General features: G+C 39.9%; 6 protein-coding genes across 9 annotated transcripts; 2 read left to right on the top strand and 4 right to left on the bottom strand.

The window, feature by feature from the left end:
- Positions 1–68,073: 68,073 nt before the first annotated feature.
- Positions 68,074–76,614, bottom strand: cdk13 (cyclin-dependent kinase 13). The gene is made up of 14 exons (XM_040043735.1): positions 74,418–76,614; positions 73,614–74,180; positions 73,366–73,524; positions 73,116–73,255; positions 72,788–72,958; positions 72,492–72,681; positions 72,311–72,367; positions 72,082–72,183; positions 71,901–71,978; positions 71,536–71,652; positions 71,303–71,434; positions 71,020–71,216; positions 69,809–70,303; positions 68,074–69,577 (listed from the first exon to the last, which is right to left on the bottom strand). The coding sequence occupies exons 1-14, from the start codon at positions 75,563–75,565 to the stop codon at positions 68,877–68,879; spliced, it is 4,254 nt and encodes a 1,417-aa protein (XP_039899669.1). The 5' UTR covers positions 75,566–76,614; the 3' UTR covers positions 68,074–68,876.
- A 1,127-nt stretch (positions 76,615–77,741) lies between these two features.
- On the bottom strand, positions 77,742–84,260 carry ralaa (v-ral simian leukemia viral oncogene homolog Aa (ras related)). Of its 2 annotated transcripts, none has more exons than XM_040043741.1 (5): positions 84,147–84,260; positions 81,687–81,932; positions 81,377–81,585; positions 80,968–81,142; positions 77,742–80,854 (listed from the first exon to the last, which is right to left on the bottom strand). In XM_040043741.1, the coding sequence occupies exons 2-5, from the start codon at positions 81,798–81,800 to the stop codon at positions 80,732–80,734; spliced, it is 621 nt and encodes a 206-aa protein (XP_039899675.1). In that variant the 5' UTR covers positions 81,801–81,932; positions 84,147–84,260; the 3' UTR covers positions 77,742–80,731. The 2 variants fall into 2 exon arrangements, with proteins under 2 accessions (XP_039899675.1, XP_039899676.1); XM_040043742.1 differs by having other exon boundaries at positions 81,687–81,804.
- Positions 84,256–91,598, top strand: zgc:111976 (uncharacterized protein LOC553663 homolog). Of its 3 annotated transcripts, XM_040043736.1 has the most exons (17): positions 84,458–84,575; positions 84,733–84,824; positions 86,026–86,101; positions 86,190–86,244; positions 86,365–86,491; positions 86,577–86,605; positions 86,748–86,819; positions 86,913–86,987; positions 87,176–87,252; positions 87,666–87,728; positions 87,836–87,947; positions 88,072–88,196; positions 88,302–88,408; positions 88,538–88,736; positions 88,847–88,942; positions 90,033–90,135; positions 90,878–91,598. In XM_040043736.1, the coding sequence occupies exons 1-17, from the start codon at positions 84,569–84,571 to the stop codon at positions 91,143–91,145; spliced, it is 1,683 nt and encodes a 560-aa protein (XP_039899670.1). In that variant the 5' UTR covers positions 84,458–84,568; the 3' UTR covers positions 91,146–91,598. The 3 variants fall into 3 exon arrangements, with proteins under 3 accessions (XP_039899672.1, XP_039899670.1, XP_039899671.1); XM_040043738.1 differs by lacking the exons at positions 84,458–84,575; positions 84,733–84,824 and adding an exon at positions 84,256–84,362; XM_040043737.1 differs by lacking the exon at positions 84,733–84,824 and having other exon boundaries at positions 84,464–84,575.
- A 908-nt stretch (positions 91,599–92,506) lies between these two features.
- LOC120741088 (F-box/LRR-repeat protein 7-like) lies at positions 92,507–119,491 on the top strand. The gene is made up of 4 exons (XM_040043739.1): positions 92,507–92,930; positions 97,856–97,945; positions 115,518–116,135; positions 117,071–119,491. The coding sequence occupies exons 1-4, from the start codon at positions 92,894–92,896 to the stop codon at positions 117,805–117,807; spliced, it is 1,482 nt and encodes a 493-aa protein (XP_039899673.1). The 5' UTR covers positions 92,507–92,893; the 3' UTR covers positions 117,808–119,491.
- A 3,682-nt stretch (positions 119,492–123,173) lies between these two features.
- On the bottom strand, positions 123,174–126,831 carry LOC120741089 (TNFAIP3-interacting protein 1-like). The gene is made up of 10 exons (XM_040043740.1): positions 126,711–126,831; positions 125,636–125,748; positions 125,489–125,552; positions 125,179–125,253; positions 125,026–125,091; positions 124,800–124,913; positions 124,589–124,717; positions 124,411–124,485; positions 123,875–124,000; positions 123,174–123,789 (listed from the first exon to the last, which is right to left on the bottom strand). The coding sequence occupies exons 1-10, from the start codon at positions 126,711–126,713 to the stop codon at positions 123,649–123,651; spliced, it is 906 nt and encodes a 301-aa protein (XP_039899674.1). The 5' UTR covers positions 126,714–126,831; the 3' UTR covers positions 123,174–123,648.
- Positions 126,832–135,472: 8,641 nt separating this feature from the next.
- LOC120741542 (ADP-ribosyl cyclase/cyclic ADP-ribose hydrolase 1-like) lies at positions 135,473–140,942 on the bottom strand. The gene is made up of 8 exons (XM_040044521.1): positions 140,593–140,942; positions 139,854–139,980; positions 139,619–139,757; positions 138,741–138,817; positions 137,654–137,727; positions 136,241–136,327; positions 136,020–136,103; positions 135,473–135,918 (listed from the first exon to the last, which is right to left on the bottom strand). Exons 1-8 carry the CDS (start codon positions 140,940–140,942, stop codon positions 135,861–135,863), a joined length of 996 nt encoding a protein of 331 aa, XP_039900455.1. The 3' UTR covers positions 135,473–135,860.
- Between the last annotated feature and the right edge of the window lie 3,237 nt (positions 140,943–144,179).

The following is a 144,179-nucleotide window of genomic DNA, read 5'->3' as shown; positions in this document are numbered from 1 at the left end:
AAAAATATTAGTAAAAGTAAACAACAAAACAGGTGGATTGCAATTAGGGATGGGTATCATTTAGGTTTTATCCGATACCGGTGCCAAACCGGTACTTTTGAAATGGTGCCGGTGCTTAAACAGTGCTCGAACCGGTGCTTAAAGAATGGAAAACACGAAGTCAATTATATCTTATATATATAAACAACTTATGGATTTAAATGTCCATTCAGTTATTAAAGTTAGGAGGGCTTGGGAGCAGGAGTTAGGAGTAATTTTTTGGGATCAGCAATGGGAGAAAGCAGTATCCAATGTCCGTTATAGTATGTCCTGTGCCAGGTTACAACTTATCCAGTTCAAGGTATTGTACAGGGTTTACTATTCAAAGTTTCGTCTGTCTGAGATTTACCCACAAGTGATGGATCAGTGTGAGAGATGTCATGCCACCCCATGTGACCTAGGTCATATGTTCTTTCTGTGCCCAAGACTCCATGGCTTCTGGAGTCAGTATTCAGTTATTCTTTCCAAGGCTCTTGGGACCCAAATCTGCATGGACCCTTTTCTAGCTGTTTTTGGGCTTCCAGTCAACACTGGTCTAACCGACCCTACACACTTCAAAATATTAGCCTTTACATCACTTTTGGCTAGACGTTGCATCTTACTCTTTTGGAAATCTTCAAAGCCACCTTCAGTTTCTTTTTGGTTTAGAGATGTGATGTCATTTCTTAAATTGCAAAAAGATAGGCCTTGTGGCGAAGGGCAAATACAGAGAATTTTATCGTATCTGGGGCCCCTTCGTAAACTAAACTAAGTCATTAAACGCTCTACCAGCTGATTAATATTATCTCCCCCCCCTCTTTTTTTTGTGTGTGTGTGTGTGTGTGCGTTTTGGGGTTTGTTGTTTGTGTTTGTTTTGGGTTTCTTCTTAGGTTTTGTTATGTTTGTTTGTTCTTTCAATTTTATTTAAGCGCATGTGTGTATTATTGTATCTGTTCATGTAAGAAAAACTAACAAATATGTGAGGGGAACAGATTGTATTGTCATTGTAAACTAATGTACACTTGTCTCTCAATAAAAATATGAAAAAAAAAAGAATGGAAAACACAAACTTTGTCCAAAAACCTCTCAAGTTTAGCTGTTTTTTTTGTTTTTTTAAAAAGATAACAATGTTACTCTTTTCTGCAGCTATAGGGCATATATGGTATCACTCTTGGCTGGAAGCAGTGCTTAAACAACGGAAAAAATACAAGCTTTGTCCAAAAACCTCTCATGTTTAACTGTTTTCCACTTTTTCTTTGGTCATTTTAGCCTTTTTGGCCAGGGTGAAGGGAGTATCTGCCATCAAACAAGAAGACAGCAGCATGTAACTACGACGGTGTTTCCTAGTTCACCTTACATGCATTAATTTAATAACGTGGTTAGCCTACTCAATGTAAATTACACACGAACAACATTAAGCTACTCACACAGAGAAGAACGGCTGCTGCTGCCATCATCATCCGTCATCATTTCTGCTACACTGGCAGGGCTAGGGGCCAGGACTCTACTCTTCGGGTTCTTGGGGGATGTTGCTAACTCCGGGTCCGATAACAGGCAACCCACCCGCAGTAGATGTGCTCGGTGTGAGGTCTTGCAGCAAGCTATCAAATACGGTGCATTTCTCGGCTTTTAAAAAAGACGCTGTGCGTCGCCAGGTGTTTCATCAGATTCGAGGTGTTACCGCTTCGCCTTGGCCATTTTTAATCTGTAGCTCTGCTCTAACAAAACGTACGTACCTGGGCCCGCCTACTATCCTTGGAAAGGTACACTGAACAAAAATATAAACGCAACACTTTTGTTTTTGCTCCCATTCCCCATGGGATGGACGTAGAGACCTAAAATTCATTCCAGATACACATATAACCCATCCCTTCCCAAACAGTGGTCACAAATCAGTCCAATGTGTGGTAGTGGGCACATCTGCTTATTGAGATAATCCATCCCACCTCACAGGTTGCCACATCAGGATGCTGATCTGACATCATGAGTAGTGCACAGGTGTACCTCAGACTGCCACAACAAAAAGGCCACCCTGGAATGTGCAGTTTGTCTCTCACAGCAAAATGCCACAGATGCCACAGCAATGAGGGAGCGTGCAATTGGCATGCTGACAGCAGGAATGTCAACCAGATCTGTCGCCCGTGCATTGAATGTTCATTTCTCAACCATAAGCCGTCTCCACAGGCGTTTCAGAGAATATGGCAGCACATCCAACCGGCCTCACAACCGCAGACCTCGTGTAACCACACCAGCCCAGGACCTCCACATCCAGCAGGTTCACCTCCAAGATCGTCTGAGACCAGCCACCCAGACAGCTGCTGGAACAATTGGTTTGCACAACCAAACAATTTCTGCACAAACTGTCAGAAACCGTCTCAGGGACGCTCAACTGCATGCCCGTCGTCCTCATCGGGGTCTTGACCTGACTCCAGCTCGTCGCCGTAACAGACTTGTGTGGGCAAATGCTCACATTCGATGGCGTCTGGCACGTTGGAGAGGTGTGCGCTTCACGGATGAATCATGGTTCACATTGTTCAGGGCAGATGGCAGCTGAGAATGTCCCAGTTCTTGCATGGCCAGCATACTCACCGGACATGTCACCCATTGAGCATGTTCGGGATGTGCTTGACCGGCGTATACGACAGCGTGTACCAGTTCCCACGAATATCCAACAACCTCGCACAGCCATTGCAGTGGAGTGGCACCACATTCCAAGGCCACAATTGCCACTTGCTCGACTCCATGCGACGATGTGTTGCCCTGCATGGTGACATGGATGGTCACACCCGATACTGCCTTGTTTCGGGTCCCCAGACCCCCAATCGCGCACAAAAACCTGCACATTCAGGGTGGCTTTTTGTGTGGGCAGTCTGCGGTACACCTGTGCACTATATGCTGTCAGGTCTCCGCATCCTGATGTGGCCCCCCTGTGAGGTGGGCTGGATTATCTCAATATAGCAGATGTGCCCCTACCACACATTTGGACTGCTTTTTGACCACTGTTGGGAGGGATGCGCTTATATTGTGTCTCTGGAATGAATTTTAGGTCTCTACGTCCATCCCATGGGGAATGGGAGCAAAAACAAAAGTGTTGCGTTTATATTTTTGTTCAGTGTAAAATGATTGGCTAGAATCCAAAGTGTATGACATCTCAGGGGAAAAAAGCACCGAAATAAAGCACCGAAATGTGTGCTGCTTTTCGGTCTGGTTACTACCATTTATGTCAGAACCCGGTACCCATCCCTATTTGCAATAGCATGTTTTCTGTTGTCTTTCAGCTAAATCAAATTATTTTATTCATTAATGATATGTTGTCAATAATTAATGGAATATTTCTGTGGCGGTTAGCTTTAAAGTAATAACTTTTGTATTTAAAAAGTGCATTGCTATGAAGCATCTAATGAGCCCAATCATTCATGATTTGATGGAAAAATAATTAAAGATTTATTTTCTTCATTATGCGCCCTCTGACTGTTCAGTAAACAACAAAAACCTTCCTAAATACTTTTGAAATCATGCTCCGCGTTGAGCATTTCTCCCTTGTCACAACACAGAGGCGACATGTGTTTCCTCACTCAGAAAATCCCTTCCTCAGGAGCCTGCTAACACCTTCTATCACACACCATCAGCAGGATGTTTATTTTCCAACACCCTGCTGCTGATTGTGCCGTGGGCGATTTAATAAGCTGAGAGAAATTGACTTTGCAGGGTTTGATACTTCACCTCAGTGAGGTTAGCTATACGGAGTACGCATTATTGGTGCCGGTGTGAGCATTTGCTATTCAATGGGTTCGGCTGATGCATAGAACAAAAATGGTTACCCGGTGGCTCAGCTGCTGCAACTCTCCTCAGATGTTTGATTGCAGCAATCTCCCATGTCTGCTTGTAATCACACATCAAGCTGTGTACACGCAACAATTTGTATATGACAGAGTGCACAGTGTGACGTATAGGACAACACCTGAGAGCATTGAAGGAATTAATATATCAAATTTGTGAAGAAAAACAGGAACCATAGAAAATATTTTTATAGAAAAGGAGTCAGTCAGTAAACAAGAGTTTGTCATTTTTCTTGCAAGTGTAGCACCTCTGGTATTAAAGCACACGTATGAGTTAAAGAAAACCTTTCTATAAACTTATTTTTATTAACAAAAATACACCAGGGTGGACAGAAAGGCATACAGATACAAATGTTACCATGAGAAACTGTTTTCAGCTTGGTAACTGCAGTGGCCCTGAGAAAATAAAAGTTTTAATACAAAAGTGTATACAAATAAAGTTGAAATTTAAAAAAGTTGGATAAAAACAAAATAATATAAAACATGTGTTTTTGGGAAACAATAATAAAACAGAATAGCTGTTGAAGTGACAGAAACCAAAGCACTTGAAGCACTGAGACACGCTTAAAAAAGTTGAGGATTCATTCCTGTTGTGAGGAAGAAAAAGATACAAGGTAATGTGTTTTTTAATTGCATGAGATATATAATACTTTAGAAACATCTTTGCAATTAGCTATTATTGCTAATCTGCTTGCCTATTAATTTAGATTATCAGTTCCACTTGCACTTGGAAAATGGTAACACAGTTTACAGTGTGAATATGGACAGTATTTTTATTTTTATTGCACAAAAGGCCAAGAGCGCGATGGTGAAGTGCAAACTACATACAGGACAGAAACATCTCCACTGTGCTTCTAACACAACTCCAGCTCCAAATCCAGTATCTGCACAGACAGCTTGTTAACACTAAGCTAGCAAACCCACAGTGATGCTAAAGCTGAGTGAATGCCGACCCCAGCCCAGGAGGCCGACCCTGAACTTCAACAGGTAACAAAGAGATGAGCAGTTAGGATGAAATCTCCATTTCTGCCTGTTCATGTTTCTAAGGTAGATCACTGTTACTCGCTTTAAAGTGGCAGTGGGCAGGTTTTCGTCTTTGCTTGGCGCTGTTGGATTTGTGCTCTTAACTAAATAGTAAGAGAAAGCTCATATATATACAGTGGGGCAAAAAAGTATTTAGTCAGCCACCGATTGTGCAAGTTCCCCCACTTAAAATGATGACAGAGGTCAGTAATTTGCACCAGAGGTACACTTCAACTGTGAGAGACAGAATGTGAAAAAAAAAAATCCATGAATCCACATGGTAGGATTTGTAAATAATTTATTCGTAAATCAGGGTGGAAAATAAGTATTTGGTCAATAACAAAAATACAACTCAATACTTTGTAACATAACCTTTGTTGGCAATAACAGAGGTCAAAGGTTTACTATAGGTCTTTACCAGGTTTGCACACACAGTAGCTGGTATTTTGGCCCATTCCTCCATGCAGATCTTCTCGAGAGCAGTGATGTTTTGGGGCTGTCGCCGAGCAACACGGACTTTCAACTCCCGCCACAGATTTTCTATGGGGTTGAGGTCTGGAGACTGGCTAGGCCACTCCAGGACTTTCAAATGCTTCTTACGGAGCCACTCCTTTGTTGCCCGGGCGGTGTGTTTTGGATCATTGTCATGTTGGAAGACCCAGCCTCGTTTCATCTTCAAAGTTCTCACTGATGGAAGGAGGTTTTGGCTCAAAATCTCACGATACATGGCCCCATTCATTCTGTCCTTAACACGGATCAGTCGTCCTGTCCCCTTGGCAGAAAAACAGCCCCATAGCATGATGTTTCCACCCCCATGCTTCACAGTAGGTATGGTGTTCTTGGGATGCAACGCAGTATTCTTCTTCCTCCAAACACGACGAGTTGAGTTTATACCAAAAAGTTCTACTTTGGTTTCATCTGACCACATGACATTCTCCCAATCCTCTGCTGTATCATCCATGTGCTCTCTGGCAAACTTCAGACGGGCCTGGACATGCACTGGCTTCAGCAGCGGAACACGTCTGGCACTGCGGGATTTGATTCCCTGCCGTTGTAGTGTGTTACTGATGGTGACCTTTGTTACTTTGGTCCCAGCTCTCTGCAGGTCATTCACCAGGTCCCCCCGTGTGGTTCTGGGATCTTTGCTCACCATTCTCATGATCATTTTGACCCCACGGGATGAGATCTTGCGTGGAGCCCCAGATCGAGGGAGATTATCAGTGGTCTTGTATGTCTTCCATTTTCTGATGATTGCTCCCACAGTTGATTTTTTCACACCAAGCTGCTTGCCTATTGTAGATTCACTCTTCCCAGTCTGGTGCAGGTCTACAAGACTTTTCCTGGTGTCCTTCGAAAGCTCTTTGGTCTTGGCCATGGCGGAGTTTGGAGTCTGACTGTTTGAGGCTGTGGACAGGTGTCTTTTATACAGATGATGAGTTCAAACAGGTGCCATTCATACAGGTAACGAGTGGGGGACAGAAAAGCTTCTTACAGAAGACGTTACAGGTCTGTGAGAGCCAGAGATTTTCCTTGTTTGAGGTGACCAAATACTTATTTTCCACCCTAATTTACGAATAAATTCTTAAAAATCCTACCATGTGAATTCATGGATTTTTTTTTTCACATTCTGTCTCTCACAGTTGAAGTGTACCTCTGGTGCAAATTACTGACCTCTGTCATCATTTTAAGTGGGGGAACTTGCACAATCGGTGGCTGACTAAATACTTTTTTGCCCCACTGTATGTCATGATTAGGATAGGGATTTGTGTTGGTGTGTGGGACTGTAGGTAGGTTTATATTGTCAAATGGTTTGAGGTCATTTTAGAGAAATGTAAAAATAACGTAATGAGTAGTGTAGTAAATTACTTTCTCCTGGGAGTAATTAAGTAACATAGTGGACTGTTTTTAAGGAAGGTTTTCTGTGTTAATGTGCAGTATTTTTTTAATTTACTATTATTAATGACCCCAACACTGATTACAACAAATGCACAAATGTTTGACCACACAGCATGCAATTAATTTTTTTGTAACGTCTTTGATATTATGCTTAGTGAGAGTGGTGACTCTAAAAGCAGAGCCAAATGAGAATCGATAAGGAACAAATAGATAAGTGATATCGATAACAGAATCATAATTGCTAATTTCTTATCAGTTCTCATCCCTACTAATAATGTGACTTCACCACTTGATTCATCACATTAGTGTTTCACCAAAAGACAGTTTTGTTGTGTCTTATGAGATTTTTCTTTCTTTTTTGTTTAGCTTTCCTGTGTTTTTTTTTTTTTTTTTTTTTATCTATGTCTGCTGTTTTATACCGCTTCTGTTGTGTTTTGTTTTGTGGTAAATTTCAACCAAATGTTACCAGTATTGTATCTTTCTTACAAATGCAAATCAAGAGACTGTTTGTAATGACTGATGAGTTTTTGGTGCTGCAAACCGAATAATAAAAATGTTGCTTTAATTTGTTTCCAATATATTTTGTTCTGTCATGTTGTAGCTACAATACAATGTTTATTTAACTTGAATTCCTTCCCATAACTTTTGCCTTCTACAAAATTTTTTGACCTAAAGTTATGTGTTAAACCAACAAATGGTCTGATCTTTGAAGTTTTCTGACATATATAGTTCTTTTCTTTAATTTAGTGGGCAAAATTTTCCATATACTCATTGCTTTTATAATTTGTTGTCAAATTACTTTCCCATTTGACTTTTGCATTAATTGAGGGTGCCATTTCTTACCCATCTCCATTTTTTCCCACTGCTTCCCTAAGGACACAATTTATAGAATAACCTTTAACGGAAATTACTTTGAGTATTTAAATTTTGGGGGGATGACTTTTTCATTTTCTCACATAATTGTGGAAGGATATTGGCCCGCTCTTTTTTTACAATGTTGCTTTGGTTCATTAAAGTTTGTGGGCATTCATATACAACTCTCTGTCACAGTATTTCAGTCAGGTTGAGCTTTGGACTTTGGGTCATTGCAACCAGTGTTGCCAACTCCTCAGTAAGGAAAATCGCTATTGGCTGTCCTAAAAGTCGCTAAATGACGTCATCACCTAATTTGCATAATTGGTCATGCTAATATAATTGTAACCTACGTTGTTGGAGAGAGAAATAACATCGTGTGGAAGAGACATAAAGTGAGTAAAAAACGTCCTAAATGCATTTAGAGTTTATTTAGAATTACAAATTAAATTTATTTTAGCAATTATTGTTTTTTGTAATGTCACAATTCCAACCCTGCTCCTTTATCTGGGCTTGGACCGGCAAAAGTGACCCGAAATAGGCACTCTGGTGGAGTTACTTTGTGTGTGTGGGTGTGTGTTTATAAGTAGTTTTAAACCTTGTGACCCACAAAACAGCATAAGAGTAAAAGAAGAACTGACTGCGTTACAGTCGGTGCAGGAGCAGCGGCTTCGCTCATGCGCGATTCATTTGCAGTTCGGACGCATAGGTGTGAACATCTCCTGCCCTGATAGCTAGTGATGTGCGATACCACTGATTTCCTTTCCGATCCGATACCAAGTAATATTCAGGGTGGTATCGACGATACTGATCCGATACCGATACTTTATACAAAAACGGATTTTATTTATTGTATCTCAAATTATAGCGTCATAATGATTACAGGACATCAGATTACTTGTTCTTATCACTTAATAATGCAGAGTTCATCATATAGAAATAAAAAAACTAAAGTTGTGCACTATTTGAACACCTTGCCTGCCTGAGGTGTTTGACAAGGTTAGTGATGTTGCCACAACCATACATGCCAACCCTGCTGATTTTTCCGGGAGAATCCCACCTTTCTCCAGATTTTCCACCCGGACAACAAAGTTGAAAAACCATATCGCAGAATTCATAGCGCAGCCCAGCCAATTCCAGTCTCCAACAATGACGGCAGCTACTTAGTTTTAATATCACTCTTATTTCTCTTTCTGGGTCGCAAAAAAACTTTAAACATATTTTCAGGTTAGAATGTAGCTGTGTAAACTTCAAATATCTGAGACGATCGACACATCGTCTTCAAACCCCCACGGTCTATCACCACTCGGGTTAAACATGATATGTAAGTCACTTTGATAACTTAAAAATGTTATTGTTTGGCTTTTTTAGTGTTTTATTTGTTCGTGAGTAAATCGGTTTGGCTGAGATTAAAGTTATTAGATTAGATTAAATTAAATTTAACTTTATTAATCCCTCGGAAGGGTTCCTCCGGGGTTTTCACACAGCTGAATAAACATCAAACAGAAAACTAATTAAATAGAAGTGTGAGACGGTCGAGAGTTTACGTCAGTATCCTGTTATATTTTAGATAGCAAGGAGCAGACGGCTGAGTTTCACTCCACCGAGGGAACTCATGACGTACTACCCGGCTTTCTTTAGACCGCGAAGGGCGGGTCCTCAGGTGGAAGCAGCCTCTGAATTTGGACACTCCCGCTGTTTCCGGGCCGGCCAATAATAACGGTGACATTTAACGTATTTTATCCGATAAATAAACACTGTAAAATATATTTATCCCCCCCCCCAAACAGCCCTTTTGAATGTCTCCCTAATTCTGAGATCTCAAGGTTGGCAATTATGGCCACAACACCTCACTTTTTTGCCACATGTATCGCAAACCACGTCTCAGCTGTTTGTGGAGGTAAAATACATCCGCACAATTACACTCAGCCATTGTCGTGAGTGCACACGCCAAGGGGCTGCGAGACTTTTATACAGCCGTATTTCGCACATGACTATGAAAGGCGGAAGAGGAATTAGTTCCTTTGAATGTAGAGAATCCGAATGTTATAGTTTCTTTCCATTGTGTTCCTGTTAATGATAAACTACAAATTTACTCTAAATTACTAAAATATCGATATTTTAATGTGAGAATCAATTCTAGAACATAAATGATTGGTATCAGAGGAATCGATATGTCAGGATTGATCCGCACATCACTACTGATAGCAGCTGGGGGAGGACTATCCTCCGCCTGTGAGCGCTTTGGCACGGGCGAGGTGCCCACGGCAGCAATACGCGCTTTCACGTCAAAAAGACGTCTCCAATAACACCAGAAAAAGTCGCCAGATTTGTCACTAGTTGCTTTTTAGAAAAAAAGTCGCTAAGGGGGTCTGAAAACTCGCTAAATATAGCGACAAAGTCGCTAAGTTGGCAACACTGATTGCAACATTGATTCTTTTCTTTTTCAACATTCTGTTGTAGATTTGTTGCCGTGCACGTGATATTTTTTTCTGTTGCATGACTCAATTTGAGCCAAGCTTTAGCTGTTGGACAGATGGCCTCACATTTGACTCTAGAATATTTTGACATACAGATGAGTTCATGGTCAACTCAATGACTGCAAGGTGACCAGGTGCTGTAGCTGCAAAGCAAGTACAAATCATCATATTTTCTACTTGTGAATAATGTTTCTCACTGTTGATCAATTGAGTGTAAATTGTTTGAAAATGGCATCATAACCCTTGGCAGATTGACAGGCAGCAACAAGTGCTTCTCTAAGATTAAGTCTTTTCTTTTTTGCGTTGTGTTAACACTATCCTCTCTATGTCCTCTCTATCCCTTTATATCTCTCTATCTATCTATTAGTGCTGTCAGCGTTAATCTCGTTAAAATGACGTTAACACCATAACTGCATTAAAGCGGCAAATCTCTGTTTACGAGTTACCACGAATCGCCCTGTGCGTGGGCTTTAGCTAACGCTCATTTAACGCGTTGACGCCGTCCAGCCCCATGCACGGGGGTGGGGGACGCTGCTGCCCTAACTACACGTGACCAGGTGAAGCTAGACAGCCAGCGAACAAATAGACGAGATCTCCACACAAGGCTTGCTTTTCTTGATTTTAATGAATATCTTTTTAAACCTTTTCCTCTCTCAAGACTTCTCCTTGCTGTTTCTTTTCTGTAAAAAGATGAACGTGTTCCAAGGTACAAGAGTGTAGGGCACTTTTAGCGTGTACATGAGCTTATTCACTCTTTTACACGTAAAAACTCCAAAACACGTAAAAACTCCGAAGCACGTACAAAACACAACAGAAGTGCTCCAGGATGCTAGGGGCAGTGTTGAGCTTTTTGTTACCTAGTGGCTACACAAGCCAGGAAGTACCAACGACCGGATTTTGTGTGTGGTAGTAACAGGTAAATGAACTTTTTTTTTTTAAATTATTTGAATATATATGAGTGCTTGTGTATAAATACAGAAACAATACACATATGCTTTCAATTGTGTAATTTAAGTGATCTAGGTAGCTCTGTTTTGGAAGTTCAGTTAACGCTAGAAGTGTTTTGGAGTTTGTACGTGCTTTGTCTCTAGGGGCCACCGCATATATTTATATATAAACATATATAAATAAAACCACCTTTTTTTTACATTAGTAATTCCTTTTGTGCATAATTTTATATTGTTGTTAATAATAAATTAATTAAAGCAACAAAACAACCTGAAGAGCCGGGTGGGAGCCAAAAGTGCTGACTCTTTTTAGTGAGTCGAGCCAAAGAGCCAGTTCTCTAAAAAGAGCCGGAAATCCCATCACTATGCCGAAGCACTTTTCACAGCGTTAACGGAGAAAATACGTCAAAGATAGGTTAATGATTAGAGTATGGCGTTATTTTTTTGCCACTATTCTGAGCGCACGTTAAAAAAAAAAATTGAGTGCATGTAAAAAAAATTGCAGGTGCAAGTGTTGCATTTTGAGGACAAATTTATTTTGAGCGAAGAAAAGCTAAATTTGAGTGAACAAAATTCATTGCTGCATGCAAAAACTGTATTTCAGTGTTTGCTATTATCCACACACACACAATAGCAGCCCCTCTCGCTCAGTTTTTGCATTTGCGCTTGCTCGCAATGTGTTGCTTGCACTCTCACCATTTCTGCCCGTGCGCGTTCAACTCTTTCTGTACACCGTTATTTTTGTGCCACAAAACCAGCCAATCACAGACTTGGATGCAAAAAAATCTGATTGGCTGTTTTGGTTTCCAATCAGCTCGAAATGACGAAATGCAATTTCCCAGAATCCGTTTTGTCCAAAACTCAAACGAGGCAGTGGCGGAGGAACGCAGAGTGGCGGAGTTTGAAATATTACTCTTTCTGGGTCACAACATAAACTTTTAAAGATATTTTCATGCGAGAATGGTGCTGTGTAAACTTCAAATATCTGCTCGATTTATCAAGACATCACATATTTGCATAAGTGCTCTAATGTTTTCGGAGATGGTTGTTAATAATTATTTATTGCATCATTATTTAAACCTCCTCTCCTCCAGTTTGTAACATAAGCCTGATAATTGGGCTTAACTTGAATTCAGTTCAATTTTTTACCCTATCTGAACAAGTCACAGATGTGGGTTGTGATTCAGCAGTCTGAAATCATGCTATTGTACACTATGAAATTTTCCTCAAGCCCAAGCAGCAATAAACCAAATGACCCGTCTTTGCTAGAGAAGACAATATCCCAGCAGCGGTGCTTGTGTAAAATAGATGACATCGACCTTTTTGATTCAGAAATATTTCTTTTCAAGGATTGTGAAGCTTTGGCAAAGGCTTCTGCACAATGACTGTTTTCATTATAAAGTTTTATCAGTATAGGTCAGTATAGATTACACTTTTCTGTTCACAAATGTTCCCAAACCAAAGACTACACTTTAGCCAAGTTATCCTATGGCAGACCTTCCCAAAGTGTGGGGCCCGCCCCCTGGGGGGGGGCGCAGAGCCATTGCAGGGGGGGCGCGTCATGAAAAGGGAAAAAACAAAACAACGCTTGGACACTGCTAGCACAGGCGCCCACACAAGCGCAAAGCAGGAGATGAAGCATCGCTGAATATGTTTCCAAACCAACTTCATTCTAAGCCAAAGACTAGAAAATATGGTGAAGCATATCTTCCCTTTGGCTTCACCTGCACAACTGCCGAGGTAGGTCTCCCCTGCAGAATTGCTTTTCCCTGCGTCGAGAGCAGCGCTGGGCTCTTCAAATCACGGACAAACAGTATCCCACATTCTTGATTTTTAGTTCACAAACACTTGTTGTAATAACTAACTACTCCTGACATTTTGGAGATATTAGCTCTTTATACAGTAAAGTTACAGTGGCATACAAATAACATCAGGCTGATCCTGCCACGATTTGTTCCCTCGGTTCAAATCACAGACAAACAGCATCCCACAGTTGTTTATGTTTTTAAACCCATTTTGCACAGAGAGGCAATTTTTGAAAAATGTATTGATAGCAATGTTGAATATTATTACACAGGAAAAAACAACTACATGTAAAATAATTACACCGTGACGCCTCTGCCTTTGTAAATAGAGGGACAGTAACTGTGTGTTTATATGTAAGCGTGTAAAACCTGAAGATAGAGACAAAATACTGTTAATCTGACTATCTGCCATTCTGCAATTCATCTCATGTAAACAATAACGTGGCGCACAGCATGACGTGGAAAAAGACACATACCTTTAACGTTGCGTGACGAACTCTGTATTCCTCGTCCACACATAAACCCCCAAAAGTAGTTTTAAAAAAATCTCAGTTTTTGGTGATTCCAAACGCCGTTTACATGTGGACGAAACAGCTGCGTTTTCAAAATCACCCGTGTAGGTGCGGACGCAGCGTAAAAGAGTTAGTAGTTTATTTTCTTAGTACCTGCAGATTACTTGTATTTGCTTAATTGTTTACTAAATGTTTGAGGTGTGAAATAAACCGCAATGGAGCAAAATATGGGTGTGTGTGGTTGGAGGGTGTGTTTGTGCGTGCGTGCGGGGGGGAATATTTTTCTGTAAAACAAAGGGGGGCCCAGCAAAAAAAGTTTGGGAACCACTGTCCTATGGGAACACGTGCAAATCAGAGGAACACCAATGAGGAGAGCATGGAGGGTTTACTTCATAAATGTTCTCCTATGGTAATATAAACCGTTAGTCATTAAGCTGACAAACACAAAGTAGACTTATTGTACAGTCCTTCAGAGACCCAGCAACGTATCCAGTTAGGCCACAGCTCAATAAGTATTGATAAAGCAGCCCTGTTCACTGCCCTTACACTGCCATATCGTCTGAATCAGCAGATCAAGTCTCAAGAGCGTGTGTGTGTGTTTGTGTAAGGATTTGTTACTGCAATATCTAAAGCCACACAGGTCTATAATTAACATTACCACTGGGATTTTAAAGTGACCATTTAATAGAGAAGAAGTGAATCCCGAGCACATCTACAGGTCCACTGAGAGCCATCATTTCAGCTTCATCAGTATGTTCTCACATTAAATATAGAAAGGGAACAGGTTTATTTTCCTAACAGGAATCATAAGCAGCTACTAATGTGGCTTATTTAAATGCAACTAGACAAATTTTTGAGATGAAATATTATTTTCAGAGTCACACAGGGATTTGGGCCTTGAGGAAAACTTTGCTTTCATCATAGCACTCTGTTCGTTAATGAATGTTTGAACATGCTACCTTTCCACAGCCCCAGTTTTAAGACAAGGACACAAAGCTTTGAAGGTTGCCTCTTATTTTATTGAGAAGTCCTGGGAAACATGTTTGCATATGGCATGCTATACTCCCTTTAGCCTGTGCTACTCAAAGGGAGCTAATTGTTTTACATAAATGAAAGCTTTGTTTTTTTGGCTCTAGCCGTTAGTTGCATAGGCATGCAAGTTAATATAGCAGCTGACATTTGATATTGACTGATCCAAAGTTTGCCTATGGCGAAAGAAAACTCTATGAAAAGTAATATATTACATAAATTATTAAAATTAGGCAATCTCTAGTTGAAATTTGAAATCAAAATAGCTTTTATGTACATGAGAGGAAGTGTAAAGAGGCAATCTATTTGTTTGGACTTCACAAAACTTTTAATTAAGCCTGAATCACTATAAAGGGGAACATCTTCAATCTCATGCTCCTTCATCTCTGCCTAATACACCCAAGTATCCTTTCATAAATAAGCTCAGGCACAGGCCATTAATAACAGGAGAAAGTCATTACATCTCTTCCTCATGCTGAATAATTGAGCTGCTGGTTGCCGCGTGCGTTCACTGTAAATATGCTCATAAGCTCAGTTTTTGGCTCGCTGCACGTGGACTGAGGACACGCGAGTCTAATCAAGCTCCCGCTCCGTCTGCTGCCGTAGAGTGACAGCAAAACCTTCAACGCTATTTTGGCTCAGGCACATCACAACCTGAACAAACACACTTAATTGGATTAGTCTGCTGGATGCTGTGTTCTTACAATGTCCTCGCAGAGACAGGAGTCGCACACCTTTGATCTATGAAGAGGCAAACACAGCCTCTGAACACGGCTGAGCAAATCAGAGGGCACAACAATTGCACGAGCAGGTGACCTTTGCCATTTTCCCACAGCTACATTTGCAGCTTGACAAGCCTTTTTGACTTTACATACACACACACACACACACACACACACACACACACACACACACACATATATATATATATATATATATATATATATATATATATACATACATATATATATATATATATATATATATATATATATATATACACATATATATATATATATATATATATATATATATATATATATATATATATATATATATATATATATATGTCTAGTTGCATATATATATGCCTTTGGGGATGTCTAATTGCATAGACAAAGGCCTTGTTTACTTTCCTTTTTTTCCACCTGGCACACAGATTAAAAACACTGCTGGTCCAACATTGCTGAATGCTGTATTTGATGTGCTTGTCCTTTTTGCTAATTTGAATGTCTCAGATCAATGGCTTGTATAAGAGTGCATCAATATGCCATTGGACACAAACAAAACAATCTACATTTACTTAGCCATCGAATTAAACTCCTTTTCATGCCATGGGAATGTATTACAGCTGACTGAAGGACATGCATGTGAAAACACTGAAAGGATCTGACTGGGAGGGAAATAAACATGCAGTAATGACTAAGTGTTCTGAATGAGAAGATAGACTTCATCATGGTCTGCTTCCTTCTCCATCATTATGCATTATGAGTAGAGTAATACAGAATAAATCAGCTAAAAGATGGTGCCTTAAATTAGACACCAATCAACACTCCATTCGTGTGTTTTATAAATTCATTTGAGCAAATCCGGAAAGCAAACAAATTTGTGCAGGGGTGAGTACATCCAAGTAATATCATAGATTTTTCATTTTTGTTTCTGTACAAAAAGCAAACTCATTTTGAAGGTTTGTCCCATTGTTGTCATGACAGTAACCCATAGATTATCTGTGAGCTTCGGGTCAGAGTTGCCTGGCCAAACAGAAACAGTACACAACATGATCAGCAAACCAATTGTTAATAATGGTTTCCCAGTGCTACTGGGAAAGAAAATGAACATTTCCATAAAGCTTGTCAGCAAGAAATGTGATGAAATCTCCTGGCAGACACCTGCATTGACACCTGCAACGCCATCCACTACCAACACCAACAAATGACATTGCTACCAAATCATGAGATACTGTGAAAATTTCACACAATCCTGTGTGTCTCCATTCCTTTCAGACTCTAGGACCTTGAATTTCCTTACATCTTGAACAGTGGCCTTTGGACCACTGAGCAACAGTCCAGTTCGTTTTACCTTAGCCCAGTTAGGATGCTTCTGACCTGTTTGTGATTCAGAAGCAGCTTACACTTTGGAATGGGGGAGTTGTAACTTCTTTCCTGAAGACGTCTGTGGGTGCTGAGGATCTTGCTGTACCGATACCAGCCTCAGTCCACTTCCTGTGAAGCACTCCCAAGTTCTTGAATTTAATTTTCTTGACAATCCTTTCAAGGATGCAGTCATCTCTGATAATTGCACACCTATTCCTTTCACACTTTTCCCTTTCAGTCAACTTTCCATTAATGTGCTTCAATACAGCACCTCTGAGAACAGCCAGCCTTTTCAGCAATGACCTTCTCTGGTTTACCTTCCTTGTGAAGGGAATCATCTAGACAGCTGTCAAGTCAGCAGTCTTCCCTGTGATTGTGTTTGAGTGTACTGAACTGCACAGGCAGATACACTTTATTCATATTGTTAACAATAATTTAGAAATGACAACAAATGTTTCACTTTACATGGAATTAATATAGAACACACAGAGTTTTGCTGTTTTGAATTAAACAAAGGAAAACGATAATTGGGGGGTTTATGTTTGTTTTTTTTTCTTTAAAGATGTACTAATAGATTGAAATGCTAATTTTCGAAATATTTGTTTGGTCACAATTAGAACAGCAGCCTGCCAGCTTGTCCCCCCCCATGACAGTCACGTAAGCCTCTTTCTGAGAAACCCAGGGCTTTCTAGGCCCCTGGTTGAAAGACCAAGTGGCAGCATTCACATCCAGGACAAAAAAACTAAGTTTTTTAGTAAGTCAGTAAGTGGGATCAGTCGCGAAGAGGGTGCTGAACTAAAAACATCCTTGTGATTGCTTTGGTCGCTAGTAGATTGCAGTAGTTTCCTGTAGTTTTCATGGAAGATGCCATCTCAGTGACTACTAATTGTGATGTGAAAGAGAAACAGAGACCATTTGCCTTCCAAGTAAAAGTTCTACGAGATGAGGATAATAATGATGCTAAAGTCGGGCGTCAAAAGTAGGGTCAACAAACATCAAGGTCAATGTATCTGCTGTGTATGGCAGCGACCCACAGTCTAACTTTAACTTAACCAGGTCAAGTAGATAATAGATAAAGCCAATATTATTAAAGTGTGCTACTTTGTCAGTGGTTGTAACCCCCCTATGGCAGTTATTCTAGTTTCATCTCAAGATAAACTGTCATCATTTATGTAAGTGCTTTTGAAATTACATTCACAACACATCACTTTACTATACATCAAAACATGGGAAAATACCTATAAAATGATTTGCATGGCTACAGAATTACAGCCCAGTTAACATAACATACTGCACTGTTACCTATCAGAGACAAACAAATGTGTTTTTTAATCATTAAAGAATATTTGTTTTCATGTTACACTTTACCACTTACATGAAACATTGTGTGAAGTGTGTGTTTTGTTCACATTCTTACCTCATTACCTGAAGTTGGAGCTGGAGGCTGTTATGGCAGTGAAAAAATGAGAGAGCGCTACCCCTACCTGTCAAAATTGCACAAGGAAACATTGTAAACTTTCTCTTCGTGTGATTATGGGTGCTTGTTTGTGAATGTTGACATAAACAGCAGCAACAATAGGTAACAGAACGACGTACTGATATTGAAAGCAAACCTATACGCGCTAAATTATGGCCTCTGCTGTTTATTTCTTGTCTGAATATTTCCAAGTATTAAATCTGCCTACTGGAACAAATGTTTAACTTGTCAGTTTCTGGTGGGTATAGCAAAAATTAATTAAACTGTCATCGTTTTAGAGGTAATCTTGATACCATCTTCATCCTTTAATGTTAAATCAAAAACTTTGCTCAAAGAATACATAAAGATATAAAAGTGATGCTCATTCTTATGCAAATTACAGGAAAAAATGAAGGACATTGAAAGGATAACACATTTTATGCAGAAATATTCAAGCTGGGAAATTTACAGCTTTCTGTCTATTGTCTTATTAATATACTGTTTATGCAGACCAGGTTCTCTGTGTATAGTGTAACACGGTCAACTAGAGTTTACAGAAATGGTCCTAAAGAAAGAAAATGTCCAGTAAACGGCAGTTCTTTGGATAAAAAAAATGCCTGGTTGTTGTCAGAGGTAAGAGGAGAATGGCCAGACTGTTTCAAGCTGATAGTATCACAATTACCAAATGGTTGGACTCAAAAATGCTAACCCAGAGACTGGCCACATTTTTAAAAGGTTTATTTACAGGAAGTAGAAATTCAACAGTACCAGGAAAAGCAAGAGGTAAGTTTCTCTGATTACAGGAGCTCAAAGGGGTGACTGCCAAAGCCTAAACAAGACTTAGACTCAGCCATAGGTAAGCCTTCCAGAATTGCTCTTATTATTGGAAGCCAAAGCGTAAAGTGGACTACTTTGTTTTTTCCTATTAACAAGCTGGAGAGGAAGCAGTGACTGGCCTGAGGAATCCAGAGAGCGGCAGAGAGTGCGCAGGTAGGTAAGTTGTGACTGTTCCTAGATAACAGGTTTGCTCTTACTAGTTGGAGTGACAACGGATTTGTGAATGTACACAAAGGGGAGGCATTTGGTCACATGGACATTGTTTTCCTACTGAAATGATGTAGCATCGATGTAGCTTACCGCTGCTTTGGTGACTTCGTACTTATTTTTATGCAGTGTTCCTAATCCACACACGTATTGCACCCAAACCATCGTCTAATGTATGCTTTAAAACGCATCAAACACTCCTACATTATCCCATTTACATCGATGCAAATATCCGTTACATTAAGTAAACAAATAAAGAAATACAACACCTTTGCCCTGACATCTTGGCAATAAGCAAGATACAGCAGCATTACTGAAGAACTGAGGAAAAGCAGCACGAAGCAACACAGAAACGACCCATTCCAAATGCATAAACAAACACACATCTTCATTATGCATGTAGACTATATAGGCAATATGTTAATGCTCTGTGCAGGATAGACTGTGATTTACTGATCACGTTCCTCTGTGATACCGACATCGCAGTGACAGCATGTCACTCATATGCATCTCTGGAGCACAGCAGGTCAATGTCAGCTTCACAGGAGGTCATGATGGTCTTCCCCATGTGAATGGTGTTATCTTCTTCTTCCTCTAGCATGTCCCTGCTACACACACTTACATATTGAATGCCATTATATACTTCAGACCAGATGGAGTCTGAGACTTTCCTAGACTGAGAAATTGTGGTGAGCGTCTTTTTACACAATGGCCCTGAGATGTCAAATGCACTGCAGCTTAAGAAAATGTCATAGGAAGCCTTGATCTCTGGGCAGTCGTCATTCTGCTACTGCTACGGATCAAACTCAGTCACTGGATCTCCACTCCTGCTCCCCCTGTCTGCCCACCCTTTCCTCAGTAACTTGGGGATCCAAGGCTTCTCCTCTGACTCCCTCCTCAGTTCCATCTCACTTGGATTACAAGTAAGGCATCTCACAATAGCTCTCTGGATAACATCACCTAACTCTCTTCCCTGCTCCGCCTGACCTGTCATCTCCTTCCCTAGATCCAGCCTACCCTTTTGCTGCCTGCCTCCTGCCCAGTTAAAGTCTAGTGCTCAGTTCTGTCTACGTTCCAAGTAACCCTTAGTTTCCTTTTCCACATGTTCAAGAAATCTTTGTTTGTCTCAGTTTTGTGTTAAAGCGAATGAAGTATTGTAAAGCTTATTCTACGTCTCGCTGTCTTGCCTGAGTCCCGCACTTGAGTCCAACCAAATAAGTTGCAAAACAAATAGAAAAATGACACACAAAAAACAACAGAAGCTTAGTAAAGCACAGCTGACGTAGGAAAAACACTGCAAAATCTCACAAAAATCATATACTACAGAAATTATTGAAAGGGATAATACACATTAATGTATACAATAATATAAACAACTGATAGCAAACATGTAGCTACAGTATTAAACATATTGTACAATTAGAACACGTTACTTTTTCGCCCTTACAAAACCAACAGTCATTTGCATGTTTTGCTTTCTGTTCCTGATGTCTCCACAAAATCCCTTTTCTGTTTGTTTTTATTCAGCTTCTGTTGTATTTTGTGTGCTTTTAAAGCATTTTTCTATTTGCTAGCACGTTCTGAAGTTGCAGTCCCTTTGACCTTTCAGGGCCTTTTACACATTTATACTCTTTCTAAACCTGAAATTAAGCTACCACTTTCTGTTACTAATTAATTAATTAATTTGCTTCCACTGAAAGGATTAAATGGTCTGCAGTGGTTTGAGAAATGCTGCGACTCTTGGGTGTATAAAATCCTCTCAAACATAATGAGATAAACTTTAAAAATATGCCACATGGAGAAAAAAAAAAGGTTGCTTTTTAAGATTTGGCATTTAAAAGAAATCTTTGAACTCGACAGGCGGCTAAACACAATAGCTGTAAGTGTTTTAACAAAGTACACATGACAATTCAGACTTTAACCTTTTTTCTTTTTCCTTTGAAACATTTTAAAAACCATTTGTGGATGTGGACAATTTCAGCACACAACAGCAAAGCATGACTGAAGCAGTGACATCTATTTCCTAAACTTATCAGCCTCTGATTCACCTCTTCTATACCTTCCTGTCACCATGGCAGCAGCAATAGGAAGCAGTTTGATAACTCTGTTGCTTTATCGGGGGGGAGGAAAGCCTGGCTGACATTTGGACTAAGATGGCTGATATATCGCTGCAGCTGACATTCATTTCACCTTTTTCATTCCACATGTTCATCTCTTTCTGCATGTATTTTCACAGACCCATAATCAAACTGGGGACAGTGATAAAGCAAGAGTGTGAATTCTCCTGTATTGTGAAAAAGGGAGATTCTTTTTGTTCTGTTTCCCAAAAAGTAAAAATGTATAAAATGCACATAAAAAAAAAACATGATTTAAACCCTCTATCGGTTTAAAATGCTGACAGGTTTCAGAAAAGTTGGTATCTCGTCTCTAAAAGGTTAGTGACACAAATGGTTATGGGGTGGGAAAAGAAATATCAGTTATGTCTCTACACCAATCCTTGAAACTCTGTGGATTTCAGTATAGCAATAATGTAAAAGAACATGGGTGGAGTTGATGCCTGAGGAAGATCACGCTAATTTATGTTCAATTAAATTAGTCATGTTAAATGTGATAATTACTTGTGTTAAGCGAAATGATCATCCAGCAGTAGACGCTGATACAATGTGCCATGACTGTAGCTTGTGGGCATTTTATTTTCTTAGTCATAGCAGCAGGGATGGGCTGGCTCTAATTTAAAAGCTTTAAAGACAGCATGAAAATTTTCCAGTAAAAGAGTGAGACATGCACACAAGTACTGCTTACCATTTTGTTGGTTATATCTGGGCCTGGACTGTAACTGGGCCATTGCAACGCATTGATTCTTTTCTATTTCAGTCATTCTGTTGTAGATTTGCTACTGCAGTGTGATCATTATCTTTGCATGAGCAAATTTAAGTTGTTGTTGTAAAATACTAGATATAGATATCAAGAATACTCTAATATATGAGGGAGTTCATGGATGAGTCAATGACTGCAAGGTGCCGAGGTCCTGTGGCTACAAAACGATCTTAAATCATGACCCCTGCACCGCTGTACTTGACAGTTGGTATGAGATGTTGATACGCTGTTTGGTTTTCCCCAAACATGGTGCTGTGTATTATGTCTCTTCATCTCCATTTTGGTCTCACCTGTCCAAAGGACATTGTTTCAGAAGTCTTGTGCAAACCTGAGCTGTTCTGTCATGTTTTTGTTTTTGTTTTTTAGAGAGAAGAGGGTCTGTCTAACCTGGCACCCCTTCCAAACAATGCATGGTTTATTTTGTGTCTGCTCAGTTTAAATGGTTATCAGTAAGTTAAATTTTACAGTAACTATTTTAATTGCTTTGAAGTAATTAAAATAGTTACATGACTGATGGAGTAAAAATAACCTTCATACTGATGGGTACCAGTCACTCTCAGTGTTCAGCTTGTGTATTGCACTGTGACCTAATTCCACACAACACACTGAAACTGCTCTTGTTCGCTCACATTTTAAATTATCAAAATAAAATATACTCAAAGATGTACAACGGCATGCATAATTTGCTGAATTCCTGGGAGTGCCATTAAACACAGGTGATGGAAAAAGAAGTTAACTAAGAGTTAGCGTTTTGTGTGGCCTGCTGAAATGAAATGAACTGTCTACAGTTTGTCTGAATAAAGGCCTATATCAAGCACCCTTTCCAAAAATATTAGCATCTGAAAGGCTGGTAAAATTTGAAGTTTTTAAGTGCTAAGTGAAATTAAGTATTAAATTTACATGCAAAATGCAAATGACTGCTCTATGACTACAAATCTTGTCCAAAAAAAGTTATGACATTTGTGTAAAATGTCTATGAAAAAAAACATAATGAAAGAATATGCAGATCTCATAAATCCATATTTTATTCACAGAACACAGAAAACATATCAAATGTTTAAACTAAGAGTGGAGAGGGACCATCTTGATTGTTATCAGTGCTCAGGTCAACATCCTGCATCACTGATGATATGAGAATGCATTAGTGCTTATGGAAATTGCACTTTGCACATTTGGGAAGATGAAAGTTATATACATGTTTCAGAGTAACATATGCTCCCATCTTTTTCAGGGAAGCCATTGAATATTTCAGCAAGTCAATGCTAAATGACAAACTGCATCTACAACAGCATGGCTTCGTAGTAGAAAACATTAGGCCCATCATTAAACAAAAGGAAGAAGACACAGGTATGTTGAGGAGCAAGATACCTGTATCAGACTAAAGTGGGAGAATATCTATCTTTCATTTTCTTAAACATTTGAAAAACAAACATATTAAACATTTTAGATTCTTTTCACGTTATAGTATAAATAAAGATGAAGGTGATAATCAGCTTTCAAATGCTGATTTGACACAGTTATAGTTTTAATCAGGGTTAAGCCCAATGTAAATGCCATTTTTTCTGTCTTAGAATTAAGTGATTTTGTAACTAAGCTGAGTTTCATTAAAGCTTCCAGAGAAGCACCCTGCTGTGGGACCATCTCTTTGCTCCTATCTGTGTGTCTGCAGTGGCATCTAAGCATTTTAAGACATTATTTAAGGCATGATGCAGATATAGCTGGTGCAAGCTCCTCAAGCAGAGCATTCTTGTTGTTTTTTAACCTACTTTACTGCACATGTGAATTTGAAACCAAACAAAGCTTTTTGCTCAGAGGGAATTTTGTCTTCATTAGACAGCTGCAAGGAAGGAGAATTACATATGATCTCTAAGCTTAATGCAAGACAGCGCACTCAACATCAAGAGTCTGTGTACGCCATCTGAAATTATTATTACAACAGATTTTCTTTTGTAATAAAATCACAAAGTGAAAAGTGTGTCAGCAACTGAGCCTTCAGTGTTTTGAGTCATGAAGCATGCTCTGGCTAAAACATCTCTCTACTTTCACTGGTGACCCCTTCTTGAGCTCAAGCACTTCATGAGCCACAAACTGTAGACCTCTGCTCCCAGATCTAGCATCTACTCTCTTCTCTTTAATCTTACCAGGTTCCATCACTGTTATCTATATGGTATCATTCACTGGAAATAAAGCTCTTTGCAATCTGTGTTTTTCACAGTCTGTCTAAAGAGACAAACAATCCCCTCAAGCTATATCGGCACAAAGCAGACTTACTGAATCACTCTCCATTATTCTAAATTCCCATTTGTCAGTGTGAATTTTGATGTGGTCAAAGGTTCATTCATTTATTTGAAGTCTCTTTGTCAGTTGCACAGAACTTGTGGTAAACATCAGAGTTCATTAAGAGTTTTATTCACAACTTACAACATATATTTACAAACTTTTTTTCCTGCTTAGATCTGGCTGAACCTTCTTGAACAAAGCCAACTGGCTAACTTTTGCTCTGACTGTAAGATGACTCTGGCTTCAGGCTGAAGACCTGGCAGTTCTCTTGAAACTTTTTCTATGTACCTTTCCAATTACTGATTTTCATTTAATGTTTTTCAGACTTTGTTCATGTTTAAAACTCTGCAGCTGGGAACACCTTAAAGGCAGATCATTAGTGCAGATGATTATAATCAAGAATCGGTGCATAACAGCTACCTGTCTGTTCCAGTGGCTAAAGTCTGAATTGCTTCTATTAAATCTGAAGACAAGAAATTGGTTTATATCCAGTTTCTTACATTAAATTGTCTTGTTCCTGGTTAGTCTATTGTGAAATGTTTGACTGGTAAGAGACATGTGTCCTGTGACATCATCAAGTACGCTGGTGTTCCAGTCGTGCAAATCGCGAGTCCGTGCTTGCGTTCTCGGCAATTCTGGACTCGCCGCGAACGCGAGTACGGACTCGCGTACTTGAGAATTGAGAAAGGGCCAGTGTATCACCTTCCTCCATCTCACTCTATATCTTGCATCCTCTTCTGTCACACTAACCCTCTGTGTGTTCTCCTTTATGAAATTGGCAAATCTTCTGTTTTTTTCCTCCTGTCTGCTCCATTTTCAACATTCGTTGTCCAATATATCGACTATGAAGGATAGTCCCCTGCACATGGTCAAACCAGCTCAGCCTTGCTTCTCTAACTTTGTCTCCAAACTGAGATTTCCCTCCCAACAAAAATCTTCAGCATCTCCAATTCTGCATCCAGTCTTTTTGTCAACTGTATCCAAACCTTGTCATAGCAGATCTCCCTTCCATCGTGTGAACCTTTCACTCTTAGCTGCTATCCTTCTGTTACTCCTGACACTCATCTCCATCACTCCACCCTTCAAGCACTCCTTGCTTCACCTCCCTTATGCGCTGTCTGTTGCTTTGGATGGTTAATCCCAGGTATTTAAATTCATCCACCTCTATTACCTCTACTCCTTACATTGTCACACACATGCATTCTGTCTTCTTTCAACTGACTTTTATTCCTTTTCTCTCCAGAGCATACTTCCACCCATCCAGACTGTCTTACACCTGCTCACTACAGATCGCATGTCATCTGCAAATATCATAATCCATGGAGATTCCTGCCTGACCTCATCCGTCAACCTGTCCATCACCACTGCAAACAAGCAGGGTCTCAGAGCAGATCCCTGATGAATTCCTACTTCCACCTTGAACCCATCAGTCACTCCAACCACACACCTCACTAATGTCTCACTGCCCTCATATGGGATCTGCACTACCCCTCAATCCTCACTTCTTTGTCCAGTACCACAGTTCCTCTCTTGGCATCCTATCATATACCTTTTTATGACAAAGCTACAAAACATGGTGCAACGATGTTTCTCTATACTTCTACATCAACACTACCAAAGCAAACATCACTTCTGTAGTGCTTTTTCTCAGCATGAAGCTATACTGCTGCTCACTGACCTTGTAACCTAGTTTCCACAGCTCTGCCCTTGTTCTTGAAATTCAGTACCAATATACTTCTCCATTTCTCAGGCATCCTCTCACTTTCCAAGACTGTGTTAAACTATCTGGTTAAAGGTTAAGTCGCCTACCCTCCCTTTTAGACATCTCCATACCACCACAGATACTTTATCTGGATCAAACTTGTATTCCATCCTTCATCTTCTTCATAGCTTTCTGCCAGTGTGGATGTTGGATTATGTGTGTGTTTCTATCTACTTTGATTTCAGAAGCAAAGCCTCCCTAGACTCCCACGCTTCTCCACCTGCATAACTGCAAGCAATCCTGTGATTAGTCACCTCCTGCCGAAGTTACTCCACCATTGAAAAGGAGACATTCATCTTCTTCTTCTTCTTCTCCTACATTTTAATGGCGGTTGGCAAACAACTTTTAGGTTCATTTACCGCCACCTTCTGGAAAGGAGTGTGGGTCGGAACGGTTTTGTAATCTGAAAAGGAGACATTGGCCCTGTTGCTAGCTCTTCAGCACTTCCATGTGTACTTGGGATCTGGCACATTACCCATTGTAGTGTACACTGATCATAATCCACTTGTATTTCTTGCCCGAATGTTTAACCACAATCAAAGACTCATGCGATGGGCCTTGGTGCTACAAGAGTACAATTTGGAGATTCGGCATATAAAAGGATCAGAAAATGTACTAGCTGATGGCCTCTCCCAGTTGTGAGTATGACTTGTTTTGTTGTCTGTCACGAATATTGAAATCTGTGTATACACAGCGTAGTTTTGTATTTTAAGGGGAGGGGTGTTACGGCCCTGGGCCTTGGAGAGAGTGAGACTACCTTTTTGTGCTTATGCAAATCTAAGTGTGCCAGGACTCGCGGATGATTGGCTGCCTGGAGATCCCATGACCACTCCATGACCAATTGACTGGCTGATTGTCTGCACCTGGGAGTATAAAAGGCTGAAGAGCCGTCACACTATGGGGAATTGTTGCTCTGAAGTGAATGTGTGGTGGTCGCCTCGTCTGCTTTGCATGTGAAGCTTCCATTCAGTTGATGTCAGCTTGTTATGCCTACAGTGCTAGTGTTGGCCTGCTCCTCATGCTGTTTTGTGGACTTCCAGTATCCATTACTCGAGTCCAGTTTGTGTTCTTTTCTTGACACCAAATCTCTCTTCTTTCCTCTGCTCAGAGGGTACAACAGATACTTTATTTACAGTTTCCTTAACAGTTTCTGCTGTACTTTCACATTCATCTGGTAAATCTTGTCTCAGCTCCTCTCTGAACTCTGTATTGCGTTCATCCTTGTTCATCTTCCACCATTTAATCCTTGCCTCTGCCTTCACTCGCTTCCTGTTCTTGACTTCCGAAGCCATCCTATAGACTAACATCCAATGCTGCTAGATGCATCCCCCCTTGGCCCCCACCTTGCACCTATCGTTTGTAGACTGCAAATTCTGCATAAGATATAGTCCACGTGTTTGCAGCCTTTCTGTAAAACCTGCAGATATATTTAGCTCATACTATGGTGCAAGTGATATCCCTTTCACTGTATTTTGTTCTGTTTGGGTCTCCCAAGCAGCTTATAATGGCCTTCTTCTGACTAAGCTGGTTGAAGGCAAGCCTATCATAATAGCGTCATTTTGTTTTTGTTATGCTCAGACAATTGATCATATCCACTGTTTTTGCTGCTATTCCTTTTGATATATGCTACAAGTCCTGCATCCTGCAGTGCTGACTGCAGCTTATACTGCATCTATGATGGAGCAGAGGCTTGTTAGGGTAGGTCATAAATCCCAGCTAGGTGTTTGTTATTGCAGCCTGTCTTGAGAAGTGATGGATTAGTCAGTGCAGTTTAAAAAAAATCTCACTGTTTTTCTTTTTCTATCAGGTTAACAATCTCATATGAACTTCTGTTAACTTCTGTGAAGATTTGAGATGAAAATTTTACACTGATTTTCATTAATTTTTTTTATTCTGTAATAGATTGCACCCTATCTATGGTTTATCTCTCACCCAGTGAAAGTTGGGATAGACTCCAGCTCCCTAAATTTGACACATTCAAACCTCTTCTCCTAATTAACCCCTAATTATAGACACTGGTCAAATGTAATATTGGTCAAATACTACAATTATGTAAGACACTGAGTTAACAGTGTCTGACCTAACAATATGAAGATATCCCAGACAGCAGTGTTGTCCATTTCAATCAACAATTGTCCCTTTATTGGTCCCAAAGGGGATTTAAGAAGCTATCGTATATTTGAGGGAATATTCATGTATGTTCATGAGATTTCAATTACAATAAGACTGGTCTTTCAGTGACCTTTACAAACGTCATGCATCAATGAAGATCCAGGAATAATATGCTCTGCAAAGCACCAGTGACTGTTTAGATGCTCGACCCACTGAGCTGTGCCAACATTTAAAACCTCAAACAGCTTTATGGTATTTGTCTCATCGGGGTGCTGTTGATCGCTCGTGAGTTTTTGTGTGGCTGCTGTATAAATAGTCCCTCCTCTATGCTGCATTATAAATACAAGAACAGCTGTGGTTCAAAGCATCCAGAAAGGCAAAAAAAATTGTGCAAAAGTGACTTTGCATGGCAGTGGTACTTACAATTTCAGCCTGACTTAGCCACCTGTTAATCACTGTCATGCTGCTATTCAGCTTACTTTAAATAATTTAGGGCCCTGCTTGATGTGGACCTGCACACAGAACCTTCCGCTGCATGATTCATATACTTTAAGATAAACAAGAATGAGTAATGCTTACAGCAGCTGTTTGCTTTTAAAAACAGTTTGCTCATTTGCTTGCTGCGAATTTGCATTAGTTGTATGGAGTGAGAGTGGTTTGAATCTTTTACTGTAAGAAAAACTGCTTTTTCGTCTGTAACAAAAAAGCAGATGTACAACTGAGTTATGTGGGGAGGCAGCAGAAATGCAGTGAGCACAGCATTTATTTATGCAAGGATGCTTATGAGAACCAAATATGGCAAGATTCAGTTTAATGTCAGGTTCCAACCTGTGATTGCACATTAGCTTGAGAGACTGCTGCTCTCCGGCACTGTAATTACCTACAGTAAGTGTCTTCAGCCAAGAGAATGGCAGCCAGCATAGGCAGGGGGTGGACTTTGCTTCAATTAGACTGCTCTGTTTCATCTACTTTCTCTTCAAAGACATCACTCAAAGGGAGATGGGTGTTTGTCCTGCATACAGCTGGTGGGCCTGTCCTCTCCTTGACACCACGGAGAAATGTCACAGAATACAACAGGCAGCATTCAAAAGCTTTCTTTGAAGTGAAAGCTTTCATTTTGAAGTATGGCGGTGCTCCACAGTCAAATGTGTGAGTTGCAAACAAATTGAACGCTGTCTGATCTGAAGAAACTGAGCAACACCACCTGTGACAGCAACATCTGATAGAGGTCTAATAGCTGACAGCTTATCATAAATCACTTTTAAATGATGTGCTTTATTGTCTTCACTGGTTATTTGCGTTTTTGCTAGTAACACTTTTGGTCTAACAAAAACATCTGCGCGTGTTTAAGAGTGCATTGAGTACCTGTTATAGAAAGCTCAGGCTGCTGTCACACAAGCCCAGATTGGTTGGCAACTCCCCCAATAACCACCAGTGACCATGAAAAAAATGTGTACTGGTTGGCAAGTGGTTAATAGAGGTTGCTGGCAATTGCTAGATGAACTCGCATGCAAACATGGTTTGCATGTTTGCCACTTTTGAAACACGTACATGTTGGTTGTGGTGGCAAGGCCATCATTTTCTTTGAAGGAAAATCATCACAGTTTTCACACTTTTTCAACTGCTTGTGTGATGACAAGCTGGCAATCTTAAGGAGGCTTTAAATGCAGCACATTATACGTCTTTGAAAGCAAGACCTGTTTTCCACAAGTACCTACTTGTCTCAACTCAGATTTGTTCATTTTCCATTACAATTGAGTATCACCTCAATGTTCTTGGGGTGCAGTCAAAAGTCCCGTGACACAAACACAATGCAACAATTAAGGACATCGAGGTGATGATATAGTTGCTTCTTGGTCTATGACTTGTTTAGAACCCTGGCTAAGCAGGTACTAAAAAAGTACCTGGTACCAGCAACTACCACCTAATCAAAAGCCCTAAAAATCAAGTCGAGTCAAGCTGAGCCTGGTAGGTACCAGTGGAAAAGAGGCTCAATAACACCTTGCAACTGCCTGCAAGCACTTGCCAACTGGTCAGTAAACAGGCACATTTTTCAAGCAAGTGGTGGCTGTATGACTGTCTAGACCTGTATCACTGAGGATACATGGTTGCCTGGGGCACACTGAGTGGTCTCGAAACTTGTGCGACACCTTTCACCATCCATTTTACAGCAAGACAGCAACCTCCAACAACGTAGTGACTGGTGGTTGTCAGGGCGTCACCAACTAGTCTCTAGCCCTATGTGACTGACATCTAACAAAATCTCTTTGAGCAATGTAGTAAAAATGAAGAAATATATTCAGATGCCAGTAACAGAAGGACAATTTTACAGAAAATCTAGTTTAGTTTTGCTAGCGTTGTTCTCAAGAAGCTACTTAGCCTGACTTCTCTGGAGCAGCTATACATAATCATGTACGAGACTCAACCACCTGCAGGTCTCTGCTCTCTGTGTGTCCACTTCATCATGTTCCAATCCACCACAAGCAATACACTGTTATAAAAGCTCAGGCAGGGTAAAAGGCAGAACTGTCATCATGACGAGGCACCAGGGTGTCAAAAAGGCTAGCAGCACTACAGGTCTGCCAGTGCTATATGGGTGACAGTCAGATCAGGACAAAGATACAAAAAGCCCACCCACTGCGGTGCTGCTTCCATTTGTGGACAAGAGAAAGGGAACAGAAAAAATGTGCAGTACATTTCTATGTTTTATGTATGTTTTATAACTCTTCTATAATGTTGTGTCATGAAAGTGACCCCATTTACATTCTTGTTAAATGCAATAACATGAATAGGTATAAATAAATTGAACATGTCAACTTTTATAAGTAAATCACTTTATCAAAGAAAAGTCAGAAAGCTTATACGGATAAAACAAACATTTACTGCTTTTTCTGTTTCTTTTCCCTATGTCAATATGAGGATCTGAATCCCCCAAAATGTTCACTAATGTCACCTATTTTAAATATTTCACTCTGTTGCCATAGCTTGGTGGCTGCTACATTTTTCAAATGGATATCCAAATCCTACTTTATGTTTAAATTTTTGAAGTTCAGCAAGCATGTTGTTTGCTAATTTCTAAGTGAGCATCAAAATCAGGCCAGTTTAATCACTGCAATCAGTTGATTTTATCGTGGGGCTTTGGAGGTGTCCATGGTGAGTTAGCACAGCGTGTCATATTTGTGAAATCCACAAAGTTGTATATTTATAAGTTGCTTCCACAGTGATGTGATACAAAAGAGCAAATATGCAGCACCTAAAGTCGAGTGAATATCAGCTGCGTTGCAGTATCTCATTTATATCACTGTTTTCTCTTAAATTGGGGCATTGTTCACAAACTGCAGAGCTTGTGAATCTCACTGAATTCTGGGGAGTAACCACCAAATGTTTGATTTTTTTTTTTTTTTTTTTTTTGTTCCACTTCTGATTCTGAGTTCTGCATTTGGGTCTGCAGCCTGTCCGTAACACAGCACTCCATGACAGTGTTCTGGTGCAGCAGCAGGAGCTTGTAGAGCTTGTAGGAGCTGTGTGTCCTAGATATAACAATGATGCCCAGTCATGATCACACAGTTGCATCTCACAAGCAATTTATTTCAAAAATAAAAGCATGAAGATTTTCTTTGATTCTTGCTGCTATGAAGTTACACCCAAGATAACTAACACATCTAAGATGTGTAATGAAATGAAAACAGCCCTATGGCATGTGAACAGTTAACTCTGTTATAGTTATAACTTACCATTATGAAAATGCCGCAGTGAAATTAATATATTTTCCATAATGTTATTGAAGAAATGTGAAAAACTTTTACTATATTCCATAAATCCTTAATGCTTCTACAGCAGCTCATCATTCTGATGAATTTATAATGTCCACAATTTAACTATGTGTGAACAAAGGTCACATAATGCATTGAATTGGTGTAGTCATAATCCTGAGAGCTGTGTTTCAACTATCATAACTTTAAGGTGTAGAGTTACATCGGAGGTTCCCAAAGTGTGAAGCCCGCCCCCTAGGGAGGGCTGAGCCATTGCAGGGGGGGGCGCGGTATGAAAAGAAAAAAAAAAAGAACGCTTGGACACTGCTAGCATAATGGACAGGTTTTTGACGGGGCGCCCACACAAACGCAAAGCAGGAGATGAAGCATCGGCAAATATGTTTCCAAACCAACTTCATTCCAAGCCAAAGACTAGAAAATGTGGTGAAGCATATCTTCCCTTTGGCTTCACCTGCACAAGTGCCGAGGTAGGTCTCTGCGACAGAACTAGTTTCCCTGCATCGGGAGCATGCGCTGGGCTGTCCAAATCACGGACAAACGGTATCCCACATTCTTGATTTAAAACAAAGGGGGGCCCAGCAAAAAAAGTTTGGGAACCACTGAGTTACATAATCCAGGCACTTAAATTTAACCAAAAATCATTTCTTGCTGTGCTTCCAAAATTTACATAATTGCATATGTACACAAACACTATAATTTCACACAAATCATATCATTCAGATCCCAGATTTACACGTCTTGCTAATTTACTGACACTGGCATCTAACACAGAATACTCTCTGTCTCTGCCTCATATTGAATATAAGAGAAGCAGTGACACACACCAAACAGGAGGTACAAACTCTATGAATATGCTGGGTATACACAAATACACCATTTAAACTCTGCCAAATTCATTGCCTAACATAACTTAACAGATCAACAACCCAGTGCCAAGCCTGCAGAGACTAAACAATCACCATCTCATTTATGCTGGTAACCTATGACTGCTGCCTGTAATGATAAATTTCTATGCATTAACAACCACAGCAAAGCCACTACTTCAGTGAAGTGACTAACATATGCAGCTAAACCCAGCCAAGCAGAACTCAGTGTGCAGTTTAGCCACATCTTTACAGTGCACATGCAATAAAGCGACAGAAAGTGAAGAGGGTGTGAGTTTTACTCACCTTATTTAAAGTCTTTATCACTTAACCATGTGGCAGAATTTAAGCAGGACCACTGGATATTTTGGTTAGCCAGATAAGCTTTTATTTTTGTTTTTTAAGGTTAATATGCTTGTAGTGGCTCATTAAATATGGATCATCGTTAGTTTGTTTTTTAAGACGTCACGACCGGCAAAATACCAGCTGAATTTACACAAGTTACATTTTTACACCTTTTTCTGCATTATTTTAACCACATGTTTAAAAAAGAAGAAAAATCGGAATTTTTTGAAGAATTTAAACAACTTATTGGTCTCATGACTTTGAATGTGGTCGAGTCAAGTTCTCAGTGAGAAATGTGATAAAAAATAACTAACAAAAAAATTACAGAAACTGTTTCACCCTTTTTCAAAATTGTAATTATTTTTCATTGTTGTATTAAAATGACAAGTAATGTCAAAAAAAGAACAGGCAGGCGTTCCTTAACCTCCAGGAGAAAACGTCACCATCAGTTTTATTTTATTTACCACTCATATCAAACATCAGCAATACAAGTCAAAATACCTGCAACTTTTTGATCTTTAACAACAAATACAAAACTTATACTCGAGGGGAAAAAAACTGAAACACATACAGACACTTTACTGAAAAATAGCTGTTTTTCTTGGTGCGTCTAAATTGGAAAGTAGTAGCAAGTCCATCCGTTTACTCATTTCAAAAACATCGCTGCAGGTACCTACTGAAATCACCACCCACACTGTTTTCAGGCATTGTAAGCACTGACACCATCTGGCATTAAGCGAAGCACTCCGAGAAATATGGCTGCTGCATGGATGCCTGACTGCCAAGGGCAGCCTAGGGCAAGTGCATTGGAACCAATGATATGTTCGCATGTCTAATAGATCGGCACGGTGCCAGGAGTTTGACCATCCACCTTAGGCCATGGATGAGGGTCAAAGAAGTGAAAAGCTGAGATTTAGTCACCAAGTGGTGAAGTGTTAAGAGCGAACCAGGAAATGCACGCCATCTACGCAAATGAAGCAGAGCCACATTTTTGATTTCAATTTTTTTTAACTACAATTCCCTCTCTAAAACAACCGCCAACTCATTTTGTGTTGATGGTTCAGTTTAATGTCTAAACTTGTCTTCTGCAGGCTTGAGAAATTTGCATGCCAGGTACCAACTACTTCCCACCAGCCCCCCCAAGTCACAATCCCCTTAAAACTCATTGCTCCCCCCTCCCTTTGCCTCCTGCGCAGGTGACAAGCTAAAATGAGAGATAGCTCCATTTGCTTCCTATAGCTAATTGGATTAGTGCTTAAGGCACTACAATAACGGCTGAATTTAGAGAGGCAGGCGGAGAGAATGGGGGAGCTGAGTGGTAGAGCCAATTTTCCAGTGAAATGAGCTTTGCTTCAGGTAAAGAGAAAACTCCTGCAGAGAAATAGAGAAGCTCTGTGTTGGAAGATTTTATGCTTCCAGACGCAGTAATGTGTCACAGAATTTACATTCAGTGCATTACAAGAAGGAGCACACAGTGGTAAATGGCGTGTTTGTAGCAATGTCACAAATTAATTACATATTATGTATGTCCATGGAGACTACTTTATTCTGATAAGCTGGAGGCTGTGTGGCAATTTTCCATAACAGTGCAGCTCTGACAGCACCCTCATCACTATTATAAATGCATATTTTAAAAAATATTTAAACATACCCTGTGGATTGGATGAACAAATTGATGTTCAAAGGCCCAGGAAGAATGTTTAAAATGAGTTTTGCAGGTGCTGTATTAGAAATTGGAAAACACAGTAAAAGAGTACTTTGGAAAACTTGTTTACATTCTTCATCGCCTTCACTGGTTTGTTTCTTGGTAGAGTTCAAATAGCCTAAAAATGTCAGCAGGAATCCAATTTCTGAATGCTTGAAGAGCACACACGTGTTTGTCTGGAAGAGATGAAAACAAATCAGAGACCAGGTGAGAGTAAGAACACTGATCCACGGTGCCGCTGTACCTTTAATTGCACAGGAAAGCAGGTGCAGCAGTCGCTTGAAACATGTAGAAACATACATGGAAATACAGCATATAAGGCAAAAACAGAATTTGTGCAATTCTATCAAGCTTGAAATTCAATATTTTGGGTGATTACATTTATTTTCCCACACAGACTGAACTCTCTTACACAAGCTTTATTGGAATCTCATTCTCTCACAAGGTGATCTTACATTGGTTCAATAATATTGAGGTTTTCTATCCAGGTATGTTTTTACTACATTGGCAGTGTGTTTATGATCTTTGCGATCACTGACATGCGGAAAAATGAAGCTGTTCTCAATCAGATGCTTTCCAGATGTTGGATCAAAATCTGATGGCACAAGATCTCCAACACTACTGACTGAGATGAAGCCCCAAACCATGACAGAGCCTCCACCGTGTTTTTTGAGACAAATATTTCAAATTTGAATTAATTGAATTAATCAGCTAATGGCTTTTTTTTGGGAATCACCTTGTAGATGCAAAATATAACTTTTCCCTGCAAACTGGGTTATTGCTTGCATTTTTTTAGGTTAAGTTGATTTGGAGATTATGTATCGGAATTTCAGGAGCGGGACCACGCCTCCAAAAATGCTCCTTCCGGTTGTCATCTATATAAGTTCCCCCAGTTCTGCAAGCTGTTCATTCCCGTTTACGTGCCCCACCGTCCCTCCCTCCTTGTTCTCAATTCTTTAACTTCTTCACTCCTATTTAGCACATGGGGATCTGCCAGGCCCGAGAGCCGTCGCCAGTCCCCTTAGAGGCCTTCCCCAAACCGCAGCTCAGTTCATGTCCAAGCATTCACCTTTACCCTACTAAAATGCTGTCAAACCTAAAATGAGGACGTGGGCCCAGCTAGTGAAAGTAATAAAGTGTCTAAAGATACAATTTCAAATTAGCTTTTTGCTAAGTTGTCTGTTATGTGTAGACACAACACTGGTTGACCCTTTGAGTTAGATTCAGTGTGAACTGGCTTAAGAACCAAACAATTAAAAAAACACTCTTTTAAAAAAGGTCAGGTACAAACAACTGGAGTGTAAAATAAATGAAAAAGCAGCCAATGCTTTAAAAAAAAAACTTTCAATATCTCCAGAAAGCCTGGAGAACGATTGCTCAAGACCACTTTAAAGAACTTACAAAAAAAATCCGGCTCCCTGGAAACTATAAAGAAAATGAGCTCAAAACTTTTGGATAGCCCTGTACCTTAGCAATAACCCTTTTAACTTAATGACTAATAACTTGAGCGTAGCTAAAAATATATTTAGCAGTTACTCTATATTTTTATGTAGTTGCAAGTGTAAGACAAATTTGGGAATTCTCAAATTGTTTAATGTTTAAGAAACTGAAGTACTTTTTGTTTTTCTCAGTAAATTCTGTGACTGTACCCTGGGGATAAAACAAGGTGAGTCCAGCCATTAATGTATTTCTATTGCAACATTTTCTCAGCCCAGCAGGCTGTGTTAGCAATAATCAGGGCACAGTGACAAAGGTAGTTAAAAAAACAGCATGCAATGTCAGAAAGTTCCAGGAAGTCTGTACAACAACTTATTTCTTAATTAGGTTGCTAGCATGAAATCACACAATTCTCTCTCTTTCTACACCACACTAATGAATTTATGTCGTTTTATATTTAGTTCACCTGCAGGATCCTTTCCTGGTTATCTCATTCTCAGTTCATCCTTCGTGACCTGAAGTAAAACTGCACAAAGCAGCTTCAAACACTGGCGGTTCCAGATGGCTTCGAGAGGCCGGATGTTTGCAAAAATGTGAATGTGCAGAATTCTTGTAACCAAATGGGAAATTCACACTGCACACGTATGTTTACTAATAACCTTTGGTGCTTAAGGCACAAGAACAGCAAAAGACTGGGCTTTGTTTTTGTTAAAAAATAAAACCACTTTCTTTTTTCAATTCCATGTAAATGAACATTTTTCAGTTTGTCATAGATTGGGATTCAAAATAGTTTGAAACAATTTTTAGCACATTGCATTAAAATTAAGCTAGAATACAAAAATCAAAATCACATTAGGGGGTTGTACCTGCTACAAATGTTAGTTATTATCATGCTATCATTAAAGGACACAAGGAAAGACATATTCCTGGGAATGTACTGCCAACCACATACAGTGGGGCAAAAAAGTATTTAGTCAGCCACCGATTGTGCAAGTTCCCCCACTTAAAATGATGACAGAGGTCAGTAATTTGCACCAGAGGTACACTTCAACTGTGAGAGACAGAATGTGAAAAAAAAATCCATGAATCCACATGGTAGGATTTGTAAAGAATTTATTCGTAAATCAGGGTGGAAAATAAGTATTTGGTCAATAACAAAAATACAACTCAATACTTTGTAACATAACCTTTGTTGGCAATAACAGAGGTCAAACGTTTACTATAGGTCTTTACCAGGTTTGCACACACAGTAGCTGGTATTTTGGCCCATCCCTCCATGCAGATCTTCTCGAGAGCAGTGATGTTTTGGGGCTGTCGCCGAGCAACACGGACTTTCAACTCCCGCCACAGATTTTCTATGGGGTTGAGGTCTGGAGACTGGCTAGGCCACTCCAGGACTTTCAAATGCTTCTTACGGAGCCACTCCTTTGTTGCCCGGGCGGTGTGTTTTGGATCATTGTCATGTTGGAAGACCCAGCCTCGTTTCATCTTCAAAGTTCTCACTGATGGAAGGAGGTTTTGGCTCAAAATCTCACGATACATGGCCCCATTCATTCTGTCCTTAACACGGATCAGTCGTCCTGTCCCCTTGGCAGAAAAACAGCCCCATAGCATGATGTTTCCACCCCCATGCTTCACAGTAGGTATAGTGTTCTTGGGATGCAACGCAGTATTCTTCTTCCTCCAAACACGACGAGTTGAGTTTATACCAAAAAGTTCTACTTTGGTTTCATCTGACCACATGACATTCTCACAATCCTCTGCTGTATCATCCATGTGCTCTCTGGCAAACTTCAGACGGGCCTGGACATGCACTGGCTTCAGCAGCGGAACACGTCTGGCACTGCGGGATTTGATTCCCTGCCGTTGTAGTGTGTTACTGATGGTGACCTTTGTTACTTTGGTCCCAGCTCTCTGCAGGTCATTCACCAGGTCCCCCCGTGTGGTTCTGGGATCTTTGCTCACCATTCTCATGATCATTTTGACCCCACGGGATGAGATCTTGCGTGGAGCCCCAGATCGAGGGAGATTATCAGTGGTCTTGTATGTCTTCCATTTTCTGATGATTGCTCCCACAGTTGATTTTTTCACACCAAGCTGCTTGCCTATTGTAGATTCACTCTTCCCAGTCTGGTGCAGGTCTACAATACTTTTCCTGGTGTCCTTCGAAAGCTCTTTGATCTTGGCCATGGCGGAGTTTGGAGTCTGACTGTTTGAGGCTGTGGACAGGTGTCTTTTATGAGTTCAAACAGGTGCCATTCATACAGGTAACGAGTGGGGGACAGAAAAGCTTCTTACAGAAGACGTTACAGGTCTGTGAGAGCCAGAGATTTTCCTTGTTTGAGGTGACCAAATACTTATTTTCCACCCTAATTTACGAATAAATTCTTTAAAAATCCTACCATGTGAATTCATGGATTTTTTTTTCACATTCTGTCTCTCACAGTTGAAGTGTACCTCTGGTGCAAATTACTGACCTCTGTCATCATTTTAAGTGGGGGAACTTGCACAATCGGTGGCTGACTAAATACTTTTTTGCCCCACTGTATCTCAGTGAGGTGGATAAAAGCGAGTGGGGGAGATTGTCACTCTATCCGATTATTAAGTGATGACATGACGAATCCTACTTCCGGGCCTAAAGTAGTCTGCATTTAATATGGCTTTTGTGTTGTTAACATGTTTAATGCTTTGTATTTTCTTCTATTTAATCTCAAAAAGCTCCTAAAAAAAGTCAGTGATCACCGTTGACCTCCCTCGGCTTTTATTACCGCTAATCATTTATTTAAGATCAGTTTTTAAAACCTTACGATGTAACTACAGCACAGCCCATGCAGCAGTATATGAATGACTAACCTCGTATTGTGGATGGATTATCTCAGTTGTTCTCCAGGCTGAAGTTTGGTCCTTTTACAGCATCCTGCCATGCGATTACATTTGTTCCTGACCACTGAGAACCCTCACGTTAACTTTTATCGAGTGGAAAAAGAGTTAGCTTGTTTATATTATGCTAACATAGCTGTGTCGCTAGCTGTCACGTAGCACATCATTATATACCAGCTAGCCAAACTTCAGTAACCCTACAAACGTCACTGCTGTTTAGTTTTCTGTCTTCATTTATGTTGGAAGTGATAACAGAGCTGTACGTTTTAATTTGTTTCCAAAACCCCGCAGTCAGGAAATGCTATATTGTATTTAGATGGAAGCTAGCGAGCTAACTTCCTGCTAACTTCTAACTCCGTTAAATGTCATAAATTCCGTTTTCATGGATGCCTGGATGTTAAACTCAGTTGTTACACCTGGTAGAGCAGAACGCTGATAATTTTATTAAAGATGAAAGACTTAAGACAGTGTTTTAACTCTCAGTAATGCCACAGTGATCATTTGATATATGGACCTGCAGCAGAGTTTAGGCCCAGACACGGCTAGTGACGTCAGACTGAACAATCGGATAGAGAAATGCACTATAGAGGTAAGTGTTAATGGTGATTATCAACTCTTCAGTAACTTGGTTCTTTTCAAAACCTGTTTCCCATTTGTAGGTCAAAAGCATATTTAGTTTGCAAGTTGGTGTGGCAGTTCATGATGAAGTGATTCTAACATGTTCTACTTTTTAACGCAGTGTTAGGGTCGGTGATATTTAGCTAGTCAGTGGGTTATGGTGTCCTGAAGTCTACCACCTATATGGATCAGACTTGATCAAGTACTGTTAAAAGTATAATTCTATATTTAGAGAGTTGAGTTTTGTTATGTTTCTATATTCAGATGGATATAATCACCCAAACTCCATGTAAGATCACTTTCTGAGGCTTGATGTACCACATCACATCTAAAAAATGAGGATTTTTAACTTAAGAAGTAGTAGCCATCCAGTCTGACTCTCCCTTTGGCCCAAACCACAGAACTGCAGTATCCACAGTTGAAAAATCACTGGTTGTTTACATAGCTCAGGTCGCATAAGCACCCCTTAGTTTTGGTGTTGTTCCTCGCAAGTTAAACGCACGACTCAGTTTTCTAGTTTTGTTTACTACACTTGTTGTGAAAAATAAACATTGTCACTTAAACATTCTCTGTGCTTCTTTGCGTCCTGCATTTGAGTCCTTTTTCTCTCGAGTCGGCCTCGGCCGTGACAATTCCTATAGGCCTCCTTGCATGTAAACATACATAAGCGCTGTATATGTACAAGGTGAAAATTCTTATAGAGCAATTCCCATTCGCGAAATCAGGACCGGATGTCATGTAGAGTGTGAATGGATTTCATATTTTACATTTACAGGGAATAAAGTGGGCCACAACCATCAGGCACCTTTGCTAATGAGTAAATAAATCTGACTGGCAATAATAATGTCAAGGAAATTTATTTTTCATGCACGGCTTCCTGGCTCTGAACCCACGGAGACACTTAAATCAGAAAGTAATGTTACCTCAAGCACACTCTCAACATGCAGAATTTTTCCTCTGAATCACTGAGGATGAATCCGTGTGTGCAGATTTTACTGTAGTTACCATTTAAGTCTAGCTAACTACAGATGAGCGCAATCTCTCTTTTTTTTTTTTTTAGGGAGATACAGTGCATGTATGTATAAGAGGTTAGTTTGGAGAATCATCAACCTTTCTGGGTTGACAACACGTTTACAGGAGCTGAAGGAGTTTCTGACTGTTTGAGTCGATTAAATAAGTGCACCATCATAAGATCCATAATTGCAACTTCAAACTTGTTGCATGCGTTTATGCAAGTGATGCAAGGGATGGGGGTCTTTTTTTCCCCCTTAAATTCAAAGTCAGAACTGACAGTGGTGATATTGTATCATAGGACCGCAGTGGTTCAAACCCAGGACTTGTTGGTGTAACAGTGCTACGTCACACCTACAAGTTCCTGGTTTTGATTCCAATCTGGGGCCTTTCTGTTTGGAGCTTGCATGTTCTATCCATTGCCTGAACCATGTAACACAGCTTCCTCTCACAGTCCAAAGATGTGTTTATTTGGTCAACTTATTATTTTAATTTGCAGTAGGTGAATATGACTGTATATGTTTGTGGCGGGGTGTGGGTTGTTGTTCGGCTACAGGCAAGGGGTGGAGCAGCGGGTTCAGGGTGTGGTGTCAGGGGAGGCTGATTGTCACAGCATCATCTAATTGTGTCTTCCCCACTTCAGCAGCCGCCCGGGCCAGAGTAGGACAGCCAATCGGAGCAGCTGACAGGAGAGGAGCTGGCAGCTGGGATCAAACTGACACTGGAAAGTGTAAAATAAAGTAAAAAGACCCCGGGTCCTTTTTAAAATGGTTGTCTGTCTCTGTGTGTTAGCTCTGCAACAAACTGGTCGGATAGTAGCACCTCTCCCTGGATATATGGGGGGCCCCGTTTAAAAAGAAGACATGTATAAGTTATAATGAATGTTAGACCTCGCTATAAAATAAATTGCAGTGTCAGAATTTTAAGGCTGTCCTTTATGCAAATTCGTACCCTGCTGCACCTTTTATTTTCTATAAGTCACAAGTAGCCATTACGCTATTGTCAAAAACTGAACATAATTTTATACAGTGTGAATAAATAGCAGTATGATGTCAAGTATAAAACATGATATGAAATACAAATTTGCTGAAATGCAATGGGGAAGGGTTGGACTTATGGCAAGCGCTGATTTATCTTATGAGAGAGGATATTTAACACCGCTGCGCTGATTTGTGGGTGTTCTTCATGCCCTGTCCACCTCGATCAATATGGGTGTCAGTGTTATGGCCTTAAATTACTGTTAGATGCTCATTATGAAGCAGAGCTCGATAGAATTGGGGATGTTAGTAAGGTTTGTGTAGGTATGCGTGCACATGCATGTGTGTGTTTATTGCACCTGTGAGTGCATCTTTCTGTAGTGCCTGCCAATAAACACCAAGGCCATGAGGTGCTTTGAGGTGCAGTGGTTTAATCAACCAGAGGGATGATCTTTCACTCGCTCTCACAGACACACACATACAAACACACACACACAAACACAGAAGCTAGGTGGGGAAACGACTCTCCTTGAAGTCTCCTTTGGAGATCATAGGTCTCTGGGTACACAATATAATATATAGCAAATAATCTTGCAGTGCAGATAAAACATGAAATAGTATGTTCACAAAAGAATGATCAAAGGCCAGCAAAAGCAATAAAATAAGTGTGTCTATCCATCAACGGGCTGCTGAACACCTAGAATGATCTGAGTCTCAGGTGGACTGGATGCCTGACAGAGACTCTCCTCTCTAAATCACATGGCTGCTCTCTTATTTCCTGGATGAGTGGACAGTTTCTCCCCTCAGCCATGTACAAAACAAGCAACTTTTGAAAGAAAAACTTCACCAGTCAGTCAATGGTGAGTTACATTTATGTATTATTGATTTTTTTTGTTCCTGCTCACAGCCATCAGTGAATCTTATGAGCCTTAAAGAATTCATGGAATTCTGCACACACTTTGTAAACATGAAGTGTAATTTCTACACTGTCTTGCTTTCTGCTCGGAAATGGAACAGTTTTATGGGTTTTCACACTATATTCCTCAATATAACAACAAAATCGATAAATACATACTCTATTATCTATACCTTAAAGCATTTTTTTTAATATGCTTATATACTGGGGCTTATATACTGAGCCACGGTCGCACTGTGGCTCAGGGGGTTGGGAAGCGCATCTGTAACCGGAAGGTTGCCGGTTCGATCCCTGGGCTCTCTGTCCTGGCCGTTGTGTCCTTGGGCAAGATGCTTTACCCTACCGCCTACTGGTGTTGGCCAGTGGGGCCGATGGTGCGATATGGCAGCCTCGCTTCTGTCAGTCTGCCCCAGGGCAGCTGTGGCTACAACTGTAGCTTGCCTCCACCAGTGTCTGAGAGTGAATGAATAGTGGAATTGTAAAGTGCTTTGGGTGCCTTGAAAAGCGCTATATAAATCCAATCCATTATTATTATTATTATTACTGTAATGGCAAAACAAAACTTCACCCTCTGTTTTACACATCGGGAAAATGATACAAATACATCCAGAGATGAACAATAACACATAACATATATTATGTCATTATTTATTTAACAAAAACTAAGCTAAAATGCAGGAGCACTACACAAACTACCACCCATGATTGAGTAGCTTGTAGAACCACCTCTCCCTGCAGAGACAAACGATACTGGTTCTTATTATGTGCTTTTCTACTTTATCTCAGCACTCAAAACTCTTTACACAACTTGGCTCCTTCAGCTCTATTCACATAAGAATTTTTTTTCTATGCAAGTGCTTTCTAAATACTTTGATGGATGCATCGGAGGGCAACTTAATATTTTGCCCAAGGATTTTTGGCATGCACACTGCAGCAGACGGGGACTGAACCACCAACCTTTTGATTAGAAGTCAATGCCAGAAACACCACCCAGAGAGCATCCATATTGTTGCAAGGGACTTTAATAAGGCACGTTTGAAATCTGTACTCCCTAAACTTCATCAACATGTTAAATGCCCTACATCCAGAGTTGAGCAACAACACATGACATATACATTGTCATGTGTTGTTGTTAGGATTAGGGTTAATGGACCATGTGTACATTAATATCAAGCAGACCTACAAATCGACACCCTTCCCCTACCTAGGACTCCCTCTCTCTGCTCCTTATCCTTGCCTACACTCCCCAGGAAACAAACCCCTCCAAGCTCCCGGGTGATTAAAACATGAGCAGATGATGCTCTCCTTCAGCTACAGCACTGTTTCGATCTTTTAGGTCAAGCTTCAACTATTGGACAGATAACTGACTTTAAAACCCTGTGGAGTTCATGGCCCTTTCACTGCAAAAAAAAAGCCCAAATCATCAGCCCTCCACCACCATGTTTGACAGTGGCATGAGGTACAGTGGTACTTTGATTTATAAGTGTCCGAACAAATGTGTTTTTCGAGATACAAGCCTTCTCTTCTTTGCTATGACTCTAGAGCTAAAATTCATATACAAGCCAGCTTTGGATACCCCACGCCTATTTGGCGCAGTAAATGCCACAGTTAACACCGCAACATCCGCCCAGCATATCGTGACTCACTCGTTCACTTTAAGCATTTAGCTTGCAGTGTTGTGCTTGCATATGTGCTTGCATACGAATAATTTGAGTTATGACCTCCGTCGTGGAACAAATTAAACTCAACGCACCACTTTACTATTATTTTTTCTCCAAAGATGAAGATCCTACAAAATTTCCCTGTTGGTCTGCTCTGTCCAAAGGACATTTGGTATCTTCAAATGAAACTTTGCAAACCTAAGCTGTGCTGCTATGTTCTTTTTAGAAGGAAGAGGATTTTTTTCTGCTAAACACCTCAAACTTGTTTAGTCTTCCTCTAGTTGTACTGTCAAGAAGCGTAATATTTAACATGATTACTGAGGCCTGAGATGTAGCACTTGGATTTTTTGCGGTTTCTCTGAGCATTTCGCCGTCTGACCTTGGTGTGAATTTGCTGGAATGTCCACTCCTGAGAAGATTGGCAACTATCTTGGATATTTTCCAGTGGTGAATGTTTTTAGGATAATGGACGTCAAATTGTTTGAAAATGGCTTTATAATCCTTCCCAGATTAATGGGGAGCAACAGTGGCTTCTTTAACAGCTTCTAATCGCTGATGTCTTTTCTCCTTTGCAATTTGTCAACACAAACCTGAATCCTCCCGACCAACAAATTGCCAGGTCCACTCCTTTTATAGAGCTGCTGACACTTCATGATGATCAATTAATGTGCCTTTGATCATTATCATCAGCACCTGACTGCTATTTATTTTTATTATTTCCTGATATGTAAAAAAGTGGTATTCATAGTGGGTTTCTTTGCTTTCTTTTTACCATGACTGTATGTGTCTGTTTCCATGGGCAGCTGCAGACAGTAACAGCAGACTTGCACGCATGCATGCACTACAGTTGTGGTTATGTGTATGTAGACATGCATGGACACTAGAAAACATGATGAACAGTCTGTGGCAGAGTGACAGTTTTAAAGTACAATTTCCAGGCTGATCCAGTCATACGGATAGATGCACTTTGTCCTAAGAGCAGCCCAGTGCTCCCAGTGTCTTATCTGCCAGATTTGACCAGATTTTTCCTGCTGGTTTGGAAAGCAACAAACAAAACCTCCTGCTCTAACCACCGAGCCCCCAGTGCAACATGGCCCTTCAGTGTGTCCAAAAGCACACTACGACATTTGCACTCTATTTCATGTGACTGTGATTTTCCTTTTTGTGTGTGAATATACTGCACCATTTTTTCAACATTGTTTTAAAATGTTTTAAGGTGCATCATTTTCGTATTTCCTCGTGTGGGTTTTTGTTATTCGTCCAACATATATTTTTAATTGAAATTAAAGACTTTAAACAGGTAATGATGCACTAAGATTCGCTCCTGTTGTCAGAGCACTCCGCAAAGCCTAGCCGCTCATGTCGGAACATTTTAGTAGACACCACACTGGTAGAAGAGCACAGTGCATTCTGCGTAATTAGGATTTTGTTTGGCAGTGTCTCCAAAGCTTGTTGCCTCTGTAGATAATCCTAACAGGCTACACAATGTGTTTGTCTGAGCTATGGGAGAACTGTGAACTCAAGCCTGAGCCTGTAAGCTGCCACAGAAGAAAATGAATGAACACCCACATTCCAAACAAAGCAGACTTTAACAGAGAAAGGCAGGAAGAGAAAAACAGAGGCAGAAAGGTGGTCGTTCAAGTGATGACACACAGCAGAGCTGTGCTCTGCAGAAGAGAAATTACTTCTGCTTTTAAAGTTTCGTGCATCAGCCCTGCATTTATCCAGCTGTTGTGGTCTGGAAAAGTTTCTCTACAGTGCAAAACTGTTAGTCCTTTTTAGTATTTTTTTTATTGTTTTTCCTTTTCCTATGTATAATTTCAAAATGCATTTCATGGTGAGACAATCAATGCCTCAAATCTAACATAAAAATCAAGCTCCTGGCAAAGACAAAAAAGATCCCGTCATAAATGTGCGGGTGTGCCTGCATATGCAGTTTAGATAATTAAACATAAAATTCTCAAAAAAGACAATTTCCCTTGATATTTATTAATATTCTTTGCACATGTAAGAGATTTCAGCCACTCATACTAAAGTAGGTGACTAGAATCTCATTGATTTTCATTTAATTGCTGATGGCTATGTAAGTCTGGGACTCATTAAAACAACAGCATGGATGCAGATGCACAGCTTAGCGCAGTCTCACTTGAATCTCTGACCTCCAAGGACCAGTGCATTTAACAGGGAACTGTCTCTCATTACTTATCCTTTATCTGCTGTCTCATTATACCCCTGTTCTGTTTTTTGAATTTTTCTATTACTGTCTTTGCAATGCAAATCTGCTGCTTAAATCAGCAGCTCTGTGTATACAAAGGCAAGGGGTGGGGGGTGGGGGGACTCATCCTATTAGTGTTGAGAAATGTGGGCATCTGGGAAAGAAGTCAGGGTGTTTAAAAAAGGGGAAAGAAAGCTCTGAAGAATATTCCCATCATCCTAACTGCTGCTTTTTGACCAAAGTATGATTTATATAAGAGGAAGAGAGAGACTTCCATAATCTCTGCAGTGCAGCATCAGGTCTGCAGTAGACTATGTGTATGTACCGATATGCCTTCCTGGATGGTGGATGATAGCTCATATGTCATGACTGCAGGCCTATCACTCGCTGTGTTCCCTGCAGTGTGAGCCAATATGTTCAGTAGACATAGATGTGGGCATTGCCTAATGGAATCCAGTCAACATGGCTGATACCATCACCAAGTCACACTGCCAAGCCTCGATAACACCCGGCTCTCTCCGTCTCCGGAGCTATGGCAAGTGTCCTGGAGAGGCCTGCAAGATGTTACATATTAATACTTCTCGACATTTTCTGGGTGATAAGCAACCCGGGTATAAATATTATGAAATCGCTTTGGCACAGCTTCCTCTTAGAAGACAATCTCTGGCTATTTTATTTTCATGGACATGTATCTGAAAGTAAATGTTCTGTCCTCAGTAACTTGCACTTCATATCACTGCATCACCGCATAAAAGTAAAGGATAGTCTTCCAGTTCCCTCAGAGTACCGTATATATTTACATTTTAACATTATGTGATAAATATACACCTATAAATATATATTCAATTAGTTTGGCATGAAGATGGAAACAGGGAGAAACAACAGCTGAAAGCAATAAGATCTACTAACAACTCATCTCATCTTTCAAAAGCCAAACTTTAAATCTACTTCTAAGTCCTTGATATTTTTAACAGCCCCTCCAATGAGTCGCTCATCCGACTTATCATCTTAGAGTACAGTTGATGACGGTAGTCCTTGTTTTGTTCTCCAGGACACCCACTGTGGACTGAAGGGGCACTCCATCCAGAACCTAATGTCGGTGGAGAAGGGTTTATGTGGCCCTATGCCAAACTCACAGAGGCTTCACAGCTTAACAAGGACTCCCCTCACCAGCTGCCATCCAAAGTGGTGGAGCTGGAGTCATGTTTATGGAAAAGAGTCACTAAAGAGGGAGCTGAGTAATGTTGAAGACTATCACGACAGCCTCCTGGCCAACCTCCACGTAGGAAAACCTAGGCACAACAATCAAATGGGATTGGGATGGACTGGCCTGCAGTCCTGACCTCAACCCCACTGAACACTTGTAGGATCGGGTTGGGCATGCTGTTCGTGCCAGGGTAACCAACCAACCCAGAATGGGACGCTATCCCACATCACTTACAGAGTGTGACCAAGCTGGTGACGATCATGAAGATGAGGTACCAGGCTGTAGTGGCAGTATATGGTTCTACTACAAGCTACTGAGGTCCATGTTATCTGTTAAGGTGCTAATATGCCAAGTTTCTTCAGACTTCAATCATCCAATCTAGCAAACAGCACCAAATAAGAGTCAGCAGCAGAATAAGTTGTTTGGCACTGTCAAAGGAGATCTGGCAAGTTTTTCATGGATGCAGCCCACATACTCAACTCTGCTGCGCAACCCATGAATGTATTTTTCTTACATCGTGGCACCACTGGATTTTCATTTTAATTCATTTTCACTTTGTCAGAGACCATGTAAGAGACCTCCTAGAGAAAAGATGTATTGTACCACATTGAGCTAGTAGCTAATTTCCATCTGCAGTTCCTGGGCAGGTCAAAAAACAAATAAAAATACATCTTCAGTAAGCAAATGATACTAATACAAATGTAGTTGATAAGTCTGCACAATAAACCAAGCATCCCAGCTGAAATGATTTAGAAGCTGTGGAAGAAGATGCTGCTTTCAGCTAAGCCCTGCAAAACAGTCCCAAAGCTGAAACAATTGACTTAAGTGTCTTTATGAAAGTGCTACTAGAAGAACCTCACAGATTATTCCAAGCAGCTCTGATTTTCCTCCCACAGAAATGACTCTCAACTTCCACTAAATAATGCAACGTGGCGTTTGCTTCTGAAACTTGTTAAAGTGTTATCCTCTCTCTGTGTGTGTGTAAGGCACCAAGAAAAAAATGGAACCTGGACCACATTATTTAAAAAAAAAAACTGTCTAGTCAAATGTCATTAAAATTGTACGCGGTGACATGTGTAAGGGCACCAGCATGAAAACAAGGCTGTTACGATGTGAGGAACAAATTAGATTTGTTTAGGTTCTGTTATTCAATCTGACTCTATTGAGGTGCTGCATATGTATAGAAACCTTTTGCAAGCTATAACGTGTCGATTAGCACACTTTGGAGGACGTGTTTGTTACGTGAAAGAGAAAACAAGATCTTCCCTACAAAAACATCTATCGGAAAAGTACCCAAAATAAGGGACAAGAGAGAGAATCTGCTTGCACAGCTACTGTGAGCTGCATAAACACCAGGCATGTGTGGGCTCGTTTCTGTGCATGCACCTGTGTGCACCGGGTGCCGCGGAGCCTTGAAATCCAAATGTGAAATGCAGAGTGAAACGCATACAAAACACACTGATCCCCACCCATCTCTCTCTCGCTCGCTGCTGAGTGAAAAAAGTGTTTTATTACCTCATCAAATATGAATTGCACTTTATTAGATCACATTTGAAATTCCAGGTTGCAACTCATGCATCCCCAAATACTTTGGGTAACATCATCAGTGTGTATTTTGTCTCCTAGCTGATGGAGGTAGCTTGTAAGTGCATTTCTTTTACATTAGGAATAGGTAGAGTGTGACAAACAAAGCTATCGCAGTTTAAAATGCTGAAATAATGAAGCAGAGCCACTGTATATGGAGATGTATTTAAATGTGTGCACCAACTACTCCAGCACTGCATGAGTTATGAGATTGCCTGATCACTTGTCATGGGCTGGCATAAGGGAATGAGGCATGTGTCATATCTTGTTTAGGCAGCCTGATGCAGTGTGTATTTTGGTGGAGGTTTCACAGCTACTCCTCAGCCTCTCAGTGCGGCTCATGTTGTTGAACGGTTCCACCCCTCCGGCTGTTAACTGACTGGGGAAGTTTCTCGGCGGATACCATGACGACAACTGGCATCCGTGCTTTGCACCGTGGCAAATAGAGGTCATCTGAAGAGACAGCACCCTTACCTCTTACCTTCGCCGCCACGGCTGCCATGGCTACACAAACCGGCAGATTCTTTCAGCCCTTAGCCATCCCAGCATGCAGTTCACCTCTCAGCAGGCTGGAGCCAAGCATCCGTTCCAACGTACATATGCTCATGCCAAAGAATTCAGGTGCCAAGAGACGAGCACAGCGTGTGCTTGCATCTTTTACACATCCAAGTCCTTTGGGCTTTACATATCCAAGTCCCTCCAGCTCGGTGTAGAAATCCACTAGAGAACAAAAAAGCCGCACACGAACACGTACACATGCGCAAATACGAATCCAATGCAATAAACGAGTTCAGCACTCCCCACTAGGCAAGAAGCCCACAGCATGCAACGATCAAAACACATTAATTATTCATCAGAAAGTAAAGATTCCATATCTCTGATGTGTGCACATCCACAGGATATTTTAGGGTTTGGTTTCTTTTTCCTGATCCTCTAAAAATCCAAAAAGTTACCAGCTTTAGGATTTATCTGTTGGTGTTTTTGTGTAGTTTTCACTCACGCTTGGGTTATCACAGGTTATCCTTTCTGTGTAACACTGGAGTCACCATACAAAACTCAAATAATTTATATTTCATTAGTTGGAGCCAATACAGTGGATGGATTTTAGAACATACCACATCTAATTTTTCATAAATGTAAATTATTTATCTTACTACTGAACTAAAGCAGACAAGGTCTTGTGATATTCTTACATAAATAATATTCTCCTTTGCTGTCGATGGGGCTTGACTCGACTACGGTATGTGATGATGTAGCCCTTTGTTTGCTGCTACAGGCAGTAAATATCTGTCCTTGGATGGTTGTGATGGGAAAAAAATAATAGAACATAACTTTCTGGAAATATAGCCAAGAGAATTCAGCTGTAAAAAAAATATTCACAGCTTCCTCTGGCAGTGAAAGACAGATTTACTTTGAAACTGGGTTGCTGGAATTTGAAAGACTGGCTCTCATAAAACAAGCTGATTTCAGGTTTGAGTTAGTTTGTAACACTTTGGGATAAAAAAAAAAATGGTACAAGAAGTGTCCAGATACTTTACTTTGCTTAAAGTACAAATAAAAGTTCCCCATTTAAAATCCTATTTAAATTTAAGATACAGCCATGTGCAAAACTCTTGAGAAATTCTTCATTTCTTCATATTGTCCTTCCGAGGAGCCAGACTTTGTTTTTCTTTGGCTGCTTTTCATTCATTTTCAGTCCAGCCCTTGTAGCTGACCATTTTCCCAGGGATGTTATCTTTTGTTTGTTAAACCACTTAACACTGACCTATGAGTCATTCAAGCATAAAAAAGGCACCTACGGGATGAACCAGTGTTGTGTCTACGCATAAAAGATAACTGAGCAAAGAACCCATTTTAAATGATATCTTTAGGCCATGCTATTTTAGACTGTTAAAATGTGCTAAATTAGTAATAACCACAAAAGTACAGCCAACACTGATATTTGACCACAATCACAGTGTTTATGGAACTAGAAGTCAAACATACAAACAGTTAAGGTTTCTCACAATTCATTTCAAAGGAACATAAATGTTTGTACAAAATTTCATCACAGCTCACTCAGTGGCAGATGAACCATTACAGATGCTACCATGTTGCCACAGTATTTCTTTTCCCAAGTAGCCTATTTGTGTGTATATGTGTCTGTGTAATACGTGATTATTCACTCTTTGATTGATTATTATGATAAATGGAACACATCCTTCCACTAAACTATTACATCACTCATTTGTTCCTATGTCTAATAAAACCCACACTGTCAAAATCCATGTAATTAGATTGAAGGGGTGGAGGTAGTACACCACCACTTCATACATACCAGCCTCTGGACCAGGACTGAGATTGCTTAAGTAGCATTGCTTAATGTAGGCTTTAGTCACATAGATAGAGACCTGGCAACCTCATTGGGAGCAGAAATGTTTATTCCCTGACCGGTTGGCAGGTGGTTTTAGGACGTTTCTGTGCCAAAAACTTCCTTGTATTGCTTTGATCTCTGCCGTAATCACCAATAGTTTGTATGGAAGATGCAGAGTGTCTGCAAATACTCACCATTCACTCTCAAAGCTGGAGTCAAATTTGAAAAACTGTGATGCAAACTAGAAACAAAGAATGCCTGTCTTCAGAGTAGAGGTTGTTCCTTACTCCTGCACCCAACATATGTCAAAAGGCTCAACTTTTACTTTGAATGTCAACAGTCTCACTTTTCAGTTTGCGTATCATATTTCATATTTTCACTCACACTTGGCAAGTAGTTAGCTAGTTTTTAGGGACACGTTGATGTCTTACATGCAAAAGATGGGCACCCCTCTAGCAACCAAAGTGACCGTAAAGAGCATTTCAGTGCTGTATTAAATACTGCCTGGCAACCAATTTGCAACCTCCTACTTGCAGAAAACACACTTCTCGCTAGAAACTGGTGGTTACAGGAGTGGTCACTGACCACTGTCATTGCCTCTGTAACTGTGATATTAATAACATGTTACAAAGCTCCACTCCGTTCATTTTCCATTTTAAATGCAGTTATTCACATGGCTTCTAAAGGCTGCTTATTGTTATAAAGTATTCATGCTAACAGCTTTTGCAGCTGATGTGCAATTGATGATCATTTCACACTGTTTTCTTTTAATGTGTAATTTTCATCTGTAGGAATGCCTATGACAGCTCAAATAAACAGAGTAAAAAGTGGGTGAAAAACTGAGTAGAAGAATAAATTAGCCTTAAAAGTGCAAGTTAAGTCAATTTTTTACAAATATATACTTCTTCGGGAAGAAGGCCAAAAGAGTGACTTTATTTCACTCTGAAAATATCTTCAAATAATGCAAAAAAAGAAGAAAGCATAAAAATACGCTTATAAACCGGAATAATTGTGCTTACCAGAAAAGCTTGTTCTTCAGTATTGGATTCAGCTAATGACAGTGAGGGCAGTGCGAGATGAATTGACAGTGACAGTGGAGCCAAATGGCATTGCAAAGAACCCCGAGCATGAATAACAAACTGAATCAAATATTAAATTCATTCAAAAGGGGGATAACACTGGCAGTGACAGTTTAATCAATCCACATTTTGGCCTGATCTATTGTGTAACAGCTCAGACAAAGAGCACAAATGAGCAAAGAAGTCGATTTCTCCTCTGCTGTGAAACCCATCTTCCTTTCACTCTGTTTTTTTCTCTTCACACTCTTAATGTTTCTTTCCTCTTTCTATTCTGTTTTCCCCTGGATCACTTAAAGTCAATTTTCTGGTTCCATCTCAGTATATTACATTTTTGTCTGATAACATGTGCTAGTTTCACATTTGAGAGTAGTTTATATGTTGTAGAACAACAATGTCGAGCCCGCCTGCCCAATTTCTTTCCTTGTGACAGATTTCATCCTCTGTGTATCCATCTTTCTTACCAGCTTGGGCCATGATGCTTCTGAAATAGGAAGAAAAGGTCAGACCGTTAATTCACAAAGTGACAGCAGATACATCACCCAAATCTATGGTGACTTTCAGCAATACATCCCACACATGGACGCTCCGTTTTTATTGGGAGAAATCAGGAGTGATGGGGGAGGCACAGAAACTATAAACTTATTTCTAATTGTCCGTTGCTTCTAATAACATGAGAAACAGATAACAGTAATTCTTTTTAATATACTAAATATTAGAAAGCAAATGTAGATTTAATTTGTTTGCCACTAAATGAGTCATAATTTTTCATATTTTTCTAGAACAGATGATTTCATAATAGATATGCAAACTAAGTCTGTGAAATTGCCAAATAACACACATAAATGGGGACGTTTCTCCGGTCTTTGGGTTTTAAGTTAGAAGCTGGAGGAAATGGACAACCATATAAATCACTACCATGTCCTTGTTGTTGTTCTTTCTGCTTTTGTTAAACCAGCGTGATGGTGTTTGATGGCGCTCGTATTTTTCATTTGCACTGCTGTACTCCTTTCCGGTGCTTTTATTTCATATTTTCCTTGTGTAAATTATATTTGAAAGTACATTTTTGGGGGGCAAATTCTTCACTGTAAGTAAGAGGCCACCAATTTCAACTTGATTTCGTACACTTCTTGCTGTATTTTACATTTACCCTGCAGATTACTGCTAATGGATGCATTTTGTGTTTGATTTGCTGGTTGGCTTCACCGAATTGCGACTGATAGTTGAATATTTATCTTGGAGGCAAAATATGTTGGAAATCAAGGGAGCAGAAACTGGAAATATGCGTTTGGCTTCCACTGGGTTCCCAAATGTGCGCATTAATTTGAAACACTTTTTCAAAAATGGTCAAATGCATTGCCTTCTGTTGGCTCCCTACTGCAGCTTTTCAAAGTGTGATTGATGGAAGCTCTTTTTTTATTTTCTTAACTGTGCCGAAGTAATCAATCAGCCCAGTACACATTAAAAATTAAGGACAAAGGGAAAACACAATTAACTATACTTAGGGTATGCGCTCTATTCATACTCAGCCAAACGCTCGAAAACAGATAAGACAGGGCTTAATGGTGCAAATGAATGATGACTCAAAGTATACTGCAAAAGTAAGAGTAAGGCACAGAGATGGGTTATTCTTCAATGGCCAATTCAGACACCTGATCTCAGCCCAACAGAGCATGTTTTTCAGTTACTGAGGACAAAACTGAAGGCAGAGAGATCCACAAACAAGCAGTAACTGAAGGCGGCTGCAGAACATCTCGGGGGAGGAGACACAGCATTTGGTGATGTCCATGGGTCAAAGCCTTCAGGCAATCACTGACTGCGAAGGATTTTCATCCAAGAATTTAAAAACAATGTGGATATTTAAAATTATGTTAGTTATCCCTTTAAAGCCTGAATCATGACATAATTGCCAGAAAATTCAAATATTTTGAAAACAGTGTTTATTTAAACACTATTTTTTTTAATAAATCACATTTCAATTTCCATATATGACATTTAATTTGTATCATATTTGCTTATCTGTTTTTTTAATTGCTTAAAAATGTATTGTGCAATTTATTTAGGTTTTTCAGGGGGAAAAATTCACAAATTCAGTTGAAGTCCCAAAAACTGGCAAAGTATGTATGTACACTAGGTGTTAATGGGTTAATTCAATTACCTTTGAGCCTTTAAAAATAGGGGCCTAGATGGCTGTACATGTCCTTTGGTTTCCTCCAACAGTGCAAAGGCATTACTATATGAATATGCTGTAGATATAATGCTTTAAGTGTACAGAAACAAATGCGGTATAAATGTGTGGTTAAAGTGTGACTCATTAAAAGCTCTTTGAGTGGTCAGTGAGGACAATTTATTCCAGACTTGTTTGCACTAAGCCAGTTTTGTGATCAATAAGTATTGAGTAAGTATAGTATTCATGCCAACTTTAAAATATAATGAAATCACATGGTTGACGTGTGTCATTCTGTATTTCAAATGTATCAGTGCAAAAGGTTTAAGCAGCAAATAACTGTAAAAATAAATAAATACATACTGGAAAATACTGTAAATTCCAGTTGCAACTTTACTGTAATTGCAGTTACAGCAACATATTTGTTGCTGTAAGTTGCTGCAGACTTTACTGCAACTTGTTTAAAGTGATTTTGTAAAGCATGAGATGCACTCTCTGCTCTCTGAAATATTTATTTATTTATTTCCATTTCTTATCAGATAAGCTATTTATATTTTCTAAATTACTGTGTTCAAAAATCATTTAGACATTTGTTACGTGTGAATTCTTAACCCAGATACAAAATTGACCCAAACCAAAACAATATGCACTGGTTCATTCCTGAACAATTAATATCCATTTGTTAAACCCTTTGACCTAAAGCTGAAAGTCTGAAGTTCAGTCACATCTTGATGGTCTGAATTAATATCTATTGTTTTCATGCACAGAATGACAAACAAAAGCTGACACTGTTCAAAATCTTCTAGGCCTAACAGTACAAGGTGTAAAAGGACGCAATGCAAAGACTGAAAAATCTCAGTCCAAATTTCACTTTTTAGCTTTGTCATGCTTTCAGGGACATGTTACCATCTTAAACTGTGATATAACCACATATTCTATTCCCTACAAAATTCTAACGCAGATAAAAACTTAGTAAAGCTTATTATCATTGTTATTCTGTGTCAAACTAAAATGTACAAGGTCAAGATTTGCATCAGCCATGAAAAACAAAAAAGGAGGAAAAGAAAAAAAAAGACTCATTACGATGTTCCAAGGGCATATTATTAGGCAAATGTACAAGAATGACATTTTTTTATCATTAGAGTGCATTTCCATTAACAAATTCAGTCAAATATCCCGTAGATTGCAGGCAGCTAAAGCCATTAGTAAGCAGGCATTTCTTCACACCCTCTGTCTCTCTCTATCACTCTTTGTCCTTGTGGGTGATTAGAATGCACCCTGGTTGTCTGTCTGCTTGCTCATTAATCACACTGCGAGAGACTGGGCCGAACACTAAATATACAGTTTGTCCTCATCTCAGCACTCCACACAAAGTGCTATTACAGCAGAAAACCACAAAGGGTCATAAATGACTCATAAGCTATCCTATACCGGTTGGCAGGCACTGGTTACAGTAACCAATGCACAGAGTGGAAAGTGATTATCATTTCTTTAAAATATTACATCCATTAAAAATGAAATCTTCAAGACCAGCAGCAAATATAAGTGTTCTCAATTATTCTGTCTACATTACCATTGCATAATAGCGTCGACATGGCTATAACTTTCTTCCGTATCCAACTCTTAAAACTTTATTAATTAAAATATACCAAAATTAACTGAGATATAATTATAAAAAGTATCACGGGTGTCGTTTTAAAAAAGTATTGCCTCGGATGTAACACAAACACTTTTTGACACTCAGTAACCTAAAAAATACCCTTCCTCTCGAAAAAGAATCATTTTAAATGTCAAAATGTGCACATTTTAGTGGTAGAAAATTGGTTTGCCATTAACAAGCAGGCATTTACTTTGCCTCAAATTCTGTCTGCCACCCTGTACAAAATCTCCCAAGAGAAGGAATGCTTGATGGAGCATTCAAAACAGGAAGACCCACTCCACAAGGAAGACTGGTCCCCCTCTGTACCAGTGCAGCTCCACTTGGGAAGTCGGTCAACTAATTGTAGTCTGTGGCTGGATTCCCGGCACTATCATTCTCCATTATGAAGTGTCCTTTGGCAAAATATCGAACTCCAAATTTCTTCTAATGCATCCTTTTGTGTCATGAATAAAAACACTGTATTCATACATTAAGCCTCATCCTACTAACATGCTACATATATGGAAAGGGTGGAAGTAACTAAGTACAAATACTGAGTTACTGTACTGTACTACATCCTCATGTTTTTTTAAGATATTCAGATGTGTACTTATTTTTTTCTTTCGTATTGTGAATTCTGGGAAACAAACTGAGGTATGCTAACTTTGTGTTATTTAAAGGCTGCATGAAAATACTCTGCAGCTTAGCTTTGCTGTACTGTAGCAGGTTTAAAGTAAAGAACAATGTGTGACTGGTGCACAGAGGCTGGTCAGAGTTAGCTTACATCAGTTGTAAAAGCTGATGATACTTGCACCTTCACACCAAGTGTTTACAGTTAGTGTAAAGCAGGGGTGTCCAAGTCCTGTCCTCAAGAGCTACTGTCCTGCAGCTTTTAGATGCATCCTAGTTACAACACATCTGAATCAAAAGAATGGCTTGTTATCGGGCCTTTGCCAAACTTGATGGCATGCTGAAGCGGTAATCAAGCCATATGATTCAGCTATGTTGGAGTAGGGATGCATCTAAAAGCTGCAGCACAGTAGTTCCCGAGGACTGAGAAGCAAATATTATAGCAAAATAAACTGCAGTACAATCCACGTTATACTTAAAAACTCCCTCACCATCTGGTATCATATAAATCTGGTGTATAAATCTGGCATGATGTAGTTTTTAGTCATTTAAAAAGTACCTAATCTCTCCAGCATCTCCTGGGCCTGCCCAAGGGCCTCCATTAGATGGCCAAAACATCTCACCCAGGAGTTGCCCAGAAGGCATCCTGGTCAGATGCCCACCTCAACCTCCAAACCGCTTCACACAAGGCTGGAAAAAACCCCAGTGTAAGCTTGAGGCCTTGGCTCAATAAAATCATAGAAAGTTCTCAATCCAGATAATGAGTTTTTCTTCTTTAAAATGACTTAGGATGCATGACAAATGTTCACTGATTAAATCCATTTAAAACATCACTGGCAGAATTCTGTGTTTTTGACTCTGCAAGGACCTTAAAACATGTGTGTTTTTGTAAAAAAAAAAACACTAATAAAAACGGAAACTGAAATAAAAGGCATGTCATCATTAGGAACTGACTAACATATTCACACAGAAAAAATAAATCAATCGGAATGATTTACGTGGTAAAAAAAAAAAAATGTACCTCCAGGGTTTGCCTGGGCATCATTCAGTAGGATCAGGGCAAAAGCATCGAATTAGTGCCTTTAGGATCATAAGTAGAATAACAGTTGGTTCAATATAGAAGGTGAAGCAGTGTTGAGAAGCAAAATGGGTCAAAATCTGATTGAGATGCTATGGCATGACTTTAAACGGGTCAGAATGCCCAAAGAATTAAAGTACTTTCACATTTGAATGATTGGAAGGGATGTGTATTTTTAGCTGTTCCCAGACTGAAAGAAATCAAACTGCTTGGCATTTCTAGGTCTTGATTTGTTTTTCTTTTTTCCATTAGACATAGAGCGCACAGAGGTTACCAAGGATGCAAATGAAGACACTGGTGTTTCATGAACAAACACCCTCTGTAATAAGAGCAGACATTGTTTTCCCCTCTTGTCTTACTGGTACCAATAAGTCAGGACAGCTTTAAAAACCAAGGAGGATATTTGTGATTCAGAGGAGAACATTCATCAGTCAACAAGCTGCCAAAACGCTCTAGAAATTCAAACAAATTGACAATATGGCTCATGTACTTCATCACTCAAATGCCAAGTCAACTTAAATCTTGTGGTAAAAGTTGAGCTGAAAACAGCATACTAACTGATGCATTATTCACCATGACTTGAAGAATATGATTTTTTTTTTAAAAACAAGAAGTAATAACTTTTTAATTCTCCTTCCTCTGTTATTCTACTTTAATGCACCTCCATATTCAAAGACAGGCCCAGGGGTAGTCTTTTACCTGCAACCTAAACTCATTAGATATTATTGCTGCGTGGTTCACAGTGACACTGAATGAGGTTGCCTCTCCAATGGAATCCAAACAAATTCTCTTTAGCTGTAGGTCTACTCTGAATGTGATGGCGAACTGAGCTCATTGATAAATCAGAAAGAAAAGTAATATATCCAATCTACAGCTATTACTACTTGATTAAAATTAAAATGAATAAGAATCTAATGTTACTAACTCGGCTCACTGAGCTTTTTTGTCTTTAAATATTAAAATTTGGCTGATGATCTGAAACGTGAGGTTGATAAATATGCAAAAAAAAACTTTGTTTACAGCACTATATAGATGCTGTGTTGTTATTCTGATGCACAGATCATTGGAAGAAAAAAAAAAACAAGACCAAGTATATATTTAAATTCTTTCCTGCTGCTTGGATTATTACACAAGACAGTATCAATCATTGTTGGTGTGCTTCACTTTTTCCTGTTGCTGTAAACAACCAGCCACAAATTGTGTTTGCTTCTTCATTCTGATCAGTTCAAGAGTCTGTGGGGTGTGGAGTTCTCCCTCCAGGTAAAGATCCTTCCTTGTTGTTTGGCAGTATGTTTTTCTCTGACAGGTTGTTTGCTCAGGAAGATGTCAGCATTTCATCTGTAGCATTTTTTTTTAACAGGAGCCGGTGGAGAAACAAGCTGTGGAACAACGTGTACTGTAAAGTTACTGTACATGCTTCCAGTGGGGTGTCAAGGCTTTACAGTAATGCAAGCAGAGCTGCTGAGCACAGTGCACACAGAGTTTGGGCAAGGGTCAATGTACAAAACGAGTGATGACTCATAACTAGGATGTTTTAGTGACTTATCGACCTTTCCACATGCCACACTGTTTGCCTGCTTTGTATCCTCCCCACCCCCCGACTCCACGCCATTTCAATTTGAGTCACAATAATTCTCCAGAAATGCGACTCTTACTTTTCACGCTTGATTTCATATTTCTCTTCACATTTATGGAAAAAGCAGTTGTGTGTGCTTACACAATTTCCGTTAATGGCTTCGGAGATTGTTTTTGCTGTGGCTTTAGACAGCCGTAATGTGTGGGAAGTTGCTGTATAAAACAGATGTACCCTTTTTCACAGATCATCTAGCTTTGCCTCACCTTGGAGATATGAGATTTTGCATGGCATAAAGCGAGGGATTTGCTGACATAACTCTCACTCACTGTCCTCTCTGCGAACATTATTTCCAAAATCGTTTTCAATACATGTCTTTACACCATGATGAATGAAAAACAAACCGCTGCTGCCATTACTGCTGCATCACTGTTTCTTTTCATTCTCACTGGTCCAGAACATCCAACAGTAAATACAGCAGCGGATTCCTAAATGAAATCCCGCTCCTTTAACTTTCTCTTTATAGATACAGACGTACGACAAATTAAAGGAAGCGCGAACATAAAGCGCATTGTGATGTGTTGCCCCACCATGTTTCCTGCTTTGATTCCACGAGTCTCTGAAACACTGTCAGATAAATGGAAAACCATGCTCCCAACACATATTTCTTCATTTAATGTTTTAACGGTGGAGGGCAGCGCATATATAACCTCGAGATCTGTTGACCGCGAAAGCCAAAACATGTGATTCATCCAACAATTGTTTGACCCCCACGTGGCCTGTGGGTGGGCGCTCAGGAAAAAAAATGTTCACTCTGATCATATTTGCATAAATTTGTGGTGACCCTTTCGTCTGAGGCAACAAACTGATCAAAGTCTACCAAAGCCATCAGGTTTTTCTCACTGCAAAGCCCCATCCACATTTAAAGCAATTTGCGCTTTGCTTTGTAGCTGATGGTTGGTGGGTATTTCAGCCTCCTGTTACACAGGTAACCCTCTAATGCATTTACCTCCCCCTCATACACGCAGCAACCACATTATTAGGTTGCTGGCACTGGGTTGGACTCCCTTTTTACTGGTGACTTCGACAGCGTTCTGAGTACGGTGAACCTATTGTCATGTTCAAGAAACCTATTTGGGAGGAGCTTTCAATTTAGTCCCATTTAGTTTATATTGGGCCAAATCACGACAACAGTTGACTCAAGGAGCTTTATATTGTAAGGTAAAGATCCTACAATCAGACAAGCAATCACTTTGGTGACAGTGAGAAGGAAAAACTTCCTTTTAACAGGAAGAAATCTCCGGTTGCAGAACCAGACACAGGAAGGGGCAATTTGGGGTGAGTGGAGAGAGAAATGTCAAAAGACACACTTAGAGATTCAAGATGTGCCAAGAAAATATCCCCCACACCATTACACCAGCACCATCACCACCACTAGCCTAAGCTGTTGATGCAAAGCAGGATGGATTTATGCTTTCATGTTATTTAAGGCAAAGTCTGGTCCAGCTGTTTGAATGAGACTTATCAGACCAGAGATCTTCCAATCTTCTGTTGCCCCATTTTGGTGAAACCTAGCCTCAGCTTGCTGTCCTTCGGTGATGGGAATGGCGCACTGGAATCTTCTACTACTGTGGCCCATCAACTTCAAGGTTTAATGAGTTTTACATTCAGAGATGTTCTCCTTTGGTTGTAACAAATAGTTTTCTGTGTTCTGCTAGCTTGCTGTTAGCTCAAACCAGTCCAGACATTTTTCTTTGACCTTTGACATCAACAAAGCATTTTTGCCCCAGTGAGAGTGAATGGTACTGCCCAAGAAACCATAAGGAGCAGTACCATTCACTCCCACTGGTAGTCAGTTCAATCATTGGCCTCAAAGTTGAGAAAAGCTGAACCTCTGTACCTGCCCAATCTGGGTTGCTAAAAGTTATTTTGTCTGTCATCGCTAATCGCTAATAGACTGTTTTCCTGCTTGTCTTTAAACTCTATCGCTAGCATCACTTAGATCACTCAGAATTCAATGCATGATAAAGATTTAAGGCTAAGCTATGTAGCTTTGAAAAGAGAAAATATCACTATTACAAAGAGAAGTTAGCTAAGAACTACCACACAAGCTTGCTCCCTGCAGTCTGCAAAGTAGTCTCGTTTGACATATCAACCCTAGCTATAGTAAGCTAATATTAATATTAACTAGATGTAGCTTTTATTTCTAAGTCAGTTGCCTAATATTTATGACTTTTCCCTACTTTCGCTATTAAGGTAGTGAATGCAAGAGAAAATTGGGAAATGTAGGGAAACCAGACTTATTATTTATTAGATTTTGAGGCCTACTCTGAGTAAAAGTTGCAGAGCCATGCTTTAAATATTCAATTTAACTCAAAGCACTAATGGAAGGGGCAGTAGAACTTCCACATGCCAACTTAGTCTCTTACTTTCTAGTAAGTTTTACTTCAAGAATAGATGTAGTAGTTGTTGTTAATTTAAACTTGTACTTTTCTTTACTTTTAGGTGACAGCCAAATTAAGCTGTAATCACTAGCCTAGCTAAGCTATGTTTGTGTCTGTTTGCATAGATGTAGAAGAACATCTCACAGGTCAGCATGACTCCAGGCTTGGGTCTCTTAAATTTTTTCGAATGCACCATTCAGTGAAAGCTCTTAATATAAAACCCTCTAAACACTTTGTGCTGTGACGTGCCCTTCTAAAAGAAGTCTGGGGGTCAAAATGGCTGGTTGTGCAGAGCCATATTCGCTTTTATAATAACTTACTGGAGCCTGACCTTACATGTACAGGTAAGGCGTGAAGTGAAGTTGAGCATGACATTTATGGGTCATAACTGCTGTAAATGATTGGAGAACCCGTGTCTTTGTGGTTAGAGTTAATGGGGACGTCAGAGAAAAGGTGAAACCGCGTCTCATAGATGAATAGAAAAACATTCCAGTGAACTTTTCTGTATAGTGACAATTCTACATTTTGTGTGTAATTGGTGCCAAATTTAGCTGATCCGTCTCTTCAAATTCACCTAAAAAGGCAGAGAAGATCAGAAATCAGTAGCTTTAAAGCACATATTGACAGCTATTGAGATCATGACCTTTCGCTAATGTGATGGCTTCACTAACCTGTGGTCATCTTTGCCACCATGCGTGACATTAGCACAGTAAAGGTCAGTGCAGCATAACCTTTGGGAAGTGTCACCTTGTTGCCGATCACACAACCTCATAAACAGCAGCAGGATGCAAAAGCTGCCCTTTAACACTCCATCTTTACTGATTGACTGTGAAGCCTGCCTGTTCAGTAAATCCCGTCTTTGTATCTGTTGCACAGCTAATGCAGTGTCTTCTAAAGGAAAGAGCTCATTAAGTGAGACTAACACCCTATAACTTGGTCACGTTAATGATTGGTATTCTACCTAAGCTTAAATAATACGCGGCAGGCATGAGAGTTAGTTATGTTGTGCATGCATGTGGAAGACTGCACAACAATTGTCTCACTTATTTCAGATTTCACATTTTAATTAAAAACTATGTTGAACACGCCCCAGGAGGAAATTACTCAGCGAAAACAAAATGTATACATAACAATATCTTAAAATGTCAAAGACATGCGTTGCCTGTTGTTCACGTTATAGACAGAACACAAAAACAAAACAAGGTTTAACCACTGGCCATTAAAGAGCCATTAGTTCAGCTGACTCACCTCTTTAAGGAGCAGTTTGGCCTAAGGCGCAGTGACGCACTCTGGGTCCCACCGTGGTTTAGTTGCTGCCAAAATCTCAAAGGTTAATTCAAAGTCAGCACCTTAATTCTTCAATAAATCATCCTTAACTCCTAATCATTTCCCTTCTACATTTGACTGTCAACAGTCAGCACAGGTAGCACCTCTTCCTGTCCTCAAAGCACCTTGGAGTAGTAATAGCTTAACAAGCTCAAGTCTATTAGCCAAATATGATAAGCTTATGGATCATAATGATATTGGCTATAATCCATTTTCAACAAGAGCCAGCAGCTTAAAAATTCAAGGGAACACCTTACCCCGCTCCGCTATCAGAGAGCCAGTCCCTCGATGCTTTTTTAGGCACTCAAGTAAGAATGAATTCATGCTGTCAGTTCTGCTTGTCAGACATCAGCGTTAATGGGCATGTGTCCATATTCATGGGCTTTAAGGATGAAGTGTACTCGTCATAATTTTCAGTTTTGCGAGGTTTATGAAATCCTGGTGATGGATTGAGAGGCTCCTGGTTTTTCTTTTTTTTTTCAGCTTCCTTTCCAGTCTTTTAGCACCACACTGTGCCTCAAACCAGGCATGACAGCAGGTGGAGCGTGTGCATCCACTGCAAAGACTTTCTCTGAGTTAAGTATGTGTGGCATGTTGCTGATGCTGTCTTTTTTACAGGTTACGCACACAGTTAGCGAATGTATCTGAGGGTCTGATAGGGTTTATAAATGTGATTGTGAGTGACAAAGACTGTAACCGCAACCTAGTGAAGTCTTTCAAAGTTCCTCTTTGTTGTGTTTCCTGCTTTGCATCAGCAGTTTGAAATCAACTTAATATATAAATTAATCGACAAATTTATTGACATTTCACATTTCTAAATTACATTTCCTGTTTGAAAGGTGTAGAAATAAACATTTTTTATAAGGTACACAAAAGTGCCTGGCAAAATTTCGAGCCAGGCTTATCATCCATATATCTGTCTATGGTATTTACGTGTTGTCACTTCTTTTGATGTAATTATCAGATGAAGCACTTTTCAAAGCCCATTTGTTGCACCTGGATTAGCATGACCCCTAGACATATTTTATGCATATACCTTTCATCCTATGACCTTATCAGACGCTTTTCACGCTACCCAGCAAACAGACTTACCTCCTCTCGTTCAGATGTAGTATTCCTGATAGCTAGTCACAAAACAGGAAGGTTTTTGTAATAAATTCAGCCTGTTTTTCTTCTATAAGTAGTGGTTCATATGCACTGGCTGTAGGTTGTTCTGCACAATAATAAAGCGAATGGTTTATGGTTGGTTTACACAGCTTGTGTATGTATGTGTATGCATGTGTAGCTGTATATATCCACACGCGCATGTGTGTGTGTGTGTGGGTGAATTGTGTTGCTTACATTGTTGAGATATACATTGCTGTGCTTGAGAGTCACCATCTACCAGAACCAAATTCCTTGTATGCGTCTGTGCATATGGCCAATAAATGCGATTCTGATTCTGATTGGTGTCTTTAATGTGTGTCATATTGTCTTAATAGCACAAACTGACGTTTATTTAAAGGACTAAATAGAATCAATTGAGTGTGTTCAAAGTATTGTTATAATAAAGCAACTTACACTTACCAAAAAATTAATGAAATTAAATAAGGGAAGATTTTAGCTCACTTGATCATCGCAGTGTAACAGAAAGTCAGTTCACTACTGTGAGACGAGGAGAGTCAAACAGGGACCAGCAGGACCATTATCTGCTCCTTTGCATGAGGGGGAGCAGGAGGAGTCCTGCTACAGTGCTGTAAAATGACCTCCAACAGGCTACTCGTGCATGTTTCCAACCAAACCTTTAGAATCACACTCCTTGAGTGTGGCATCCTTTTTTCAGATTCACCAGAGAACACCAGAACTGGCAGATCCACCACTGGCATGACAGCAGCTTCACAATTAGCATGTGTGACATACACGACAGAGTCTGGAGACACCGTGGCAAGACATTATGCTGCCTGCAACATCACCCAGCATGACTAGTTTGGCAGTGGCTCAGCGATGGTCTGGGGAGGCATATCCTTGGTGAATGCCAATTGAGCTACGTGGTGCTGGCTGTAAGCACAGGTCCCACTGAAAGATATCACACCCTCATGCCACCTTCATGGTGTCTGATTCTGACAGTTTGGTTAGAAACATGCACAAAGGAGCAGATGGGGTCCTGTTTCTGGGTTGGTGCCTTTCAGCAGGCCTGTGTAAAAGCCCATCTCCTGGGATCTTGTCCACACTCTTGAGACTGTGCTGGGAGACACAGCAAACCTCCTTGAAATGGCACGTATAGATGTGGTCCTGGAGGACGACCTGGTTCCTGCCAGCAAAACTAGAGAAAAATCAGCCTGGAGGGAGAAAAAGATACCAGTGGTTTGTGGCCTCCACTTGCAATACCATTCCTTTTTGAGGGTTGTCTTCTTGTTGCCTCGTTTTATAAATGCACTTCTCACCTTTGGTATAATCATTTCTTTCAGATGATCCGTTTGCTCACAGCAAGAACCAGAGTAATAGCATTGCCAAAACATCACGTTTGTACCATTTTACAAACTATACCCCCCTCAGTGCCTGCTGAGAACACTCTTGATGCACTACTCCACCTACATCCATTTATCTTTACATGGTGGCCCCGCTGATTTCTGATTTATAATATCACAGTTTTTCATTACTTTCACTGCATTACAAATAACCATTAGTGCAATAACGTGTATATATATTTCTGAACTTCATGAACTATCCTGGGTCTATCCCTTATTTAATCCCAGGTGGATCAGGCCTTGGGGATCTCCCCCTCTTTGATAAAGTGTACCAAAGCAGATGAAATGGATTCACAGCAGTTTGTTTCCCAACTGGACAGACTGATATCCCTGAAGTTAAAGTGATTTTGTGTTTTACTGTGATGGTTGCAATAACAATGCATGGTTGTCAAAGACACTATGATCTTGGCATACTGCTTATGACTTTACCGGTGTCTGATTCTATGTTGTTATAAGTAAAACTGCCACACCACCACCTTCGCACTCAATATGTACAGCTAGGTACAAAAGTTTATTTTGGCTACTAGTGGAGTTTCTGTCAGGCTGAACTTTGAGTAAATGTGTTTACATGTCAAACATTGCAGTTTTTTCACTGGAGGGCCTCGATAAAAGGAGTTGTTTGAAATGTTTATTTGCTTCATTTATTTGCTTTTGTGTCAGATGAGAAGATTATACCACCCTTGCTTGTAGGTTGAACACAAAGCCAGCTTTAGTGGCTAAAGTTAGCTTAGCATGAAAAGTTAAATGTTATTTTTCAGGTTTTCTTTGGATTGAACAAAGGGGGTAGCACCTGTGAGCTTTACAGATGTTGAGGTTGTTTGTATTACTCTTTAGCTGTTTTTCTGTGTTAGATCTTTAAGATCTGCTTACTGCCATAGATGATGATATACGGTATATAGTCTCTTTTTGATGGGAAGTCATGTGATTGGCTCACCTGTGCATATAGTTCCTTTGTGTATTGCAGCTGAATGTTTGGATCCTGTTTTCAGTGGAGTTGACTGTACATGATGCTGAACATTTGGTAAACAACTTACACTGAGGGAAAAAGGAAAGAATTACTACATCAGTTTTTAAAAAATATAGCACGGCCCTGACTGAAAAGTCGTTTTTCAAGCTGGACATCAGCATAATTCACTAAAACTGACTACCGTAAGTGATTTGTTTCTGTAGCTTTCCCGTCTCCATCTTTTAAAACTGTACTCACTGTTGTTTCAATCATGTCCCTGGAAAAAAAAAAAAAAAAAATGCTGCCACTCTGACTGAAGCTACCATAAACTTTCAGCAATCCATCATCCACGCCATATTAAGCACAGATCAGACGCCATCCACGTTGCGAATTAGATTTGCAGAAGAGAACTCCTTTGAGATAATCACTTTCTCATCACCAGCAATGAACGTGTGGCAAATTCAGATGTGGATATGATGGGTAAAACAGGCCAGATGTGCAAGCGCAGTCCCCTCCCCCTCACCAAAATCTATTAGAATTCTGTTGTTGCTTTTATCCGAGTGCAACAAGAGTTAACTGACAGCAGCAAAAAGTTTTATCAAAGCTGATATTAGTAGGGAGCATTCAGCAGGACAGGTTAGTTTCTTTAAGAAACCGTTTTCTTAGCGCTTGAAGATTAAATCTGCTGGGAGCCATCATCTTGGAGAACATTTTCTTTCTTCCTGACAGTCGTGCTGCTCTGTATCTGTGCTCCAACATTGTGCCGCCAGCAGCACAAGTGAGTGCTGCACCTTCTTAGCCGCGTCGCTCTTGATAAAGTCTCTCACGGTTTAAATGACAAAAATTCGAAATACAGGAGCTTCCATTATACTGAATTGCACAGGGTGCTTGCTGAGGCAAAAAATACCAAATGTTCAAAGTGTCAAAATTTGGTGTTAAGCTAAAGGTCCAACAGTTTAGTAAGGGTGAGTGTACATGTCAATGGTTGTAGTGCAATGAACACACTCTAGGTGAGTGTGTGTTTCTGGCATGACACTGCCATCCAGTGGTGTGCTCTGTGAAGTCACCACACCACTGTGAGAACAACTAGTGTTTTCAGTAATGTAACAGACGACAATACCGTCGGCATTTCTTTAATAAACATTTGCCAAAGGTGGAGGAGGAGGGTGGTTGACAAATCATTTTAGTACAAAAGAAAAAAAAAAACAGGAAAAAAAAGAAGACATTGTTTTCTTTTCAAACTCCGATTATGCTTCTTTGTTTTGCTTGTGATTTTATAACACCTACTGGCAAAAAAAGGCATGTGGAATTCAAACAGCCTTTCTCCATGAAGCTGGATCAGATTTGGTGCATTCGTCCGAGAGGTTACTACTCCTTATTCTCTCAATTAGCTTGTTGTGCTCATGACTAATCTGACCCAAATGGGCCACCACTGTTTGAAGATAATCTTGACAATAGAAAAAGGAGGACAACATTACTTATGGGTTATATTCCTAATTGTGCAGATGGAGCACATCATCCATTTCCTTTCATAACCAAAAATAGTTTCCGCCTACTTCACTCAGTAGTGCAAAACATTAATACTAGTCTGCTCTGAAGCAATTACAGAGAGGCTAAGGTAGAGTTTTAAAATTTACCCAGCCTGATAAATGTACACTCAAAAAGATCAGAGTTTAATTTAAAAGACAGCAGAATAGATTACAAAAAAAATATGAAAATGGTATGAGCAATAAAAGCTCCTCCGGTGTTAACTGTCCTTCTGCAACGTATTCCACATTCCAGACTGAGGAGGAATACAACGCCTTATACAGATTTAAGTTATTAAAAACTTAATGTGCATCTCCAGATCCATCTAATCTGGTCTAAGAGGCTTCAGGGTCAACCCTTTCACCCATAGTCACTTTACATATTTCCAGTCTTTCAGAAAGGCAGCCCTCGGCCTCTGATTGTTGCCGTCGAGTTCACATGTGGGACAAAGCCAAGGGGTAGTGGTGGAGCCCCGACTTGAGAGGGGGAGCCCCAGGGTTGTCCTGGTGCTGGGATGGGTGGTGGAGGAGGTACACCATCCTTTCTTGCCATGGCATGGTTGTAAAGGTGGATAGCACTGGGGTTAGACTGTCCCTCCACAGGTAAAGGGCTGTGATTGTACTCAAAACGGTGGTCCTTGTCCCCAGTGAAAACCATACTGCTGGGTCCAGAAGCTCCGGCACTTGGAGGGAATGGGTCGGGGTGGGCTGGAGCAAGAGCCCCAGGAGCAGTAGAGGAGCTGGCAGCCTGTCCAGGCCCACTAAACACTTCTCTCAGAGTGTGAGGTGGCAAGCCCCCACCCAACATATGACCCATGTAGCTTTCCCCAAACCCTGCAGGTGTAAAAGGTGGAGGAGGTGGATGGCTGTATTCGCCACCGTATCCAGAACCTTCTGCAGTGGGCAGAGGTGGATAGTCTGGCTCTGGGGGTCTCCCTCCGTCACCTGCACCTGCAGATGCAATAGGGGGGGCATGGCCTGTCTTGGGCTCAGGTGGTGGCTGCCGGTAGTCAAGGTCAGCATGTGGAGGTGGCTCCGGAGGCTCTGGTGGTCTCTGGTCTGGGGGCAGGATGGACACCCCACTTACATCAGACACTGAAAACACAGTTGCACAATGTATTATATTGCACATGTATAATATTAGTTCACTTTTTGATGATCAGCTAATAAAAAACTCTGATTATTTTCATTTTTAAAGCAAAATCAGAAAAAATATTTCTGCTGGTCTGACAAGATATTTGACCTTCAGTGGTATAAAAGTTAAAGAAAAAGTATTTGTCAATCTACTGAGGTACACAGACACAGTGTGTTCAGAAGGCAGCTCACCCGGTGAGACTGGACTGGGCTCAGGAGGCTGTTTAACCTCTGGAGGTAGAAGCGGTGCTGCAGCTCCAGCAGAGTTGGTGCTCTCTACTCCTTCTCCACCATCGACTGGTTCCTGCCTTTGTGTATGCTGAGCCTGGAGGAGCTGAGCTAGCAGCATAGTCATGGCTGTCTGTGTGGCAGCTGCAGCCTCGCCTTCTGGAATATTTGACGGAGCAGACATCGGGGGCGAAGGAGGTTTGGGCATTGGAGGAGTACGGGGTACTCCTGCTGGGGCTGTGGGTGGGGGAGGCTTGGCAGTTGCGGGCTGAAGAGGAGGCTCAGCTGGGTCAGTGGGAGCTAAGGCTTTAGAGAGCTGCTGTAATGTCTCTTGGTTGACCTTTGAGCTCATGGACTGGACAAACTGGGCTGTGCTGACTGCACTCTTTGGCTGCCCTAAGAAGTTCAGGAGAACTGCCAGCTGTTCCTGGGTTAACTGTGAGTTTGCTCCCTTTGGGTCTGTAGGAAGACAAACGACAAGATTGAGCAGAAGTCATAACACTGATAATATCCTGAATGAAATATATGAAAGTAAAAGTTCCTTTAACAACTTCTGGCCATATCATATTTATAAAAAAGGCTTTTGTTTAAAATAACTTCATTTTGGGAAACAGCCGTATATTATAACCTTGCATGGCAAGTTCTATCCTTTTTTAAATACATAAATCTAATCGATGACATATTTACTTTTCCCAAGTGAAGAGAATGGAAATATCAGTCTGCAAGATTCATTACTAGAGCAAGAACCAAGAGTCACATATATATATATATATATTTTTTTTTTTTTTTTTTTCTGTGGAAGGAAATTACAATATGAGCATAAGTGAGTTTGGTTCAGTGTGTTGTCTAGCAACACGGATCTTTTAAATACTTCAGAGAAGAAGGCAGATTAGTGAATAAATGAATGACTGAGCTACATTCCGGATGTAATGGCTATTTAACCGAACAGTGACCTCCAGTTTACCCCCTAGTTAAAGCATGTTAGTCTGGTGAAAGCTGTAATGTTTTAAAAAGCTCATTTCCATACATTACCTCACAGCTCAGAGGTAACAAGTTGATTTTTAAATACATCAGACTATCCGAGTTTACTTTTAGCTCATGAAACTAAGGTATGAAATGAAACCAAGTGTAAGACGACAACACCTTAAATAAATAAAAGCAGTCGTCAAACTCACCTAGCAGAGCAGAAGCAGCTGCATTCTGGGCTTTGATGGCTCCGGGGGCAGACAAACCCTGCGGCGTGTTACTGCGACTGTCATCAAGGCCCAGCTCTTTGCGGGGTGCCTTTGGAGCTGCCAGTTCTTCCGGCATCTGCTTCTGTCGCCTGCGTTTCTTACTCCACAGCTCATGACAGTCCTGCCAAAGTGGGAGACTAGAGAAGTGGAGAAAGTAAAAGATCTGATGAGCACAGCAACACTACAGGATGAACATGATGATGGAACATGAACCCAAACGTACTCTGGTGGAGGCATCTTGTCTGGATCTACATCCTTGAGAAACTCGCTGCCCAACGCCTGTTCAGCTGTGCAGCGTTTGCTGGGGTCCAGATTGAGCATGTGGTCAAAAAGATCGAGGGCAGCTGGAGGGATGCTGAACAGCAGCAAAAGCACAGGAACATGTTTAAAATAAATGCTGTAAGGCCAAATTCCACAGATACGACTTACAATAAGAAAAAGTAAACATCAACTTACAAAGCAAACTCCTCTCGTAGTCGTCGCCGGTACTGCTTCTTTGGTTTCATGGTGTTGAAGAAGGGAAGCTTTATGACATCTGGCCAGACTGCAGGACAGGGGCTGCCACATATGCGGCTAAAAAAAACAGAAAGGCATTTTTTCTAAAAAGTACAGTAAAGAGCAGAGGTAAAATATTACATCTGTGTACAGCAGAGCTCACTTCTTTCCTCTTTCAACCACCAATGTGTGATGGAAATATGAGGAGAATAAAATGTGAGGAGAAATAAATGTATTTCTTTAATTTCAAAGCTCACAGGAAGGAAACGATATCTGTGGCCCTGTGTGAGAGCCAGTCATGGTTTAGGAATTTAGGCTATGCTTACCTAATAAGCTCTAACTGGGCAAGCTCCTGGTTAGCTTGAAAGATTGGCTTCTTTGTGAACAGCTCGCCAAGAATGCATCTTTAATAGACAAAATAACACAATTCATGACACACATATGCCACCTTTCAGATATTCTTATTATTAAATGTTTATGATTAACAATAAAAGTATCAGCACTTACCCACAGCTCCATACATCAATAGCAGGTGTGTACCTCTCTTCTCCCAGAAGTAACTCTGGGGGACGGTACCATAGTGTGATCACTTTATTGGTATATGGCCGACTGAAAATACAAAAACAAAGACAACATCTGTTTATTAGTATCAAAATCACACCCAAAAGATACCGGTAATGATAAATGAGTATCTTACATAAGGTAAGATTCAGAAATAGAATGTATGAGGGCTCACCTCTCTTCAGAGTTATACAGCCGAGCAAGACCAAAGTCTGCAAGCTTTATTTGACCTCTGAGTAGAAGGGAAAAAAAGAAAAGAAAAACACTGCTTAAAGCGTACTTGAAAGCATCCTTAGCAAGGTTTTAAAACATGAAGCACTAAGTTCTTGTAAATGGGTAAAAAAAGGCAATCTTACTTGTTATTGAGCAGAATATTGGAGCACTTAATGTCTCTATGAAGAAAGTTCTTCTTGTGGCAGTAATCGAGTCCCTCCAGCAACTGTCGCATGAAAGACTTTATGTGGCTCTCATTAAAATGAACGAGACCAGACTCAAGCAAACCCATCAGGTCGTGATCCATGTACTCAAATACAAGATAAAAAGCACCTGAGACAAAAGGGAAAGAAAGAATTTTAAAGAATAAATAAATATCTTTTAAACTATTTTTAAAATTCCACTAAGTATCATAAATATTCACAAAAATATAAATTACCTTTATCATTCTTGAAGTCTAGAGCATCCTCTTTGTCTGTGACAATCTCCTTCATGTTGATAATACTTTTATGGTTCAGTTGACGTAAAATTTTAATCTCTCTGATGGCTGTAATTGGGAAGCCTTCCTTTTCATTGTCAAGTCGAACCTTCTTCAATGCCACCATTTCAGCTAACAGACAACAGAAAGAAATACATAAAACAGATCTTTATGACAATGTTGACTTGTATGTCAAACAAAAACTGCACTTTCTGAAGAATACACTATGAATCAGTGCCAAAGTTGGTGTAGAGGAATTAGGAGAATATTAATCTTCAGTAAAACTTACCGGTGTCTTTATCTTTAGCTTTGTACACTTGACCGTAGGTTCCTTCCCCTGTGATTCCAATGATCTCGAACTTGTCAACACAACGTTTTCCCCAGTCTATGGCAATTTCCTTAATTTCACCATATCTCGGACCACAGATTCTGGCAATTAAAAATGTAATTTTACATTGAAATAATAGTAAGCACACGGAAAACAGCAGCAACAGCACAAAACAAAACGTGATTTAGCACTATATACATCAAGAACATACTTAGGTCTTCGGCGAATTGTTTGGGACTTCTTGTCATCAGATGGGCTCTGGGTAGAATCTGTGCTTCCAGGAAGTTCAGGGGGCAGAGGCAAGTCTGTTAAAAGCTGACGAGCCTTTTTCTCTGACTTTTTCTTCCCTGAGAGTGAGCTGTCTTTCAAGCTGCAAAAATGTTGAAAGAGCATTAGCATACTGAAACAGTCTGATCATATCTACAGAGTACAAACATTTCCTGGTCAGCACATCCATACCTTTCTCCTTTGTCCATGTGCTCAATAACTGTTTGGGGTAATGGCAGCAATGGGAGGGTAGACATGGCTTGACCTGTGGTACGTTCCTTTTCTTTGCCTTGGCCAGAGGCTGGTGCTTTCCTCTTGTCCCGATGTATAGAGTCATCCTTGCCCTTTACATCCCTGTCCCTGCTGGTCTGGTGCTCTGTTGTCTTCTTGGATGACCTCTCTGAGGGTGACTGAGGCTGGGTTGATGTGGGAGTTCGGGGTCCCTTCTCCGGTTGAGGTGGAGAAGGAGGGCGACCCTTTCTGGAGTTGTGATTCGATTTAGGGCTGGGCTGATGAGCGGCCGAGGAACCCTTGGTGGGAGTCGATGTATTGCTCGAATTCTTGGCCTTAGCAGCTGCTTCTGCAGCTTTAGCCTTTTTCTGCTTACTGAGTTCAGCAGCAAGGCTAGTTTTGAAGGTGAGCGTGCTTGGTGAAAGACTAGATGGCCGACTACGGGAACGAGAGTGGCGGTGTCGGCTGCGAGAACGTGAATGCCTTGAAGTTGAATATGGACTTCTACTGCGTGACCTAGCAGATCGCCTGGAAAGGAAATGATGAGAACAGCATGTTCAGTTGGTACATCAAAAGCACTTATAATTCAAGGTATTTCAGTCAGATTAGCAACTGCAGTGACACATGCAAGTTGTTTTTTGTTTTTTTTTTAATGAAAAATGAAACAGTGCAGCCTTATTATAACAAATCTAATAAAGTCACCACACCAACAGAGCATGTGCAACAAATTAAACATGTTCAATTAGCTGCGTAATAACAACTCACCTGACATCAGGACTTGGGCTCAAGGACTTCCTATATGGACTCCGTGATCGCCTCCGGTTACCATAAGGACTTGAGCCAAACTCTCCTTGTTCATAAGGACTGTGCCGACCGTAACTCGGAGACCTGCGCCAGTTCACTGGGCTCACAGGTGATCTCTTCCTTTTGTTGCTCGAGTATGAACTGGGTGACTTGGGGGCACCGTACGACCCATACATGTCTGCATCCCGGCTGTAATATGTGGAACTGGGAGAAAGTCTTTTGCTCCCATAAGTTGGACTTCTTCTAGATATCAGCTGGTTATAACCGCCAGGAGACTGGTAGTTATATGAATATGATGTCCCATAGGGACTTTCTGATTTAAAACCAGGACTTCTCCTGTATGCCCTGAGGTCCTCACGATCATCTCTGTAAGACTGTGGAGCATCTCTGTATGCAGATGGGGGCTCTTTATCAGATCTTGTTTTACTTCTGTGCCTTTTTGAATCCCTTTTATCAGCAGATTGTGAGGACTGGGATGTAGATGTCCTTTTGCCATTCCTGTCACTGCTCCTTGTAGTGTCTCTGTGATTTTTAGAGCCACTCAGGCTTCCTCCACTCCTGGCTTTTGAGGAGTCCCTCTCCCGACTGTGACGGTCTTTTTTCTTACTTAGCTCCTTCTCTTGCCTGCTTCTCTCAGATGGTCCTCTTGTTTTCTCGTCCTTGCTGAGGCTTACTGCCTCCCGCTCTCTGGGGTGACTTCTGTCTGGGGATGCTGGTCCATTATAGTCAACAAAGTCAACATCGCTAAGTCGGTCCGCTGTGAGACTCTCAGCATGGGGGTCAAGTTTAGGAGAGGGGCTCCCAGAAAAACGCTCTGACTGGGAGCTCACGTCATCGTACTCCACCAGTGTCCGAAGTTCAACATCTTTCTCAAAAGCACTTCTTCGATCATTGTCAGGGTCTTCTATTGTACCGGTATGCCACAAGCCTCTTTCCTTGGGTTGCCTGCGTTTCTTTCTTCTAGAAGCCGATGAGCGTCTCTTCTCACGGTGCCTGTCTCGCTGAGCGGCACCGCTCCCCGGTTTGCTACGCCTGTCCTGCCTGCTAGCATTTCTCTGTGCAGAGGGGCTCCGTCCCCGACCCTCGCGAAGCACCTCCGAATTAGGCATTTATCTCCCAAATAAATGCTACCACCACGCTAAGAATAATATATTCTCCAATTTACCAAAGCTATGTCCCTTGGTGTGTCGTGGAACAAAACATTGGGCTAGCTATGGTGACAGGCTAGTCAGCTAACGTAACAGCAAAATCACAGGTAGACAGCCAGCTAGCTAGCTAGCTTAACGTTAGCATTACAAAGCTAGTACAGTTCAGATTGAAGATAAAGTGAGTTAGTTCAGAGGGAAATTAATGACACTTAGTGCCAGCACACTCCGGCTCATATCAAATTCACAAAATGATTCTTGGTTACAGAGCCATACGATACTCAACCATTGTGTTCCAGGACGGACATCTCCCAGATTTATCAGCTAATGCTAGTCGGTTTAGCCAGCTAGTATTAACTGGCTAACTGTACTCGGCTACACAGTCGCATTCCGTTTCATGGTAAAAGCACAGGCCTAAAGCCTCTCTAAATTTAAGATCCACTTCTTCTAAAACGTTATCGTCTGTGCGAGCATGTAAATCCATTTACCGAATAGTGTTAAAATGTAAGTAGTCAACTCCGTCTCCTTCTCACAAACTTCTTGCCCTCCATCACACTCCGGTGTGCAACAAGGAAGTGAACAGCACGCGAGTTGGCCGGATAGTCCGCGGCTAACCAGCTAGCCGCTAGCAACTTAGCCAGCTAGCTTCTCCTTGTGTGGAGTTCAAGACAACTCAGTCAACATGCAAGAAAACAATGCCATTCAAAAACACGCCTGCGTCCACGTATCTTGCTGGACTGCTACCTCAGCTGATTGCAGCATTACCCGAAAGTAGCAAAACCTCTGCGTTAAATAGCTCAAAAAAATCTCTGAATGTGTTTATATTAATATAACTTTGTTCCCAGTACAGCTAACGGTACAGCTCACCCGGGCCCAGGCTGCTTTCAAACTACAGGCCTTGTGCGTCGCTGTCAACCAATGGCACTCGTATTCGTAATCCATTGGTAACGTCACAGCGAAAGGGAAACCCCTACCATCAAAAAACCACCACATAATATGATATGAAAATGCGATATTAACCAGAGTGTACAGGAGATGGTTATTTTCTACGTATCCAGTAAATGGAACTACAGGTTACGTCTTTCCATTGATTACAATAAGACCAGATGCTGCCACCACGCGCCGTTAATCACAGTTAATCTGTTCCTCATTCCTCAGTTTAAATGATTAATTATTACTATACAGAATATGGTCATTTGTCAAGGGAATGATTGGAAAATTAAGAAGTTAAATTTAAGTATTAAAAACAAAACAGATTTTCTTTTTATTAAAGAAAAAAACTTTCCAAACCTACCTGGCCTCGGGAAAAAGTAAATACCCCTTAAACCTAGTAACCTATTGGGCCACCTTTGGGTGCAAGAACTGCAGTCAAGCATTTACAATAACTGTCAATGAGTCTCACACATCAAAGGAATTTCGGCCCACTTTTCTTTGCAGAAGAACTTTTCACATATGGTCAGGTAGGTTTGGATAACCTTTACCGTTAATAAATGAAATCATTTACCAACTGCATTTTGTATTTACTCAGGATATTTTTTTTAATAATATTAGAAGATGATCTGACTGGCAATGCACAAGCTCAATCTACACCTTAATTTGCTCACTATTGTACAATAACATTTCAAATTCTGTGTGTGCGCATAGATACATTTATATGCAAAACTAAAATACCTTACAAATTACAACATCATTCATCGCAGACACGGTGTAACACGAGAAAGATACCTAAAAGCTAAAGCAATTTTTTACTTTTTTCTCTAAACCAAATGCACAAGCTGAAATTGTGACAAATATATTTATTTACCTGTTTTTATTGTTATTTATCCAACAAAGACACCAATAAATGTTACTTTTCCATTTTCTGGCAAGTTTTTTTGTGGTGTGTTTTTATGGACATGTCTTGCCATTTTCCTGGCAATACAGGCCTGCTGAAAGACTTCATGAGTTTCTAAGGAGCTTAGAAAGAACCTAGACACTTCAAGAGCTTGTTTTATGACCTTAAGATAGTGCTTTTCCTCTAAGAAAGATCAGGGTAAGGAGATATATGTATAAACATGGGTAATCTCTAACACAGCACTTCAAAGTTCACCTGTCCAGTGCAAAAAACAATAAACGTATCACACAGAACATACACAAAGTGTTATTAGTAATGTCCACTTTATTTGCCATTTCCAAACTCACAAAAAAATGAATTGAAATGTAAGCATCACCTCTTGTATTCACAAACAGATAGGCTACATTAGTGGTTATGTTAAAAATAAGTAAACATGAAGGAAACATTTAACTGATGGCATACATACAACCATCCAATCAATTACATAGATACCTATAGATTTCTTTTTTTACTCCAAGGGTATAGAAAAGGCAAAACAAGTTATCTGAATACCCAGTAGGACAGTTCGCTCATAGCGTTCACACAAACATCTGTTTTAGTATTTCACTGAAATTTTTCGGGCTATCAAGTCTATTAAATTAATATGTGGAAACAAAGTAACAGCAGTAGAATGATTATGAATGATGTCTGCTTGAATAAACAAAAACCCACAACAAACAACTGAAACAAGAAAGACTTTGTTTAGCCAGTGTTATAGTATGCAAGCATTACGGTAGTCACTTTATGTAGGGCAGCTTCTGTAATCCTCAACAATGAAGACACAATGCGGTTAATGTAATAATCTCAAGCTAAAGAAGGAGAGTAATAATAAACTGGGATCTTTATGCTCATTCCAGTTTCTGTGCGTGCCACTTTAACTTTCAGGGCGTTTCAATCATTATGTGGTGTACTGGAGTTTAGCCCTTAGGACATATATTAGACTAAACTGCTTACCGATCAGTTTGATGCCACCTCACGTTACTGTTTTAAAGTCCAACTCCTCCTACTATGTGCTTTGCTGTAAACATGAGTTGCATGATAAACGCACATTAAAAAGGACAAACAAACAGACAAAAGAAAGCTTCATAGCTGTTGGATGACACACTTTTTTCCAAACTGCAGTCAGATCTCTAAATGGCGCTCCAGCTCAAGTGCTTCTAGTTCTCAATAGTTTCTAGACCCAGTCAGTGTTTTAAACTGTTTCCAAGTTTCACATTTCCTCTTTGCAATTACAGCAAACATTTTGCATAGACTCCAGTGTTGGGCACGTTATTGGTTGTGGCAATCTTTTAGTGTAAATGGTGAGCAGCTTATTAAGTTAACGATTGGTAGTGAATCAGAGAGAAAAATGGCAACAACCTCAATGTGGCTGTTTAACTTTACTGAAATATTAAAAACAAATAATAAGTTACTAAAAATAAATTATATTGTTCACAAGAAAAGAAAAGAAAAGGCTCAGTCATAAATTAAGAAACAAGGGGCAGTTTTCACAGTGTATTTTGGTCTATGCATTCTCAATTTGCCAATTTCTATACACTGTTTCAACCTTTGCCTCTAAAATGCCATCTACAAGATAAAATGAACACATTCGGCATGTTACTACAGCACTGTAACACAGGGTAGCCTTGCACAAAACGTAGCAAAGTAGAACGCCAGTGACCTCTAAACTCTGCAAATCATTGGCAGTCTAAGATTACAGGCAAACAGGATGAGTATGAGGGGATGTTTCACATTCACAATGGACAGAGAGGCAACAGTGACGCACTGCACAAGAATTACTAAAGCCCTCATAACCTTGCATTTCTTTCCCCAGGCGAATCAGACCGAAATCTCGACGCTTCCCGACACTCCTTTTGACTTTTGCAAAGACTGTAGTACTTACTTTTGATGCTCGTTACAGCAAGCTGTCATTCACTTCAAATAATAAGTGGGCACTTGTTTGTACTAGCTAGCGTTTTTCTTTGGCGACTAAAACTTTTTTTGGACAAGTATCACCTCACGTCTATGCAGCCTGCAGTCTCGTTTTCATTTCATGCCTTAAAAATGATCTATTCATTAATTTACCCCAGCTTTCCAATTAAGGACTTTTCCATTTAACAAAAGGAAAAAGGAGATACAAGTTTGCAGATTAAATGTCAGGAAAAATTATAAATGAAAAAAGACATTTTTTACATGTTACAATGTGTTTCTTTGTTTTTAAAATTAAGATGTGTCAGCATGTAAGGGATGTAGTGTTATGGAATCACCTTTTATCTGAGCACCAGGGATTCCTTTATCGCAAAAAAGACAATGCCAAGTGAGGTAAAACTTCTGACATGTTAGAATTGAAAAAGAGTTCAAGTGTTGCAAAATCCCTCACAGATTCAAGGGTAACGATTAATGTCCATTGTGCATTTGAGAAGACTCAAAAGTCTGTGGGGTAAGGGGAGAGATTAGTGGAAACATTAGTGCGCTTATCTTACACTGGGTGATATGATAGAGGAGAAGAAGAAGGGAAATGTTTGACGTCACGACTAAAAAGAAGTATACATAACTGTACAACGTAGTAAAACTGAGGTGTAAAACGACAAATAGGAATGGCATCAAATTTTGTCTCGAGCTTTGATAATGAAACTTTTTTTTCTAATTGAAATGTTTCATAGGCTCAGTGCAATGTTCATCTCCTCTGTGGCTCTTGATGAACTCTGGGTTGACGCTACACTGCCGAGTCTGTTAACTAACCCTTCTTACCAAAGATGGTGGATTAATTAAAAGGGATTGGGGCTTTCCAGTACTGAGCTCCAGTTACATCTTCCCTGTTTAAACCTTGGCGCTTAGACTTTCATTTAAATCTTTTTTTAAACTTGCACTGCACAGCTCTCTTAATATGTGTGTTACACACACACACACACACGTCAGACTTTACAATGAAAAGTTTTGGAACATTTCAGGACTTAGCCTCTCAAGCTTAGGTCTAAATTAAAAACACCACTGAATTATTACACTCTGTAATGTGGGCAGAGTGAGAAAGAGAGAGAGAGTACATAAATTATTTGGAGTGTCAGCACATAAAAAGTTAGAGCTATAAATGGTGTATGAAGCGCCACCTTACTACTTCCTGACACATGGTCAGATGTCCTGTTAACCAGGAACAGAAGGTCATGGTCAGGTATGGGCACAAAATATTAAATTAAATTAAAATTTAAAAAAAAAAAAAAAAAAGCAAAAGTCTGAGAAATGCGTATGTACATAAGCAGCGAGCCTGCTCCCTCTAACGACTATAAAATACAGCATCTCTCTCTAATTCTCTTGGCCAAACTTTTACTTTTCTTCTTCCCGTTTTTCTCTTTGCTGTCCTCCATTTTTCTTGCCCGGATCTCTCTCATTAGGTCGAAAAAAACCTGTTAACAGGAGAACATAAAAAACACAAGTGTTCACATTTCTGTGTTTATGTGTCTGTTTTGCTTGGTGTCAGCATAGGAAGGAATTATTATGTTCAGCAAGTTAAACAAACCTTGTCAACATTGGCACGAGTTTTGGCCGAAGTCTCCACGTAGCACACGCCCCACTGCTCTGCACGTGCCTTTGCCTCATCTGCGCTAACCTGCCGTCGGTCGTCCAAGTCTGACTTATTACCAACCAGGAGAAAGGGCACATTCTCATCCTCCTTCACTCGCAGAATCTGCTCTCTGCAAAAAAAAAAAAAAAAAAACAGGAAATCTCATTCAGCCGTGAATTATGTAAATAAACAGAGCGCTGCATGGTAAATGCACAAAATCCTTACTCATATGAGTCAAGTCAACCTGATGGAAGAAAAACCTTGAGTTGTGATGAAGTATCAAAAAAGCAAAGGAAGAAGAATAGCTTAATTACATCCTAATGGATGGGTAAGTGCTTCATTAAAAGAATCTAAGTGGCTGCACCTGAAGTCTACTGTTGCTGCAAAAGACTCCAGCTCTGTGATGGAAAATACGCAGAGGAAACCCTCGCCACTTCGGAAGTAGTTATCCCGGATGGCTGCGTAGTCCTCTTGCCCGGCTGTATCAAGGATGTCAATTTGCACCTCCTCTCCATCCAGCACCACTTTCTTCCTGTAACTGTCTGCTTTAGTGGGCTCGTAGTCTTCAACAAACTAGAAAACAGAAAGAGATCCATTATGCCAGAGGTTTTTTTTGTTTGTTTTTTATATTAAAACCGGAATTTCAGTTGAGTACTGTGATGTGAGCAGCTCACCTCATCATACATGAACTGGAGTGTAAGAGCTGATTTGCCCACTCCTCCACTGCCAACCATTATCACTTTGTGAAGGGCTAGAGAGTTCTGCCCTTTTGGCTTTGCAGCTGCCATGGCTCTGTGTACCGAGAGATGCAAGTATCAAAGGGAGAAAGTGCAAGATGGCGGGAAGGGATTGTGAAATGTGAGGACTGCAAAAATCAGATCCAAAGACTGCAGGTCCAACAAAGGGCTGAATGATAGTTCCTGTGGAGAATTTAAAAAAGAAAAAGAAAAAAAAAAAGAGAAAGATGTTGCATCATATTTTCCAGTGCCTCCAGGTTCCATTTCTGCATTTTGATTGCACAGTCATCATGGTAATAAATCCCAAACCAATAAAAGGCTTAAAAAGCAGAAACTACGATTAGACTTCAGACGTCGTACAAAAGAATGATTCTCTGTAGCTTAACAAGAATACAGGAAACATTGTCATGACACAAGACTGACGCATTAGAAATGCAAATTTATTTTCATTATAAATTCTGCTCTGAAGCCATTTGCCTGTGCAAATAGCACCTATCCCTTACTGCCTTAAGCAGTATTACTTTCCTCTTTACAAACGCGACCGCAATACCACTTGACCTGTTAACAATTCAGGCCATAAGTATTCAGAAGTAACAGAAATCAGATCACACAAATTGTAAACCTGGCTCTAATTTCCAGCTGTACATTTTGTTTTTACATCTTGGTTAGTTGTGAAACACAAGCTGGAGAAAGCAATAGAAGTGCAAGTTACTACTGGTAGAAATATTACCCCTGGCATAATTTCCTCATACAAGAGACAAGAAATAATTTGCTTGTCCATGCAAAGACATTTACTAATCGATTTTATTTATTAATTTTTCCCTCTCAGATGTCTGAAGGTACACAAAGATTTATGAATATGTTGTTTGAGTCAGTTTTAGGCCTAGTCCAGCAAGGGGATTCCTAACTTCTCCCAAGAAACTAACTCTTTAATTCCTGTGTAAAAACAGTTGTTAAGGTTATACCAAACAAACTGGTCGAAACATGACCCTGACATCACAGATGCACTGGCCAATCTACAACATAGCAAAAGGGTACATTTAATATAATCTTAAACCTCTTTTGCGTGTTGCTAAAATACCGAAACACAAATACCAATTCAGAAAGGCGCCTTGTGGGTGCAGTACTTTTGGCAGCCAAGTGTCACTACAAATACATATTGGAGCCTGAGGACCAAATACTGCTTGTCAATAGCACAGAAAAGGTAACGTTAACTACAAATAAAGCGCACAAATTCCACTAATAGAACAGTTTTAAGTGAACCTGCCCTAAGAAAAGGGAGACAAGTTTTGAAAAGCTGGCAGTACTTTATATGTCTTTGACAACAGTGAATAAAATGTGACACATGATAAAGCCATTGAGTGGCCTCTTTTCCATACTGGACTGTCCAAGAACACTGTGGAAAATGCATACTGTCCAGAAATGTGTGCTCAAGCCCTTTCCTAAAGGCCAACACAAACCCTTTTTTGTGGGTGGGGGGGGATCAGGGATAAGCATGGGGTTGCAGCCAATTCGTCACTACACAAATTAACATAAAAGGTTTATTTACTGCAAGTCAATAGTACTATAAAGAATTGAAGGGATGTTGCTTTACTTTCATCTTTTAAAGCTGCAAACATCTCTTAGCAAGTTGTTTTGAGTGGAAGTGAAAAGGGAACTATTAACGAGTCAGTCGTTCTGGGCTTGGAGAGGCTTTTAACAACAATTTCTAAACAAACCCAAGTCACCTTATGTAAAGACAGGGAGACTGTAGAGACAATACTATGCCTTCAGTTTACAATCATCAGCACAAATGTGGGTGGAAAGTCAATACACCAGTTAGACAAATTAGTCAGCGAGTCATTATTTAGCAAATAAGAAACAAACAAGACGCCACACCATAAGCACACCAAGAATACAAAAAACAAAATACTATACACAAAAAAACTATACATAACATGAACTGAGAAATCAACTATTTAACCAACTATTACAATAAAAGAAACTAGCACAGCAAATGTCAGTATACACGTCCCTAACAACAACGTTAACTTATTAGCAACTTAGCTGGTTAACTGCTGGGCAATGTGGCTAACAAGCTAACTATGCTACCGGGCAGGTAAATGCCACCTGACATCAAAGTAACATTTCAGGATGAAGATAACATCTGAAAGACACGTCTCTAAAAGCGGATATTCTGCAACAGATGTTCGCTCGTTGCTTCCAAACTCAGTAGCTTCCTCGTTAGCGAGGACGAGTGTGGACACACAGAAGGGGGGGTAAAGGGGAAAAAACGGCTAGCGAGCAGCTAATCATAACTAAATGATGCGACGCTAATAAAACTGAAAGACAAGCAGGGTCCGTTGCACCAGTACCATGTCTTGTATTAACACAAATCCAAAAATAAACAGCACTCACCTTGGCAAAAGGTCCGATGAAGCGGAATTTAAGGTGGCGAAACGAAACGACTGAGCTAGCTACTTGTTAGCTCATGGCTAGCTTTCTGGCTAACTCCAGAGACCGGGCTGGTAGCTGTTAGCAGCAGACTGACTGCACGTCCTGTGGGCTTGGCTCCGACTGACAACGCCCGCCTGCCTGGGAGAAGCACACAGCGTCTCACTTTGACTTTAGTGTGTGAGTGTCATATTTTCTTTCAGACAAAAAAAAAAAAATATAGCCCCCGGGTATGGACATATCAGATAATTACCCTCGCAGTTGAGCATACAGTACAATGCAGATTAGGAACAGCGGATGAAAGGTACCACATAACTGATTAACTGGCTAATCCGCATAAATAGTGGCAGGTTTGTTCAAAAGGAGAAGAGTGAAGAGACCTCCACATGCCAGGTATGTTGGTTTGAATATAGTGTTCTCACTAAATAAACACATAATTTAAGTAAAAAATAAAAATAAAAAATGCGCAAATGTAAATAAAACATCTTAAAATGGGAAGAAAGTTTAATTTTAATTTTTCCCATCAATCTCCTGTTTTTCGACGCTTTAGTGATGATGGACAGGGTCACAATTCCAGAGCTGCGTTTGAAGTTTGCAGAGAAGAGTTGGGCTGACACTTTTCAGCTTGTCCGAAGGTGTATGGTGAGGCAGACTTCATTAAATAAAAATGAAAATGCCTCTACTCAAATGGTCTAATTGAATCATTTTAGTTATATGGTTAGGTTTAAAAAAAAAAAAAAAAAAAAAAACTAATTTTACGCAAAAGAGATTACTCATTTTTATTTCTAATTTAAACTAAGACCCCCTCCTTTGTTTTGTTTGGGGTTTAAAGGGGGTACGTTGCGTTATGTGGCTGGTTAGTGCATGGCTCTGCTAATATGATAATGTGGTGTGAACTGGTGTGGCTATCCACTCAGAATGAGATCATTCATCCTAGAACACACACAGCTTTGTTTTTTTTGATCAGCGGTCTTTTTTTCTTCTTCTCTTTTTTTGCATTGACTGGTATCACTTAAGCTACTTGGATTTACTTATCAAGCACCTGGTACAGTGTATGGAGCACAGCCTTCAAATCAAAACAAAGTAGTTTGACTGTGGGTTGTTGGTTATCTTTATGGCATTGGCTTTGATTCCACTATTTAACACCATCCCTTTTGGCCAGACATGCACTACTGCTGGCTTAATTAATTTTCCTTTGCACTATTTATCGATTCTTAAATAGAGGATGTCCCTCTTGTACATGTATATTATTTGGTTAGAGGTTTGAGAGTTCAAGCACTGACATGAGGCAAAAGGGCTGTACTCTGTGCAGTCACTATTATTATTGTTCTATCTGTATGCTGGGCCTCTGTGAGAAGAGAGGGTTGGTTAGTTTTCTTTAGATTTGTCATGGGTGGAGCAGCAGGGTAGATAATACTTTTGGATTAATGTGGAGTGGAGCTTGGCAGTGGTCAGTCTCTGGAGTGTGTTGAAGAAATGTGATTACTTGGTGGTCTGAAGTGATGTGTGGTCCAAAGGGATAAGGCATCTGGGGCTAGTTATCAATTTCTCTTCCAGCAGTGATCTTAAAGAGAACTTGTGAAGAAGTGGGGTTCTTCTTCTTCAAAAAAAAGTACAATAATTTCAAACTCCTAGTTCCAAAACATTTGTTTCATTAAACACACACATCCCAGTATGATGAGCATGCAAATGTCAGTGTTTTCCTTGAGATGGTGTCATGCAGTTTGTGTTGCATGGTGAGATGGGCAGACAGGACCAAAGGCTGTTTGCACAAGACTTTGCTTTTGCCATACAAACAGTCCATTGTTGTTTTCTTTGTCTCTCGCCTTTGTTCCTATAATAGGAGAAATCCAGAGATGAATCCAGATCCCGTAAGCCACTGGAAAGATCCCTGGAAAAACTCCAGGAAGAATCAAACGGTATGTGAGTAACATGTGTTTTTTTTTTTTTTTTTTTTTTTAAGTATTTTTACTTTACATAAGTAAAATGAATCTCGTTATGTTTCAGTGTGCACCATCAACACCACAAAGCTCCGCCTGGAGATTATCGCAAAACAACAAGGGTATAAAACTGACCTCTGTGGCTTTGTTTTTGCTTTTGAGACTCATATCTTTCCTCATCTGTTTTTCTATTAATCTACTGTGATGACACCTTGTTATCCATATGAATCTTTTCTCCCAAGGATGAGTTTTCACTTTGCTGAGGCCACGTGCTATTTATCAGCTGATTTATTCTACGTTGAGGTATTGTTGTTGCCATGTGGTGAAGTGGAGGAGGTGAAGGTGGTCCCTCATGGAGAATCCCCTGTTGTAAGTGGACTGTGCTGTTTCCAGAAAGTCATTAGAACTTCTCACCTTTTGCTAATCATGCTGATAAAATAAAACTGTCTCTTAGCCCAGTGAATCCCTGCTTCAGCTGCTAAGGTAAGGGAATGGATTGCTTTTAAATTTACATTTTGCTTGCAGTAAGCAGTGCCATTATCCACTAAATTTTTTTTAAGAGCATAATGACAGCACTAATGGTTTTAGCTCTATTTGCTGATTGTGCTGCTTTCTGGGTGCCCAGGTCCAAAAACTTTGCCGCCTTCTCCCTGAAGTTACAAGGCCTCTTTGCCCAGTACAACATCCCTGGAGACAAGTGCCTACCTCAGCTTGTCAAATATTCTTTAGCTTTTATAAATCTGAGGCTCTTGTGATCATTTAGCCATGTGTTCCCTTTTTTCTTTTCCAGTGAAATTAAATTAAAATTGTTGGCATCTCTACAGTGTCTTGGGAAAGACTTATGGAAAATCGCTCATTTGCCAAGGTGTGTGACAAAGCAACAACTTTCCAAAAGTCTGTCTGCTTAAAACAAAATGAATCGCTGTTCAGTGCTTCAATTTAAATTTCATAAACTAAAACGCATGTATATGAAATGATCAGGAGAGTAAATAATTGTAGCTCTTCATATAAACTGCAGTTTTTTTGTTTGTTTCTTTTTTTCCCTCTTTTCAGGGAACAAAAGTATTCTGACCCTGAAATGGACTTGATAAACAATGGCAGGATTGGGGATTTAATCATGGGAAAAGAAGGTATAGTTACACTTGTATATTGAATTGGTTGTATTTCAATTATTCAAATTAAATTCTAGATCAAGAGTGTCAAATATAAGGTGCGGGGGCCAGAATTGGCCCAGTAATGACTCCAATCCGGCCCACTGGATGGCTTTGGAAAATGTGAAAGATGTAAAACTTTATTTTCACAAGTTTTACAACTTTCCTTCTGATAAACACCTCCCCCACAGTCAACCACACCACACAAAGTAATGGATAAACAATTAGGTGATGTAAAAGTTTTCACTGTCTATTATAGAAAAGTCATTAAAATTGAAGTTAAATGTGTTTACACTGACAGAAAGGGAAGTGTCACTGGTCTGGCCTAATTAAGAGGAAACTAGGCTGAATTTGGCCCATGGTGTAAAATGAGTTTGACATCCCTGTTCTAGATTGTCCTTTCACCATGCGGTTCTTTATTCCTCCGACCAATGGAACGAAAACTTTGGTGTCAGGTAAGCTTCTGAGTTAAAAACGTGATAAATTGCGTTCTTTCATTCAGTTCATTCAATACAGGTGTCATCGGAGATGTTAAAAGTAATAGATTTTCCTCAAATGACAGACTTGAATCCAGTTGTTCAAGCCGCCCAGGTTACTGTAGTTGTCAGCAATGTGACCCACAAGCTTCAGATGGCATCTGTGGTCCCTCAGCCTCCCCAGCTGGATCCTCAGGGGTATCGGCCTGCTTTCTGATTTTTAATCTCTCACCCAGCGGGACACGTTTCATTTTCCATTTATGAGTGAGTCTGACTGTCACTAGCGTTGGTGTTAATGGAGTACAATTGTGTCCTGGAGCAGTTATCCTGTGTTTGTTCCGCTGAATGAGGTGCCAAATGAAATGCTGCCTGCCTGTTTCCTGCTTAAACTGCAGCCAGCTATGCCCGTGATGCCGTCTTTTGTAAAGAAGCTCAGCCAAATTACAGGTCAGGGAGGCTTTCATGAGTATTGTGTGAAATGGACATGAAACAAAAAGCCTGCTCATTACTGCTGCTCTGTCTCTGATTATTTCCTACATGTGACTGTACCAGATTTTGACCTGCAGTGGGCACCCTTACCCAAGCTTCTCATGAGAGATTCATTAAGCGCAAGCAGCTCCTGGGAGATGACATGCGAAAGCAACATGATTTTTACAGTGGTATGAGGATACTATTTATTATAAGTGGAAAAGGTAAAAGAGGGGTTAGTATTTAATATGTAATTTATGCATTTAAAAAAAAAAAAAAAAAAAAAAAAAAAAAAAAAAGATCAATGTTTATCCATCTAGACTCTTCCTGGTGGTGTGATGCATAGTTATGTATTCCCTGGAGCTGCATGGGATGTGCCTGCCCACAGGGGGGCTGTGGTGGACAGTGTTCCCTTCACCCACCCTGGTCATGTCCCAGCCCTGCTGGAGCTGCTGCGCCACCAGTGTGCCATTAACACCCTGCTGAGGAGCTGTTTCATATTTCACTGTGCCAGTCCAGGTAGGAGTGTTTTTACATTACAAAATCGGTCGACACACAGATGGTGTAAAGTGGGCAGCAAACATTGTTGTGCTTAAAATATGTAATGCTTCATTTATGCATCTTACCAGGTTCAGTTTGTGGCCTGCATTTCGAAGTCCTTCCAGAGTCTGACAGCAGCTTTTCTGTGACCTTCCAGCCACCTGACGCTGACTCCCTGGGTGTTTGTGAGCATTAAGTTCATTTCAAATTTGGGAAAAAAATAGCTGTTTTAAAAGTTTATCCTTTTTAATATATATATTTTTTTACCTATAAAAATAAATAATCAAATGCATATAGGTATAAAGACATGGTCAAGACAACCTGCTGAAGCTCAAACTGAACATCAGAATGGGGAAGAAATATGGTTTAAGTGACTTTTCATTTGGCATGGTAGAACCAATTGGGCTGGTCTGAGTATAAACTGCTGATCTACTGGGAGTTTTTGACATCACCACAGTCAGAATCATGTTTATGGCTAGGTTTGTACACAAATAAGGAAATTTGTCTTGGTGTCAGGGTGCAAAATCTCTAAGTTTTGCAGAGGATGGTCTGGGAAAAGACTGCAGTGAGTGGAAGTTCTCTGGGTGAAAACCCCTTGTTGAGGTCAGAGGAGAATAGCCAGAGTGGTTTGAACTGATAGGAAAGCAATGGTAGCTCAAATAGCCAGTTGTTGCAACCAAGATATGCAGAAGTGCATCTCTGAATGCAGAACACCTTGAAGCAGGTGGGCTAAAGTAGCAGATGATGCATCGGGTGCTGCTCCCGGAAAGCTAAAGTTGCACAATCTCATCAAATTTGGACAATGGAAGATTGTAAAAACATTGCCTGGCCTGAGTTTGCCTGGTCTATTTCTTCTGTGACATTCAGATGGTAGGGTTAGAAAACAACAACTTGAATGCATGGCTCTGATTTCCAGTTTCAGGGTGGTGGGGGTGGTAGTGGAGTAGTGAAGGAGATTTTCTTGACACACTGTGGTCCCCTTAGAATCATTTAAATGTCACAGCCTTCTTGAGTGTTGCTGCTAGCAATGTCCACCAGTGTACCCACCTCCTGATGACTCCTTCCAGCAGGACGAAGTGTCATGCCACAAAGTACAAATAATCTCAGCCTGGTTTCTTGAACGTCATCATATTTCCTGCAGGGTTCGTTTTTTGGCTATAAACATGGTGGTAGATGGGCAAATCAAGTAAAAAAACCTGGTTGTAACATCAGTTTGGGGAAAATGAACAAGTTAAAGGAATGTGGTGTGTAATTTAAACTGATTTGTGCCCACAGTGCTGGTGAATGTATCGAAACCTCACCAGATTACCTGCAGCTTATTTGGAGCAAATACACGTGATCCTTCCATTAATGAATACCTCTCCTCTGTCATCATGAGGTATGTTTTCTGTCTTTAAGAACCATGCTTACATGCAAATGTTGGTGTAAATGTGATTATTATTTACTCACTCAAGTGTGTGTAACAATGTACAGAAATTCTGCATTATGAAGATCTGTGTGCAGCAGAGTAACTCAATGTAGTTTATTATGCTGATTCATTCATCAGCTACCTGAACAGTGTCTAAACTTTACAGCTTTAACTAGCATAACAAATGTGAACACATGATTACATGATCATTACATGGTAGAATTACAGTAACTCTTTCTCAACCACTAGTACTCATCCTACATTTACAAACATGCTACACACGCCAACAAAAAAGATGCTCTTAATTAAGAGGTTAAACTGTGTGTTCAACACAATGCTTGGCTAACATACCAGCAGCTTCCTTGCTGTTTGTGTTACAACTATAGATTAAACTCTCTTCAGTATGTGTCTTCATCACATTCTCCCGATTCCTCTGCGTTTACATTCTCCCACCGAGCTGCTGCACTTAACCTTTACAGCGCCTGTGTCCCACTGACGTCTCTACTAACACATTGTGACCTTGCACATTTATTTACCTGTGATTTGCTTTCTGTTTAAAGTTCCTGCATGCTTTTATTAAGAATATAGATATCTGGTAGCAGACTGTTTCAACAACTGGGTTGTAAGAGGAGGGGATTTGTCTTGTTGCCGTACTGAATTTTAGCTCCACTCCTTCTAGGAACTTTCAGTTGTTTTGTTTTTCTCCACTCAGCTGTATGTCCATCCCTGAGACAATGAGGATGCTATACAACAAGCTCGAGGACATCACCTCTGTCCCACTTTCTCCCAGCTGCTCGGCCACCACAGAGGCTGAAAATGACCATTCAGCTCACTCGAGTACAGCTGTGGGCGACACCAGCAGAGCTTTGGCCACTTTCTCCCAAAGTGCAGCTATGCCAAAGGACGGCTTCAGTGTTGCTGATTTAGCACGTTCTGCCCTGACTGTAGCCAAATCTGAATCTATTCTTGAAATAAATTAAAGTCCCTCCGCCTCCTCTTACCCACCACCCCTTGTAGACACGTTTCAACACAGGGTGGACAACAGGCACAGCTGATCTAAACGTGCATCCACAGCCTTTATGAAAACTCTCACGGGTTAAATCAGCCATAAATATGGACCATAATAACGGGTATTTGTTTTCCGTTATCAGTTAGAGATGCTAATGTGTAACTGCAGAAGGCTGTGTTTGAGTAATTCAGAGTTTATAATCGCATCCATCTCCTGCAGGATGCTTAAATGTCACTTACTATGCATTCCAGCGTGGCAGAGATTACTGGCTGTAAAGATCTGAGGTCTGACATCTGACCTCAGACAGCCAAGAGCCCAGTTGATTGGTACCATGTGAGCCAATCAAACATTGTTAAAGTACATAATGCACTCTTGATGTTTTGTAAGACTCCACACATTTAAAAAATAAAGAAAAAAAAATAGCTTTGGTGTCGCATATGATTCAGCTCTCAAATGCATTCTCTCTAAACCACAATTTAGTTTTTGCTTTATTTTTTTTCTTTGGTGTAAATTAGGTTTTGTACAATAAGAGTGACATTTGGCGTGAAAATGTAGGAGTGGAAGACCGATGTGGAATGGAAACTCGGCAGTGAGAAATCTCTTGGTTGCTGCTGAGCACAGTAGTGCTTTTTCTGCGCGGAAGCCAACACGGTTACCAATATAGCACAAATGTGAGTAGTCTGTAAAGAATTAGAAATATTTGCATTCTAACAAAGGGAGGAAATTTAACTTTTTTTTCACATTCCAAAAGAAATGTTTGAGACAAAACTCATTGGTGCAATGTTCAACTAAATCCTGAAGACCTACTGGCGATGTGCATTTAGAAAGGAATTTAACATGTATTAAGAATACGAAGTCAACTGGCAACAGCAGACAACTGGTTTTGTCCCGTGTCTGTACTTCTGCATATCCAATGACCTGTACGGCTGCTATTCATAGAAACATTGTAACATGTGGTTAAACCGCTCTCTTTTTTTCAGTGGGCTTCTGTTCTCCGAATATATCAGCGATTATGTGTCCTCACTTCTAACTGGACGGGCATAAATCTGTTGAAGTCGCACCTGGTAGTAATGAGGAGTAGATTCCTTGGACTGTGATTCTTTTCTGTCTTCTTCGTGTACAGTTGGCAAACTCCATGTGTGCAAAAATGTTTAAAATGAGCGAGCTATTGAAAATAGGTAGAAATGCTGTACTTAAATGTTCCTAAAGCGCAGTTTTGGGCTGTTGTACGCTTTTATTTTATTTATTTATTTATTTTAACCTCCACATCTCCCTCCCCGGCCTGCGGTCTCTTTAAATCCAAATCCAGTTGGAGGGGAGCTGCGCGTCCTCAGAAAGTTGTGTGGCCGCTGTGATTGCCCGCACTCAGTCTGATAAACAGCTGCTTACCATTTAGGGCGCTTCACAAAGTTTTCTCCAAACTCCTCCAATCGGGATTTTTTTTGGTCCTTTTTTTTTTTTTCGCCGTTCTGAGCCTGTGGATGTTCAGATATAGAAAGTCTGCACCGCTGGAAGCAAGTCTGGGATTCTAGGTTTGCGTAATGCTCAGACGTCCTCTGCTCAACATCTGGATTAACTATTTGGAGCCAGAGCTAACGGCCCTACACGAAACTCTTGACTGTATAGCCTGCTATCTTGATGGAAAGAGTCCATTTTAGCCTACTCTGGAATTTAACTTGATGACCCGAGTTGGTGCTCGTAGATTATGTATTCTTTAAAATGGGTGCGAACAATGGAAAACAGTATGGAAGCGAGGGTAAGTGCTTCAAAAATTACTTTTAAACACATTTATGTGAATGCCACTTTAAAACTCGCTCTTTTTTTAATGCAAGTATATATGAAAAACTCCCTTTTTAGTGGGTAAAAGAGGGGCTGTGATATCATCGTCTGTGGCTTTTTTCTTTTGTGTCCTGGCCATCTAAAAATAGAAAATAATGCAGAGTTTCTTGGGTCTGTAGCCTCCTCGAGCTTGTCCCTAGACGTCAGTTAGCTAGCTTAAAACTAGCACCATCTCCTCGGAGTTGTGCACTATATTTAATCTCCTTTGTGCTTTTTCTGTTTTTATGCACACTTTAATTTACTCCACATGTCTTCGAGATGTTTGGGGTGTGTGCAGTTAAAGCTGGTGGCTACTTTTGCCTTGTATTTTATATTGGTTTTAGAGATGTCACATTTATTCATAAAAGATAAGAGTGACATCTGGCGGCGGTCGTTTTTAATCCCTTTGAAAAGCGGCCTGCTGTGTTAGAAAAGTCAAGTTTGAACAAAATTCGTGTTTTTCTTTTCTTATTCTCAAGGAAATTAACTCATCTCTGCCTTATTGTGTGTTTGCCTTCAGTTAAAAGCATATAAGTGAAAGAAAGCCAGTTTAATAGGATCTCAACATTGCATAACGACTCTGACTTGGCAGGTTATTGTAGCCTTATCGTTTGTTTTTGAAGATAAAATCTATTCAGGTTTAGTGGAGGTGGTTCTCATAGATGTGGGCACTTAAGTCCAGCTTATCTTGATAAGAGCCAGTATCAGAGATTGCAGTCCACGACCCACAGCCTGGTGTTGTTTGATTTGGAGGCCATTTCATACATGCTAGTCAATTTCATGTTATTTTTGTTAAAGTCAAAAGTGCACAAGACACAAACAGCTAAATACTGTGAATAATCTTTTCTTAAATGGATTCTCATTGAGACTGTACATCTCAAGTTCACTGATTTATTTTTGCTTCACTTCAGTTTTTATTTCAATTACAGTTAACTTTCCTGCAGATGCTGTAAAATGCTGTGTTTGGGCGGAGCCTCAGAAACTGGGGTTCACAGAGGACAAGCAGACATAATGCTAGTTTTTTTTTTCTTGCACAAGTGTTTAGACTTGGCAAAATAAAATAGCCACATATTAATATCAATGACTGACGAGACAAGAAAAATGTTGCATTGCATAGATTAAAAAGCACTTAGAGTACATCACACTTAACGGACAGACAAGTACAGAAAGCTGTTTCAGCTTACAGGAATGCAGCTCGAACCGTCTAAAAGATAACATTAGACCTTGTTTTTCATGACGTTACCACAATCAGAATCAGAATCTGTTCACTCTCATAGAAAAATGCAGAAAAATCTCCAACATGTGGCATTAATGATCCAGGAATTTATCCCGCCTTTTGTCTGTTATCATCAAAAATAAAAACTTTGTGTTACGACCTATCTCTGCCGTGCAGGTCTCATGTGAGGTCTGATCTTCAGCATTACTTGTTCAGAAAAAAATTGTGGTCGGACTTTACCAAACACATTATTTCTACCTCAGAGCAGAAATGTTTGTATAAATAACATTCCAAGGAGCTCTCTTCCTAAGTCAATAGCTGCAGAGAAAAGGTTGGAATTCATGATGTTAAAAATAACACGTGGAGCAACTCCACCTAGGAATTTAGTCTGTTAAGGTACATGAACAGATTCTATCACAAGCTCAAGGCCTGTACTCAAGAGCTGAAGTTGAGTTGTCCTTGAGCTGTGCAGGAGTCAGAGAATACCCAGACTGAAGAACACCATACTGTGCAGTTAGTATCTAGCACAAAATAAACCAAACAGTTAAAAAATTGTGCTTTTTGTTGATTAAGATTTAAAGTCTTCAACATAAGAAGTGATCTTAAAGTCTTTGACAGGCTCAAAATGAACAACCCTTACCTACGGTGCATACTTCCTTCTTAGTCCCATACTCTACTGATTTATCTATTTATATAATTTTCAAACTCAAGAACATCACTTCAGAAAATGTATCAGCCTTCACAGAACATACCAATGCTAGTAATACAAACACTGATGTGTAAAATCAGTAGAATTCCCCTTTAACAGTAGATTTATGGTTCTGCATTAAATCTACACCGTAGGGGAGTTATAACCGCAAACCCTTCTATAACCCTACGCTGTAACTTATGCCATAACCTGACATGCAACTCCCTAGAAATGTAAATAGATGTTGCCTCAAGGCCCGTTCAGTAGTGCTGTTTCCTCCTATGCATTGCCAGCTTCTGCGATCAACTGGAAGAGACAATCTCCACCGCCAGCTCAATGTTTTAGGGATGAGAGGATGCAGATGCAGAGGAACACCATGCATCCTGGCTGTGATGTCACCCACTTGCGTAGGATATGTCTGTATAGATCCAATGCAGAATTAAAAATTAAGATTATACCTGATACCAGAATAATAACTGATGTATTATTTGTTGTACAGCTAAAAAATAACCCTTGCATCCTCAGTTTATAAATGGCTGCTTTTCCATCATGATATTAAAAAAACTTGTTGCACATTGTTCTGTAGGTTTTGCCAAAGTTATTGCAGAAAGTGTAAATTTCTGGCAGAAAAAAAGACACTGGGCTCCAGATTCTTTTCACCTGTTTTCAGTGCTATTTGTTGATTTATGTATCTGATATCCCAATATTTTCTTTTACAAAACATTAACGTATTTCCTAACATTTTTTAATGTAGTTTTTTTAGATACATGTTTACCATCTGCCTGATTTGGCTAAGATCAGATGGTTTATGCATTTGGGGAGTTACAAACGTGTGTTGTCAACTGAAGTTGCAGAGTGCCCTCTGGTGGACAAACTGGGCAATGTTAGCACACATAGAATGTTTGAAGGGTGTTTCTCCTGGCTCATCTTTACTTTTTAAATCTTCATTTATAAATGCTAGGCCCAATATATTAGCAAATACTTAATATTGACTGATAATATCAGCTGTTAGATCAATCAGTTTCCAGAGGAATTCTCCATAACAGTCTGTCAAACATGTATCTGAAGTCTTTAAATGTATTGGAGGGGTTGCACAAAATCTGAGAGGCTTCCTCAAGTGATGCTGGGGTTGGGCTGAAAGCAGCGGGCAGACAAGCAGTGGATGTGGCAACCAGGGAATGTGGAGTATCAATAAAATTGGGTGATTTGTAGCAATGACAGAGCAAAGTGTGGTGTGTACATCTCTGAGTATAACAGTATAACATATGATGGTGATATCTACACAGCCAGAATCTGGAATGCCAATTAGCAACCAGCTGTCAGCTACAAAGTGGTGGGAGATTAGCAAATTACTAATAGTAGTAATAGAGTTCTGTTTTGGGTAATGTAAGCACAGAATTAAAAAAAACAACAACAATATTTCTGGTTTTGCTGTGTTTTTTCCTTCTGTCGACCTTGGATCCAACAATGTCAGGAGAGTAACGTAAAATTAAGGTAGTATTGCATTGTTATCGCTTGATAGTATCTAAGACCATTGTCTTAACCCAAACTTTAGAATCCTGCAGTCCATTAGTCCACATCTGTTTTCAAGTGTGATTCCACAATTAATTACACACTGGTTGTAACTATGCAGCAACTATCAACCAGCACATTATATAAGCATAAGACAGGAAACAGGAGCTTTTCTGAAACTTGTTTTTCAATGAAAGACAGAAAACAGTTATTGCCTTGCAGAGACTGACCCACATGCCAACCAAACAGCCCCTGCAGCCACGAGTTCCTCGCTCGCTAAAGAATTGTGTAACCGACTAAATATCAAAATATATTTGCTTGCGTTAACTCAGCCTTTTATGCTCTGATGCTCTGCTGGGAAAAGTGGTCTGACATTAACATCTGCAAGCTCTTCATGAATATCTGACTCATTTCTGTTGCCTGGGGGGAGCTTTAACAGATGTGTCAGCTCAGTGATGTCACCGCAAAGTGTCATTCATGTTCATACCATATCTGCTCCATTGGTTTTGTATTATTTTATAAGTAGCTGTACGATCTTTCGTTGTTTCATTGGGCTCATTATGCAGGCAGGTTGCTTTTTTTTTTTTTCTTCCGTCCCAAGTTTTTGAGAGTTTCTTCATATTTCGGGAACTGTCTTGTCTGTTTAGGTTACTGTGCTTGATGTGGATGTGGGCGTGACTGTTTGGGAACACCTCCTTAGCCTGTCGTGCTGGGCGAAAGGCGCATAGTTACTCTCAGGAAAGCCACAAAGCTGCATTTATGATCTGACAGAGGAATGAAACGCCATAAACAACTTCTCCACAGGCAGCCTGTAGTCACCATGGCAGTGAAGCCTATCGTACTTTGGGAACAGAGGCAGTCATGCAAAAGGATATACTTTTTTTCACTTTAGCACTCATAGACGAGTCGACTGTGTAGAAATTCAAAGTCGAAATCCTAGAATGAAAACGTAGAAATCACTTTGGTGTGGTGTTTGTGAGACAGTGCTGACTCGCTGCAGATGATACCATTCATTAATCTCTTTCTGTGTTTTGTCACTCGTCCTGTGTGGAAGTAAGGGCTGAAGGGGGGATTTTAGAAGACTTTATTCTTTTTCCAAATGTCAAAAACGGATACTAACTCAGACGAACCAGCAGATACTTTGTGCATGTGCCAAGGCTAACCATTCCTCCAAAACCGAGGAACATAAAAGTCATAAAAGCAGAGAGTGATGAGATTTATATTTCCCTACACTTTGAGCCTCCTTACTGTATAATATACGTCATCAAAGTGTGAGTCCACCTTATCTTTAGCAAACATTCTTCAGGTATTAAACTGAAAATCAAAGTTTCGGGGGATTGCGGGCTATAAAATTGCCTCAAATGACTACAAATTTAATTAAAAAGGCAGTTTATTATCTTAACCTTGATATTTTATGTCCAAGCACTTTTGTTTTTCTTCCCTGCAGGTAAAGGGAGCTCAAGCATCTCCTCTGACATAAGTTCGAGCACAGATCACACACCAACTAAAGCTCCGAAGAATGTGGCTACCACTGAAGGTAAGGCATCTGGTGCTCATTAACCAAACTCCCCTCCCTACTTCTTCTTTCCCTCCTTTTCTTCTTCTTCTTTTCCCCCTTCCAGCGCTCTTTTTCCTCCTCATCCACTTTCTGTGCTGCCTATTTTTGGAGAGAAACCTGTGTGTTCCTAGGATAACCTTAAATTGAAAACAAACTCACAGCTGCCATCAGAACCCAGAAACCAAAGGCATTTCTTGAGCTTTGTTTTAGAAGAAGGGGGAAAAAACACTTCTGGCTTCTCATTGTGGAAGAATGCTTATCTAAACTGTGGTCGTATCAGGCTCAAAGCGTTGCCAGGGCGGGTGGGAGGTGCGTGCACTTGGGAGAGGTGGGCGAGAGGGATTTTGTTGGAGACAGTGAAGGTATGGGGAGTAAGAATGGAGAAGAGAGAGCTTCACCTTCTGCTCAGATCCTGCCCTTACTCCTCTCCGACTCTCTGACTCCCTCTCACCTCCTCAGCCTCCTGCTTGCCCAGGCAAGCGTCCAACTCTGCAAGAGTCACCATAGGAACTCTTTCAGGAGTGGATGTGTTACTAATGTAAACTGTGTGCTTACCCTAATGGTTTGGAAATACTTTTCAGCTGGCAGATACATCTTGAAGCCTGCTGTCAGCAGCTGTCTCAAACATTGATCCATCTGGTACAGTCGGAACAATTTGTCAGTCAAAAGAACAAAATATAACACCAAAAACATATTTTAGAAAATGTTTTCATGCATCAGTATTATAGTGCATTCCAAAAACACAGGTCCAGTAACCTTTAAGCCTATTTGCTCTACAGATTTTGGAAATTTAAAAAATTTTGGCGCACATGCTCTCAACTATCAAAACTTCAGTTATTTATTAATTATTGACTATTTATGATTAAATGTGTTCCTGACCACATAATGAGAAAGACTCGGAAATTTTGATGGAATTTAGAGGTGCCAGGAGGAAGACAGGCAAGGCGCTCTTTTCCATTGGACGATCTATATCATACACTTTTTCCACATTTTTTTTAAAGTGATGGATGACTGTATGCCAATTTTAAATGTATTTTCCTCTACTCTAAGACATCAGGTAAAAATACAGTAGTGCAAAACACAAGGGACGAGAACACCGACGGTTTAAATGGGCTTCTTTTTTTTAATCGACGGGCCAGGGACCAGAATTATCTGATTTCCAGCCTTCTTGACCCAGACTACTGACTGGCCAGTCAGCCACCCATGTGTCTGATTACAATTTGCTGGAAATGTCAGTACTGCTGTGCTGGTGCACAGACAAATAGTTGTGCACTCACAGCCACATGCTGTTAGCTCTTTGCTGTACCAGTACTACCGTGAAAACGCTTATCACAAGAAAAGCTAAAGCTACGCAAAGCTCAGAACAAGCCACAAGTCAGCAGCCTCAGTATGAGCAAAGCAGTTATGAAGATACTTATGGAGAAAGAAAAGGGTCGATATCCTCTAAATTTCTTGCAGCTGCTTCTGTTAAGTAGCATCTCTAGTTATTATGGCTAATGTGTTGCAGTGACCCATCATTTTTAGTTTGTGGTCTCCACCCACATGTTTAGGGACTACAGTGCTGTGATAGTGCTCTCTTTCCACAGTTCATCAGTACTCTTTATCCAGGTCGGGTATCTTCACAGCGTCTTTGTCACTATCATCGCGATGATTTGTAGACATCAGACTTCCACTGGTCAGAATGCGTTCAAAGATGATGAGTCACACAGTGAGAATAAGATGTAAAACCCCAGTGAAGTAATCACAAAGTCACTTGACAATTCTGATCAAAAGCTGATCAAAAGCTTTATCAAAATCCCCCACAAATACATTGTGGTCTCCCTACTGTTGTGTAGGAGACTTGACCAGTGAGTCATCGGCTGTTTTGCACGCTCATACACTTTTACAGTACACTCGCCCTTTTTCTCTCATGCATTGTCATCGCCAATCTTAAATTTGCTCTGGCATGCTAAATGTAGTATTCTTGTGGCTTTGCACTGCCCACAAGAAAACAAATACTAACTACAGCGTGTTTTTATAACTGTCACTCAGCTGGAGATTTTAAGGTGTTTCTCAGAGAAAAAAAAAGGATCACAGGGGAAACCACACATCAGACAAACTCCTCAGGAGACATCAGATTTTGTGCAAAGTTTGTGCCAAGTAGTTTCACATCTTGCTTTAAAAATACACTGAGATGTACTTGTGAGAGTGCATTGTAGGAAGATAGATCACTCTTACTCATTCGGCTTCGCTGGAAATGCTGACGCATAAAGGTCCGTCCACCGAGCAGCTTCTGGAAGTTAATCCAGAGTACTTTGTGGAAATCGATAATTGTCCTGGATGTGTCTTCTCTGAGCACAACCTGTGCAGATCGAAATATATATATATATATATAGAGAGAGAGTATAGGCCATAGCCAGTGGCTTCCAGACCATAATTCTCCCCCCTGTGTTATGACTGAAATTGTTATTTTTTTCTCCATGCTAAGTGGGAGTAATTACATGGTCTGGAACCGCTATGGCCACAGTCAAATCCCCCCTCCTTAGAAAGACACACGCATGAATGTGCATGCACATATACACATACGCGCACACACACACGGACCCACATCCATATGCTCATACACAGTGGCAGATTACACAGCCCTTCCCCACCTAGTCCTGTGGTCCACTAAACTAATCAGGAAGCAGTCTGGGCTGTTTCCCCACCACACACTGGGAGTATTCATATTAGGGCCTCCAGTGTCCCCATGCTGCAGTATGGTCACTGTTGCATTGATGTAGTTCCATTAGTTAGTTATTGTTTTGCTCTTTGTAAAACACCATAGTAACACAATGAAAGAGGAAAACATTGGTTATACAGGAACATTTATAGAGGTGTATAAATTTATAAAAGAGTGCAGCCAAAAGACACCGAATGCTATGAGCTGGAATATTATTGTGATACCTTATGAGAGCAGATTAAAAGACTATTAGAGGTCAGAGCATCTCTAATATTAACTTTGCAACATATTTCATAAATTTTATGTTTTGCCAGTAAGTGCCCAAATAAATTAAACCTATTTGAATTTAAATATAGAGTTTTCCACTTTTATTTGCCCTTTAACTAAACAGACTGCACCAGTCATGTGTTAATTCTTAAATATAGAGTAACAGAATAGATCTGTGGTGTAGTTGTTCCTGCCTCGCAGCAGTCCTGGTTGAAGCTCCTGGTCATCTGGTAGCATGCTCTCTCTGTGGCTGTTTGGATTTCCTCTGGGTGCTCTGGCTTCCTCCCACAGTCCAAAAGCAGGCTTGTTAGGCTAATTAGCAACTCTAAATTGGCTCTAGGTGTGAACGTGAGAGCGTGTGGCTGTCTGTCTCCCTGTGATGGGCTGGTGACCTCTCGTGCTGTTGTTACAAAGATTCCATTCACTGTAGAAAAATGCATATTTCTGTTGAGACAGACATGATTGTTCTACCAGACGGGCTACAGAAGGATGTTTTTTTATTACCCGTTGCAAGAACTAATTCAGTTGAAAGAACAGTTTTGTGTCAGGCTGTGAAGAGGTGAAATTTACTGCCAAACGGGTGACACAGAAAGAAACCAGCAGAATTGGATTTAAAAGGCTATTAAAAAACTACATTTTTGAGATGGTGTCTGACCAAATGGAGGAAATGATAAAAACGCCTGGGGATATTGGCTGTGCACTTAAATGATAGATTGCTCATGCTGACATGATATTATGATTTTATGTTTTTTACTTTGTTTTATTTGTGTGCGGGGTGGAGTTTTGTAAAGATGTTTTATGTCTCTGTGTAAGTTGTTTATAGTGAACTGTCACAGTGTAAGTTTTTTTCCCCCTGTGGAAAAGAACAGCTGCTGCATTGATGTGGCTAATAGGGATCCTAATAAATGAAACTAAACTAAACCCTATGACAGCTGTGATAGGCCACAGCCCTCTGGCTCCACCCATCTGCAGATGGATGAAAGGAGTATATATATGTCATTAAGTTGTGACTGAAAAATATTAGTCAGAAAATATAAAAATGTTCTAATCCAATCTAATGCTTGCTAACATTAGCTAACACAAGCTAGTTGTCATACAAGATAAAGTAAAGCCTTTAGCTATGGTAAATTTATATTTATATTACTACTATTTACTTATATGCTACTATACTATCCTACTACTATTTATTTATATTAATATTTATGTTATATACTATTTATTTATATTATTACTGATACTTTAACAAAACTGAAACTAAAGTAATCTAAACCCTGTGACAGCTGTGATAGGCCACAGACCTCTGGCTCCACCCATATGCAGATGGATGAAAGGAGTATATATATGTCATTAAGTTGTGACTAAAAAATATTAGTCAGAAAATATAAAAATGTTCTAATCTAATCTAATGTTTGCTAACATTAGCTAACATAAGCTAGTTGTCATACAAGATAAAGTAAAGCCTTTAGCTATGGTAAATTTATATTTATATTACTACTATTTACTTATATGCTACTATGCTATGCTACTACTATTTATTTATATTAATACACCTGTTAACCCCTGATCTAATTATTAATCTAATTATCTAATCTAATTATTAATTTTAAAAATCTGTCTGCATGACCTTTTGGCCTTAAATTGTAGGAAATTAATGTATAAAATTAAAGAAAAAGTTCTCTTGAACTTGCTCCTCAGATTATCCTGTAACCCCCCCCCAACATTCATTTCTATATTGGATAATGAAAAACAGGAGTTTTCCAGTTATCTAATTGTTTATTTGTTACTTAATTACTTTGGTGTAGTCTCAATGGTCATGTGGGAAGCCTTTATCAGGAAAAATTGAATTTGTATCAGTTTTTGTCCTTCACATTTTCCAAGGGTTTCCATGGGGACCAGATTGGAGTCATTGTTGGGTTGATTATGGCTGCCCAGAACTTCCCTGCTTTGCACTATCTAGAGTACAAAGCAGATCCATGAATCTGGTTTTAACAATGATCTGTCCAAAAAAGAAAAGGAGTGAGGTTTTTAGAACAATACTTGTTGTTAGCTTACCATTAAAACAACCAAAGTTAACCTTACTAGAAACTTTGTATATGCACATGGAAAAGATGTATCTATTAATTCACAACCAATGCTATGCAAGTTTGCATTCCTTTTTTAGATTTTTGAGGTGAATATTTTTCTCTTTAAACATTATTTTTCAAACGATACTGTCTGTTTTTACAGCCACTGTATGTCAGATCCAAACCAGAGACCCTGGAAATGAACGGCTGGAGACTGCACCAAGTCCCATAAGGGCTGTTTCATATTTCTCTAAACAAAAACTATTGCCATCGCAAGAATTTCAAATAGGTTGTAATCATCTCAAAAACTAATGAAAACCATATTACTGAATTATCGCCCAGCCATAATATCAGTATGCAAACGGAAAGTAGACTGGTGCCTGCCGTCTTTCAATGATCAGTCAAGTATTCCAACAAAACCAACATTAGGAAGTCACACTCATTCTTTTCTTGAAAACAAACTGAGCCGGGCAGTCATCTGGCAAGATTTTGCAATACGTCTCTGTTTTCAGTTATTATTTAGACAACTTTGTGGTGGCCTGACCCAGTTGAATCGCTTATTAGTTGCAGACTGAAAGGCACAGGCTTGGGACAGTAAATCCTTCCTGTGAGATGAAATTGAGTATCTCCCAGCAGGGGTTACACAGTGACCCAGTCTGGGCCTCAAGGGTTTGCTTTGGTACAGCTGGACGCCGGGCACCTTAGGAATGTGGCTCAGACATAGTAAGCGCTAAACAGACAGCACCCTGAGGTGTTCAGCCTACATGCTGTGACTCTTGAAGACCATTTTGATGTTGCTGTATCAGCTGGAGCCTTTGCCAAAGGTTTACCCAATGAAGTAGCACAGTTTCATTATGTAAAAACAGCCAATGTTTGGGGTCAGTTCCTTCACTCGTACATAATGGCACCAGGAAGGTGGCTCAGACACAGGAGAATGGTGGGAACAATGAACATGCTGACTTCCTCTCTGTCTGCCAAGGACCAAAGAAACAGAGATAACAGTGCCAAGGAAAAACCTAATCTGTCCTTCTATAGCACTTCCAACACTGTAGTACAAGGCTGTACTGTAAACACGTTGTAATTTATATGCTCTTAACTAGAGGGTTATCAAAAGCAATTTTTTTAGATGATATTTCGCTATAAATATCTACTTTCTGCATGACGTAAATAAAGTTTCTATATGAGTTAATGCAAATGTAAGACTAACACTGACTGGTTGGGGCTCTGTGTAGTCTTATATAGCAATGGAGCAAGGTGATGGGCTAAAAATAAGACTAAAACTAGAACTGAAAAGCATAAAAACTAAACTAAAACAAGAAAATCCTGTCTGGAAACAACCTGAAAATACAATGAATTGGAAAAAAACAAGTCAAAATGAAATAAAACATAAAAAAACTGCTATTTAAGATGCACTACTAGATTTTTCTCACAAAGACACACTTAAACCGAAAGCTTTAGTGTACATGGGAGGTTTGTATATGGACACCGATCCTGTGGCAAGTATGCCAGATAGATGCATTGTGTCAGCACAATGACTCACTTCACATCTTTCTATCTTTAGGCTATCTGTGTAATGCACTAGTCATATGCTCCAATGTAGCATATAAAGCATTACAAACTAATAATCCCCCTTTTTGTGGGTCGAATGCTGTGTCGGGGTCACATTTGCAGTCTAAACAGCTTCACTCCTGTCTCCAACAAGTTAATATTTTTGCTCTCCCAGGGGCAAAAGATCCCTCACACTTCATCTATAAACTAACTCTGCATACTGTTGGCCCATTTCCTTGTGTTTGCTCAGCCAGATATATAGTGTTTCCCTGTTGATTGTTGCCAGATCCTGCAGAGAGATGTCCGTAAGTGTCGCTGACTTAGGGGCATTTTTACAACAAAAATGAGATTTAAGGTGTTAGCCTCCTTTTATTACCCTCTCAAACATCACATCTGTTTTTTAACGCAAGATATTTAACTACTGTCTATTAAAGGAAATACTAATGCACAGAAATTCACCACCTCAACAAGTATCTGCACCTTTTTTACTGTCCTAAATTAGGACACAAAACAGCTGCCTGCAGTTATCCAAGGGCATTTTTAACAAGCCTATAGCGATTGCAATAAGAAATATCATTGGTTTGCATTTAATCCTTGTTGGAAATAGTTTAGTAAAGATAGAACACAGTGAAGAACAGAATGCCAATGCTATTCTGCCCAGATTTTCTCCATCAGCTGTCTTCACTCCTCCCCCTTCCTTTCTATCACTCCACAAGCCAGGAAATCTGAGCGAAAAAGCACAGAACAAGGCTCCAAAAGAAAAACAAGTGAAAGCAGTTTACTGAAGAAGAAGAAGAAGAAGAAGAAGGAGAAGAAGAAGAAGAAGAAGAAGAAGGAGAAGAGGAGGAGGGGGGGGGAGTCAGTTCATAACTCTTCTCTGATTACGACTTGGTCTTCTCTTTCTCTGCTGAGAGGGAGGAAGTGCTGGCCCTTCTGTTTTGAATGTGCTTGCCATTTTCTTCAACAGGGGTCACGTTTATCAGGTCTACTACAGGAGCACATTTGACAGGAGTTGGGAAAGATGCCACCTGGAAGAAACACATGCTCGCTTCCTGTAAGATTTTGGCTCGCGGGCGATGTTTTCACTATGATCCACCTGGGTATTTGGGCTTTTATGTGGCAATATGACCGCGGTTGTGGAACAGCTGAACTGACACATTGGACTTCCCCTCCCCTCATTTCACTCTGTGGTTTGTTTCGTTACGTAAGCAGGGAAGCGTCAGTTGTGGCTGAAGCTCCAGCGTTACAAAAATGAGAGGAACATTGCTGTGGAGACTGTTCCACCCTCGGGGAGTCTTTCTTTTATTAATTGTGTTTTATGTAACTATGTAACATCGCAAATGCAAAAACAACTAATCATCTTCTTTATCTGAAGCATTTGGGTCTAGAAATACACTTGTCACCATCATAGGAGGAAAAATATTAGCTCAGAACTTTGGCCTGAATGATGATCTATACAGCCTTAGGCCTAAAACAGAGCAACTGATGAAAACGTTTTTATGAGAGATTGCTGAAAATATTGTACAAAATTATTGGAAGTTTGATACTACAAGGCCAGAAAATAGCTTTGCAAAGTCATTTTTCATTGTTTGCACAAAAATTAGATTTACCAGAAACATGCTAGCTAGTCACAGTTAAACTCTTAGGAAAGTGTTTACTGAGGTCACAGGTAAATCTAAAGTAGCAGAATATGAATTGACCTCTGTAAAAACTTTCCAGTAGTTGTACATCGTTTGGGGTCATGAATAATTAGGCCTATCTTCTAAATCAGCGGTCCCCAACCCGACCGGTACCGGCCGTTTGGTACCGGGCTGCGAGAGTTGAGACTCGGGTGTGAAATGTATGGTTTTCAGGGTTTTTATCGGTTTTTAGCGTTATTTTGTTATCGTTTTTTTTTTCATTAACTCAGTTTTCCTGGATCTGGAAAAGTGCTATACAAATACAGGCCATTTACCATTTACCATATCTGGGCCATCAGGTGTGTATTACAAAGAAACACCATTCCTTCTGATTCAGGGAGTAATTGAAAGTAAAAGCAAGGAAAACAAAGACTGTTAAAGCAGTAGTACTGGAGAGAGCCCTGCTGTTGACAGGTGTGTTAACTCAAGCTAATCATCTTCATGCTGTAGCTGCAGATTTAGCATATGGACAAAAGAGAGATGTTAATCCTGTCATCCAGTACTGTTCCCAGAAGTATTTTGTGGTAAAATAAATTGTGTTTTTATTATTTTTTTCTCCTTAAATGCACTTGTCAGCTTTTTCCATGAGTTGGGTATCCAGGACTTTGATGTGAAACAACCTCTTTCAGAAGTTCAACCAAGCCCTTTTCTGTCAGGGGTTTATAACCAAAGAGTCCAGGCACTTCCCTTGTTCTATTGCTTTAACCACATGACATCATTACATTTGCTCCTCATCACAACCAAATCAAACGTTTGGCCAAGCATTCACTTTTCCATTTGTGTCAGATGTGCTCTGTGTAGCTACGTTACCCTCCTCGGTCGTTTGACATGACTTACAGTCACGTTGCACTCTAACCCCACTCACACACTCTGCCAAAATGGAGAAACTGTCCATAAAAGAGAAATCATGCACACGACTCCCCAAACTTGGTCACCCCAACCTTGACATCCCAATTTAACGACCTTTAAAAAGAAAAATTACATCATCTTGAATTTCAATTATTTGCCAAAAGCCAGATCAGTTTTGAATTGGGCCAAATCACTCGTGGACTGCAAACTTTCATCTGCATTCTGGAAAATTTGCGCACACACAAGAGCTAATTTTTGAAGAAGTGAGTTCGCGTTCGAATCTGGCTGTAGAATATCTGAGCGTCTGCTGTCCTCCTCTACTGAGGATTTATAAAGTGACGAGAGCAGGGTATGGAAACGTTTGAGGGGCTTTAATAGGTGGAAAAACTCCCTTGAGGAAATTAGTCGCATTGTGGGGAAAAACGTGTTATAGTTCTTGGCATATGTACTTGCCAAATCTGTTGCAGCAAAATCTTCAAAAAAAAAAATAAAAAGAGAAAAATGCAAAGAAAGAATCTCAAGACTGAGTGAGTGTGAGAAAAGCTGCCGTCCAGAAGCAGAGGTGGGTTGGGGGTTGTGCCGAGTGAAGAAGTCTATTTCCTGTCCGAGTGTGCGCATTGTGAAGGAACCAGCAGCCCTATTGTCTTTCAGATTGCGCAGTGACGTAAGACCTTCCTGTAGTGAAGGCTTTGCTGATAGCCCAGCCGCCACACTGTACAGTAATATCAACTTCCATGTATTCAATAAAATCTGAGACAGACCCAGATGTTTTTCATCCGAGCAGTCCTCTCTCTCAGTTGGATGTTTCCTTTTTTAAAGAAAAGAACTAGAGCACATGCCCCTTTAGTGCTGATAAATCAATAGCATTTTTTTTCAGTCAACTCTCTGCTGCCTGGTTGTTTTTTATTAGCTGATACTTCTTCTTGGCGTGTTACTCCTCTTGAATTAATTTTGGTTTGATTTCCTGACTTATGGGTAGAAAATGAGCTTCTTTTTATTCCCTCACACTTCTGGCAGGGAGGAGCCCAGTGAAAGCTTACAGAGCAGGAGCATGTCACACGGCTAATGTCACTGAGGTAATGCATTGCTCTGTTCTGCCAGATGCAGCAGTAATAATCCTGAGAGCCCCAGACAGGGTCTTAGCAGAGCTTCACGGCACTGCAAGATCCTGAGTAGAATCCCTATAGCTTTAGTTTATGACCAGACTGCGTCAAAGTCTGGATTGACCCTGCCCGTGCACTTGTCTTTGTCTCTGGTAAAGTCTGCAGGCTCTTTTGCCAATTTATCTTCCCTCTTTCCTTCCCCACTGCTCCTGCTTTCTTTTTGGAAGCCTTCAGCTGATTTCCTCAAATCTGTTTTTGTGTGCTACTTTAAAGAAAAATATTAATCAGGATTTTGTTATTAAGTCGACCTCACTCCAAATAGCCAGCTGCGCCTCTTCATCATCCAGGCACGGTGTCTTTTCAGTGATCATTCCGATTGATTTACATTAAACTTCTGGTATCAAAGCACAGTCCAGATGTGCTTTAGAAGTGAAGCTGAGCTGACGTTAATGAGATCCTGCTGCGGCACTGCCATGGATCAGCACAGATTTGGGTATTTGTGGCAAATGATTTCAGCCAAGTATGCCATGCTGTGGCTATATGTGCATTCAAAATGCATGAGTTTCTCTTTCATTTCATTACTGTGCAGTTGTTCTTTGCCCAGGGTAAAGACCAGATGTTCCACTGTTCTCTGATTTCTTAAACTAAATTGAATCTTCCACCATCTGCACTTGCAGTGACTTCAAGAGAACTTTAACAGCTGCATAGTATTTGTTCTGCTAATGATAGGCTTGCAATGATACAGAGATATAAAACACGACACCACTGGTTAACTCGTAAAGCTGCAACTGGAAGTTACAGGAAAGTTTATTCTTGCAAGTTGCAAGTAAACCTTCTGAAGAGATCCACGTTTTCTAGAGACCTTCTGCTGTTTCAGATGGACCTTATTAGAGGAAAGTTTTTCTTGTTGTCATAGCGAAGAATATTTTGACATGTGAGCTCAGTAGCTGTTATAATTTTCTCCATAACACTTTTAGGACTTCTCATCCATGTTGGCTTATGCATAAAGCTCATTCTTGACCTCTTTGAAAGGAAGATTACAAAACAGTTCCATCTTATGGTCCACTAATGAGTGTGTTGAAAGCTCCAGGCTGGCTTCACCTAGCAAGGGAAATATAAGCTGTGATTGTTTTGTCAGAATACTGTTGTTAATGTTCTTACTGAGGGATTTCTGAAAAAAATTAAAATGTACAGCTCTGCTATCACTTTCGAGATAAATGAAGACAGAAAACTAAACAGCAGTGACGTTTTCTAGGGTTACTGAAGTTGGGCTAGCTGGTATATAATGGTGTGCTACCTGATGGCTAGCTACACAGCTATGGTTAGCACAATATGAACACATTAGCACAGTAAAGCTGAAGCCATTCGGTAAAAGTTATTCGAGGGTGTTTCTGATGGTTAGGGACAAATGCAATCGCATGACAGGATGCTGTAAATGGACCAAACTTCAGTCAGGAGAACAACTGCAATAAGGGTTGATATGTCATCACTTAAAGACCGGATAGGAAAGTGGCAGAGTGTCCTCTGGTGGACAGACTATGCACTATCAACACTCATGGTTGAAGGGTGTCTCTTTTTTACTTTTAAAGTTTTCTTTTTTCTTTACTTTCATTTCTTTTTAAGTTTTCATTTATCTGCCATTCTTAAATTGATCTCAATATATCAGCAAACAGTTAATATATCGACCCCATCATTCTCTAACTTTCAATGTTTTCATTCCACAAGTTTTTGTATAGCAAATTCCGCCTGATGGGCTTTCAAACTATGTGCTTGACTGACCATTCAAGTGCTTTCATGTTGTTTCTTTTATTTGTGTTTGTATTCGCAAACCCCTAACATTTGAAAGTATGGAGAATATGTGTTGCAAATGCATTGCATGAACTGCATGAATCACATAGAAGACAAGAAGTACAAGGGGATCTTGTGATACTTTGTAATTCAGATACCAGATGGATGTGAAAAATGTTTAGAGGAAAATGAAGGAAAATATCAGAAATGAGATCATTCGAGTCTTCAGTGATACCCGGATAAACAAGATCCTCACTCAGCTGAAAAACATAGACAACTGTAACACCTGGATTTCCTTAAAGTAATCCAGATGCTAGCTATCCAGAATCATGCACAGTTAAGCAACTGCGAAGCTGACTTCACTTAACTTTTCCCACCAGCTGTTTGAAACTGTGTCTCAGATTAAAGGGGTTGGGTGTAGCCTGGACTTGGAGTGCTCTTCTGATCAGTGACACATGTAATTACGCAATTTGGAAGTTGCTCCTTAGCCAGTGGCAGATGAGTTGCATGCTGAATCTATCGCATTAGCTAGGATTTGGATAATAAAGCGGTGCCTCATTCATCCATCAAAACTAATGATTCACAAAATGTGTCTATGTAATGCCTGCACACAGCTTCATGGAAAATCTGATTTTCTCCTGGATGCTGTGATGTTTTCATCGCAAGACTTGCACATATACATTTTTTTTCACATCACAAGATTTACTGCAGTATCAGGATATTTTTCATTCCCATTATTAAGTGAAACTTCACTTTTTTGGAAGATAGTTAAACATATTTTCACATTTATAGAGTTTTGTGCTGCATGGTGTGGGTTTGCAGCCAAATTATGCAAAAAAATAACAGTCACTAGGTATTGTGGGAATGTTGTACAGCACTACTATTGTTGAGACATATTTGGACAGCTGTGTGAAATTCAAAATAGATGAGGTGTTTGTAACGACGTCAGACCATTAAATCCTTTGCATTAAGCTAAAAAATGAATTGTTATTGGAGAAATCTATTGGCCGAGAAAAGGTACAAGTCCTCAAGAGAATAGTCCTGCATATTTTAATCATAGATGGACCACCCACAAGAATGTGATGCATTATAACCAAAATGAGGTGGACTCTATCCCACAAGAATTAAAAAAAAAAAAAAAAAAAAGCCCAACATGCGAAAAGTTTTGATGCATTCTCTTCATCTGGCCAGCATTTGGATTTGAATGAGAATTTTAAAGCACACAAGAGGCAGTTTAAAAAGCAGAATTCGAGGACATGTTCCCCAGAGGATGAATCTGTGGATGTCATCAGAAGTGAGATGGGAAGCAGACTGAGCAGAAGCTCTGGTATCTACATCTGAAATACGACTGTAAGGACGGTGTCACTGCCCGCCTCTCCCAGCGCACAAATCCACATGGCAGACAGGATGCTGTCTATTTGTCATGTACTGCACATGCGGACACACTGTGCAGAAGCAGATGATTGACTTACCCTTTCATTTTAACCAACATAGTTCAGTTCACACGACTGGGAGTGTAAATATAGATTGTAGATTGCAGACAGTGTTAACATGGAAATCACCTTTTTGTCAATAGTCTGTTGAAGTACAACAATCCTACAGGTCACGACCTCACCACTTACCTGCAGACTTTGCAAGTTTATTTTTGACCAAAATATTGTCTCAGATCCTGCAGATAGCTGTGAGCCCGTCTGTGACGTATTGGGTGTTGTATGACTGTTGGTATTATTTTGACCTTTTGATAATTCTGCTCAGTAATCTCCATAATGTGAATTACTAATAAATGAGGTCCTGATATTGATCTTACAGACATACTGGGCTTTCTTAAATAAACTCAGTTACTCGGAGTTTGTCTTGGACCAGTAGTTTCGAATTTTGAAATACGAGACTCCACCTCAGTAGTAGACGGACCCTTTAGAAAATAGTTAATGAATGTTTGGGTGTTAGAAGTATGAGTCTATAACCACACACTGCTAATTCACGAGCTCCTACAAAAGGCTCCTAGAAAAGTTCTTGTAGAAGAAAAGGGGACATTTGTGCTCTTCTTCTTGGGCCCAATGTTTGTAAAGAGAATTCATTCAAATGGAGCTTTTGTAAGACAACCAGTCACCACATATCTTAGGAAATTAGCTCCACGGTGTTGTCTAAATACTGGCAACCTCTTCAGGGTGTAACCTCTCACCCACTAAGTGCTGAGATAGGATCCAGGATGGATGGATGGATGAATGTTGAGACAGCTGGAATTTGCTTCCTGAAGAAATAGTGCCGAATTCTATGCACTTGCGTCCTCTGCTTTGTCATTAATTACAAATTTTTGGGCATTCAGGAGGTTCACAAGTTTGAATGTTTATAGCCTAGAAACTTTACAAACCATTAATCAGCTGCATCAAAGCAGATAAACTAAAGGTAAAATGTCTGAACTTCTGAAAAAATGTTTAAAAAAAACATTTCGTTGGAATAAAAATGGCATATTAGCAAGATAAGAAATTCTCTCTTTATCCCACTGCTGGGAAATTTCTACATCGAAAAAAAGCCTACATTCAATTTTTTACCGTTCTTTACCGACTCGCTTAAGACTAAAGTGCTTCATTTTCATGAGGTAAGCTCATCAAAGAGTCTCCCAAAAATCTCGGATGTTGATGGAAGCATAAATCAGAGCTGGGCTTGACACCTGAACAAATCGTAAACAACTGGCTACTCAGTAGCTTTTGCTTACTCTACCCTAAACAGGAAAAAGCATGGATAAAGGCAGGAACATTTGAACAGCCCAGAAAGCTTCAAGTGGATTTCTGCTGTTAAAAGGCAAAAAATCTCATCTTGTTATAGTAACAACCTTTGTCCAAAACTGAGACATCGTCTTTTAAACAAATAATTGGGAAGCAATCTTTGTGACGCGATTCATTCTAGCTTGCCTTTTTCACCACATACTGTTACTTTTTAGGTCAATCAGATTAGTACTAATGGTTGGACAGCTGTGGGTGACATCATACTAGTGACTTCTTGGAATGTTTTTAGTGATGACTATCAGTCCACCTAAAATCCTCAAGATTGTAAAGAATAGATTGGAGGTTTGCAGACTTCATCAGAGGAGAGCGCTCAGTGTCCCAGTGCGACAGATCGACCCCGGGAATCAGATTCAGCGCCCTGGCTGACAAAGGATTCTGTCGTCTCACGCTACAGTGATGGGATCCAGCCTCGTCTTCTCACAGCTGCATCTTCAGACACGGCAGCAATCAGTGCACATCTGTCAGGGCCTCAGTGTTTACACAGGGCTAACCATATATTGTCAGACCAGGCACCAAACTCCCCATCTGCTTTGCTTTGAAGCCGCAGAGTTAATCTGATGAAGAGGAACTGTGTGTGCTGCCCAAACGCCTGGCAGATAAATGTGACACACTTTTTTCCAAAAACATCCCAAAACCTGATAATAGGATCCATGGAAACGCCTCTTCACTGATGATAAAAGCTTGTGTAGTACTGTAACTGTGGATTCCAAGTTTCTCGACCAGTTTTTCCAACTTTTTATCTGTTTATTCTTATTCTGTTTATTCTGATAATAGCTAGCAAATGTAGTATGCAGTACATCACTTCCCTCTAATCAAGCAAGGTTTCATATACAGTACTAATGATATTCCTTTTCTTTACATATGAAGGCATAATGGCTGCCATTAGTGCTACTGGAACTGTGTCAAGTGTTATTTGGCTTTGGGAGACTCTACAAAAGCATGAAGATGTCATTACTGTTAGTTAGAGAGTTTGGGGAACAAAACAGAAGGCCATGTGTTAGGAAAAAAAATGAAGAAACATCTGGATTGTACCAAATATCACTGTGAAAAACTGAAAACGCTACGCCCAGATGAACAGAATCAACCTTTATATATTATATCTTGAATGCACTCTTCAAACCAGGACTAGTAGATTCGGAGACCTTAAAACCTCAATCGATGTCATAATCTGGTTACAGTAGAATTATTAGGTCTCAACAAGAGATTGTGAGGCAGCGTTGGGATCGTTACTCAAGAAAAGTGAAGTACACATTACTCGTTATTGTAATGCAGTACATCACGTAATTACTCACCAGAGAAAGTAATTTGTTACACTGTTACTTTCTCATTAGTGCATAATATGATACTTCAAACGCACCCTTACATATTTACTAGTTAACAACATAAACCTTTAGTCTGCCGAACCACACACTGATACAAATCCTTTTCCTAATAAAGACACACATATTATTGTTCTCGTACTTTTCACATATGACCACAAAGCCGACAACAAGACAAAGATAAAAAACGGCTAAGAGAGAGACCCCACTATCACTCCTCAGTGCATCCGATGCATCAGATAAAAATAATGTCCATATCACCACGCCTCTGAAGCTGTATCGCTGTATGACTCTACAATTTTCCTCCTCTCGCCCACTAAAATCAGATAATTGTAGCGCAAGTGCACACACAAGAAGAAAACACGCAGATAACAGACGGGTTTTAGCACAAGTAACGACATAATTGTAACTGCAATGTAACATGACTGTGTTACTGAAAAATATCACGACGCGTTACACAAACGAGAAAACAGAAGATATCAGGTGTCTCCCACAAATTTCAGATAAGAAGACTGGAAATCGTTGGAAACACGTCATTATCACAGACAGAAATACCTGGAAACACTGAACACAAATCATGCTTTTTTTCTATTTTCTCAAATTTTATTTTGCATTTTATATTTATTTACTTTTTTACATTTTTTTTAACATCTTTTTGATACCTAAGCGCCTTCTCTAACATTCACACAAACACTCGGGGTTCAGCATTTGGCCCAAAAATACTTGGACATGCAGACTGGAGTAGCCAGGGATCAAACCACTGACCTCTTGATTGGTAAATGACCCGCTCTACCTCCTGAGAACATAACAGCCACACCAACAAAGCAGGAACAACCAGTTAATGAGTCATTCATTAGTAATGTTCTAACTCAATAACTCCTTACGCGTCTAGAAGATAATGACTTCCAGAAATTGTGAGTCATTAGGTTGCGATTATTTCATAATTATCTGTAAATCAACAGGACTCCCCACTTTCTGCATGAGTCATTCCTGATTAATTGCAAAAGTTGAACGTCACAAAACAGTAACTTCTCATTTCTTTAACATTAGCTACTCTTTTTGTGTTACTTACTTACAGTTACTTTGTAGTTACACATTACATACCAGTGCCTTCAGTTTGTGTCTCCTAAGTGTAATTAATTACTTTTATTAACTTTACTTGAACAATTATCTACTGTAATGTCCTGGATTGAGATTATAAAGGGAGTAGACTGATTAACTCAACTTCAGCTCTTGTTGTTGACTCTTTCAATTAACTATACAATTATTTGTGTTCCTTATTGTAAGGCGGTATCGCAAAGGGGAAATCCCTTTTTGGTTGGTTCACCTAACAGCTCAAATATTAGCTTAAACAGCCAAAAGATTCATTTAAAAGTAAAACTAAAAAAAAAACCAAAACAGAAGAATTATTCTGTCTCATTTTGTTTTGTTTTATTGTTTTTATTCAGGTTTAGATTCCAGCACAAGAACACTGAGCACCCCGAGCCCGGGATTGATTCTGCCTTCCAAGTCCTCCTCCCTCTCCTCACCTGCTCTCTCCAGCAACGGCCACGAGACCAACTCCTCGTCCTCGTCTTCTGCCCCGGCTGAGACGGTCGCTGTGATCCACCCTCAGCCCGGCCCTCACACTCGCTCCAGACAGTCGAAAACCCACCACTACGCCCCCATCGATCTCCTCCCTGACCACACCCTCCTGCAGATCTTCTCCCACCTTTCGACCAACCAGCTGTGCCGCTGCGCACGCGTTTGCCGCCGCTGGTACAACCTGGCTTGGGACCCCAGGCTGTGGAGCACTATCCAGCTAACAGGAGAGCTGCTTCATGCCGACCGTGCCATCAGGGTCCTCACCCACCGGCTGTGCCAAGACACCCCGAACATTTGTCTGACCCTGGAGACGGTGGTGGTCAATGGCTGCAAGAGGCTCACTGACCGGGGGCTGCACGTGGTGGCCCAGTGCTGCCCCGAGCTACGCCGCCTGGAGGTTGCCGGCTGTTATAACATCTCTAATGAGGCCGTGTTTGAAGTGGTCTCCCGCTGTCCCAACCTGGAACACCTAAACCTCTCAGGTAAAAAGAAACAGACAAGTCATAATGAGTAAAAAGCAAATAAACCCATCTGACTTTAATTAGAATCTTTGGGCAAGCTCTAAGTCTTAAGGAGTGGCCACTATTTGACATCATGCACATGTGTGGATTTGCCTCAAAGAACTTCTCCTTTCAGTCCTTTTTCAGTGATTTCTTGTAAAGCTGGTAGAATCATTAGAGGAGCAGGAGAAGCTCTGCCAACCTTAAGTCCCCATGTGGGAGAAGAAAGGCTTTCTTTAGCTGAAAGCAGAGCTTACCTCAACATGGGTAAGAGGAGCGGTCTGCTGCTTTCATTAAGGAAGTGACACAAATAACATTGACTGGGGCAGAGCGAGGTCTGCACTATTAGCAGCAGGAAGGAAGCTCTTTGTAGTAAAAGGAAAAATAAGCCCTTTTCAAAGTGTTAAAGACACCAGGCTTTGATTGAATTGGCCTTTTTGGTCTCTAAAAACCGACCGCACTTGTGTTTTCTTTGTCTGCGCTCACATTTTCATTCTTCTGCTTGATTGGCTGTAATCTAACACAGCAGGTTTTTACTCTGGCGCCATCAAGTGGCGACTCAGTTAACATCAGCTTTTAAGAGTCAGTGTTGGGCTACTGTACCGCCTCCCTCTGTCATTGTAGGCTGTACAAAAATAGCCTTGAAAGTGCAGCAGATGGTAATAGGAGGCCTGATAAGAGAATTTAATTGGTTTATAATCTCTTTCTTGCTGTCCCACAATAAGAGATAAGAACTTTTAAAATCATTTTTACATAGACAGAGAGAAAATGCTTCTTTTCTTACTCTTGGATTGCATTATAACATAAAATCCATGTGCATACATACATGTGAGCTCTGCATTAACACCTGTTCTTTCAACATCAACAGCGAGACTCTCTTTAATGGAAAAAATCACCTCTGCTTCCTTTCCCTCCAGGCTGCTCCAAGGTGACATGCATCAGCCTAACCCAAGAGGCCTCACTCCAGCTGTCTCCATTGCACGGCCAGCAGATCTCCATCCACTACCTGGACATGACCGATTGCTTTTCCCTCGAGGACGAGGGCTTGCGAACTATCGCCTCCCACTGCCCTCGCCTGACTCATCTGTATTTGCGGCGATGCACCAGACTAACAGATGAAGCCTTGCGCCATTTGGCTCTCCACTGCCCTTCAGTGAGGGAGCTGAGCCTCAGTGACTGCCGCTTGGTGGGGGATTTCGGCCTCCGGGAAGTCGCCCGCCTAGAGGGTTGCCTGCGCTACTTAAGCGTGGCCCACTGTACCCGCATTACAGATGTAGGCATGCGCTATGTGGCTCGCTACTGCCCGAGACTGCGCTACTTGAATGCGAGGGGCTGCGAGGGGCTCACGGATCACGGCCTGAGTCACTTGGCCAGGAGCTGCCCCAGACTCAAGTCTCTGGATGTCGGTAAATGCCCGCTGGTGTCGGACAGCGGGCTGGAGCAGCTAGCCATGTACTGCCAAGGCCTGAGGCGAGTCAGTCTCAGAGCCTGCGAAAGTGTAACAGGCAGAGGACTCAAAGCTCTGGCGGCCAACTGCTGCGAGCTGCAGCTGCTCAACGTGCAGGACTGCGAGGTGTCACCGGAGGCTCTGCGGTTCGTCAGACGCCACTGTCGGCGCTGCGTCATCGAGCACACAAACCCCGCTTTCTACTGAGACGGGGAGTTCTTGGACTGGTCTTCTGACAAGTGGATGTTCTAATATTCCTGCTATGGTGTTGGCAGAGTTCAGCGGCTGATGTGTCAGAGCTAGTTGAAAACCGGCGTGCAATACTGGCCAGAATTTGTCTTTTTAAATTCGCTTGATGGCTGTTAATGCTATCCTTTGAAAATACTTCCACAGAATGTATTTAACATATTTATCTATAAAAAAAGGCAGAAAAGTACAGTATTACTCCCCCCCCAACATCACAGTTTGCAATGTAATAACATGCTACAACACTGAGCACTGGGTACAGCTGTGTTACCGTTTAAAAGTATTGTAATATCTATTTTATTTTAAGTCATTGTCACCTTTAGGCCCTGAAACATAATCATTGTAATAATTTCTACAGCTATTCTTGAACAACAAGTATCTCTTGATCCTAAACCACTGAGAATGTAGCAGCAGCTAAGCAGATCTGGTGATTTAGACTATAGTCAGTTTCACTTTCTTTGTGTTGTGTGCATACGCACTTTATGCATTTGCGCTGACAATCACTTCAACTGAGCTCAAACTCTTATATTTAGCATTTTGCCACATGCATTTGTGTTAGTTAAATGTCACGAGTAAAGCAAACCGTGTTTCCAAAAAGGCCGGGATACAATAAAATGTAAATAAAATGCAAATCATAGAAAGTATGTTTAATTGTGCAAGGATGACATTCAGTTTAATCACAGAGCCATGCTTTAATATGTGCAGGATGTGGTTTGGGCCTCTCTTGAATATCATTACTGATGCCTTCACAGAAAGCTTAAGTCGGACATCCCACATGGATTCCAGCTCCTTTTAAACTTTGCTGGATGGTTCCTCAGTTCTTTAGCCCAGAGAAAGTATCCAGAAATCTGGCATGTTGGCTGTTATGTAATCTCAATAATGAAATCCTCCAGTTCTTTGCATTTTTTATGTTCCTTACTGCTGTTGTTAAACAGTTCAAGTAGATCTCTATCTAGTCTTTTTTACGAGTGGTTAAAAACTCTCTTTACTTCTCAAAGACTCTCCAAGATGCTCTTTTGCTAATGAACCTAATTAGCTGTGTGCATGCGGTCAAAAATAAATAAATAAGAGGAGTGGAGAGTTTCTGGATGCTGAGGCAGACAGGTAAGGTAACATCCAGAGCACACAGAACATGTGGAAACATGAGGGACGGTAACCATCTATGCAGGAGGAGCAAGATCTAAGATCTAAGCAAGAGGAGTCCAGAAACCATGAACTGCAAGGAGCATTAACATTTAAACACAGACAGGAGGAACCATGTTGTCTTTGTACCAGTCTAACTGCAATGTGGAGTTTAAATGCGTAGCAAATCAATGCACAATGTTTTTGTTTACATTTTGCAAAAGTAGTACTGACTTTTTTTTTGGAAAGCACGTTTGCTCCTGAGAGGGGCTTTTACTGAAAAATAGGAATGGGATCAGTGTTGAAAATAAACAAGAACACATTGCTGCTATAACTGTGCCAATAAATTTCATGTAAAAATCCACTCCCTCCCGGCCTGCGCATGTTTATGAGTCATTAAGGTGACTGAGAATATCTGAGAATGCCATATATGGGCGTGTAACGTGCTATTCCCCTTTAAGACTTAAAAGAAACAGCATGCGTGCTGTTTTAATTCAACTGAATAAACCAAACCTGGCTATAACCTGTGCACATTTGTTAGGTATACCCAGTCAACGTCTTGTTCACACTAATATCTAAAATCTAATCTGTTGTTGCCGACTGTGGCCATCACTTTATGATCACAGTGCAACCACAGTGCAACTGAGAAAAGCTGGTTTTCTTTTTCTCTGAAGCTGCTGTTGTTTGTGTGTGAGGACATTGCAGCGCAGTGAGAGTGAAAAGCAGCAGATGGAGGAGAATTTGCACATCCTGTCCGTCTGTCCACTTGTGGGGGCCTTGTGTTCTAAACACTTGAGGGGGAAAGATCTCACAAAAATTCCTGTAATGGAATGTGAACATGTTCTCTGGCTCTTGCAGGAGAGCTTATTTGCCTTAAATCAGTTACAACAATGAGTTGTATAAAACTAGATCCACACGGGTTAATTGGCTTTATCTTTGGGTTCAATGCAGTGTAGTTTCTAATGAGTCAGTTACACCATGTTGTTGAGTGTGGCTGGTTGTTACTGTTTGAGTTTATGAGAATCCAAAGCAGTGATATTTCAGGGATCAAAAGCCTTTTGCAAGCAATTTTTACGTGTAATTCAGGTATGTACCTGATTTACAGCAAATAAGCTGCCAGACAAGAGCCAGAGAACATACTTCCACTCAAGTTAAAACCTTCATTCCCCCCCTACCAGAAATCGATCCTTTTTGCTGTAGTTCCTGCTTTCTAAAAACTTTTCCAGCATTTTGAAGGCTCCGTACAGCTGTTATTACAGATGCACAGCCAGCTCTTTCTGTGGTTTCTGGCGGTCCAGCAGAGAAGCATCATTTGTTGAGTGATGACCTTTAGCAAGTGGAAGTCTAGGGCTTGGGTGAACTTGCTGCCAAATCTTTTTTTTTTCATGCCTCAGTGAGACATTACCTAAACAAAGCCCAGAAATTCAAGATGAACTTGCTACATATGAAAAATCTTTCCGCCAGCATAGGCTGTGCTTTTTTCTCACTGCCAGATGTAAATTATCATCATGTAAATAAAGAAATAGAAGGATCCTGCAGCTCTCTTAAAGTCTTTACTTGAAAGCTTTGCGGAGGATAGGATATCTAGTAGAAAACATTTAGGGAACCATTTATGTTTAGTATCCTTTCACAGAACTGCCCTCTGCTTATGTGTACAGATACAGTCAGAGACAGACTTCCAGTTAGTGGACATGTAAACATGTAACGTAATGGAGAAATTACTAAAATAAGGTAATCGAGATTCTGCTGGCTCCGAGGTTGGCTTAGTCATATTTCCTCATTATTTAGGGAACTGAGAATTGTGAGGCAGAGTGAGGTTTTGTTTGTTGCGCTGGTTACCACTAGAGGTCAGTAGAGGTATGCTGATTCTCAGTGCTGAGCCGTCATTGATACTTGATACTTATGAACAATATTAAGTGACTTAAAAAAATAACTATTTTTAACACAAGTATTTTTTATTATAGTCTCTTGAATCAATCATTGGTTTGCTGGAGGCATCAGTGTGTCTTTGACTCGTAAGTAAATTAGATGGTCTGCTTTAAATTTGATTTAGGTTTCCAACTACAGAATCTTTTTCAGATGTCTTTCAAACAAGCAAGGTTGGTTTCTACAAAGCAGTCTGCTACACCAGCACTAACACATGCAATGAAACTATAAGTGGAATCAGTTTCCTCACAGTAGGCTTCATATTCAGTTTTCCTCATGCAGATGACTTCCAATTTGACTGAATGACTGCAGCAACGACACAGGAAGCTCTGAGGCTCGTAAGAGTGAGTGCAAAGGCAAGTCGTTGGCGTCTTGTTGCTCTTGCATCTTTGTGCTGTGACACTGAAAACTTAGTTACTGTAGGTCTGTCACTGAAGCTGCCCAGTTTAAATTGAAATGAGAAATACACAAATTTTGCTTGTCAGGCCTCAGAAAAAAAATCAGTTTTGATTCCTGAAAGTTAACAACTGAGCTTTTCAACATATCGGTGCAATATAGGGAAAATCACGTTTCCTTTATCTGATTCAATAATGCAAATAGGTAATGTTACCTGTTAAAAGGTGAGCAGATTGTCAATGACTTAGTTGCTCATCTTGCTCAACATCCATCACGATTCACAAGTTGTTACCTGTAAAACTATGAATGTGACTTTGATCTTGAGCACAGTTTGGATGAATTAGGTGGTTAGTGTGTTTGTTTCACTGAAATCTCACTAATACTGTAGGAGGAGTGGCGATTCTTGTAAATTGTAGACAGATGCAGGGAGGTCCCACCCTAGAACAAACTAATCGGTCCATCAGCCGGATGAGCTGAAAACATTAAGACATTAAGTGCTTCACAGATACATATGTGTACTATATTCTGCTATATATTCAACTTTATCCTTTACCAAACACAGCTACAGTCAAAGACTGTAGCTCAGGTGGTAGAGCAGGTCAGCTACTAACTGGAAGGTTGGTGGTTTGATCCCAGTCTGCTCCAGTCTGCATGCCAAATATCCTTGATCAAGATACTAACCCCATGTTGCTTTCTGATGCATCCATCGGAGTGAGAATGTGTATGAAGCACTTAATAGCTTATAAAAAAAGTGCCTGGGTGAATGAATTAGTTGTATAAAGTGCTTTGAGTGGTCAGATAGAGTAGAAAAGCACTATATAAGAACCAGTCCATATAAAGATATAGACTTTATTTATTCCTGTTTAACTGCCCATTAAAGCAAATATCTAATCAATCAATATCATGGCAGCAAGTCGGTGACATGATCAAGACGAGCTGGTGAAATTCAAACTGAGCATCAGAATGAAGAAAGACGGTTTAAGTGACTTTGAACGTGGCATGGTTGTGACAGACTGGTGTGAGTATTTCAGAAACTGCTCATCTATTCATATCTACTGGGATTTTCCCACACTGCTGTCTTTGGGGTTTACAGTCTGAAAATGAGAAAATATCCAGTGAGCAGCAAATCTCGGGGTAAAAAAATATCTCTTTGATGTCAGAGGTCAAAGGTGAATGGCCAGACTGCTTTGGGCTGATAGGAAGGCAACGGTAACTCAAATAAGCAGAAGACCACACTGGGTGCTGTCAGCTAAGAACAGGAAACCGAGGCTGCCCACACAGGCTCACCAGAACTGCACATTAGAAGACTGGAAAAAACATTGCCTGATCTGATGAGTCTTGATTTCTGCTGTGACACTGGGTGGATAACACACCACGTCACATATCTCATATTCACCTCAAACTGGTGTCTTTAACGTGAAAATAAGTTCACTGCAGTGCGCTGTATCGTGCAACTGAAATCCTTAAAAAGTCCAGTGGAGTGTGTGTTAAAGTTGAGTGTGCATTACCTAAACTAGACAATCTGGTCTGTCTGATCTTGTGAAAAAGTGATTTCAGTGAATGAAGTACGTACGAACATGTTAAAACACAAACACCGTATAGTTGTTTATTTTCACGACAAATAAATAAGAAACAGACAAAAATGTGCAAAAAAACTTTTCCAAACATATATAAATACTCTGCTCAACATAAATGTATATATTATATATTATATATTAACTTCTTTCTCTTACAGGCTTGATTCTCGCTGTTGTAAAAGCGCCTGCATACAACCGACATAACATAGTGTAATATAAGTCAGAAAAACACCAGCCTTTATAATCACAGCATAGCTCGAGTTTCTTTGCCTCCTTACAGAGCTGTGATAGTTTTGATCTTTTTTAGTCCCATCACTGGGGCAAGACTGTTTTTTTAAGAGGTTTCTACAGCGTAGTGCAGCACAGGGTGTTTACAAGTGCTAAACACAGGAAATATCCACAATTTTGTTGCATCATTGATCAGTATGGTGGATGTCAGTAGTGTTTGGGCAGTGCAATAAAACCTGTGTCACACTCAAAGTGTAATCAGCCTATCTTGACAGTTTCATTTTACCCTTCGCTGCCTTTCTCCTCTTGGTAAGCGTATGCATCGATATTTGTGTATTAGGTTCCTCCCTTGCCCCACATAAGTCTCTCAGTGGACCCAGACTGATGCCGTGGCCTTGTTACAAGCAGGACCAGCAGAGGAGTTAGCTGGAACAGAGCTCACTTCCTCACTCTGCTGGCGATGAACACTGATCTGGCTGCTCATACTCCGGGAAAAACTTCCAGAAAGTCTGCCTAAACAATATCCCAAAAAGTCAGAGGAGTTGGTTGAGCTTCACTGCTTGTTATCGAGAGTGCACCGCCTCTGCAGCTTCATGTGGCGCTGGCTAACCTGGTGGCCCTCCGAGTTCGGACATTTGGCTTGATTTGCACAGGAGCAGTTAAGCACGGGGTGCAGTTGCCGAGTCCATGTCATCTGGAAGAATATACACAAAGCATATTAAAGTCAAGCACTAATCCTATAGTTCACATGCTGAATTTTCTAAGGTTACGAATGGTACCTGAGATCTGAGGACATGCAGCTCGTTGTGAGCTTTGGTATACTTCTTCTCCAGTTCCAGATACTTGCCCTTAAGCTTCTCCCGGTCTCTGCGCTCCTTCCGAAAGTCTTCCTTAAAGACTTCAGCCTAAATATGGACGTGAGACAAACAAAAACAGATGTCCATTAGGGGTAGCTCAACAGTTTGGGCAATTCTTATACACTACATTTAACCTTGGATTTTATAAGATATGGTTTACACATTCATTTAAGTGAGTAAGTGAAAAGCAGCTGAGTGGATTCGAGCTGAAGACACAAATCCCCTTTGGAGTTGCGTCAGGAAGGGGATCCGGTGTAAAACGCTGACAAAAATCAAACATGCAGGGTGCCTACTTTGTGGCAAAGTGGCAGCTGAAAGCAGCTATTAGCCAGACTACTACAGAGTGAATTTTATAGGTTTTTTGATTGCCTTTGGACACGGACAAGTAATACCTTTTTCCTTTGTTTTCAGTCTTTATGCAAAGAAAAACATCACACACATGAAGACAAAGCACTCACTTGATGTTTCCAGATGTCTAGTGTTTCATTGTCCACTCCAAGGGACTGAGAAGCCTGAAGCGCCTCCTTTAAGGCCTGCACAAACACATTGAAGCCACTGTTAGAGCGTTTTTACTGCGAGGGTTAGAATGAGACTTCCTTTTCATCAGTGAATATCAGAGAAAGCCTGATGCCTCACCTTGTTCAGTCGTCTGATCTCCTCGTGTTGATGCTGCCCTTTGCGGGTCAGGGCGCTGTTCTGCGCTCGCAGCTCTTTTACTTCTTTCTGTGCTTCGAGCTTCTCAGAGCTGGCATCACCCTCTTCCGTCTGTGAAAAAGCATCCCATGAGGGAACCGTTAGCGCTCAGATCAAACGACTTAATCTATCAAAGAGCGGTCGGCGCATTTACCTGTGCGCTCTCTTTTCCTTTGATCACCTTGAGCTTCAGTCGGTTTAACGTGACGTGCTTTCCTTCTTCCTCTTCAAAGCGATCACACTGCTGTAATGCTTTTAACTCCTCGACCTGGACATTGGGTGCAGAACGCAGACAACACTTAAATGATAAACAAGTGCGATAATAAACCGACACGAGCTGAAAAACAACATTAAAGGATGTGAACTTGCTCCTTTCTTACCTTCTCTTTGTAGTAGTGCACCATGGTTCGGTACTCTTTTGCCCATTTCTCATTAATAGAAAGAAGCTGAGTAAAAACAGAAAGACTGTGAACCTTTAAACGTGCATACACGGGTCGTAGGATGAATACACAGAAAGTCTGAGAAGTACTCACCTCGTTCTTTTGCTCTTCTAAGATAAGAATCTGTGTTTTCATGTTGACATCACTTTTGTGAGAGGACCCTTGCAGCTGAGGTACATAAAAGAGAGAAAAACAGGAACTACTCAAATGTGGCACGCAGTAAATCCATCAACAGCCAAATGCCTGCGACTCTGGGAAATTATGCAACATGACTCCCTCTACCAACTTCCTTTTACACATTTTTGGAAGTTTTGCTTCACACTGCTTCCAGTAACCCAACGAATATCATCATTCAGTTGTGGTCAGACAATCAAAAGGTGGTGGTTCTCTGTTCTTTTGTTACCTGTGTGTTTTCCAGCTTCACAGACGGGTGTAGTTCTTCCCCAGTATTGCACCAAAACTCATACCTGAAAAACAAATTATTTGCATCACGTTCCTCCATAAAAACTGACTCCAATTTTCACATAAGTGCTGCTGTGATGTGTCTCACCTGTCTATATTTGGCAGAGATGGATACAGTCTGTGGGCTTGTCTGTGTTTGTCAGTGTCATTTGACTCTGATGGGTCCACAGGCAGCCTTGCCGTTGAGTTTTCAAGCAGAGACTGTCAAAAAAAGAAAAAGTCAAGGACATAAGGACTTACTCAGTTGTATATAGCATTTGTATTCTATTTTTATCTTATTGTATATTTTATTCTATTTTATTCTACTGTATATAGTATTTTATTTTATTCTATTCTGTCCAGTTGTGTACTGTATTTATTCTTATTGTATTCAAATTTTTACTTCATAACTTTTGCACTGTCCACTTCCTGCTGTGACAAAACAAATTTCCCACGTGTGGGACTAATAAAGGTTATCTTATCTTATCTTATAAGTTTTATATGAAATTAATAATAATAATAATTTAAAAAACGGTTCTTCTATTGTAAGAATAAGTACCCAGCAGAGATGTATTTACATTAGGATGGCCTAAAATGAGTTTTTCTTCTGACATAACACCCCGGTGTAGAAACAGATATTTCCACAGGTTCAGCGGTTTCATTTGACATCAATGCAAATTCCCAAAGATATCAACATAAATGAATATTACAAGTATTTCTGCTTTTGTCTCAGAAAACGATTAATCAGTCATTACTAATAACAATTCAATTACTCAAAGAGTGTGTTGCAGCCTTGACGTAGTCACTGTGCTCCACGGAGATACTGTGCTGCAGTGAGCTCAGTTTGTTTGTAATGGCACAAAGTGACACTTGACTCATACCCACAAAGGATGTCGATTATCTATACCCCGCGCTGTCACGTGGTTACCCGACCTCAGCTTGCACGTTCCTCGGTAAATCATCAAATCTATTTAAACTGCCTTTAAAAACCTCTGAGGAGCTAACATGTTTATCAGGACAAGATGTCCAAGTTGATATAAAAGCCTATTGAACTCCTCCTGCTCTGAGTCCAGGTCAGTGTTCTGTACGAAGCAAAACTTTTTTAATTTTTTTAAGTAGAAGGTCAGAGTTGCTCGATAATAACATAAACAAAAGCAGCGAAATGTAAAAAGCAGCAGACTCACCATACTGCGTTTCGGAGGCGTCTTCAGAGTGTGCAAACCCGACTAAAAAACGTGTGAATTGAAGCGACGCGACCGGCTCGCCTCTCAGTTATACCGAGGATCCCCAGTGACGTGGGAAAACCCTGACTGTCCAATCAGCTGCCGGGATTCCCTCCCCGGTCCCGTGCAGTCAGAATGAGTTGAGCGACTGACCGACTTTGTCGAAGGAAAGGAAAGTACAAGCAGTTAATCAACACCTCGAGCGGTAATAGACGATGTGTTTATGGTATGAATCGATGACTAAGACAAAAAAAAAAAAAATCTGCTGTTGCACTGCAAAAGATGGCAAATCTTTATTTACGTTTTTTTAACCGAGAGAATATTTTTCTAGCATTTAAACTTAACGCCAAGCTAACATTTACTGTATTTACAGAGATAATTTTGCTTTATATAAAAAAGCATGTATAATGTACAAAAACTCAGTTAATTAATTCATGAATTAATTATTCTACCCGTTGGGACAACACATTACTAGGTGTAAAACAAAACAAAATAAAATAAAATAAAATAAAATAACACTATTGATAGCTATAGATTTATAGCTTTTATAGCTTTATTTGTGTGTCTATTAACAAAAACATTTAAAAAAATACTTTGTTTACTATATATGTTATACCTCAAGGTTAAAGTTCATATCCTAATTCATGTGAATGAAATTTTGAAACCATATGAAAAATTATAATGATACCAAATAATATTGTAAGAGATTCTGACTCTTGATTTTTTACAGTGGACAGCCTCCAGTTTCAGCTGTGTGAACTCATCTGTATGCTGAGTATTTTTTTTCTTTACTTCCTGGATGGTTAAACTGCAGCCGCTTAAAAGCCCGACCAGCTTTCAGAACCACTAATATCGAAATGAAACTGTCCAAAAAAATGCAAAACTTATGGCCTGCGGGTTATGGGAAAATCACACATCTCGCAGGCTTATCATTTACACAATCTCTTGACAGTCTGTTCTGAAAGGTGTTGACTCAGAGCGGGCTTATTTCAGGGAAGAAAGAGAGGGGAAAATACGCCACTGCTCCTCCTCCAGTAACCGGCACTCAGCGCGGGGGACTCAACCCAGAGCTAATTATTTATTATTTCTTATGGAAACCTGTGTGATTTATTCCCACATATAGGACACGCCATCCTTTTCTTCTTTAGGAGACTGGTTTCATGATCAGCACATTTTAATTAGAGATGATGTTACCAAACAGACACAGACATGTAATTCCTCAGTGCCCTTTTTCACATCAAGATATTTGTTTTTCTTTTGTTGAAGTGGGAGCTTCCACTCCTATTAAATATAGCCAATGGTGGGGACGTTCCAGCATGGCATTATGTGATATCCCGCACTCCACCGAAACAACCATTAATTTTTGTAGCCTAGGACATTTTTTGATATTTCCACCTGAAAAAAATAAGAAATAAAAAAAAAAGAAATCCCCAGATTTTACCAGTAAGACCAAAAATAGCCAACTCTCGACTCTATGGGTGAAAGAAACTCAAGAGAGATTATACAAGTCTGTTCCCATATATAAATGAATATAGCTACCGTCACATCATCATCATCATCATCATCATTGCTTTGCAGACCTGATTTGAAGCCCAAACCTGAGACCTCTACTTTCCGTGATATCCAAGGAAAGTGTGGATTTGAGAAGTCGACCAATGGTGCATTCTCAAGTGGTAGTGATTTGTCTATGATAGGGTGTGCTTGCCCTAAAGTGCTTACACTTGAAAACAGTGAGTGAGATCAGAAAGTCACTCAGAAAGTTTTCACTGAAGTCACAGAGCAAGAAATACAAAGCTGCTTTCCTATAGATTTCAATATACGTATATATATATATATATGTATACGTGTGTGTGTGTGTGTTTGAGCAACAGGAATCACCTCCTGCTGGTAATGGGAAAGACTGCAGATCTAAAGCGCTTCTGCTGTCATCTTTTATCTACAGTCTATGTACACTGCACTCGCAGGCCTCAGTTGTACTCTGCTGCAGACAGCTGGAAACCCAAGCAGACCCTAGAAGACTCACATAGACGTTTTATGTGGTAACAATTTGTTAATTACATGGAGCCCCTCATTTAAATTGGGCCTGTTTTCTCTCCTTTTTTTATTCTAAGTTGAACCATAATTTACAAAATGAACTCGTGTTGAGGAAAATGTCCAACTAGTGACCAAGCAAATAAGGTTTTTTGTTTTAGCATAGACTCTTTTTGAAACTGTAAGACCCTCCCTCTACAGGCCAATAGGAACAGTGCAGCTTCAAGGCACTTCCACATTGGCTTTACTTCTCAGATTTTGAGGCCTTATCCATCATTTACACATTTTCTACATACATCAGACAAGAAACTAATTATTCAGAGAAAACCACATAAATACCAATACCAACACATTATCCTATTAAGCTTTTATCTTGCCTGTTCTATAGCAGGCACGATAAATGGAGCCGTACTTATATAACACCTTTCTACTTAACTTGAATGTCTTTGAGGTACTACTTTAGGTACTCTCTACCTCACCCAATCACGCACGCATTTATGCCTAAGTGCTTTATAACATTCACACACACTTACATGGATTCAACAGGGGCAAATCAGGGTTCACTATCTTGCCCAAGCAGACTTCAATACATGAACTTGAAGAGCTGGAGATCAAACACTGACCTTCTGACTGCTACACCTCTCTCTAAACCACCTGAGCCATACACATTTATTATCATGGTGTGTTTGGGTCATTTATAAAGAAAATGCTATCTTGACTTTGTACTATTTGGACACAAGCTACATGTTAAAAGTGTTGGAAATGTTTTGCAACCTAAAGTTAGTTACCATGTGGAGATGAGATTTAAAAAACACTAACAAAAATGTTCATTTTTACTTCTGTGTAATTAAAACTGTTATTTGGAAAATAATATAGAGAGTATATGTAGGCTTAGTAAACACTGATGTTACTAGACAACAATTAATTGTTCCAAAAAAGAGAAATTCCTGTCTTAAAATGCTTATTATTATACTTAAGTTGGCCCCTTACTTATACCAATTATTCATGCCACATAGCCGTTTAATTGCTGTAATTTGGTTGAGACTTTTGTCCAATGCAATGCAAAAGAAAAAAAACAGAGCACGTGCACACACAGAAAGGCAGCACATTAGTTGGATTTAAATGCTTGTGCTTGAGGCAACAGCTCATCCACCCTGGAGGTTGCAGTATTAGGCCCAGGCTGTAACTGTTAAACACTCATCAGTATCTGTTCTCTGTTCTAACATAATTAAATGTGGCATCGATAGTGATGCTTTCATTAGTGTATAATCACCTGCAATTACAAATTAAATTAAAACGAAGGCTTATGTCTTGACAAGGTGCAAATCCTTGTTCACAGTGTGTATATTCGCTCCAGTGTTTATACAGTAACCAAAGGCCCAGAATAACCAACTGTAGCCTCTTTAGACTGGTTTGCAAAAGCCAGTTAGATCCCACAGACTCAATTGTTAAAATGTCCAGCATTAGAGCAGACATAAACTTCTCAGTCTGGTCCAAAAGTTGAGCTTTTTAATACTTCTAATACCTAAACTTGTGCATTGTTAGACACGTAGCTTGACATTGCTAATTTGAATCACTAAACATTTTAACCATGTTTTTCTTTTTCTTTTTTGTTGTTGTTGGTTCAGTTTGGAACCTCTGCATCAAATCAGGAAGTTATCATGTATCATGACTTAACAACCTGTCATGCACAGATGTTTTATATCGCTGAGACCATACTGAAAAAGCAGTCTAATGCTAAATTCAGTGCTAAAAAGTGTAAAGTAAGCATGGTAAAGCGTCATAGTTGCTGCCTGCAGGATTTGAAAGATTTTTCTAAAAACATTCCCAGTTCATCAGGGAAATTCACTTATTGCAGATTGTGCAATAAGTGAGGAGTATCAGGTGGATGAATGTGATTGGCCTCTGGTTACTCATGTACTTTGCTTAAATGCTTTAACACACTTTCTTTGGTTGCTCAGTCGGTGATACTGTACATTTTCTACTCTAGTAAAACCTTTAACCCCTCCCCCAAAAAACTTAGTCCATATTTGTCCACATTCCTGGACCCAAGAAGGATTTGGAAAGGTTTATACCCACTAAGAAGTGAACTACTTTCTTGAAATGTCTATGGAGGGCGCAGCATCAATAAGCTGGGAAATAGCAGTCAGCGGAGCAGGTAATGTACTGACTGTCAGGGGGCTGGCAGGGTCTGCTGGGTTTTTAGAAAACTTCAATCCAGCTTACTTGAATAAAAAGCCCGTTTTAGATAAATATGTGGAAATGTCAAAAAATGACCTTGAAAGTTTCGCTGTCACCACAATAACACTTTGCCACTGTCCTAAAAGTGCCACACAAAGATTATTATTAGTGTGATTGTGCGAATGGCAACAACAGTGACTCAAATCGTGACAATGTTTACCGACATTACAGTACTTGTCACAGTACCCCATGTTGTGGTTTTACACAAGGGGCCTTCTTCATATTACACCTGTGCAGTGAGAACCCCGAACGCCTCTTCCCAGCACCAATACAGCCCATTTACGGTACGTGTGACACAGCAGCTATACGCTAGAAAGGAAAGAGGAGGTTTTACTCTGCTTGAGGAGCCTCCCTCTTCCTGCCACAAGAGTATCACTCACACAAATATGTCTAACTCTGGTCTTTAAGATCCTGTCACAGATCTTTGGTTCACACGCGAAACAGATAAGGCTCTTTGTGGCGTACACCTACGAATTAAAAACCCAAAACGGGTTTGATCTTGTTCTGGAACACTTTCTCTTGTGATCAGTGGTTTAGCAGGTTTGCATAATTGCACACGTGTTAGTGTAACCTTTGCTATCGGTTTCAAGTGAAAGAAGAAAGAAAACAAACACAGCGTTTAGATGAAAAAGTGGAAAGATAAAGCCACAGTTAGCTAAGCAAATATTGCTTGTTGTCAGAGACTTCTTTCCATAAAATCCCGATGACTTCACAGAAAGTTACTGACGCTGAATTTGAACTTACTAAGCCTGTTCGCTTTTTAGGTTTTGTTTCAGGTTTCCGAAATCAGAGCTGAGGCTTTCATATGTGCTGCTTGAGGCGTGGAAACAGACTTTTTTCTGATAAATTATTTAACCAAACATAACTGCATGACCTGCTCATCAAAGGTGTAGCTTGTTTTCAAGTATATATTTCAGCTGACCTAAATTTTCACCTAATCCCTCTAAAAAAAAAAAAAACTAAACAAAAAAAGACTGAATAACAAATATTTTTTTTAGATATTATTAGTGAAACCCATTTATATGCAGATAATTATAGTTTTAGAAATAAAACGCCCTTCAGTCACAGTCACAGAGTTTTTATACACTATAGAAATCAAGATTTAGAGTAAAAAACAAGGAAAAAGGAAATGCACAATCTTTCAGGGCTTAATAAAACATGTCTTAAAATTAGGCAAATACAACTTCAGACTAACAAAAGCATGAAATATTACACAGTCATTAGCTCGAAGAAAACCAAAGCCAAAATGCAGAAAGTTTTTGAAAAACTAATTATGCCTTTACTGCTTCCACATCAGTTTCCAGTTTCTCCAGCAGTGATGGCACTTAGTCTAAGGTCAAGTTGTGCAATACTCAGAGAAACTGAACAAAATAAGCCCAAGAGCTACATCTCAGACTCTACAGGCCTCAGTTAACTTTAACTGATGTTAAATGTTAAAGTTCATGACAGCATAACTAGAAAAACACTGAACAAGTACGGCTTGTCTGACAGGGTTACCGGTAGAAAGCCTCTTCTTTCTAAAAACAATAGAACAATGTCCTTTATATCAAAGTATATATATATAAAGTAATCCTGCATCAAGTATGAAGCTATCTGTCCAATAAGCTAAAGCTTGGCCCAGATTGTGCCATGAAATAGGGCAATGATCACAGCACAGCAGCAAATCTACAACTGAATGGCTGAAAGAAAAAGATGAGAATTCATCTACTGCAATCTACTGAAAGTACTGAAATATCCCAGTAAAGAACAGTGGGCCTAAATTCCATCGCAATGATGTGAAAGACTGATAAAGTTACACAAAAAAAATGTACCTCATGCTACTTCAAGTTGTTGCTAAAGGAGGTTTTACAAGTGACTGATTCATGGGCTGTGCTTGCACACTGTTTCGTGGCTATGTTTTTGTTAAATAAATAATGACACCGTGTAAAATGTCATGTTTGTAGTTCCCCCAGGTTGTATTTACCTAATTGTAAGTCTGGCTAAGAACCAGATGGTTTTGTTTTATCTCTTAATACATAAAACATTGGAACTGACAGAGAGTGTGCTTTCTTTTTACTATGACTGTATGTATACTTTTACTGAAAATGATTTGTTGACTATTGCAGACCACTGACGGTGACATAGGAAGATCCTCAATAAGGTGTAGTTTCAGTTCATGTTTTCTGAGTTCCCGTCAGTCTTTTCTATAGTTTGCGTTTTGTCCTGTCTACCTGTGCTTTTCTTTTTCTTTTCTCTTTCCCTTTGCCCGAAAGTTCATGGCAGACGGCTGATCCTCCCTGTCCCTGGTTCTGCTGGAGGTTTCTTCCCATTAAAAGGGAGTTTTTTTTCTTTATAGCTCAGGGTTTGCTCATAGGGGATCATCTTCTTGTGATTTCTCTGTAATACTGTAGGGTCTTTACCTTACAGTCTAAAGCACCTTGAGGTGACTGTTGATGTGATTTGGCGCAATATAAATAACACTGAACTGAACAGAACTGTAGCTCAGTGGTAGACCGTAATGAAATGAATAGCTTAACTTTTTACCATGAAATTAACTACTGAAACTACAAAATTTGCTAATTATTTCCTCTATCATTGCATTTCTCCTGTAAGTGAACCTCTTTTAAACCACCCTGTTCTCTTTTTTCTTTTCCTCTAACCCCTTTGCAGGCATGCTCAGTCACTAGAAAAACAAACAAAGTACTGGTTTTACTGTCATGGTTTACTGGAACACAAAGAATTTGAGGAACATTAATTGCACATGTGCTTTTCTTACTGTGACATGTTGAAATGTGTGCTACAAGAAAGGACTGTGCATTCCTCAATCAGCCACCCACACAGAAACAGTGCTATGGTGGATGAATGTAGTGAATCTGCATGTAAAGAAGAATCACAAAGGTAAAGGCCAACTGGCAAAACCCTTTGAAAGTAGCTCCAAAACACACACGCATTAAGACAGTTTTGTCCGCTTACACCACTCACCACTTTGCAACAATAAACTGGGCTTTATTTAACCTATTTAGCTCATCAATTGATCTGGATACAAGAAGAAAAAAAAAAACATTGTATTATATGTGCATTATTTGACATGACAAGACTGGTTTCATTCATCTACTGAAAGCAGGAACCATACATATCAGCAAGGCATTGTCACTGCTTATGGTCCAGTATACATATAAGATGCTGTGTCCAAATTAACCCCTTAATGCCTAGTGTATCATATTTGATACATACAGTTTTTTGAAAGTTTTTGGGACTTCGACATAATCAGTGTGAATTTCCTCCCCTGAAAAACCTAAATAAATTGCACAATATATTTTTAAGCAATCAAAAAAACCCAAAACAAAACAGATAAGCAAATATGATACAAATTAAATGTCATATATGGAAATTGAAATGTGATTCAATTTTTAAACAATTAAATAAAATTAAACAAAAGAAGGTTAAATAAACAATATTTTCAGAAAAATGTTATTTTCTGGCAATTATTTCATGATTCAGGTTTTAAAGGGTTAAATGCTGCAAACACTTCTGGTCCATGTTGACACTGACTGCATCATTATTTAGTCATCGTTGGTCAAACCAGTGTGCTCATCTGCTCTATTGACACTGTTATTATCAAGCCATCTGTGGATTTAGTTTAGATCGTTACAACTTTTAATAAAAGGTTAACTGCTTTCACTTTCACCCATTAGCACTAGTTATAATAGAATGACCTTTCGATAAATCCACCTGACATTTAAGCCAAGGATCTGCTCTTACTAGGTGAGTCAACTGCTAAAATAGGGTAAGCGGCTAATCTTATCTGGACGGGTGTGTTATGGAAGCCAGTGTTAGATGAACAGGCCTTGACATGGCTTAGCTCATTGATGTGAACGTTTTTCAAGCATCTGTCACAAGAATGAATGAACTTCCAGAGAAATGCAGAATAAAAGCTTTTGGTTGTTTAAATACAGTAATGAGTAAATCAAAAGTCTTGAGTCACCCCACATTTCTTTATGTTTTATATTTTGTTGGAAAAATGGGAAATTGCTGCTGTTATTAAAATATGTGCAAACATGCATGAAAATAGAGTGTATAAGGCAAGAGTTTGTACAATTCTAATGACCATGAAAGTGTATATTTTCTTGCCATTCCTTGAAGTAGTCTTGAGGAATAGTTCTCTAGGCTTCTTGGAGGATTTTTAAAGCTTTTCTTTGGATGTTGGCTGCCTTCTGTTCTGTCGAGATGATCCCACTCTGCTTTAATATTGTTGAGATTCTGGCTCTGGGGAGATCAATCCATACTTGTTGAAATGAAGCCCCAAACCATGACAGAGACTCCATGGTGTTTTATAGATGGCTTTAGACACTCACTGTTGTACATCCTCGACACATGCTGACAATGTGAACAAAAAACGTCAAATTTGCATTCGTCACCCCATAACAACTGTTGCGACAGATTTTCAGTCCACACTTTAAACAACAAAGACATGATGTGTTTGCACTTTACTGGATTCAAATGTGATTACATAACAATCATTATTACACTGAAATACAAATAAAGTTTACAACCTTGTGTCTTAACATTTTATTTTGAAAATAAAGCATATTCTGTGACCAGGAGATAGCAGCCTTCATACTCAGTGTGTTTAATTTAAAAAAAAAAGAAAGAAAAGAAAAAAAGAGTTTCACATCAGATCCCACAAAATGAAAAACAATATTTTCATAATGTGATGTATTACAGATGTTCATTTGAAAAACATATTTCACATATATGTGAAAAGAAAATACTCAGTTTATTTAAAAGTTGAAAAGGAAACGAGAGAAAGGTTTCTATGGCTGAATGCTACTATGTTGTGTCTGATATAATCAGACTTGTTCACCAGCAGGTTTTACATGCTATCTGTGGTTTGGAGCCGCATTCTTGAATCCGAGATCTGTTTGAACACAATCCAGGATAATAACGAGAGGTCAGTCGTGCTTTGTGAGGACACACACAAACAGGTCGTCAGTTCCTCTGTAACGCACACGTACTTACTCAGGCACGTCTTTGCAGCTGTATGTTATCCCTGTATGTAGTGCTTTCTTTAAATTCTGCAGGGATGCGTTTTTGCAGTTTGATCTGAACAAATGGAACAGAAGCAGTGAATGTAGGCTCAGTTTTAAAATATTCATGCCCCGATTGGCCATTCTGATGTAAATTAAACAAATAAAGGAGAACATTGTGGTGAAAGATTTGCATATAAGAGGAAATCTTACTTGGCATTCTTCTGTATGACCATAACAACATTCAGGCTCCTGACCCTAGGGGCTTTAAACCTCGTCACCTCAACTTTTGCAAAAGTACTGAAGAGTAAAAAAAAAACAACAACCCAAAATTCAAACCACAACTGTAAAACCACTTAAAATTAACTTGACGAGTGAGATGGATTTTAAAAATGCTGCTCTTAAGATGAGGAACTGAGTCTGTGACTGCTACCTGCTAGCTGCCATCCTCAAAGCAGCTGTTATGAATCAAGACATTGATAAAACAGTTAGACAGAATCAGTCTGCTATCACTTTGTGACTAAATGAGGCCAATTTGGCAATCTGTTTGTGATTCATTGATGAAAACCACAAATCTGTTACCATCTGTTGCAATTTTGTTGCTGTCGGCGCACATAGCATTCTACGTTAGACAACAATTCAGACCCAGTGTTTTGTGTTTTTTTTTTTATAAATTTATATTATTTGATTTAGTGTTATTCATGGTTTTGGTTCTTATTCTTAATCTCTCTGTGTTATATTTTTTGTTTCCAGTCTTTAGCTTTTTTGTTACGGTGCCTTCCCCATGTTCCACGTGTTCTCTATGTTCCCTGTCTCCCCAGTCAGTCATGTCTCCATGTCTCAATGTCAGCTGTGGGTCTTTGTGAATGTCTCACACTTCCTGTTTTAATTTGACTGTCTCATGTCCCATGCTCAGTGTTTCAGTGTTGCTCCCTCCCTGTCTCGTTTTGTCAGATTAGTCCCAGCTGTGTTTCCCTCCTGTTTCCCATTCCCTCATTACTCCCTTGTGTATTTAAGCCCTGTGTTTCTCTCTGCCTGGTTTTGCTTCGTTTCCTCATGTTGCTGTGTGTCTCTCCCACAGGCCTCGTTTCCCTGAGTGGTTTTAGTTTGCTTCCTGTTTAGGTTATGTTTTGTGTTTTCTACGCTCGGATGTTCACAGCAAATAAAGCTGCCTCTTTGAGTTTATCCCCGTGTGTGCTGAGTTCTGCTTTTGGGTCCACATCTTGCCTGCTACAGCACTAACCTTGACATAACTACGTCAGTTGCAGATTGTTAAAAAACTTTCCAACCTGATTTGGTTTGTAGAACAAGAACATTTTTTTACAACAACCTTTGAACTTGTGCAAGAAGGACAATAATAACTGTTTTTTAAATAGAACTTTTACTCTGCAGTGGCAAGGCAGACATAAAAGTCACTTTTTGCACTTAGTCATTTAAAACAAATATGAAAAAACTGATGAATAAAGAACTAAATACAAAGGCAAAGCAAAGCCGTAAGATTCCTTGAAACTAGGTGCATATGCCAGTGTTACATTAGTGGCTCTCATTAACATTATAATGGAAGACATTTCTTAACTTTTCTCAGTAAAAGTCATAAAACTGTGAGAGAAGCAGAAGCAGTCCTACCTTGTAGGATTGAATGGTGTGTTGATGGATCCGTTTAACATTGCTGTGACATCACCACAGGCAACATCTGCAAACTATACAGACACTCAAAGAGGATTTTAAAGAAACACTCACTCATCTTGTAAGAAAAAACTAAAAAGTAACACAATATTTTGTCCCAAATTTAGACTTAGGTATTTGTGTCTTCCTGTAAAGTGAGGTTTATCAATCATGAAGAAGTCACTATTGATGTGTTAATGGAGCATGGGAAATATGAAGTCCCTTATTCAGAGAAATGACTGCACTTCATATTCCACAGATCGATATTATGTGAACATCATTATATTCATAACAGGAAGTATGAGGCAGCAACATATCACTGAGGTTTTACCATTTTAAACTGTCCAAATGTTGCAATAATTTTGAACAAAACAAGTTGTACTACTTTCCAAAGATTTGCTAAGAGTGTCAAGAAATGGTAGATTTAGGTGACATATGTAACAAATTCCAGGATGAGCTCTCGCTAGTTTTGGGAGAGGTCACTGTTAAGTAGTTGTGGTGTAATCCAGGAAAAAAAAAGCATTTCATTCATAAAAACATTTAATTCTCTCACTTAATTTTATATTTTCCTTACTTTATGGTATTTTTGTGCTTTCTGAATTAATGCCAAAATGAAAAGCTACTTTATTTAAAGCTATGTGGCACTTGCTTTTGCAGCATGCGTCCCATAAGTAAAGGATCTTTACAAATTAATTAAACTCAAATTTATTGCAGTGCAGCATCTCTAGCTGAATGTATTTTTGAATGTATTTTTGGAGGGGTCATTCCCTTTAACAACTGAAATGCTTAACCTTTAATCTCATGGGCTCTTTTGAATATGTGGGCTGCCACTCACTCAGGAGAGCGCTCCATGGAGACCGACACAAAACGTCATTGACAGACAACGAGACGTGAACATTTCTTTTCTCCAACACCATCACTTATACTCAGGGGGGATTTGCTGCACTCTGCAGTCCACTTGTGTGTTATTTTAAGCAATGCAGGACCTCAGGACTATACTGTTTAACAGAGAGAAAGAAAATGTAGTAAATTCATGTTGAAAACTTACAGCAGCAGAGGCACGAATCCAAAATGAGTCAACAGGGTTGTTTTCACAATTTCTTGGGCAATCAGTAGTGAAGGTACCTATGACAACAATATGCATATTTGCTTGGGTTAGCTCCTCAAAACAACGTGCAATAATGAACTTCAGTGTCCCTCTAATAATCCAATATTAATTTTAATTTGCCAATTGGTGTAGTTCCAGATTTCCCTTGTAGGTCTGGTGCTAGTAACAATACATAAAAATAAAATAAAAAACAGAGGCTGTCAGGATGCTAAATTCACTCCCCGCTATCACCCACCCCCCAAACATACAAACTCTGACTCACCACCATTGCCCTTTCACTGACTACCCCACAGATACTTGCACATGAACCTGCCCACAATCATTCAATCACTATGATTGTGTTGGACACTGCTGTTTAAACACTTGTATAGTATTGTATTGTGTTGTACATAAGACACACTGTGTGTGTGTGTATATATATGTATATATATGTGTATGTATGTATGTATGTATGTATGTATGTATGTATGTATGTATATGTATATATATGTGTATGTATGTATGTATATGTATGTATATATATGTATATAGATAGATAGATAGATAGATAGATAGATAGATAGATAGATAGATAGATAGATAGATGTTTGACTTTGACTACAAGTGGCAAGTTTAAGAAATTCTCCTCAAAAACCATGACTTGACTCCTGGTATGTAAATGTAACAACAAATCATGTCTTGCAAGATGAATTGCATATATTTTTAGATTCTAGCATGATTTATATAAACAACTGTCAGTGCTCTTTTGCCGGTGTCTAGATTTTTATAGCGCTTAAATAATAAACTGTGATTCTTATCTACTGCTTTGAGAGTGTTACCGTTGCTGCCTTTTTTTCCACACCAGGTCAGACCATTCAGGGCATATCCCAACAGAGTGTCCTCCAAAGTGACAAAACAATCTTTTCTCTTTGCAGTGAAACCATGGACCACAACCTTGGTTTTGCTCCAGAACATCATCTGACCCACAAACACAGATATTTATGTATTGTTAAACAGATCATGAATGATTGTGAGAGATGAGATGATTGAGATGGTGTAATTATTGATTATTACTTTGTTGCACTGAGGTTTGAAGGGGGCTGCAGCAATCAGAGGATCATAAGCTTGCACTGGAAAGTTACATGGATCCTTGTTCACATAGGCCTGCTCAAAGGCACCCCATAGCTTTTGACAGTCATATCTAAAAAAATAAATAACGTTTTTTAATGTTTAGGTGTATTTTCTTTTAAAGAAATGCAAAATATGCAAAACATTGTATCACATTTACATAACTCTTATATATTTGTTGTTTATGGCAGTTTATGGCAGGGAAATTGCCATGGGGTTAGACTCTGGACACTGACTGTGCACTTCTTAATGTCATGTTTTTAGTGAAGCACTTTGTAACTTTTTTTCTTTTAAAGCAAAATTCAAATATCCCAGAAGGAAACAGGCAAAAACACCTGACAGATATGTTCATAGTTCACATCTCCGTCTAGGTACTATAGGTGCAGTGGTATACATCATTTTTGATACTAATGACATGAAAACCAGCTGAGCAGACATCAGCAGATCAATCACTGACTATAATACCAATCCTGCTGTTAAGCAAAGCAGCCTTGCCACTTCATGAGTTCAAATGCAGTTAGTGCTGTATTTGCCAAAAATGCTTAAACATGCAAAGATGCAAGTGCACATGTACACATTCATTAATTACTCATTCATCATTTAGATTTGAAGCTGAAGCCCCATTTCTCTTTACAAAAATAATGAAAAGTGTAAATAAAAAAAATGCTGAAATACCATCACTTACTGATTGAACTTCTTACACCTAGACAAAAATGTAGATTTAGGGTCACTTTCGTTTGTTTGTAGAACTGGTCCCAACACCGAACCAATGATTACAATAGAAAGGACAATGATACCACTTAATATGCGTTTCCATGAACGAGGAGTCTCCTCTTGCTTTTGCTCTTGCTCTTGCTCTTGCTTTTGCTCTTGCTCTTGCTCTAGCTCTAGCTCTAGCTCTTGCTTTTGCTCTAGCTCTTGCTTTTGCTCTTGCTCTTGCTTTTGCTCTTGCTCTAGCTCTAGCTCTAGCTCTTGCTTTTGCTTTTGCTCTTGCTCTTGCTTTTGCTTTTGCTCTTGCTCTTGCTTTTGCTCCATTTGTAATGCTTAAAAAGTTGGAAAAATTTAGCTTTCTGGAGAAGTCTGCTTCACAAAATGTTGTTTACTTTCACTATCACCTGAAGTTGGGCATCTATTTATGGAGATGCAGAATGACTGTGCACACACAAACTATTCAGGCTCTGTCCAATCAGAAGTCTTGTCCACTCATAATGGAGAAAAAGGTGCAAAGGGGTTAAATGTATCAAGTTCTGATGGACCCAAAAGTCAGTCGGATTATTTTGTGTATATAAGTGTGTGTGTGTGTGTGTGTATATATGTATATATATAAATATACACACACATATATATACACACACATATATACACACACACACACACATATATATATATATCTATATCTATATATATATCTATCTATCTATCTATCTATCTATATATATATCTATCTATCTATCTATCTATCTATCTATATATATCTATATCTATATCTATATATATATATATATATATATATATATATATATGTGTGTGTGTATATATATTTACTATGATGTGACTATCTGACCACATACAGGTCATCATTGTTTGTTTTTCAGGTAAATTAGCACATCCCTAACAGTAAAACAGGAACTCTTGTTTTTCAGAAAACACTAAATTCAAATAGACTAATGTTTCTAATGAAGCCACAGCAGTACTGACAGATGTATCTGTTTGCAATACTAAAGGCTGTAAAGTTCCTCCTCTCCAAGTTGAGAAGCACCTGTTTCAGCTGCATTTTGTTTGTAGATTTGTGGGGATCAGTGAAGTGTAGTGGGTACGCAAAATACACACGCACACACTGCTTTCAATCAAGTTAGATTTTTGAGAAGCCAGTCTCTGGCTTTCATCTAAGGCTGACAGTGTTTACAGCACTCACTGTTCCTTTTATTGCACTCTGGATTTACTTGACACTATAACTGACACTATATCTACACATGGCAGATATAGATATTACAGCAGTTTGTGATTTAAACAGATATAAGGCTGTTTCTGTTTAACAAAGTATTTGCACATGTGTGGCAGGATGACTGTTGTGGGTCCTGGATGCATTGCAAGATCATCAAGGTCCTGTGAAGGAAAAAAGACCTGTTACTGATTGATGGTTTCATAAAAGTGTTTCCTGTTAGGAACCTCTGTGTCTAAACAAGTAGCAATAAAACACACCTCATGACTTATACTGCATAGGGTTAACAACTGTCACATGATGTGATGCTTTAAGTGATCTAAGACCACTATTCCAGATTGATAAGTAACTTTGATGAAATTAAACTTCCAAATACTGAACAGTGTGAAAGGGCTTAAAATGTCACGTACTGGTCATTGTCTGTACAGGTCTGGATTGGAGGAGTTTGAGGAGTCAATTCTACAATGGATCCTTGATTGATCGAGGCAAGTTGTGTAAAGCACTTTGAATCCTCAGAGTAGAAAAGTGCTTTATAAGAACCACTCCATTTTACATGTCAGCGAGGCATTGTTATGATTTCTTGTTCACTGTACTGTACAAACAAGATGCTGTGTCCAAATTAAATTCTGCAAACTCTTCTGGTCCATACTGACATTGACTGCATTACTAATTAGTCATCAGTTGTCAAATCTATCAGTGTGCTCCATTAACTGAGTGTCTGCCGACACTCCAATAACACTGTAAAATATAAAACCATCCCTGGATTTAATTTAGATCTTTATGTGACAGCATGAGGGGGTGGGAATTATGTCACATGCACACACTAGAATGACAGCCAACTGGAAGTTTTTCTGGGATTCCAGATGACACACACACACACACACACACACACACACACACCCACCCCAAAAATCAGAAACCAAATGTACAAACACAAAACAAATTACATTTTCAGTTTAGAGCAGATAACTTCTCTGATTCAATTATTCAATACATTAAATGCACATTAACAGGCTCACATATGTTGCACATACGACTCCAACGCCATTCTAAAGCCAGAGCAAAGCACAAAGATCAAACATTCTGGGTCACCATGCATGAGACAAAAAGTCGACTCTGAAGCTACTTACTGCTGATGCGAAAATGCAAAGTAGCAGCACTTCTGTAAACGTAGCCCATAGAAACAGTAGTGGTCTCTCTGTAAAGCTTTCAGACGCCCACCCAGGCCCAGACTTCCTGTATGTTATGGTTCGGCTGTGTGGCATGCAGGATAGGCTGCAAATGCAGGACTCACGAAAGAGTGAACTAAAAGAGGCAGCTTCATTGTGAGTGTAACAACTAACTTCAAATCCAAAACAAAACTAGAAACTGGGAACAGGAATACAAACCAGGACATGTAAAATAAGGAATGGCTAGGACCACAGAAGAAAAAACACAGCATAGTAAGAGTACAACACAACAACTGACAGATGAAAACACAGGGCTTAAATACACCAGAGAGTAACAACAGAATGGAAAACAGGGGGAAAGCACAGCTGGACCTAATCTGACATAACAAGACACAGGAAGCACAGCAGGATACACTGACATAGGACACGCACTATCAAAGTAAAACAGGAAGCACCACACAATTTACAAAGATGCAGATTAGACACTGAGATGTGGAAACATGACAGACTCTGGAACAGATGGAACATGAAGCACAGAGACAAAAGTAACTAGAAGTGGAACATAGTTTTCTGTCTTTTTGTCTTCCCTGAGATGAAGCATACAACACACGGAGAACAGAAACAGAACAGAAACCTAGAAACCAGGAACGGTAAATTCAATACAAAACAGAAAACCATAATTAATAAATTATTACTTAAACCAAAAATACAAAACACTGGGTCACCAACACAGGACCATGACACTGTAATGCATCATAAAATCAGCATTTTTGGATAAGTGGCCAATAGGAGGCTTCAGCAGCTACAACCTATAAACACACCTGCTTACTGCAAAGTAATATTGTTAAGTCTAATTGTTGAATGTTTGTCATTATGCTTCTTAAACTTGTAAGGTCTTAGTTCAATCTATAGGATCAAGACATCCTTTTGTCCCTGACCACCTCTCCAGCCACTCTGTGCTGGGGGAGGATTATTACACATCCCTTGTGAAGATTCTGTTTGATGCTTGGTAAGCTTCCTGCCCTTTGTATGGCTTCACTGTGTTATCCATGGTGAACCATACATTGGGTGTGGGGGAGACTACCCTCTTTATGACCAGGATGTTGCAGAAACAGTTGTGATCAGGAAGACACACACACACATTCTCACATAACACACACA

Source organism: Simochromis diagramma, unplaced genomic scaffold (assembly GCF_900408965.1).
Source record: "Simochromis diagramma unplaced genomic scaffold, fSimDia1.1 OVJJ01000602.1, whole genome shotgun sequence".
NCBI classification, from domain to species: Eukaryota; Metazoa; Chordata; class Actinopteri; order Cichliformes; family Cichlidae; genus Simochromis; species Simochromis diagramma.
This window is presented reverse-complemented; position numbering and strand designations above follow the sequence as displayed.

What these genes read in the sequence shown, in the direction of transcription:
- LOC120741542 (XM_040044521.1), bottom strand. Translation starts at nt 140,942, where the DNA reads ATGGAGCAAAAGCAAGAGCAAGAGCAAAAGCAAAAGCAAGAGCAAGAG. An exon ending in TGGAAAAAAAGGCAGCAACG is followed by an intron (nt 138,818 to 139,618) that starts GTAACACTCTCA and finishes TTGTTGTCATAG; the next exon opens with GTACCTTCACTACTGATTGC. An exon ending in ACACCATTCAATCCTACAAG is followed by an intron (nt 136,328 to 137,653) that starts GTAGGACTGCTT and finishes TTTACTCTTCAG; the next exon opens with TACTTTTGCAAAAGTTGAGG.
- LOC120741088 (XM_040043739.1), top strand. Translation starts at nt 92,894, where the DNA reads ATGGGTGCGAACAATGGAAAACAGTATGGAAGCGAGG. An exon ending in AAAACAGTATGGAAGCGAGG is followed by an intron (nt 92,931 to 97,855) that starts GTAAGTGCTTCA and finishes TCTTCCCTGCAG; the next exon opens with GTAAAGGGAGCTCAAGCATC. An exon ending in GGAACACCTAAACCTCTCAG is followed by an intron (nt 116,136 to 117,070) that starts GTAAAAAGAAAC and finishes CTTTCCCTCCAG; the next exon opens with GCTGCTCCAAGGTGACATGC.
- zgc:111976 (XM_040043736.1), top strand. An exon ending in ACTCCAGGAAGAATCAAACG is followed by an intron (nt 86,102 to 86,189) that starts GTATGTGAGTAA and finishes GTTATGTTTCAG; the next exon opens with TGTGCACCATCAACACCACA. An exon ending in TACAACATCCCTGGAGACAA is followed by an intron (nt 86,820 to 86,912) that starts GTGCCTACCTCA and finishes TTTCTTTTCCAG; the next exon opens with TGAAATTAAATTAAAATTGT.
- LOC120741089 (XM_040043740.1), bottom strand. An exon ending in TGCACTACTACAAAGAGAAG is followed by an intron (nt 124,914 to 125,025) that starts GTAAGAAAGGAG and finishes CCCAATGTCCAG; the next exon opens with GTCGAGGAGTTAAAAGCATT. An exon ending in TAGACATCTGGAAACATCAA is followed by an intron (nt 124,001 to 124,410) that starts GTGAGTGCTTTG and finishes GTCCATATTTAG; the next exon opens with GCTGAAGTCTTTAAGGAAGA.
- cdk13 (XM_040043735.1), bottom strand. Translation starts at nt 75,565, where the DNA reads ATGCCTAATTCGGAGGTGCTTCGCGAGGGTCGGGGACGGAGCCCCTCT. An exon ending in AGACTTCAAGAATGATAAAG is followed by an intron (nt 72,682 to 72,787) that starts GTAATTTATATT and finishes CTTTTGTCTCAG; the next exon opens with GTGCTTTTTATCTTGTATTT. An exon ending in ATTGATGTATGGAGCTGTGG is followed by an intron (nt 71,979 to 72,081) that starts GTAAGTGCTGAT and finishes TGTCTATTAAAG; the next exon opens with ATGCATTCTTGGCGAGCTGT.
- ralaa (XM_040043741.1), bottom strand. Translation starts at nt 81,800, where the DNA reads ATGGCAGCTGCAAAGCCAAAAGGGCAGAACTCTCTAGCCCTTCACAAA. An exon ending in TCCAGTTCATGTATGATGAG is followed by an intron (nt 81,586 to 81,686) that starts GTGAGCTGCTCA and finishes TCTGTTTTCTAG; the next exon opens with TTTGTTGAAGACTACGAGCC. An exon ending in GCAGCAACAGTAGACTTCAG is followed by an intron (nt 81,143 to 81,376) that starts GTGCAGCCACTT and finishes TTTTTTTTGCAG; the next exon opens with AGAGCAGATTCTGCGAGTGA.